The sequence below is a fragment of the Apodemus sylvaticus genome, chromosome 6 (assembly GCF_947179515.1).
Source record: "Apodemus sylvaticus chromosome 6, mApoSyl1.1, whole genome shotgun sequence".
NCBI lineage: Eukaryota > Metazoa > Chordata > Mammalia > Rodentia > Muridae > Apodemus > Apodemus sylvaticus.
Window position 1 is genome coordinate 105,949,467 of NC_067477.1, and position 144,179 is coordinate 106,093,645.

The 144,179-nt window shown below is 43.7% G+C and overlaps 1 protein-coding gene across 3 annotated transcripts; it reads right to left on the minus strand.

Moving 5' to 3' along the window:
- Positions 1 to 10,971: 10,971 nt before the first annotated feature.
- On the minus strand, positions 10,972 to 118,519 carry Cyria (CYFIP related Rac1 interactor A). Of its 3 annotated transcripts, XM_052186099.1 has the most exons (13): positions 118,417 to 118,519; positions 75,788 to 75,929; positions 55,147 to 55,325; positions 44,252 to 44,331; positions 27,928 to 28,049; positions 26,719 to 26,824; positions 24,481 to 24,617; positions 23,969 to 24,046; positions 23,684 to 23,800; positions 23,511 to 23,590; positions 21,353 to 21,479; positions 16,859 to 16,929; positions 10,972 to 14,573 (listed from the first exon to the last, which is right to left on the minus strand). In XM_052186099.1, the coding sequence occupies exons 4-13, from the start codon at positions 44,319 to 44,321 to the stop codon at positions 14,510 to 14,512; spliced, it is 972 nt and encodes a 323-aa protein (XP_052042059.1). In that variant the 5' UTR covers positions 44,322 to 44,331; positions 55,147 to 55,325; positions 75,788 to 75,929; positions 118,417 to 118,519; the 3' UTR covers positions 10,972 to 14,509. The 3 variants fall into 3 exon arrangements, with proteins under 3 accessions (XP_052042059.1, XP_052042057.1, XP_052042058.1); XM_052186097.1 differs by lacking the exon at positions 55,147 to 55,325; XM_052186098.1 differs by lacking the exon at positions 55,147 to 55,325 and having other exon boundaries at positions 118,408 to 118,514.
- Between the last annotated feature and the right edge of the window lie 25,660 nt (positions 118,520 to 144,179).

Below are 144,179 nucleotides of genomic sequence, written 5' to 3' on the forward strand. Positions count from 1 at the left end.
CTTTTTGTCAAGATCCACTGTGGGGAACCATGGAGAAGGCCTTTGCCTAGAGAACTTCAGTCTAGTCTCCCATTGAAGGTCTCTCTGCACTCCCAGACACAACTGCTACCAAGCCTGTCCACTGTCAAGCCAAGGACAATCCCTGTGGCACAAGCTGGAGTCCCCTTTTCCCTGGCCTTGGGCTAGCTGCTATCCCCAGACTGTGGGCCCCCAACTGTTCTCTGCTCTTCTGCCACTTCCAGGGGTACCTGGGTGTCCAAGGGTCTGAAACCCCTTGGCTCAGGCTTCACTGCAGGCCTGGGGACCCCTGAGTCAGCTCTGGGTTTCCTACATATCAGACTGCGTGTTCCCACCCCTGGAGTAGTGTCTGGGTGCTTCCCTATGGCCCAGCACCGGCCTGGCAGTGGTGTGGGATAAGCACAGGCAAACTCCCTGCCTTCTGTCTCCCCATGCGGCCTTGTCCCATGGTGGAGCAGATGAGGACCAACACAACCTTACAAGAAGATAAGTGTTATTACTTATAATAACATCAAAGAAGATACTATATTTTTCAGGAAGTTGTTAATGGTGCTTATTTCAGAATTTCATCTATCCAGCCTGGTATTATTTAATTATTTCCAAAATTAAAATTAATTATGACCAAAGAGTCATTTACTCTTCAACTCCAAGTCAAATATAAAGAAATTATTAGTCAAGGGTCATTGAGATGATAGAAGGAGAGGATTCACTCCCCTAAGTTGTTCTTTTACATCCAAAATGCTCAGGGACACACAATAAAGAAATAAGTAGAATAAAAAGACATTTTCAGTAAAATAAACATAGTTATTTTTTACTTGTGAAATAATAAATTTCAGGTGTATGCACACTGTTGGTGTAACTTTGGAAAATTGTCTGATAAGTCTCTTAGAAAATCTAAACACATAATCCAGCCACAGTGCACATAGATAAGGGAGACATACTGTCATACAGAAATTTGCTGATACCTGAGTGCGCAGATGAACTAGATGCAGGAATACAGCAGGAAGTCACAGTGTGGAACTCTTTTTGTAAAAATTGTACATGCTACAAAGGAACCTATAGTGACAACACACAGCCGTGGTGCTGGGGACGGTGGGGTGAATGTGGAGAGACAGGGCTACAAAGGAGCTGAGGAAACTCAGGGACAGTGTATATAGCTATTACAAACAGTGTGATGCTCATATAATTCAATATGAGCATAGACATTTTAAACATGTTTAGTCTATTGTGTATCAACTAAACCTCAAAAAAATCTGTTTGAGATGTGAATTATAATGGTTAAATTAATAACATGATCCTTCTCCCAATTTTTATAGTGAGTGTGTGTCTGTGTGTGTGTGTGTGTGTGTACTCAGCTTCATTCCTCTATAGCTTTATATATATAAAAGCTTTATATATATATATATATATATATATACAGACACAGACACACACACACACACACACACACACACACACACACTGGCTTGCAAAGTGCTTATTTTGTGTTTTATAAGAAAAATCACTGTATACATTATTTATAGCATGACCTTATTTTCACAAGATAAAAAATTCCTATTCTATGGAGCCAATGAAAATAATGTTTAAAAACATGGCAAAATACTGAAAGTAAGAAATTTAAAGGTGTCTGTTATGGGAAACAGCTATTTTTTAACCTATTTTTCCATACATTGCTTCAATCAAACCTGGAGCTTCATGAGAGTCTTTAGTAATGGCTGCCCCCTCGTGCTGTGTCTACTCTTCTATTGACTTCATTCATTCAAGTAACACCTACTCATTGTTACTTAGAAAATGTTGCCCTTTATATTGAGGGTGGGGGGGGAGATTGGGAGAGGTAGGGTTTATAGTTCAGATTAACAGAAAATTCTTTGTAGCCAAGGATGCTCTTGACATTCTTTTATGTAGGTGTCCATGTGTATGTGTATGTGCGTGTGTGTGTGTGTGTGTGTGTGTGTGTGTGTGTTCACATGAATAAACCTATAAGGGCAGAAGAGCATGCGTATGTATCATACGTATACCCCCCAATTTGAAGCCAGAGGTGAGCATTGGTGTCCCTCAGAAGCCATCACTATGCTTTTTTGAAACATGGTTTCTCATGGGACCTGGAAGTGTTATCTAGATTAGGCTGCTCAGCCCAAGGATCTCCCTGCAGGTGTTGGATAACGAGTGTGTGTGTGCCACTACATCTGGCCTTCAATGTGGGTGTGGGGATCAAACTCAAGTCCTGCTTATACACAGCACATCACACTCTCTGAGCCAGGGTCCCAGTCTCATCACTGAAGATGTTCAAGTTTTGTGAGCCAGTGATGAGACCATTTCTCTAAATAACCACCCTTTCCACAGTGAGAGCAGATAGTCTTCCAAATCAGTATGTTTACATTTGTCTTCCTTTTAAAAAATATACATCCACAGGCCAGAAGAGGGCATCAGATCCCCTTTATATAGATGGTTGTGAGCCACCTTATGACTGTTGGAATTTGAACTCAGGACCTCTGGGAGAGCAGAGGTTAATGTTCTTAACCACTGAGCCATCACACCAGCCCCTACATTTCTCTTCTTTACTGTGGACAACCACTACCTTCTTAGGTCCACCTGCCAAATGTGTCTCCGTGTCGTATAAGCATGATTAACTCAACTGGGATGCTGTGCTATATTAGGGTTGTAGAAGTTATCTGTTGTGATATCCTGAGAACCTCAGCCTAGTCCAGAGAAAAATCAGCATTTGACAGGTGCTTTCCTGTTCCTACACTCAGTATTAGGTCATACTGAAGAATTCAGTTACACACATCTGTGACTGACTGGAATTCTCAGTCTTCTTCTGTCTAAACTTGTCATTGAATCATAACTCGTATTTGAGACTTTAGCTTGAATGTTTTGAAAAAAAAATGTGTTCTATTAGAGTGTTCTGTTGATATCGTATGGATCCTGAAAAACTGACCTAAGAAATTAGAGATCAGAATATCCAAATTCATGCTAGGAGTTATAATGGGTCAGCGTTCTGGGTAGCCTGGAACATGACTATTATGATTCACACACACTCTTCTGAGAACACAATGTGAATCTGGTCCCAAACTGACATAGACCATATGAGGCTCATGACTTGGGGGAGCAAAGCAAACTAAAAGAGTTGATTGAAGTTATGTACGTAAAATAGGTTCAAAAATAAAAAATAAGTGTTTTCCATAATTACAGACCTTTAAATTTTTGACTTTCAATATTTTGCATTTTTTAAACATTATTTTTGTTGCCTCCTTAATGCCTTGACAACTATTTCAAGCTGTATGTAAAGGTATTGGACTGAAATGCTTGTCAGTGAATTCACAATCAGGGAGGCATGGTTGTAGGATTGCAGTGTGCTTAAGTACATGAAATTACTTTGTTTTTAATGGCACGGCCTGTGTTTCAGCTATAGGTAGGATGAGGAAACTCATTCAAATATGACTTGAAACATATTTAGTGGCGCGAATCTAGAGATTAGCAAAATAAAATTATGTGCAGGCATTGCTTTTGGAAAATCTACTATATGGTAAAAAGGAAATAAATGTAAAATGTAAGATGAATGTTGACATATAAAATAACATCTTTTAAATATTGCATACCTATACACACATATATGGCTATATACCTATAGATAGGTGATAAACAGATAAAGCTTCATTTTTTTTTAGATCAAAAACACTGACATGGTTTGAAAATATATATGTGTGTGTGGGGGGCGTGTGTATGTGTGTGTAACCTCAATTGAGAAATGCCTCTATAAGATCCAGGTATAAGGCATTTTCTTTTTTTTTTCTTTTTTTTTTAATTTTTTTTTATTCTATATAATTTATTTACATTTCAAGTGATTTCCCCTTTTCTAGCCCCCCCCCCCCACTCTCCGAAAGTCCCATAAGCCCCCTTCTCTTCCCCTGTCCTCCCTCCCACCCCTTCCCAGTTCCCCGTTCTGGTTTTACCGAATACTGTTTCACTGAGTCTTTCCAGAACCAGGGACCACTCCTCCTTTCTTCTTGTATCTCATTTGATGTGTGGATTATGTTTTGGGTATTCCAGTTTTCTAGGTTAATAACCACTTATTAGTGAGTGCATACCATGATTCACCTTTTGAGTCTGGGTTACCTCACTTAGTATGATGTTCTCTAGCTCCATCCATTTGCCTAAGAATTTCATGAATTCATTGTTTCTAATGGCTGAATAGTACTCCATTGTGTAGATATACCACATTTTTTTGCATCCACTCTTCTGTTGAGGGATACCTGGGTTCTTTCCAGCATCTGGCAATTATAAATAGGGCTGCTATGAACATAGTAGAGCATGTATCCTTATTACATGGTGGGGAATTCTCTGGGTATATGCCCAGGAGTGGTATAGCAGGATCTTCTGGAAGTGAGGTGCCCAGTTTTCGGAGGAACCGCCAGACTGATTTCCAGAGTGGTTGTACCAATTTGCAACCCCACCAGCAGTGGAGGAGTGTTCCTCTTTCACCACACCCTCTCCAACACCTGCTGTCTCCTGAATTTTTAATCTTAGCCATTCTGACTGGTGTAAGATGAAATCTTAGGGTTGTTTTGATTTGCATTTCCCTAATGACTAATGAAGTTGAGCATTTTTTAAGATGCTTCTCCGCCATCCGAAGTTCTTCAGGTGAGAATTCTTTGTTTAACTCTGTACCCCATTTTTTAATAGGGTTGTTCGGTTTTCTGGAGTCTAACTTCTTGAGTTCTTTATATATATTGGATATTAGCCCTCTATCTGATGTAGGATTGGTGAAGATCTTTTCCCAATTTGTTGGTTGCCGATTTGTCCTCTTGATGGTGTCCTTTGCCTTACAGAAACTCTGTAACCTTATGAGGTCCCAATTGTCAATTCTTGCTCTTAGAGCATACGCTATTGGTGTTCTGTTCAGAAACTTTCTCCCTGTACCGATGTCCTCAAGGGTCTTCCCCAGTTTCTTTTCTATTAGCTTCAGAGTGTCTGGCTTTATGTGGAGGTCCTTGATCCATTTGGATTTGAGCTTAGTACAAGGAGACAAGGATGGATCAATTCGCATTCTTCTGCATGCTGCCCTCCAGTTGAACCAGCACCATTTGTTGAAAAGGCTATCTTTTTTCCATTGGATGTTTTCAGCCTCTTTGTCGAGGATCAAGTGGCCATAGGTGTGTGGGTTCATTTCTGGATCTTCAATCCTGTTCCATTGATCCTCCTGCCTGTCACTGTACCAATACCATGCAGTTTTTAACACTATTGCTCTGTAGTATTGCTTGAGGTCAGGGATACTGATTCCCCCAGATTTTCTTTTGTTGCTGAGAATAGTTTTAGCTATCCTGAGTTTTTTGTTGTTCCAGATGAATTTGATAATTGCTCTTTCTAACTCTGTGAAGAATTGAGTTGGGATTTTGATGGGTATTGCATTGAATCTGTATATTGCTTTTGGCAAAATGGCCATTTTAACTATATTGATTCTACCGATCCATGAGCATGGGAGATTTTCCCATTTTTTGAGGTCTTCTTCCATTTCCTTCTTCAGAGTCTTGAAGTTCTTGTCATACAGATCTTTCACATGTTTGGTAAGAGTCACCCCAAGATACTTTATATTGTTTGTGGCTATTGTGAAGGGGGTCATTTCCCTAATTTCTTTCTCAGCCTGCTTATCCTTTGAGTATAGGAAGGCCACTGATTTGCTTGAGTTGATTTTATAACCTGCCACTTTGCTGAAGTTGTTTATCAGCTGTAGGAGCTCTCTAGTGGAGTTTTTTGGGTCACTTAGGTAGACTATCATGTCGTCTGCAAATAATGATAGTTTGACTTCCTCCTTTCCAATTTGTATCCCTTTGACCTCCTTATGTTGTCGAATTGCCCGAGCTAGTACCTCAAGTACAATATTGAAAAGATAAGGAGAAAGGGGGCAGATAAGGCATTTTCTTAATTAATGATTATTGGGGTAGAACCAGCCCGTTGTGGATGGGGCCCCCTGGGCTGGTAATCCTAGTTTTTTCTTTCTTTCTGTCTTTCTTTCTTTCTTTCTTTCTTTCTTTCTTTCTTTCTTTCTTTCTTTCTTTCTTTCTTTTTTTTTTTTTTAAGAAAACAGGCTGAGCAAGCCACGTGGAGCAATCTAGTAAGCAGCACCGCCTCCATGGCCTCTGCATCAGCTCTTACCTTCAAAAACCAGCCCTGTTTGAGTTCCTGTCCTGACTTCTTCCAATGATGGACTATGATCTGGAAGTGTAAGCGAAATAAACCTTTTCCTCCCCAAGTTGCTTTGCTCATGGTGTTTCATCACAACAATAGAAACCTTAACTAAGACAATATATGCCATATCAAAGATGCAGTTTGACTTTTAGTCTTCATATATGGAAGAAAAGAAGGGAAGAAGGAGGAAGGAAAAGGAAGAAGAGAGGAAGGGAGAGGGAGGAAGGATAGGGAAGAGGGAGAGGGAGAGGGAGAAGAAGAGGAAAAGGGAGAGGGAGTAGGGAAACTGGAAAGTATACCCATCTTTGCGTAGGCAGCTCATGGAAAGACTCAAGGAAGACATATGAACGATACCCTCAAGATGACCAGGCCTCTACATAGCAGATAATGAGAGGAAATAGAGCACCAGCCAGAAGGAAGCAGTATTATTGTCCACACATTAAATAGGAAAAAAAATTAATGATACGCTAGAAAACTGAGAATGTCTGTGTAGCATAGGACAGTGAAACAGCAGCTTTGACATATGGTGAATTTATGGACCTAGGGGCTGAGATGAAGGAATGAAAGAACGGAGTCACTTAGATGATTTGTCTATTGGAAGGCCTTGTGACTCACACTCCCGGATTTACTTTTTTTTTTTTTTGAAGATTCATTTATTTTATGTATATAAATACACAGTAGCTGTCTTTAAAAAAACCAGAAGAGGGCATTGGATCCCACTACAGATGGCTATGAGCCATCATGTGATTGCTGGGAATTGAACTCAGGGCCTCTGGAAGAGTGGTCAGTGCTCTTAACCACTGAGCCATCTCTCCAGGCCCCCTGGATTTACTTTTGTAGTGTTTTGTAAAGTGATAATGACCATGAGAAATTAATGATGTTCTGGGAAATGCAAAAGAATTTTATAGACAAATGCTTCGGAGAATTGCTGCCAATTATTTAGTCAGCCTATTTGTGGAAATTTGTAATATCTGGGGGAAAATCTGGTGGCGAAATGAATAGGTAAATAAAGTAATGTCTTAAATTTTGTATGACAAACATTTGAATATTATCATTAATCCCTGGGGAATGCCAATGAATATCTCTAACAACATATTTCAGGAAACTTGCTAAAGATACAAATATTATCAAATATGTGCCATAATAAAGAATGTTTTCTCCTATGGACAGAAGAGACTAAAGGAGGAGCTAATGTAGCCTAGTGATCTTGGAAAGAGGCGAGAAAGGTTGAAGCAAATAAAACGCGGACTTCGGAGATTTTAGTATGTTTTAAGACTCTTTAGAAAGCATATGTATTATGCTTTGTTATCATAATTAACAAAAGGTATAGTGCTTAAGAATGAATATATATAGTGCAAGACTGGACTCACAGAGACACTTTGTCCCAAAGATAAAGAAAGGAAGGAAGAAGGAAGAGGAGGGAGGGAAGAAGGAGGAGAAAGGGCATTTTTACAAGTTTACCTTATTTCAACATACCCAACTGCTCTCTGTTCACTTTATGTAATTCTCAGACATCCCAAGAGGAAGAAAAATGACTTGGGAGTTACCAGTGGATATAGTTTTGAAAATGACAAATTTTTAATGTTCAGACTTCTAGAGGTTACTTGGAAATAGCCAAGAAGACGTGGTGATTTCAGATTCCATACATTTTTTTTAATTTTCTATAATTTTTGTTTACATTTTAAATGCTTTCCCCTTTCCAGGTTCCCCCCCCCCTCCGCCATATGTCCCATAAACCCTCTTCTCTCCACCCATTCCCCAATCACCCCTCCCGTTTCTCTGTCCTGGTACTCCCCTACAATGCTTAGATCAAGCAAATAACTCTATTAAAAAATGGGGTACAGAGCTAAACAAAGAATTTTCACCTGAAGAAATTCAGATGACTGAGACGCACCTTAAGAAATGTTCAACATCATTAGTCATTAGGGAAATAAAAAATCAAAACAACCCTGAGATTTCACCTCACACCAGTCAGAATGGCTAAGGTTAAAAACTCAGGAGACAGCAGGTGTTGGTGAGGATGTGGAGAAAGAGAAACACTCCTCCACTGCTGGTGGGATTGCAAGCTGGTACAACCACTCTGGAAATCAGTCTGGTGGTTCCTCAGAAAACTGGGCACCATACTTCCGGAGGACCCTGCTATACCACTCCTGGGCATATACCCAGAGGATTCTCCAGCATGCAATAAGGATTTCATACATTCTTAGAAGGTGCCTGGTCTGCTATCCAAGGTGCTGAACCAAGTTTTGTAGCTATTGTCCTGGTTTGATTTTTGTTGATGTGATAAAATACCCTAAAAAAGCAACTTAGGAGGGAACAGACTTATTTAAGTTGACGATTACATTTTATAGTATTTTTGTATGGGTATATCAAGGTTCTAGGAGCTGAAAACTGTTAGTCACATCGCATCCATAGAAAAGAACAGGAGGAAATGGATACACGCATATTTATTAGCTTGTGCTCAGTTCCATTTCTTCATTCTCATATAATCCCCTGTCTAGGGAATGGTGCCACTCACAGTGGACTGGGTCTTCTTGGGCAAACTAACTTAACCAAGATAGTCCCTCACACATATAGGCACAGGCAAACTCAATGTAAGACACCTCACATTAAGACTCTTCCCAGATGACTGCAGATTGTGTCAAGTTAACAAATCTACTTTTATAATGAGTTGATTTGTTGTCCTTTGGTCTTCTGGTTGTGTCAAACTCAGCGTTCTCACCAAAGAGCACCATTGTCTGAGATGGAGCAAGACACTACCTGCTTAGTGTACTGGCTACCTTCAGTGCCAGGTCTAGCTGATCTAACTTTTAATCAAAAGCAGTCTGTTTCTTCATTTGGGTTCTTTGCAGATGAGCCAGAAGGTGCAAGATCCCTGTGTCCAGGGAGGGTAAAACACCCTGACAGTAAGTAAATATTTCTTCCAGAAATAAAATTGATTGTCCAAGTGAGCAGGTAATGTGAGTCTGTGAATAGATCCTAAGTTGGATAACCAATTTTCAAAAATTAACCTCAACCTGGGTTTCAGGGCCTTGGAGTTTCATATTACCAGGAAGCTTCTATAGATCAATGGACTATATTGACTGAGAGGCTCATTATTTGTCCTCAGAAATTCAAGACTCAGTGATGAAAGAAAATACATTTCCAAATACTGTGCAGTGGCATGTATCCCGTAGAAAATAAGTGAAATGCAATAGCAGTCCAGAAGAGAATTTTTAGCATGCTATAGGGATGGGAGAGGAGTATTCATGGAAAACTCCATGGAGGAAATAAAAGAAAGACTTGACCTTGATCATCAGGCAGATTTTAAACTCATACAAAGAAAGATTGTATGCCTGATGGCATCATTACGGATGTGTGCAGCGTCTCTGCATCTATGTTTACATACAAAACCATCACCCATGTTCCTTTCCCCATGTTTGTCAGAGGATTTTTCTCAAACAAAAGGCAGACTTTTTTCCAAGCATACTGTTATTTGGAGGACAGTAGTTTGCTGGCTTCCCCAAGTACTTTCATGTTTATTTTAGAGTGAACTTCAAGAAGGAGCTCTTTGTTTCTCAAATCAGACCACTGACACCATTAGCAGCCACAGAATGGTCAAGAAAACAATATCCCTCATCTTGAAATAAAACCAATTTGGGGAAAGCAAAGACCTAAAACTAACCAGAAAAGAGAGGTAAGGGAAGGAGAGGCTCCCAGAAACACTAGGTTTGATGAGAAAACTGGAAGTTTGCAGGGAAAATACTTTAAGGGGTTTCTAAGAACTGTCCACTTAAGAAACTCACTATTAACTTCTGAGATTCATCTAGAATCCTGCATAGCATACTTTCAAAGGTCAGCCTCTTAAGGCATTTTTTTGGAGCCTATTTCCAGGAATTGCTGCATCTCTAGATCTTTGGAATGAGACGGAGGGAAGAGAAGAGCCACAGAAGGAAAAACAGTCCTGACAGACTGAATGTCAGGAAGGACTAGCTTTCTATTCTTAAGATCAGCTGGACGTCGACACAATATTCAACCCTCCATTTACTGTGCATGAGTTACCACATGGGTCAGACAAGTGGGTTCTTTACTAGTTTCTACTTGGACTTGGGCATGGAAATCAATATACCTAACGAATATAGTTCAAATAAGTTCACCAACATTACTTAGCTGTATTGATCTTAACAGGCACATATACACGTTAGTCCCTGCCCCACGGTTCTCAGAACTTAAGTAGAGAAAGACAGACACATATATACATACTCATATCCTCTAAAATCTTCTTTCCTGTTTATCTTTTACAAGCCTTTGCCCACTTATAATCTAACCAATTATCAATTTACAGAAGAGACCTCATGCCCATTTCTTTCATATCCTAAGTCAATCTTTTCACTGGCTGTCAAGGAAGATCCCCCTTGAAGACTCGGATTCATCGAGCACATGTACAATTAGGTCTCTGGCTTCAGAAGTTCAGAGACTAAAGGTGGCACTCTGGAAAGGATCAGTGCCAAAGAATTAAAAGAACCATTTCATTGTTTCTGTTGTCTGAAAGAAACGAATTTACACATGGAAGTGTTTCTTTTTTTTCACCCATTTTGTCAAATTCACAAAATGTTACTGCATTAAAATGAGTGAAAGAGTATTTCCCAAGGCTCCTTGGGAAATTACATGCCATCTTGGAAGAAAATATGATGGAAGATCAGCTGACATGACGTCATTTCCTCACAGCAGGCTGAGCAGGCTTCTATGCAGAGCCACCCATTTTACCCTCTGCATCACATTCAAACATGATTTTAAACTGTGTATGTACCAAACTTTAATTTTCATTTCACACTCAAAAGTTCTGTACAAAAAGCGGCAATGCAGGCAAAACAAAACCCCCAAAAAACAAACAAAAAAATTACAATGACTTCAGCAAACAACATACAACCACTTCAAAGCGCCTTCTCATATGCAGCCATTTTTACAGATGTACTATGACAATGGAGTTCTGAAGGCTGGGGCCGGCAAAGAGAAAATCCCAATGTTAGTTATTAATATCTAGAACACTTGAGAAATGCCTCAAGTTTGAATGAGAAGTCTGAACTCTACTGCACAACTGGATCCCTAGATTGAGCAGGCTTTATCTTGCCCTTTCAAAAGCATAACATTGTTTTGACTTAATTGTGATGATGTCTCACAAATTTAGGCTTGCTGTTCTTGTTTGGCATAATGATCATAACTAAGAATGTATGTTTATGTCCATGAGGAATATATGAACTAAATATTTAAAGACACCCAATGTCTCCTTCATGGTGTTAGCTAATATTCTGGCTCTATTGTGTCATCACAAATAAAAATCTCTTTCCACTCAACTTTTGCTATGAAAGCCTAGGTGCACTTGAGAGGGGTTACCAGGCCCAAAGTAGCAACGTGGCTGGGAAACATCATTTTTATCTTCTTTCTTGCTTCAAATTAAATATCTGAGTCATAGAAAACACTTTATTTGAAAGCTATGAGATACTAGTTATGAAGTATTATTAACATCATTGCTAGTACTTTCCCCAAACAACCTATGAATGTTGGATACATGTGCATGCAGCACAAAAAAAAAAGAGAGAGAAGAAGAAGAAAAACCAAATTGGTCAAGGATTCCTGATGCCTACTGGACAGTCTGTTAAGAGAATTGGTCTCCCACAACAGTTATGGAGCGGACTCGGGGCCCACTCTCTGTTAGTGATCACAGACACTCAGCCTGTCCCCCTGATGATCTGAGGCAATTATTTAGACCCTGGGCTTCTCAAAATCCAAGTCCTGTTGAGTCTCCTCTTGGACATAATGGACTGGCTCGACTGAGGAGGACGGACAGCACCCATACACACATTTGGTCCCATTTAATAGAAAGTCTAACTAAGAGTTACAAATGTCCTAAACTATTATTTATTTATTTATTTTATTTATTTATTTATTTATCTATGTATATTCTGACAGATAATCCCCAATGTTTTCTTATGTAGCCAGCTGAGAGGCAGCTATGGTGTAGATACGTGGCTTGGGTTCACAGCTCGGGTCTGTGTCTAAGTGCCCAAGAGAAACTGGGCAGTTCTTTGTTCTTTGAAATCCTAATCGCCTCTCTTGAGGAAAGGGCAAATGGATAAATGCTTATTGTGTACCTCTGCTCTTGTAGGCTTGAGAGTTGATCAACTAAGCCTTGCCTATGGCTGCCAAATAGAAAATCCCTAAAGCTGAACATGGAGAATGTCTCACTGCCACAGGATGTGTTTTCTGGCTTCCTCTGGATTTTGGAATTCCTAGGTTTGACAAGATCATGGAAGCCATCTAGCATGACTCTTTCTGGGTAAGAATGCTTAGGTCAGTCAATGGCTGCACTTCCTTTGCTGGTAAAGCTGCAAGCGACACGGTCTTTTTGCTCTCTTTTGACTACAATGACATAAACTGGGGAACCAGTTCTCCCATTTGTCTGCATTTTTTAAAAAATAAACCAAGTATCCTCTTTCTTGAAGGACTCAAAGGAATGTTGGATAGCCACCCTAGTCTGGAAGTATTGCCTTGGGATGTTGCAAATAAAATGATACCACACCCTATAATCATCCTAGACCTGACTTCTAGGATTATCATTCATCGGTTGTCTGGAAAATTTTCTCCTTCTAGCAGAGATATACAAGTAATAAAACAGGCTAGACTAAAAATGTCTCTACAATGGTCCATACACTCCACAGTATATTCTTAGGCCACATGGTGATCAGGACAAGAGTCAGGTGGAAAACACTCAGGGATTTAGTTCTATGTACGACTCACCTTGTATGCCCATATCTTTTCATTGGAGGTCAGAATATGTTTCAAGATTCCATGCTAACTCAGTTCTGACTTATAGGCAGAATTACTGCAGTCCTGAGATATTGATATTCATCAAGATGGGTAGGATAATACTCATTGGAATTTATGCATGAAGGAAGGTTGGTGTAGTGGCTCCTACTAGTCTTCCATTTTAGATTTTAAAAAAGATTTATCTTACTTCATGTGTCTAAGTATTTTTTCCTGCATGTATATCAGAAGAGGGTATTGGATCCCCGCAACTAGAGTAATGAGTAGTTATGAGCCACCATGTGGGTGGTAGGAATTGAATCCAGGTCCTCTGCAATAGCAACAAGTACTCTTAACTACTGATCCACCTCTCCATCCATATGTATATACACACACATATATATATGGAAGGTGAGACGAAAAGTGAATTTGCCAAAGTACTCAGACTGGTGTGGGCTGACTCCAGGTAATCAGAAGTCATAGATTTCTTCTCTCTAAATTCCTCCAGTTTTCTGACAATTAACAAAGTGCTTTAGTTCTCAGCTCTGACATGAACAGTCCATTTTGATAGAGAATGGGGCCTTCCTTATTAAGATGGGTGGTGTACCTAGAACCCTGCAGACTCCTGAGAATAATTGACTGATCTTATTTATGATCTCACAACCAGAGTTCCACTTATCTGTCCCTGCAGGTAGAGGGTTGACATAGATATGACTGTCCTTCTCTCTCTCTCTCTCTCTCTCTCTCTCTCTCTCTCTCTCTCTCTCTCTCTCCTCTCTAATAGTCTTAAGATATTCACTTTTCTCAATCCTCCTGCAAGCAGCCCTCTGACTATCCCATAGTCTCCTCATTAGCTGATTAAAACAGACACAATTTTCCTCTTGCAAATACTAAAAGGGAATGAAAGGGACCCAACCCGAGACAGAAGGGGAATGTTCAGATTATTAAAGCACGTGTGTATAGAAAAGCTGCACGTGAGGTTTGCAGGTGACAGGAAGAGGGCGGGGCAAGGGACGTGCTGAACTCAGAACCTTGTGTTCCACTCTCTACATGCAGTTTTCTTATCTGGGATTCTTCTCTCTCTGTGCTCCGTCAGGGTAACAGGTGTGTGTGTTTCTTGTATCTGAGCCGACACAGGAAATCAAGTACTTTGTGTTTCTATAAACTATATATACTCCCAGAGAGAGAAAACATCTAGAATTAAAACAATACAAGCGATTAAGAATTTCTGATTTTTACAGGTATCACTACAGGACTCAGGACTCCAGCAGCCAAGGTCGACGTTTCTGAATCTGGCCCTTGGAGAAAGGAGTTTTGCTTCCGACATCAAAGGTAAGGCTCTCAAGTCAATTTATGCTCTGCTGGGTTGAATCAGTCAGGATACAAATTAAGGTCCATATATTTCAGTGACAAGAAGGAAATGGTTATGTAAATACACAAGTATTAACATCAATCTGTATTAAATTATGTAAACATATACATCTTCTGAGGTCAGCATAGATCCTCCTCTCTGAGCATGGCTCTACTGAAGCATCGCACGAATCTGTTTGGAAGTCGATTCATCATTCAAGTGCTTTGTAGTGAACCTGAGTGGGGAAAGAGAGTTCAATGTCAGGGCTTGTCCAATTGAAATCTGTAAATAAAAAAGTTTGGGCGCATTTCCTTAGACAAAGATCCATATTTTGGTGTTCACACTATACACTCTGCAAGTTTATTTTATTTGACTTTGATTGGCTTTGCTCTGTATTCCAGATTGACTCTCTGTAACCCAAGATGGCCTCAAACTCATGGAAATCCTCCTGTCTCAGCCTCTGTTTTGCTGAGATTATAGGCACACACCACAAAGCCAAGTTCCTAATCAGCCTTGGAATTTGTTATTTCTTGTGTGATGATCATTAAAGTTATTTTTAAAAAAAAAATCTCATCAAATGATTACACCAAGGAGACCAAACTGATCTCATTTTCTAGGAGATAAAGTTCATAGCACGTAGTTCAGCATCTTGTCCTTTGAGGCTGACCGAGCTGAGTTACAGAATTCAAATTATGGCATCCGGATATGCAAATGTTGGTGTCTATGTACTATAGGGGCTGTGTTTATCCCCACTGTTACCAGGGGCCACAACTGCAGGTACACACACATGCAATCTAAAGCATCTCATTCATTACTCAATCTTGTGTGCAAAGGAATGTAAGAAACAAAAAGGCCTGTAACAAAGCTTTGACCATATGTCAGGCACTCTGTATAAAATCCCATTCCAGTCACAAATATCTTTTTAAATGAGGTAAGTGACTTGATTCTGCAGGTGAGAAGGCTGGGGGTCAGAGAGACTCGGCGGCACACTCTGAATCTCACAGCATATGGTCTTGATTTGTGAACAGTCTGACTGAGTCTATGTCTGCTGCCTCAAAAGCCTACACTCTTCCCAATTCATTGTGGATGTCCAGGAAATACAAGTTCCCACACTGGGCTGGGACTCATAGCTTGACACAATGCCCTGATCTCCAGGATGTTTTGGCAGCTAGAATGAAACTAGAAAGTTTCAGAAATGCTGAAGTTAAAGTCTTCTTAATGAATATAAAAAGCCAGCCTGGCTTGCTTCCAGTCTCCTTTGGAGAAAACCTAGGATTCAGGAGGCTCATAAGACACACATATTCTCAAAGATGATGAATTGGCTACTCAGAAAAATAACAACTTCCATGTCTTGAGACTGCTGGTTTCTTTGTCTATTGAGGGAGGACAATAGGTCAGCCATGGGTCTAAGGGTTGCAGTGGTTGCATGTGATGTGATTGAAGATGGAACATATTACGCAGAAAGTAGTGCTACCTCCTTTCTCTTAGACTTACCCATGTTAACTGCCTGTATTTATTACATTGCATGGAACTGAGGGGAACGAAAGGCTAAGACATCAGGGTCCATAAGACTTCCTGAGTGAAATCCTGCAAAAGGATGATTTGTGCAGTTCAGCAAATTCCTTCGGATGCAGCCGAGCTAAAAATAACAATCTCTTCCTTGAAGTGGATTAAGCAAATGTATCCTTGGGAAAGTGAACAGTGCCTAAGGAGTGGAAATAAAGCTACAGCTGGCTAAATGTTTGGGCATCCAGCGTGAATAACAGGATCTCAGGTTCTCCATTCTGAGGGTTGTCTGTGGGAGCTCCTTAGGGGAGCCAGGTACACACACACACACACACACACACACACACACACACACACGCACACACATGCACACAACCAGAGGTGCTTGAGCTTCCAGGCCAGTGATTTTATTTACTTCCAAGCTCAGTGTCTGGAAACTCCCCTCATCGCCCTCCCACGAAGCCAGGTTGGGAGCCCTGGGTGAAGACAGACATGAGAACTGGATGCTTTCCTTCTTAGGAGACTCCTCTGCTCACAGAGTGAGTATCACAGTCAAGAGTTATGCCTGAGGCCCGTGCGGCCACTCAGACCCAGGTATAGGTAACTTGGCCCATTGCCATTATGACATTGGGGAGTGATTTGAGTGCACCTAGCTGCATATGGTGGCTCACACCTTTAATCCCAACACTCAGGAGGCAGAGACAGGCAAATCCATGAGCTCAAGGTCAGCCAGGACTACAGAGCTTGTTTAAGCACAGCCAGGGTTAAGCTGAGACACCCTGTCTTGAAAACCCAAAACCTCAAAAAAAAAAAAAAAGGTGCCTCAAATTCTCCCAATCTGTAAAAAATGAATAATAAAAATGGTGCAACCTCCAAGCCTTGCTAGGAAGAGGAGTGATGTTAAAATGAGTGAAGGGCTAAGACTGATAGGCTGGTGCTCAGACTCAGACACCCGCACCCCCAACGGTCTGCAAGGGCACCTGCTCTATCAGCCTGTGCCAGAGACAAGCTCACCTGAGAGCATTCAGCAGACCTTCCACACTGTCTGGGGCCTGTTCCTTCAACACCTTTATGCAGCCTTTCATCTGGAAGAAGAACATACAGAATTTGGTTACTACCCTGGTAATCATGTCCACAGTGATGTCTGTCCATACAAACAACTCTCTGAAGCATCAGCCCCTGCAAATCATGAACAAACTTCTCTTCACTCTCAGGATGCTGCACCGTTCCTCTGGGCTTCTCAAGACTTCTGTATGATTGCAATCTCTATTGATTTTCATCCTACGCCACAACTGGACATCTCATTTACTTTGGGAAGAAACATCTTGCCTTTTATTCTGGAGCTCAGACCAGGAATGGAGATGGTTCTTCTTGGCCCTCGTTGAGATTCACTAAGCTCATTACACACTCAGTAATTCAATGCTTTGTCGGCTAAGGATGGGTTTTCCTCTTTGCGCTGTTGACTGTCACACCCTCAGTATTTTGTGAAGTCTCAAGTTCATCAGCCCCAGACAGCATTATGTATGTGTGTATGTTTGTGTGCATGCTCTGTATAGATGTGTTTATAGGCACATGTGTGTTGCATGCATGCACAGATCAGAGGACAAGCTCAGTTGTCATGACAAGCTCAGTTGTCATTCCTGAGGTATTGTCAGCCTAATTTTTGAGACAGTATCTCTTTGCTTACTTTACATGCAGATTGAGCTATGCTAGCTGACAAGCAAGCTTAAGGATCTCTGCAACTCTCTCAGTTCTAGGGCTGGGAATGCAAGCATGCCCAAAACATATGGTTTTCTTTTTTTAAAAGTGGCTTCTAAGGACAAACTCATGCCCAGTGCTTGCAAGCTAAATACTATACAGACTGAGCTATCCCTGTGACTTCGAGGTTGTCTCTTTTCATCCCACTGTCCATACCAAAGAGAGTCACGACCACTTATTTGTGATCCCAATATGGTTTTGTACTTGTTAGATAACTCTCAATAGACTAGTCTCCCAGTGAAAATTTGTCTCTTGACTTAGACGGGAAACCGCTAGAAGCGCAGATCTGTGTCTTAACTGTCTCCGAGAAGACTGGCAAAGGGCAATTGTGAAGAAAGTAAAGCCTGTAGAGGCCAAATGCCTAGTTTTTACCCATGCTGTTTTGTATTTGCATGAAGTTCCTTAAGTTTCTAAGTTTTCTGAGGCCTTGGAATTAAAGTTATCTAATTGTGCCACGAAAAGTAAAATTTGCATAGATCCTGTTATTTTATGCATATCCTAGGGTGTCTTACTTCTCCCTTGGAAAAAGCAAAGATCTTTCTATAAAAAGTCAATCACTTATTTTAATCTTAGACATTCATGCAGTGTGTGGGCATCTGGTGAGTTTGGTTATACAAATGCTACTTGCAGAGTTGGTAACTTCACAACATCCCCTGTGGTTATATTTCAACTATGCAAAAGGTTAATGGTAACAGCTCCATAGACCCAACCAATTGCTGAGAAGCATTTGGAGGTCAAAGAAGAATGAATGCCATGCTCAACTACACACATCTATCAAGGATACAAGTCTGGAGAGAGGCTGCAAGCGTGCCAGCTATGTGCCACCTTGGGGATGTGGTGGCATCAAGCTCAGAGATGCAGAGAATTTTGTCCTTCTTCCATTAGAGCTGGGGGTCTAATGGGAGGAGAGAGACAAGCAGCTCATTATCATGGTGTGATAGGTGTTCTTGTGACCGACATCCCGAGAGGCAGTGAGAGCATAGATGGAGAAGGAGGCGGAAGTGCAGTGGGTACTCTGGAGGAGTTTCTAATGCTATATCGGGATGATTAAAGCCGTGGGTGTGAATAACAAGAAACTGTCAGAAATGCATTCAGGGACAGAGCCAATGTGGGTTTAGCAATACAGTAGGAACTTGGAGGCTTTTCCTTGTAGAAAATACCCTTGGCAGGTGTTAAGCATTGCATAAAGATAGTGAGGATAGAAAATGACAAGATGAAGCAAAGACAGAAAGAGGAGGATGAGTGGAAAATCCTCAGGATATGAGGAGTGGGGGAACACTGAGCTGAAACACGGGGTGGGGATGGAAGGTCAATCTCTAGTAACTTATGAGGATGAGGAAGTGGGGCACAAGCAATTCCTAGGATCTGAGAGTGACGGCTCTTAGATACTCAATGAGAATATAAGATACTGTCTGAATCAGGGTTAGCAAGGGAAAGAGACCCTTTGGTTGGGAACTAGCCATTCATCATGTATCCATAACATGTGTGGTCTGGAGTTATGGGCAACGTCTTGGGTGGGGATAGACGTTAAGGTGTGCTTCTTTGGGCATCACCTAAGAACACTACTTCATCCCCACCTTTCCTGCCACCAAGACTGCCACCTAGTCTGTAAACGGCTCATTGCCTCTGTGTCTTAGTGATCTTGCTCTGACTCTTCCTTCTCTATCCATCTGGAAAAAAGTCCTTGATGGGCTCTCTCAAATACCACCTCCTGGCTGTTGCCTTTAAGCAGTCCATTCTTTCCCTCAACTGGCTTCTAGAGCTCTCTGAATGTCTCTTCTGAACCAGACCTCACCCTTTGTGTGTGCACACAGTTCCACTTCCAGGGCCTTATCCTACTGTCCTACTGTCCTACTGTCCTCAGGACTTATCAGCCCAGTGGCTATAGCTGCTGGTTTGGAAACAGAGTGGTATCTGGAAGGACAGACCCACCTTGGATGTGTCTGGTGCTTAATAAGCCTAAAACCTTAGAGGCACATGCACAGTTCAACATCTACTGGCCTTTCTTAATCTGCATTAATAAACAGACTTGAAGAATGCCCTGGAAAGCCAACATAGTCTTTGCTTGGGAACATTACAGATTCAGTCAAAAGTATAGAAAGCCAAACTCTGTAGAAATTGGGGTAACAAAGGGCTGGGTAGAAGGTTCAGTGGATAAGAAAACTTGCTTTGCAAATATGAGGTCTTAAATCCAAATCCCCAACAACCACATGCAAATGTCATGTGCCCATGACCCCAGAGCTTCCTGGTGGAGATAGGGGGTACCAAGAATGAACAGGCCATCCAGCCTAGCCAACTCTGCAAGCTTCAGGTTCTGTGAGAGAGCCTGCCTCTGGGGAATAATGAGAAGAGTGACAGCCCAGGGAATCCTTTCATCCTTCTCTGGCCTCTGTAGTTGTATGTGCAGGCATATAAACCCACAAACATATGTGAACACACGCATGCACAAAATCACAAAGAAAAGGTTAGGGGGATAAAGGCCTCATTTTGCCCAGCATATTTTTAGTTGTTGACTCTGTGGCAAGTTAACAAATGGCCAAGCCAAAATGCCTTAGGCACTGAACTCCACTCACAGTCACATGATATTTAAGAGTTTTTCTGTAGTCACTTATACTCAATCTGTAGTGTAAAACCATTAAGCTCCCACAAAGAATACAATCAACCTTTTTATTGCAAGGTCATAATAGACTCTTATATAAATGGAATATATTTTGAAACAGTGCACATGGCAGGATTCTAATTTGCTAGGCACATCCACCCTTCAAAACACAAGGAGCCGTATTCATTTCTCTCTGCTTCCTAAATATGAATGCATTGGACCAGGCTGCCTCCAGCTCCCGTGGCCATCCCCCATGATGGACTGTGCCCTGACCTGTGAGCCAAAATAAACCCTTCTGGAAGTTGCTTTTGTCAGGGTATTTAATCACAGCAGTAGAAAAAGTAATTAATACGGTGTTATAGGTAAATGCTGGCTTAAGGCAATAGTATTTCACTCTAAACGCTGGCTTAAGGTAGCAATGTTTTATTCTACATCAACAGGAAAGCAACTGTAGAGATCATGTGTTTCCAAAGGTCTCTGCATTTGCATAGAAGCTTTCTCTTCCTTCACTCCCACTTATTCATTGACTAGAAGCTCTGTGGGGGCATCTACTGGTATCAGGCAAAATACCTCAGGACATGAGGTACACTGACCATTGTCCCTATCCTTTAAAAAAAAAAAAGCTGGAGTCTATGGGAATGTTACACAAAGCAAAATTGGTAAATGAGCTGAGGACCCGAGGAGAAGAAAGGAATTACTTACAGGAAATGTGCTCCAGGGCGCTTAATGCAGTAAGAACAGATAGGATGATTGGCATGGCAGCAGGTGAGGTATTATAAGAGAGGAGGTCAGTAGGTCATTTAGTCTTTGACCATCATGCCTTGTAACCTCCAAACTCTCAACTCTATAACACACATAAGGTATGTACTCTATAGGTACAGAAGGTGCACTGCTGGAATCTGGGATGGATGAAGGCCAGTGTGAAGATACAGGTGGATCATCTCTGCCCGTCAGAGGCCAGATGTCTTTTTCCTAACCACATGAGAAAGAGTGCACTACTTGCTATAAAATATTTGCCAAGCATTTCCAAACCATGAATCTTGGAGAGGTTTTTTTCAGTGATGGTTGGAGACCAGAGGAAGAGAAGTAAGGTCTATCTGCTGGCATTCATGAGCTTTTAGGTTGAGAGAGCATTGCATAAGTATTCTTACATCAATCTTGGATGTTTTGCAGAAGGCTCCCACGGGGTGCACATGGTCATAGAGGATGATGACCCCCACCATCACCCTCATGCAGAACATCAGTGTCTCCTCACTTGTAAACCTGCTCCTGTACTCCCTGAAAGAAAAGACAGAGCCGAGGCATCACTTGCTTGTTAGAAGACGCACATTCTGAGATCCACAACCAGATACTCCTCCACACCCCCATCCCCCCTCCCCAGAGAACTCATCGCGGACCTGCAACAACCAGGTTAATATGCTCGTGAAAAGACCCAAGATGATAATTTCTCTTGAATCCATCCAACCAGCAATTTAGTGCAAAAATACGGTAAATTAGAGGGCAGTAAATTCCCTTCTCTGCTTCCCCTCAGCAGCCAGTTCACCACGTACATCACCTCCTGCCCATCAATCCTGAATATTTTATAGGCAGCCCCTCTGGCTGTCCAAGATTATAGAGAATAATGGCTTCATTACAGAGAAAAAGAATCAGACTCATTTCTACACAGCAGCTCTCTTGTCTCCAGCCGCAGTCTCTTCCTTTGTTAAGAAGCAGGCTGCGGATGAACTTGGATTGGCAGATATCTCAAAGAAATTATGTACCTGGGAGTTATTTGTGGAGTTTAAATTTTGCTCACTTACCTTGATAGGGGCCCTGATGATTGCAATAATTTAGGCCAATGCTAGAGACATTTTTAGCATCGATTTCATTATGAATTAGCACCACAATACAGACAATTACTATTTCTGTCTTGAAGTAAATCTTTACTTTGCTATGAAAGAGATATTTAAAATTAATACCCTTTTATGGGGCAGGAGAGATGGTTCACTGGGTAAAGCACTTTCTGCCCATGGGAGAGGAAATGAGTTTGGATCCCCAGGGCCCAAATATGTATGAGGCAGACATGATGGTTGTGCTGGCTAGTTTTATGTCAACTTGACAGAAGCCAGAATCACTGGAGAAGAGAAAAACCTCAATTGAGAAAATGTTTTCCTAAAATTGGGCTGTAGGTAATCCTATAGGGCATTTTCTTGATTAGTGATTGATTGGGGAGGGCCCAGCTTAATGAGGGTGGGGTCCTCCCTGGGCAGGCGGTCCTGGGTTCTATAAGGAGGCGGGCTGAGCAAGCCATGAGGAGCAAGCCAGTAAGCAGCACCCCTTCACAGATTCTAATCTTGCTTGAGTTCCTGTCTTGACTTCCTTTAATGATGGACTATAGTGTGAAGTGTAAGCAAAATAACCCTTTTGTATCCTCAGTTTCCTTTGGTCATGATATTTATAGCAATAGTCACCCTGACTAAGACAGTAGCCCACCTGCAATCTCAGCTCTTGGGAGGCAGAGATGGGGCATGCCTGTAGCACGCTGACTTGCCAGCCTAGTCCCACAGCCAAATCTGGGTTCAAATGAAAGACACTGCCTCAACATACTATCAGAAAGAAATCAAGGAAGACACCACAGTCAGGCCTGGCTTACACACACACACACACACACACACACACCACATGTATATGCACCTGAACACAAGAGTACATCTGCATCTGCAAATACACACACATGTGCAAATTCACACACACAAATATGAACACAAACATAAACACCGCACATATACATACATGTGAATATATAAAAGGATAAAAATCATTTTATATTTGGAGACAGTCAGTATTTATAAGGTGCTTGTGACACTTTTGGGATCCTAAACACTGTAGAGAGCAGATGGTATAATGGGTATTACATTGAGTATCTGGTAACAGTCTGAGAACAAAGAAACGGACTGTGAAGAGAGGTTGAGGGAATTACTTTTACAGTGGTCTTATCATTGTTACTCTTGGTTCTAAATCTCTACAGTATGTTGATAATACTACCCACACATACAGCCCATCTCTCCATTCCTTTGCAAGTCCTATAGCATCAGACAAGCTGTAAAACCTTTGTGAGGTCAACCAACACCATCAGGGCCTCAGCTATTCCAGCTGAAGTACGGATATAACATTGATGCCAACCACCCTAAGTTCCTTATGAAACTGAAGAAAACGCTGTACGTGGAGACTTCAATATGACATCTGAAATAGGACAAACCGCCATCATCGCATCTGAGCAGGTCTCAGCTGGGTGAACACTTAACCACGCCACACATCGGTTTCACTTACGGTGTCTCCAGCATGACTTTACAGACGCTTGTCATGGTACTGAGGCAGTCCGTGGTATTCTCTATTGGCAGGGTTTTATTCTAAAGGGAGAGACACAAGCGCACGTTTAGCCCTACTAGCAGCATTCACATGAGATAAAGAGAAGGCCCTCTGTGCTGCTCAACTGTGCTTACCTCAGAGACAAAGTGCATTGTGGCATTGCTAAGAGTCTTCAGCATCGGCGTGGCTTCTGCATAGAAGAGGGACATTCGATTGGCCATCTCATTATTAACTTCATTCTCAATGTCTAGCTGATGAAAACAAGACAAGATACAGTTGATAAAAAAAAAAATAAGTCACCATCTCTGCAAACAAGTTACAGGCAAGGACTCTGCCTTCTCTCTGTGACCTGCCATGTCTATAAGCCAAAGCAACCACAGAGAAACCAAGGCCACAGTCAGGGAGTTGCACAGACTCACGTGCATGTTGTTGATGCGGTTACGACTTATTGTTCTTCGATAGTAACTGAAGTCGTTCTGAATAGCTGGGTTCCTCATCTGAAATTCGGGGAGAGAAGGAAGGTTAGCTGATAGAAACAGGTGGGAAGCAACATCAGGAGCTCAGGGATGAGAGTCTGTCAACATGGAAGGAATTTTCTTTGCCATTAAAAAGCTTGGAGCAACAATTAAAAATCAGAGCTTATAACTCCAGTGTTCTGAAATATGTCCTGTTCTTACTATAGGCTGTATTTCAGGGAAAACACGTTTTGCCTAGTGAGAAAGAGACACTTAATAAGGGTTTCCTTTCCACTCACTTGACAGATTGCAAATTTCCACATGTATTCCTCTGACCACACAGACTGCAAATATTCACCACATAATAAGCTTCCTTGGGAAGGTGTCACTCTCCCAAGCCCACTCCACAGCCTTGGCAACATGGCCATGAAGCAGTGGTACCCAGTTGAACTTTCACAACACGTGTGCCACCTGACCTTCAGCTCATCGAATCGAAGCGTAAAATGTAAGATTTCTGCAAATTCCTTTGCGAGGGCTTGCTCCCGTTCCAGGTGCTGGGTTGGGGTATAGGGTGGACACGTCAGAGATTCCAATAAACTCTGAAGTGCTTTTTCTGAAAGCCAAGGGGAGAGAGAGATAGAGATATATTTTTAGGTGGACCAGAGGCATCCTTTCAAAGCACAGGGCTGAGTTCAAATTGACATTCTCAGATACAACCTGAGTGGCTATTCCCTTTCCTGTGTTCCCAAAGCTCAGTTCACTTAGTAGTCTCAACTCCTGGGCCTTTTAGAAAACCAGGAATAAATGTATGGCGCTTGTATGATTGATAGCCTCTAATGAGTCCAGGCCAGATGAGTGGGTGAGAAGGTGCCATCAGTAACGTGTCTGTTGTGCCAACATGCGGATCTAATTTATATCTATAGCACCCACATAAATTTCACAAGTTGGGGTGCAGGCATGTAACTCTAGCTTTGGAGGTGGGAAAGAGGACAGAGGCAGAAGAGTCAGCTCTCTGGGGTAGGCAGTTTAGCCAGTCAGTGAACAACAGAGGCAGGCACTGGTATCTGTCTCTGACCCGTCCCCAACACATGGGTTATGCCACCTCTTTAACACTGGGAATTCTTCTCTTCTTGTCTCGTGCTTCTCTGTTTTTATACCCCCAGGATATTTATCTACAAATATACCACCATGTTTACTTTAGTTATTGTTCTCAGAAAAATCTCATCCCTCCCATTCACTCATTTCTGATCATTTTCCACTCCTTTTGCTTTCATATTATTTTTAATAGCAGAGTCATTTAACTAATCCTCTATGGCAGGAGGTGATAAGCTATGACCCATAGGCCAAATCTGGCTTAGTGCCTTTTTTATATAAATAAAGTTTTATTTAAAAGGTATATGCACTAATCTCTTCCTATACTGAGTAGGGCTACACTGGTGTTGGTACTATGATGTAAAATCTAGTAAAGTCAGGACAGCTGACGAGATAAATAAATCTGCTGTCTAGCATGCTATAGAAAAACTTGACATTACTGCTTTTATGTAGTCCTCATATGTCTTTAGCATCCTTACAGGGACTATCTCAAGACCTCGTTGGGCATCCCAACAATGGGAACACACCATCTTCAGAGGCAACCAGGTACCATAGCCTGCTTTGATGGATGCAGCTTTCTCTGTCTGTTGAGGTAGAATCCAGTTCCTTGGAATTTCAGCTCACTACCTCCAGATGCACACCGAGGAAAGAGAGGATTTGAATTCTCTTCTACCTAAGATCCGGAGGCAACCTTCTTTGCTTGTGAAATCTGTTTGCCTCACACCCTTAGCTGGTCTTAGCATTGAATCTTCTCAATATCATGGTCATGATCTTAACTTTGGTTTTCCTCGTAAATTAAAACAGAAGTTGATGACTACCCTTTCCATTCTAGATAATTTATATGAACAAATAAAACCCCAAGTACTGGCAGCGATCACACCATACTGCTCTTGGCACACAACCAGTTTGTCGACCTCATTTGACTCCACCCCAGCTTCTGTAGCCATCCTATTTACATCTTTACTTGTTTTTAAAGCTAAAGTAAAAATGCTAGACTTATTTCCTTACATTTTTATATTAAGCTAATTAAGTTTTGTGGAGGGGGTTGAGGAAATTGTGGCATCAGATAAATTCTACCCTCCAATTTGGGTTTTATTAAGAACTGAGATCAGGGCTGGAGTGATGACTCAGCAGTTAGGAGCCATTTAGTGCTCTTACAGAGGACCAGGGTTTGGTCCCCAGAACCCTCACGGCGGTTCACAACCTTGAGTACCTCCAGTTTCAAGGGATCTGGCACCCTTGAAACTGGAGGTACTCATGAGATCAGAGAGACCTCTTCTGGTCTCTGAAAGTTCTTCTATGCAAATGATGCCCCTAAAAGGCACACAGGCCTACATACACATGTATAACAGAAATAGATCTTTAGGAAATGAGATCAGTAGGCTTTGAAGAGCAGGTGAACACAGTGACAAAGTGTCAAGAGGCCAGGCACTTCCAGAGAAAGCATGCGGTAGATTCAATGAAACGGGAATGATAGAAATTGTTCGTGAATTGTCTCCTAAGAAACAACAGCAGTGCATGACTGGGACATTGTCTGACATGTAGAGCTGTTCACTCTATATTCTCAAATGGCAAAGAAAAAAGTCCCAAGTGGACCATGAAAACTATAAGTATACACTCACCAAGACGGATGGAAAATTCGTAAAACCTCTTCAGCCTCACCACCAGAGGACAGACTGCATTCCAAGCCTTCTCCTGAAGTTGAATGTCATTGGGATTTTGAATTGCCTACAGGAAAAAAGGGTGTGGGTGGTGAGTTTTCTCTTTAAGAAGAACAATAAGCCCATGTTAAAGTACCCTAAATGATTTTAGTTTAAAAGATGTAATCCCTGGTGTGCTTTGAGAATTAGAACCACCTCGGTTGATAGTGATTATCTGGAAACCCAAAGAGCCCATTTCTGAAGGCAGTTTCAACACTTGAGCATAACGCTAATGGTTCCCAGGTAGATCTTGTCTTATCTTACTTTGTTGTGCTCTTGGGTAAAAATATATTGGAAGAAGAAGGGACTTTGCTCTCTCCATTAGCACCTGATTCATGTAAAGCCTGCTCATTATGAGTAGAGGCTGTAGCTGTTGTGCTTGTTCTGTGATACACATTCTGTTCTTGCCAGTCCATAGTGACGTCTATAAAGAAGGTAACTCTGAAGTAGGCAAGCCACATCTTAATAGACTTTCTCTCAGTAGCATCCTGACAGCCGTATGTTCTCATTGGGATGGTGGCAGAGGCAGGAAAATTCCCATATATATGTGTGTTCCTAAATATATAAACACAACTTGCTCAGTCCATACACTGCCACTCCTAACCAACTGGTGTGCTTGTCCTTGAAGAAGACTATTTGTCACACTCAGCATTCCTTTGGACTTGGGTATTATTTTATCTTTTGACTATTATTTTAACTTATTTATTTAACTTATTTATTATTTTTTAACCTCAGAAGACAAGAACGAGATACTCTCCTTAAAGCAGTTTGTTTCTGGTTGCCATACCACATGTGACACTATTGGAATCACAACGTTTCGATTGTACATGTTATCCTAGATCTCATGACTCAGAGATTCATGGGCTTTGTGTCAATATTGTCCTTACAGGAAGCAATCTATTACTGCTGGTTAAACACGAATCCCATATTATTCTCCTTTGCACTCTAGGAAGTACTAAGGCTATTACTTAATCATCTCACATGTGCATTTCCCTCCCCCACCGTGTGTGTGTGTGTGTGTGTGTGTGTGTGTGTGTGTATGTGCGCGCGCGCGAGTGTGTATGTGTGTGTGTGTAAGGTCTTCCCTTCTCCTCGAAGAGTTTAGTCAATTCAATATTATCATTGACTTACATCTCGAATCTCTGGTCCTGCACCTTTGTAAGCCTGTAAGTCTGTGAGGATGCTCTCAGAATCCTGGAGGACGGCACTGATCTGGTTCCATATCTCTCGCTCTCCTTCTGTAGGCTGGGCATCTAAGAGACAAAGAAACCAAGTGAGGCATAGACTGCTGTTTACAAACAGCTCTCAAAGGCTGTAAACAATCATTGCTTTCAGTTCTTCCTGCAGCTTTGGAAGTCACTCTGTAATATTACAAACTGTTAGGAATGGAAAATGAATACAACTTCTGGACAGGACTTGGTTCAGAGTACTCAACAATCCTTCCATACACATCAGAACTAGTATGATCAGATCATCTTAAGTGTCCATTTATTAGTTGACTTATGCAAAATGCATTTCTGTACACCTGTGTGCACATTGGGTAACAGGAGGAGTAAATGTTTGGGGAGCCTGTTAGTATTCTGTCTAAGCTCCACCCCACACCTGGCCACAGCCAGGTATGCCCAGCCCCATAGACCTGGCCCACTATAAAAGGGGCTATTGCCCCTCCTCTCTCTCTCTCATCCCACTCTCACCTCTCTGCCTCTTGGGCTCTCCTCCTCTCCCCCTCTCTCCACGTGGTCATGGCCGGCCTCCACTTCTCTATTCTCTCTCTCTCTCTCTCTCTCTGCCTCTCTAACTCCCATTCTCTGCCCTGAATAAACTATATTCTATACCAGGCCTGTGTGGGTGTGGTTCCTCAGGGGGAAGAGGTGCTTGGGCAGGGGCCTGCTTGGGCATCCCCCTTCCCCCACACCATTGTGCCACACTCCCTTCAACCCCATTCTCTCTTTTTAAGCCCCCTTCATTGGTGCATTGGCCCTTCAGAGCCAACTTCTTTATAATGACCTTTTCATTGTGTTTCCTCTTCCTTAAAATTATCACTCTCTCATTGTGGTCAAAACACATAATATAAAATGTACCACCCTAGACATTTTTAAGTGTAGAGAACAGTTGTTCTGATAAAGGTGTGAATCCCCTCCCCCACACCATGCAGCTCCATAGCTGTCCAGAGCTTGTAAAACCAAAACACTGTGTAGTGTATGCATTTTAACAGGAAAAAGTGCAGGATATTTCCATCACTGAAAACCTGCAGACTTGAGTATAGATTTAAAAATAGGAAACCCTTTTATTAATATTTCATTTATTTTATATATTTATATACATTTATATTCTGTATGTACACATTTATACATTTATGTTGCATATATTATTTTTATATATTTACCTACTTCTTTTTATATACAAATCAATCTTAAAGCTTACATAATTTGGAACTGGTATGATGACTCATCAGGTAAAAGACCTGTAGCCAAGCCTAATGACCTGAGTTCAACTTCCGGTCACCGCAGAGTGGAGGAGGAGAACCCACTGCCGACCCACATGTATATCATGGTACATTGTCTCCAAAATAAATGAATTTCATCATCATTATCGTCATTGTCATCATCTTGGGTAATTAACCCTCGATGGCATGGCAGCAACATATCATTCCAGAACACACCAAGAAATCCCGATATAGTTATACATCCCATATAAGACCCAAGAAATGCTTAGAGTCTCTTGAGTAGTCATCAGTTCAAGGAAATACTCTCAGAAAAGAAAATCCATGAGAGTGGGAGGGGCTTGTCTGAAGTCTATGGGAGTAGATAGGATGTGTGCACAAGAGTTTCTCAGCAAAGACACCTATGGTGTTCGCTGTCAAAAAGCCTGTTCTGCTAATCTTTGGTCTTGACTGTGTGACCCACAGGAGTGTGTGATGTGTTTAGGGTCACATAAGCAAAGACAGCCACAATCCGATAGCCACAAAGTGCTGTCTAAGCTCGACAGCCAGTTCCCACTCTGGCATCTCTGGAGCTCCTGCAGGTTCCTACCCCCAGAAGCATTTCAAGGAGGCTGTAGGAAGAGGCCAACAGTGAAGAAACATGGCTCTCACTGCCCTCAGAATTGCTACGAGTCCGGCCAGTTTCTGTAAAATGACGTCACTGCTTAGGGAGAGAGGGAGAGACATCAGGTCATGGAACTGTTTTCCAGGTATTTAAACCCTGAGACACAGGATGCTGTTAGCAGATCTCACTGACAGGGTGACAAGGACAGCGTTGAATGAAGCCCGACACTCCTCTGAGCTAACCTCTGTTTTATTTCATCTTTCCACAATACAAAGGGCAGATGCTCCAAACGTGTGAGGTGCACCTGTCACTAGCAGGACTCCTGGGCATCAGGGACAGATTTATAAGGCGGCTGATGGTAAAGACAGCCCTAGCTGAGTGTGTGAGCCGACTGAGCACCTGGGGTGAGTTGAGGCCAGAGAAGCCTAGAAAAGCTGCAGTCAAGCTCATGAGGAATGATACCCGCAGCGACTTGAATTTTGGCCGAGTTTATTCAACAGGTCCTGCCAAAGACAGATAAATTGGTGGTTTCCATGGAAATCAACAAAAGGAAAAGAACATCCATATACTAAGAGGGGGCTTGTTGGAAAAAAAAAAGGGTTAACAACGGCAGTGGGAGGGGACTAAGGAAGGATAATGGGGGTGGTATGATCATAATAATACACTGTGTGTATTATGTATACATGTGTGAAGCTGACAAATTAAAAAGAGCAGCCACACCTGAAAATAAGACAGAAAATTATAAACCCTCACAGGATTTCTGGACCCTGGGGGAGGGGGGAGTTTTCTGGAAACAAAACAATGTTACTTAGGGAATGAGGAGGCACTAGGTTGATGCACGTTAGGAAATTATCTGTGCCGCTGGGAAGGAACTGGGGAAGGCAGGTGTCTAGAAGGGCGGCTGAGGTGACGGATGGAAGGAGTACAACCACAGGAAGGGAACAGGGTGGCCAAGGGCCTGGTGGCTGCAAGAAATGCAGCTGGGCTAGGAGGGGAAGAGGTGTTGCGAGAGGTCCGAGGCTGTCCCAGGACACCATGGGGCAAACACCCAATTTCTCCTGTCTCCCTGAACCCTTTGTGTCTCACAAACGCTGGGTAACAACTATTAACAGGTCTGATGTTTCCCAAAATTGGAATCACTTCATATGTCGTCCCTTCTTGCTTCCCCAAGGTTTCCTCAAAGCAAGAGGGATTCCATAAACAGGGAGCCTGCACATCCATGAGCTAGGAAGCCTGCCACTGCAGAGAGAACGCCAGGAAGTTTCCACACTGCAATAGGAGCAGGGAGGAAAACATAAGAAAAATAATTAAACCAAACCAAACCAAGCCAAACCCCCTACAGAGCAAATAAAAATGAACCACTCTGGTGGAGAGATGGCTCAGTGGTTAAGAGCACAGGCTCTTCCTCCAGAGGTTCCGGGTTTGATTCCCAGCACCCACACAGTGGCTAATTGTCATCTGTAACTCCAGTTCCAACAGATCTGATGCTCTCTCTTTGGTTTCCTTGGGTGCCAGGCACACGCATGGTACAGAAACATACACGCAGTCATATATAAGAAATTAAAACAATGAAAAATAGAAAAACAAAACAGAGAAAAATATCAAGAAACACTTATTCAAACTCAGGAACACACTGTGTATATATAACGTTAAAAAAACCCAAAAACAAACAAACAAACAAACCCCCAAAAACAAAACAAAAAAACCTCCAGATGACAGATTTAGAGAAGGGACAAGCAAAAATAGAGGCTGTGTTCAAGATTCTGAGGTTCAGATAATTCAACAGAATTACACAACTGTTTGTAGAAGAAGGTTGCCTTTAAAGGCGAGAGAAGGTGTGTCGAATCTCCCATCACATGGGCCCATCATAACAAGGCACCAAGGAAGAGTCTCATATTAAACAGAATTAAGACTAGATGGGCTCTGATAGAGAACAGGTAAAACCCCCAAAGCATCCTGTTGTTCATCGCTGAACACAAAAGGAGAAAGCTTTCACACCACTTTGTAGAAAATAGAGGAATTTCTTAAGTGCTTTCAAAATAAACATCCTACAGAGTGGCCTCCAAGTGGTCCAGCGGCTGGAGACAGCCAGCTCCTGTCGTCTCCACATCAGGTGAAGTGACACTTTCTTATGCAAACTGACATGAACATTCTTGTGACCACAAAGTATTTGCTTGAGTGGCTTGGGGGCGGGGTGGGGTGGGGTGGTATCCTTTCTATGCCACAGGAGGTGGGTTTGGGCTGCTGGGTGAGGCCCTTCTACCTGACAGAGCTGCTCTCTTGGAACTCAAGGATGTGTAAACATGGACCTTCAGTTCCCAGTCCCCTTCTCTGGGAAACCCGTCCCTTTGGCAGTAGTCCTGGAGTCCCATTAGGAATGTTTGCATAGTCCTGTTTAGGGGCCTGGGTGCAGAAACTCAGTCTCTCATTCCCATTCACCAGGGCTTAAAGGTGTCGGCACAATTCCTGCCATAATTTGTTAGTCTCATGGGATACATGATTTCTTCCACCTTCCCTGTTTCCCTCCCCACAGGCAACAGTTAGGGCCCTCAGGCCCTCATGCCTTCAGGGCTGGAACAAGGACTATTTTCAAGGGATTCAAATCACTGGTGGGGCCAGCTTCTCTGGTGCAGAATGGCAGCTGAGAGAACTCTAACCTCAGGTGTGTCCAAACTTCATCAAGACAATATTGTCACCTAAAAAGGGGTACGACTATACTGGCATGCTGCATGTGTCTCTCTTAATGTCTAGCTCATTGTGTAAGTGGGGGAGGGGCGGTGTAACGCCAAGTGACAGTTAACATTGTCCCAAATCCTTATGGAATCCCATGATTCTTCCAACTTCTATTCCACAGTTTTAAAAAGATCAGATAGAATTAATGAGAATTTTACCCACTATAAATAAGACTCTGACCATATTTCTTTTAGTTGGTTGCATATTTCCATGCATGGTTGATACACAATACATGCTCAAGAACATGTGCTGATCGAGAGTTGAAAGAATGATTTGTGTATACTTTTCATATGTTGTGAGATGACTTTTTTTGAGACAGTTCAAATGTTTCAGGCTACTCTTGAACTCACCTTATGTGTGTGTGTGTGTGTGTGTGTGTGTGTAGACAGAGAGACATATATAGTGACATCATCTCTTATCTATATTGTTGGGGTTTTGTCTAAGCTCCACCCCACACCTACCTGGCAATAGCCAGGTATGCCCCGCCCCAGAGATCTGGCCCACTATAAGAGGGGCTACTTGCCCCTTCTCTCTCTCTTTGCTCTCTGCTCTCCCATAGTCTCTCACCTCTCTGCCCCTGGGGCTCTTCTCCCCCCTCCATGTGGTCATGGCCGGCCTCCACTCTCTCTCTCTCTCTCTCTCTCTCTCTCTCTCTCTCTCTCTCCCTCTCTCTCTCTCTACCACTAACTCCCATCCCCTATTCTGAATAAACTCTATTCTATACCATGTCTGTGTGTGTGTGGTCCCTCAGGGGCAGAGGTGCCCAGGCAAGGGCCCGCCTGGACACCTTCCCCCACGCTGCCTAGCCACACTCACCTAACCCCCTATATTACCCCCTTTAAGCCTCATCATCCTGCTGAATCTTTCATCCAAAAGTAACCCTGACTCCTTCATATATATCTTTCTAATGATTGTCTTGAATTTACGATCATCCTACTTCTGTTTCCCAAGTGTTAGGATCACACTTTGCGCCACATACCTGGTAATTCTGGGGATGGAAACCAGGGTCAGGAATGTTAGGCAAGTCCTCTACCAACTGAGCCACACCCCCAACCCAGTGTGGGGATGGTTGGCTGTTTGTCTTTGAGTTTTGAGCTCTGGATTCAGGGTTTACACACTTATCCTCAGTACCCTAATGATATCATATCTAATGAGGATACTCAATAAGTGTGTGGGAAAACAGCGATTCTGTAGGGAAATGTGCCAGGCGGTGAAATGTGGGTGCTAGGAAGCAATGGAAGGAAGGCCCCCATCCCCACGCCCAGATCTGCCAAAGAACTTGTACACTGTTCCTTGTCTGCCACGAAGACATCCATATTTACCTGGGACCAAACTGCCTCTCCCCTTCACCCCTGTGCTTACCTCTGCCGGTGCTCAGTGGCTCAGTGTGGCTGGCCCGCTACTGGGGCATCCGTTCTGTCTGGGAGAATGAAAAGCAGCCAAAGGTCTACTCTCACAGTCCTGTGACTGCCCCTCCTTGCTTTCTGGGACAGCTCTGTGGGAGGATTTGGATACTCTTCCGGCACTCTCCATTTTCAGACTCAACCATTGACCAGATTTTAAGAGTTTATTGAATTTTTAGATGTCGAGCAATGACATCTTAAAAAGGACCCCGGTGAATTAGTGGTGGAAATGTTTACTGGGTTTAATCCTCTGGCAACCTTGAGAGCACTTGCTAATGAATAGCAACTCTGAACCATGCTCTTTGCTTTTCTATTTTTAATATGAAGCTTGACTTTTTATGAAAACACACACACACACATTTATCACGTTCATGTACATGTACATAACAGATATACACACATTTACATATACACACACATATATATGTATATTCACATATACACAAACACACATGCATCTACACATTCACATATACACATACACATTCACACCACTACTCATGACGGCATTGGGCCCTTATTTCCAACTGCAGCCGGTGAATTTTTTTTGTGTGTGTGTGTGTGTTGTGTGATGCTTCTTCTAAGACTCACATTCTAAACGTCTAATCATCTTCAATTATTTTAGTGAGCTGAGAAGAACGGCTACATGAAGTGAGTGCTCATCCTGTCTGACAATGGAGCTGTAAAAGTCCTTGTGATTTACACAGGCAATTTCAGAAACCCATACTCCTAGGAGGCCCGGAACACCTGTATCCTAGCCATTATTGAGGCGATGATTTAAGGCTCATTTTGTACTCGCTGCTGTGGAAAGTGTGGAAACACATCATATGCATCACAACCTTCCATACCCACGTTTTTTTTGTTTTTTGTTTTTTTTTGTCAAGAACTCACTTAATTCCATGTGTCTACAATTTTTAATAGATAAACTATCTTTTGATCAGTTAAGATGCAGGATATTAATTTTGTTCGCAGAAAGGGAACATACTGACCTCTCCTCCTTTGGCTATAATTGCTAGTGCTGATGCACGTTAACTGCCAGTGTTTTGGGTGACCCTAGAGGCTAGGTGGAAGGTATCCCTGGGAGGACTCTGATACTTTGTTCAAAGCAGAATGCTTGGCATTCCTCTGTGCTAATGGGGGAAGGAAGCAGTTGCCTTTGTTTGTCAGAGAGATTTTCAGTAAAGCTACCACAGGGAACAGCAGCAGGCATCAAACTAGAGAGAGGCTGTCAAAGCAAAAGACCTTATCTCTATAAATCAGCCAAGGACCCATCCTGTCTTCAAAGGCAGCAGGGACAAGCACCCCTTTTCCCCATAGCCTACTTAGGCCTGTAAGGACAATCTGACAGAGACGCAAATTAACCTAAAATAATCTGAGGAGAAGACACAATTTATGGGATGTCTTTGGTCTTGAAGGCAGCCCTGGCATTTCATCATGAGGATGTATGACTATCTCTGTGCCCCGATCACTGCTGGGTAAACACTGGAGCGGGGAACAGCAGAAAGGATTTTCCCAAAGCCATAAATTAAATCTGCAGCCCCTCTTCCCACCCACTTCGTTACTCTAATAACTCCTCCTGACTTCTGAATAAACTAAGAGGCATAAATAATTACCTGGTGTTAACTTTGGGCATGCCTAATGGTAATAACCTATAGCAAGATATTGTTTACGGAAGCAGCATGAAATTGCAGAAAGTCCATTGGAAAATGTAAGTGGGACGAGGCTGACACATTTGTTTGGACAGGACATTAGTCATCACGCACCAGAGCCCAAAGATCTTCCCATGGAACAATCACCCCAGGGACTGAACAGGGCTGGGTGGGTGAAGGTGGATGAAGGGTTGTCTATTTTGCCAAGCTAGGATCCCTACGTGGAGGTGGTACTCTAAGGTTGTTTTGAGATCCTATGCCAACTTAACACTCAGTGAATACTGCCCTCAGGGCGAGCCAGCTAACCCTCTCTAAGCTCCAGATTAGATCTTGGGTCTAGGAAAGGAAGTTAATAATAGTCCTGCCTATCTCCTACCTGAAGGGATGTAGGGGAAATTTAGACAAGGTTAAAGGTCTTAGAAAGTTGGAGTGCTAGAATACTATGCAATTAAAAAAAATCTCTGTGTATATGTAAGAATGTATGTGTGTACATGTCTGTGTGTAGACATAGGCACATATGCACAGAGGCCAGAGGACAACATCAGTGACAGTTCTTATTTGCACCTTGCCTGAGACAGAGTCTCTTGTTTCCATTGTGTGCACGAGCTTGCCAGCCTGTGAGCTTCCAGGGATTCCTGTGTCTTTCCTTTCCATCTCCAGGTGAGGAACACTGGGGTCGCCGGCATGGATTACCACATGCAGCCTGACATGAGTTTGGAGGATTCAAATTCAGGTTGTCACACTTGCATGGCAAATACTTTACCCAGAAAACCATTTCTCCAGGCCCTGTTAGAGTTCTTGAGGACTTCTGTTGGATCTATAAACTGCTTCGCAGGTTTACTCAGTTTTCTTTTTTTTTTCTCCTTGGCCAAGTAAAAGACATTTGGTCATCTCATCAAAAAAAAAAAAAAAAAAAAAATCCCCTCTTCCAGATTCTCCAGCCTCCTCTGAACCACTTTAGTAGATGCAAACTTGGCAGATGACAGGTGAAAGGAGAGATCAGTTGTGACAAGAAGTGAACCCAAGTCCTCAAAGGGATCCCAGATGACAGACTAACTGGATACAAACCATTGTTCCCACAAAGAGGAGACTGAAGCCTTTTGTCAGTACGGTTATGGGATGATTTTCATAATTTCCTTAGTAAACACTTACTACACGCCACTATTATTCATGGATTAATATATGAGACATGAATTTGTCTCATAAGAACATTTTTAAAGATTTATCTTTAATTTTTAGTTGCAAAGGTGTGTGTAGGTTGGGGAGAGGGGGATATGTGTACTTGTGTGCATGTGCTCTTGGAGGCCAGAGGCACTGGTTCCTCTAGAGAGGAATTGCATGTGGTTATGAGCCACCCAGTGTTGGTACAAGCAATTGAACATGGGTCTTCTGAGAGAACAGTGTGTGCTCTTTACTTCAGAACCTTTTCTCCGGCTCCACCTTTGTATTTAGCTACTCTCTACTAAAGAGCATTTCCTTAGCCTAATTTAGAATATGTTCTTCTCGCTAGTACAGTATTTGATCTCTGAGATGTACCTAATTCCTGTGCTATTGTCTCTCTTCTGCTCAGATCTGATTTTCCCAATGAAATAAAAACTGACATCAAGAAGGGATCAAGTTCTTCTAATACTCTCATACTAATATGACACACCTTATCTTTGCAGGTCTCTTTTTCCCTAACAAGCAAGACATTGTCCCCAATGTCACCATTATAGCAGTAGCTTCCTTAAAATTGGGAGAATTCCTTGCATACAACCACTCAACTAGTGTCCATCAAAACTACTGAAATTATACTTCATGCTCAACAAGATGGCAGACACAGGATGAGACAATAGTCTAAGACTTGATTTTCTATAAATCTTCACCTCAAGAAAGTAGACACTAGTGATGAGGTCAACATACAGCAGCAGCAGAAGCCTACATTGTCCAGTTGCTGACAGTGTGTCACACAATGCCTGAACCAACACATCACATATGGCAGCTTCTGTGTCTGCCTTTCCAACCAGACTGCAAGATCTTCAGTCAGTTACACCATTCTTAGTACCCAGAGTACCTTTCAAGATCACTTGAAAAATTGGATCTTAAAAACTATAAGACAGCTTTGTGCTTCCACTTAGAATGAACAGAGAATGAAAAGGTTGCATAATATAAGAATAGCGATGTTCAGCTTTAATAAAGATCCTGAAATACACAAAAATATGGAAGAACCTTGAAGATGTTATATTTGTTGAAGTAAGCTAGTTACAGAGAGATGCACACCCACACTGTGTGATCTCACATAGAAGTACATAAAACTGTCAACTGATAGATGCAGAGTATAGAATAGCATCAGGGGCACTGGTGAGGTGGGCGCCACAGCTGCTAATTAGCAGAGTTGCAGCTCGTTATGCAAAATGGGTCTGTTTTAGATGTAGGCTTCAAGGATTGGGCTATTAAAAACAGTGTATTGTACAATTAAAAATCTGGTTAGAACTCGTGGTAGAACAGCAAATACCAAAAAAATTAAAAATAATTAAATCTATGTGTGAATCAACTCTAACCTTGGTTAGTCATAAAGCCTGTTAAATTTTCAGTTTTAGGAAATCAAGGAAACCTCACTGTGCTAACTATATATTCAAGGACACAAAATTAATGCTAATTTTGTTGTGTAGAAATCCATAGTGCTATAACAAGTTTTCATACTGCTATAGAAACAAATAAAAGTCACAAAGAATATTGCTTTCTTTCTAATGAAGAGAACAAATCACATAGTATACAAGCCAAGCCTTTGTGATTTTTTTTATTATAAAAGTTGAGGCTGTATGTCAATTGACATCTAATCTTAAAAGTAAGACAACTATTGTAGACAATAGGAGGAATGGGCGCTTTCAGGTTTAGCAGAGGGGAGGCAAGAAAAGGACGAGTCCACAAATGTAGGTAACAAGCAAATAATGGAAATGTCCACATGTTTAAACCATGTGCAGACACTGGCCTGGAAGCCAAGAAATCCTAGGAGTTCATGGCACAATGGAAATTGCTATCATCTCGCCAGCATGGTGCAATGAACAATGATGACAAGAAAAAAATGAGAGCAGGTTGTAAAACATAAGAAGAGACCCTAGTGGTGGTGCCCTGGGTCTACCTGAAGGCACGATGGAAAGCTCAGGTTTTAAATACTCCCACTCTCTGCGCCCTATGACAGTGCAAAGCAGCGGCCATCCATGGGAGCATTCTGTGGGATCACGGGAGCCAAGGCATGTGGCCCCTGAGGCACAGCCAAAGCACAGTTTCTATAGGAGCCACCACGGGAGAAATGGAGCGGAATCGGCGAGGCAGGGAACAACCGTCTACAAGACAGCACCAGAACAGCTGGTCTGTCTATAGTATAGCTTGCTTCAGTAACTGGCATCTCTTACCGATTACTCATACTTTGTTGAGTGGATACCATACTTTATTTGCCTATTCATTGGTTCATGAGCACTTAGGTTTTATTTTGAGCTGTTATGGGTACTGTCACATGTCACATCTCAAATACAAGTTTATGAGTACGTTTTAATTTTATTGGGCATATATGGCATCAGTCCAACCATACGGCAACTGGAACCTTAACCTTGGGGCACTTCAGGATCTCTTTCAAAGCAGAACTGCCAGTTTGCTTCCCGACTTGCCTGAGGATTCCAATTTCTTCGTAATCTCATCAGGACTTTCATCATCTCCATTTTGAATGACACCCACCTAGTGGGTGTTCTCTCATGGTAGTTCTACCTTGGATTTCTTTCCTAGTTAATAATACTAAATATTTCTTTCCCATGGATTCTTATCTTCATTGAAAAAAATGTCTGGTCAGATCTCAGAGCAATCTTACTTGATAGATCAAATTGTATATGGATAGACAAAAACTTCCTTCAAGTGAGTTGCTTTTGAATAGTTTAAGATAGTTGTTTATTAATATTAATATTAATTATTATTCTATGTGTGGTTGTTGTTTTGTATGTGTGTGTGTTTGTGTGTTTGAGACAGAGTGTTACTTTGTCACTTAGACTGTCTCTAAACCTACTGTATAAAGTCTCAACTTGCCTCAAACTTACAATATTCCTTCTAATTCCTGAGTTCTAAGGTCACAGTTATGTAACCACTATGCCTTGCTAAACTACTTGAACTTCTACTGTTCTGGAGAAAATCCCTCACAACTTAAAAGCTTGCTTGCTGACGCTCCCCTGGTATCAGACACAATGGTGGCTGACTGGATGCATTAAAGATGGTTACTAAGCTGGCTGAGTATCAGAAGCATTGGGAACAGATCCTTACAGACTAGACCACTGAGTCAGGTTTTTGGTGTGAAGCTTAGCTACCTCTATAAAAAGAGGGCTCATAAGATGTTTCTAATCACTGCAGTCTGGGAGTTACTGCAACCACTTATGTGGAAGGCTCATGTCTTATGTGGTTGGCTGTTGCCAACCTTAGGGGCCATTGTGGAGGCTCCGACTCAGCAATGGCCATAGGGTTTCAGGAATACTTCTGGGGCAATGTCCTTCAATCCGTCACTCACTGAGACAACATTCATTCATCTTCTCCATGACTTCTCCATGACATCACTTTCAAAGAGGAAATGGAGGCATAGTGAGGAGGCGCAGAGAGAGAGAGAGAGAGAGAGAGAGAGAGAAAGAGAGAGAGAGAGAGAGAGAGAGAGAGAGAGAGAGAGAGAGAGAGAGAGAGAGAGAAGAGAGCAAAAGGATGAAAGAAACAATGAAAAAAGATATGGAGGGTCTGTAGAAAAATATGAGGGGGAGGGAAGAGGGCTTATGGAACTTTCGGGGAGTGGGGAGCCAGAAAAGGGGAAATCATTTGAAATGTAAATAAAGAATATATCAAAAAGAAAAAAGAAAAATATGAGCATAAAGTGGAGAACTCGCTGCAAAGGTCGACAGGAATTTAAATCAGATCTTTGCCACTGAGGAACCCAAGGACAGATGTATCTAATTTTGTATTATGTTTTGACCCAGCTTAATTATGTCTCTTTGACCCAGTTCAATTATATCCCATCACCGACTTCAAAAAGAATCTTCAACACTGGAAGTAGACGTGCTAAATTCATTTAAGCTGTTACTACATGTCGCTCAGCCTGTCTTCCTCTCTCCACCCTTCACTCCTTAACTCTTTACCACCCAGCCTCTAGGTAGAAAGCAACAAGTCTCAGATGCTCTTTCCCAAGGTGACTGGTGATGGCTGACTTACTTACCCATCATCTCCCATGTAGAGTGTTCTCTTCCTCGATGCCTGTGTGTCTGTACTTGGACGCATTAGCACTCCCGATGTTCTCTCCAGTGCCTAGGTTTGGCCTGTTGTGTTCTTTTTTTTACAAGACCATAATCTACCCCTGATATGCTTGTGGTATTCAACCCCCCCTGCTCAACATAAGGCTAGTTGCTGGGTCATGAAACAGCAGGGCTCAGGCTCTGACCCCAGGAATCTCAAGATAGTAGAATACTTTCTATCTCTATTGTAGCATTTCCCCAGACCTGTCCCCATTCAAGACCCTTTCAGTGTAGGGCCTGAAGTTCTCATCTATTCAGGTCTCATCTGTTGTCCGATTTCCTGAAGGGATTTTAGCATTTCTATCTGCATGTGAGCTCCAATTATGGTCCTCCTGCCTTGGTTTAACAACTGTACTCATCAATGTCTAATCCAACCAGCCTTCCATTCAAGCCTCCCACCCCCCCTCTTTTCCCAACAGGCTTTTGGTGCTCTGTCTAAACTGGGATCTTGTTGTTCTTCAAACACATCCTTTAGATTCTAATTTCTGTGCCTTTCATCACACTGTTTCCATCTGCTGGAAAACTCTTCACCCCATCTGTGCCTGCAGAAAAACTTGTCATTCTTTAAAGCCCATTAAAATGCCACCTGTTGCAATATGCATTATATTCTGTCCATGGCCCTCCAATTCTAGAACAAGATGCAGGTTCAAGTCTCTTCTGTTTGTCCTATGGTGGCATGGTATGCATTTCTAAAGTCTCCTAGTTTGTCTTCAATTAAATGTCTATTATAGTTTTCCATGTCAGTTCTCATTCAGCTCCACATTCTGTGGGTGTGTGGCTGACGTGGATATCATATTATATTAAACATACCCTTTCTTGATTGGGCTGCAACCCACAGACTCAAGGAAAAAATCCTTTCTGAAGTCATCTTCCACTAAGCAAACATTGTTCTTTCTTGAAACCCTCCATAAGAAATACGATATTTAAGCCAAGGGTGATGGTGGTGGTGCATTCCTTTAATAACAGTACTCAGGAGGCAGAGGCTGAGGCAGGTTAATCTCTGAGTTCTAGGCCAACCTCGTCTACAGAACCTGTTCCAGGACAGCCAAGGCTACACAGAGAAACCCTGTTTCAGGTCAGGAATAGAAGGGTGGGGATATTTAGGGTAAAGACAAAGTGCTCATTTGTTTCCTTGTTTTGCATTTTCATGAGATGTGTTTAGTTTGTGGAGGAATAAGACGTGTTTTTCCTAGTGAGGAGTAGGATGATGGTAGGGAACTTCAAAGAAGCTGCTGGGATGAGCATCTGGGAACAACAAAGCAGAGAGGAGAGCTAGAGGGAGTCTCGCTCCCATATCCCCTTGCTAACCATTCCCTGTTTGACCTCAGCTCAGTTACACACCCTCCTAGACTTTAAGGAAATGAAACTAACCTTCCAGAGAATACAAAAGGGGTTTTAATTTATTTTCTCCATGGAAAAAGAAGCAGAAATTTGGACATTTTTCTAAATGTGTATGTTATTTCTAGATTACATTTATAGTCCTAAAAGAAAGCCATCAAGCACAGAGATCCAGTGCTTCTTTTCTCATCTTGAAAAATATCTGTAAAGAGAGAGTCTGTATCATGGACATCAAATTTCCATCTACCCAAATATATGATGTAGTTCCCAGGGCCTTTTCTTAAATAGTACAACAATTTCCAAAGCACTTGTCTGAGCAGATCAGAATGTAGTTACCACTGGAGCTGGGGTAGGGGGATGGGAGTGTGGGGGATGGGGGTGGGGGGTGGGGGAGGAAGGAACACAGCCCTCTCCAGGCCACGCCTCTTGCTAGGCAAGAGGGAGGGGCTTTGCAAGACAAACCTCTGAGCCCAAGGGAGGAGCAGTTGGAAACAACTGTTTTAAATCCTTGCAGGTGTTATTTGTATTCTTTCAAGGTTCTGAAGATTAACCCTGACAAGTAATTCAATATTATAGAAACTCAACAGAGTAGAAAGCCAAAAAAATCAAGACAATTAGACAAGCAGTGGTGGCCCCCGAATTTGAGACGGTAGGTGGGAGTTAGAGCAGATGCGTGTGGCATTTAGGACTTCCCAGCAAGAAAGGACATAGACTTACTCTGGATTTTAGATGTTCTAAAACTGTGAGTGAATGGAGTCTTTAACATTATCTTTAACTACTGTATACATTGAATTCAATAATGCAAGATGCATGTTATAAAAATGGAAAAGGATAATTAAAGTAGCAAAGAAAGGTGGTTAAGATTGTAGACAACTTATTAAAGGGTAATATTGATGAATCTCACCTTAACAATGATATATGCACACATGTGTGCACACATACATACAGATAGACAAGGACTTCAGAAGAATCACAGATAAATTCACCTGTTGAGCTGAAATCTTTATCAAACCAAGTGGAAATGAAACCAAGCTAAACCTAACCAAGTCAAAAGATAACAATAGGAAGGGATTGGATTAGATCAGAAGCGAACTATATTTCAGTAAACATGACTAAGAATTTAGTTATCAGAATTTATGAGTTCTAGAGACATTTTCAGGGACAGCACACAACACCTGCAGAGAGCTTTCCCTGTACAACTTGGAAAGGTCTTCTAGGATTTAATGAACAAAACTGCTAGAAAGTTTAATCTATATGTGAAGCTCTTCTGACCATTTTCTTTAATATAGATAAATACTTGACAAATTAAGGTTTTCAAACAAGTTAAAGCTGGCAGTAGATGTGAATACAAAAGACACACCCAGCTGTCTGGCTATTGTGTTAAAACAGGAAGACTAGCCCCGTGACCTGGAATCCATAGTAAAAGAAAAAATAGATAGAGGAATTCTAGGTTGTGCCAAGTGGACAATAAAAACCCAGGCAATAACCCTTTGGATAAAATGTATATGAACATATTAAAAAAATCCCCAAATAATTTTACGCAATCAAATAATATACAAAATAGATGGTGATGATGAGAAATAATAAGTCTGGTTTCTGGTGGTGGTCACTTTTTGCCTCACATGTTAGTAATAGTTAACAATAAGCCATGTTAGTTAATGTGCTTGTCATCTTTCTTTGGAACGTGGAATAGTACTATATACCAAATCTTAGGGAAGATTCAGGATAAGATTTATGTATATCCTACCAAAGCTAATCCTTTTGAAATAAAAGAAAATCATAGACCAATTAAAATAAACCTTCCTTAAGTTACTAAAAATCATAAAGAAATGGTGGAGGAAAATGGTTTAGAAACAATGTCAGGAAGAAATGCATAATACCATTGGGATTTGGTTTGAGTCTCACACAAAATCTCTATAATTTCCCTGTGAGCAAGCTACAGAAGCAAGTGCAAAGTTTCCATTATCGTGCTACAGTGCCTGGGGACTTACTTTCAAAATCCAGGAAGAAGTGTGGATAATTCTCAATTTCCCGGGTCAGGACTTTGAGCAAGTTTCCCATGCCAGCAAACCTAGGAAAGACAACACAACAGCAAACACCATCAGGGATGTGAAAAGCTGACTCAGAGCCGTCACCTCACAGCTCCTCTCTGAGCTGCTGGGTGATAAGTGTCTCCGAACTGGGTCTCCCCAAAGCACGGCAGTGATGGAAGCGTGGGTCACGGGCCTCTGACGAACACACTTGCACCCTGCACCACATTCACTGAAAGATGTAAAGTGAGTATCCTCTTTGAAATTAGGTATCTTTGAAGCAGAATTTGGCTAGTTCTATAAAATGTTCTCTTTTCCTTTCACAAGCCCTGGTAACCATATACCCAACACCTCTGTTTCACTTTGTTTCCTGCTGGCATAGAATGCATTATTGGACAAGTATGACAGAGAGGGTGTCATTAAAATTTATCTCCCAGGAATGGTCAGGGTTTCTCTCTTTACGCTCTTTTGCATTATTTTTTCCTCCTGCCTTCCTGCCTTCCTCTTCCCTCCCCCCACCATCTCTCTCTGACTTACTAGGTAGCCCAGATTTCCAGGGTCTTGCTATCTGGTCCATATTGTCCTTGAACTTATGATCTCCCCACCTTAGTCTCCCAAATGCTGAGGCTCCAGGTATGAGTTGCTGTGCCCAGCATAGATTTCCTGAAATTTGTGAGGCGTTCAGGAAACAGATTTAGTGCTCCAGGGTCTCTCGATGTATATAAGAAGCAAGATTTTTTAAATTGTAACTCCTAGACCAGTTACGGTTTCCATTATTTGGTGTTTCAATGATCAAACACTACTACATACAATACAAAAACGTAGAGCTTTGGGCTGGTAAGATGGCTCAGGAAAGGCAAGGCACTTGCTGCTATGCCTGACAACCCGAGTTCAATTCTCAGATCCTGCACCGTAGAAGGAAGGAACCAACTCCACTTGCTAAGCTGTCACCTGACTTCTACAGATGAGAGCGTTTTCACACACACACACACACACACACACACACACACACACACACACACACACAGATGCAAAAATAACAGTAACTACAATTTTAAAAGAAATGAAAGTCATATTATCCTGAAAGCCATTCTCAATGAGACAGCAGCAGCCCAAGGGGCTGGAAAATTGGCACAAGGATTAGGAATCTTCACTGCACTGGCCGAGGACATGTTTTGAGCTCCAGCATCTGCGTGGTGATTCACAACTCTCTGTAACTCCAGTTACAGAGGGAATCTGAGGTCATATTTCAACTTCTATGGCTACCAGACATGCAAACGGCATACACGCGTGCGCGCGCACGCGCGCGCGCGCACACACACACACACACACACACACACAGGCAAAACACTCATCCACATAAAATAATAGTATAAATAAAACAAAAAAAGTTTTCAAAGGAAAGGAATAGTAGCCTGAGACATGTAAGAGTGCAGGTAAAACTGCCAGAGAAATACAACTCTGCTGCGTATCTACAGTCCTCAAACAAAAATGGAGAGAATGGATCTGAGTTATTTTTTGAAGTAAACAGCCAACTTTCTACAGCTCTCAGTCCTAGTCATTAACTGTCCCCCAGGGAAGCCACTCACCACACATCCCATTCACTCAACATATTTTTGGGGCTGAAAGCAGGTCAGGGCCCTAGCTCTTTAGAAGGTCTTCATCTACTTCTGCTTTATAGATGATGATGGCACTTAGTGCTGTTACAACCAGCATGGTGATTATCCTTACAGCCTTCAGACACACTTAGGATTTTCTCTCGGGAGGTGGGTCTGGTAGGGTGCATGCAGTTCTCTAGGGAAGACCAATGGAAGAATGCTCTAGAATTCTCTCTTCTGAAGAAACATCTTCCTTATCCTTGCTGCCATTCTGATTTTCATCTCCTGCCTCTATGTGCACATTTCCTGTGAAGACATATCTGAGCAAGCCCCATGAATAAAAAGTTCAAGATTGGTATAGTCCATCCTGTACGAGGCAGTATTCTCAAGCCCTCTTAGACCTCATTTTAATGAGCAGTTCCAGTTCTTACAGGAAGATGATTCATTTAATAGTAGGCTGGCATTCGTACATAATAACTTAATGGAAGTTAAATATTATTAACTTCCCTACTTTGCGGTGATGAATATATCTCAGATCCATCTTCCTCCTGAACTCCTGTTTTATACATTATGGTCCTGCCAGAATCCCAACATGGGAAATATGCCAAACCTTTGAAATTTATAAAAGCAACAAACAAACAAATGTGGAGATATTTCCAAATGTTAACTGGAGAAGTTTAACTCTTCATAAGATTATTTGAGATGGTTGGTTAATTATGGTAAATATTTTGGAACATAATTCTAACATCAGCCATGGCCTGTCACCTGGAACATTTTGCATTCTAGATGTGTGGGGTCTCAATTCAGAAACAATGACTTAGAGGCATGGTGTGCTATTAGACATTAACTCTGTTTCTATGGAAACGTGGAAGCATGACTTTCAAACCCAATGCGAGATCCTAAGTTTCTAACAGAAATATTTCATCTCATCTTCTTTGTGGGGTTTTATCTTGGTCAATAATACCTGAAATTTTATTCTCATTTTCACAAGTCTGACAAGTGTACTGGTGCATCAGATAGATGGTCACCAAATAGAGTCATCTACTTGTTTGTTTGTTTGTTGATTATTCACATATCCAGAATCAAAGTCAGGACCTTGAATATGATATCACTGAGCCATCGAGATATAGCCACAGCCCACCACCTTTTAAAAATTGAACCCTGAACTCCACTTAGAAAGGCCCCTCCTCTAAATCCCTCACAACAGGGCCTCTCCAATCTTTTCAAACAGCCCCTTCATGATCACACTGCTACGTACCACAATACTATGGAGATAGTTTATTTAAGATAGATTAATACTTGATATTAGACATACTTTATGCCATTCCATAAAAGAATAACATTTCATACCCTACTGGAGGATTCAGATACCGACATATCTAAGTGTGAGCAAAGGGAATATGAAGGGCGTATCAGGAGAAGGAAGGCAGAGAAGCAACCAGGACACGAAGTTGAGTCTATTGGGCAAGTAGCTAGAGAAGGCATTTTGCATCTGAGCTTTTGCAGAATCAAAGAGCAGGAAGTAAAAATAGTCCCTTTCAGGATTCAGTGTTCAAAAAATAAAACTATGAAGATCACAGTGGGTAAATATAGACATTATGGCTAAGAGCAAGTGAAGACAAGGAAAATTCCCCTCTGGCTCAGAGTAGCTGCTTCAAAGAGGATATCTGAGGATACACTGAGTCACAGTCACCGTGGCAGAGCAGCCATATGGGTGGCAGAGCTGCCTGCTCTGACAGTCCAGGGGTATGCTCGGCAGAGCTAGGAAATCTGGTTCACACACTCCATTCAGTGACTTAATGGCTACCCTCCTTCTATGCCTCGCTGCTCCTGTTTCAAGGACTGACATCTGCTTGTCATGCCTGCCCAGCTGCAGGAGCTTATGTCACTGAGGACACAGCATTACAGAAGGTGCACAGTGCCCCTGAGGAGCCTTCTTCCTAAAAAAGGTCATATGGGAACAACGTGACTACAATTCGTTCTTGTGAAAATAGGCCACCATTCATAAGTGCCCTTCGAGAACTGATCAAGGCTATGTCAGGCACCTTCATGCACAGGACATGCAGAGATGGAAGTCATGATCTCAAAGGCAGGTGACACCTAGACTACTTAGAGCCTATTCACCTAGGAATTTAATCTAGCTAAAAGTCCACAAAATACATCCTGACACATCAAAAGTGCTCAAAGATGTCCATTGACAATTCATCAGTATGTGGAAATAATAGTATGTACCTGGTTCTTAATAGGAGAGAATAATAAATACCTGGTACTTATGAATAACATATGAAGAACCTTGGCATTTTATGGAGTACCAACTATTTGTTTATAAGATTTCCCATGCTTTATTTGTTCAAATCTTACAACAACTTGTTTATGTTTATGTTCACGTTGGTTCTCAGCAGAAGAAAGGCTTAAAAATGAATAACTTGCAAATGACTTTGAAAGTCTCACACTTTCAAAAATCTTCGAATGCAAAGTTCAAGGTCTTTTCTCCATTGGAGACAAAGTAGCACAGCAGACTCTCCAGGGATCCCTGTCTGGGGACATGAGAAAATCTATAGTGCATATTTACATACATACACATATATATGTACATATATACATATATAGAGAAGTCATATATATACATATATACATATATATATATGAGAGAGAGAGAGAGAGAGAGAGAGAGAGAGAGGGAGGGAGAGAGAAGGGTATGATATTATTATTGATATACATTACTTTTCTATGTTGGACACCAAATGTGCTTGTTGTACGTCAGCTCTGCTCAGTGGCATATAGATTATATTCTTCAGAAATTCAGAGAAGAGATGAACCAAATGGGGTAACATATCATAGACAAGTCTGTTTCACTCAAGAAGGAAGCTGCCACTCCACAGAGGGATCCGGGGAACACAGTTAAGAGGAGTTCTTCCATCTAGGGGATATTAGGCATTAGGAAGTAAAAGTGGATGACTGGCCAAAATCCCTCTATACAGTCTAAACACTCGGTATTTCTCTGGTCATACTGGTATCTGTAATGATGATTTGCATGCTCTTGATGTGGGAAGCATCATATTTAAGGGCTGGAAATTTTGGCTATACAATTTTTTTTTTATATATTATCACTTTCTTGGCTCTCAGTTCAACTGACATTTACAGAACTGGCTCTATTACCACTCAGTGGAAAATCCACAACTTTCCAAGAGAAATTATTCACTGTTAACATTTTCAGTTTCAAAAAAGGAGAAAATTAATACATGCACACACGCACACATGTACACACACACAGACACACACAGACACACACACACACAGACACACACACATACACACACACATTGCAATTCTACTTCAGTTTGGAAGAAAAAATTTAAATGCCAGCATTAGCTGTCTTCCCAGAATATAAAGACAAATGCCAGAAATCATGGTTTGTTTTTAAAAGCTGTGTCTATAGTTTAAGGGACGTCGTCAGTGGTTAGAATAGAACTGTCACCCCCGGCTCATGTATTTGAATGCTTGGTCCCCTGTTGGTGGCACTCTTTAGGGAGGCAGCACAGGCTTGCTAGAGGTACTAAGTCATTGGGGATGGGCTTTCAAGAGTTCATAGCCTCACCCAAGTTCCAACTGGCTCTCCCTGCCTTCATGTTTACAGTTGACAGTGACATCCCCAGCCTCCTGCTCCTCTGCCACAGCCCCTGGCATAATTGACTTTTATTCCTCTGGAACCATAATTCTGTAACTTGCTTCTGGTCATACCGTCTTATTACAGCAACAGAGATGTAGCAAATACAAGCAAATGCTACTGATTTTCCACAAAAAGCACAATACAGGCTGTGAGCAAATGTGACCTGTGAACCACGTATACCAACGTCTCCGTGCTCAATTTTCAGGAAATGAATATTTTATAAAATCATCTTGAAGATTTTCTCTTAAAGTTATGATGATGTGTAAAATGAATTCCTGTACCAAACCACTTTCTAGCAATCTGCATGGACTCAAGAGTAACCACGGGCAGCGGGAGAAAACAATAATGGTGGTCTTGAAAGTGTTTGTTTTCCAACAGTTTATTTTATTTGTTTTGCTTTTTGAAATATCTAAGGTAGGAACTAGTCAGTGCTTCCATCAGAAAGTTCAAAAGGCACTTCGAACGAACCACAGTCTTCTTGAATTTAGGGTATTTGTTTAGTCTTTTTGTGCAAAGACTTTTAAGAATCAAAGACTCACATCATCTGTAGATCCATATTCTGAAAATTGAAAGTTATGAAGGATGTAACTTTAGTGTTTTCTGTGACCTAGTTCATAAACCATAAATAAACCAGGATACGTTTATTCATATAAATGGCATATATTCATGAGACACCGCATCTGTGCCAATAATGTTATCAGGTCACATAATCTTCAGCATAAGCTTGTAGAGCTTTGGATGCCTATGTCACAAAGCTCGTTTTACATTGTGGAGTACCATGACTTGGGAGATAGTAAGCGTTCCCTTTTAGGTGCTCCAGATGGAGTCTGGATTTCCTGGTCTGCAGTCTCAGTGCATCTCAAATTCTTCCAGAAGGCACTGGGCATAAGCACTGGAGCCTCTTTTCCAATATCTTAATTTAAAGGACAAAAGAAACGGCTATGTCTATGGATTAAAGCCAGAGGACCAGATGTCAAGTCTCACAATCTCACACTTTGTTCCCCATCACAGAAGTAACAGGGATGTCCCCTTTTAACGACAGAACATTGTAAGTTATGACGTGCGTCTGTCTCCCAAGGGTTCGTACTCCTTGTTAAAAGTGTCTCTCCCATGCCTGCTGACGGTGCAGGCCTGGTTCTCCCCTGACAAGAACATCCTAAGTGGGAATTCAGAAGCTTTGCACACTGTTGTGCTCTCTGCAGCGCCTCAGTAGGGCTCGCCTGTGTCCTGCAAAGCACATCTGGCCAATCGTCCCAAGTGTAGTCAGTCTTTACCCTTCCCCTTTCCTCTCCACACTGCTCCCTGCACAATCTTTCTGAGCATAAGCCTTCATAAGTTCCCTGTCTGTTGGGCAACAGGCACTCACACGCATGCCCTGGACAGAGAAATCCTGGCCTCTGCTTGCTTCCCCTGTCCATTTTTCCCTTCTACCTGCTCCCTCCACCCTCGCCACAAGCAATACTTTCCTTATTCTTTCCTCAGTGCCCCAGGGCCTTTGCATGTGTGCCTCCTCCTGCTTCACTCTCACACTTCACTGCAGATGGTGACAATATTTCACGCTTCATCATACTTAACGTTCACAACCAATATATGAAGTAGTAACCATTACGATCCCAACTCAAAGTACCCGCTTCCCCAGCTGAGGAGTTATTGATGGCTCATAGCTTCCAGGAAAGGCAGAGGCAGCTTCCTTAGGAGTGTGGCTCCCAGCAGGCTGACCTCGTCCCTGGCTTTGGTCCTATGCCCACGTGTATATGAGCAGCACTAACTGCACTCAGTGGGTTATGAAAGAAAGGAGAAAGAACAGCTGTGAGGCAGGGTCTGCCTTCTTGGAAAGAAACCCCAGATCACCCCTGATTTCTCACCTCATGGTAACCCAAACAAACCCATGCCTTAGAGCAAGTTGCTTCTCTTTGCTTCCATACCAAGCTATGTGCAGCCTGTGACACAGCTCAGGACCAGAATCCCATGCTTTCTCATGGCCTTTTCTGAATGTGAAGTGATCTGGGGCAGAGCAACTGTTGTAACACCTCATCACATTCCTAGCACTTAGGGCTGGAGGGGGGCTTACAGACAGTCAATACTTTGTCTAGGGGGTTCCCAAACATCGGTTCCCCCAAAGTAAATGAGAAAAGCAAAGGCTGCTACAGGAGCCATTCAGAGAGCCAGGGCTAACCACACACATCTAAAGTTCTGTTTTGATTTATTTTACAGACTGAAGGTGACTGTCGGATCCTTCCTCAGAGTTTTCCTTGAAGTTTTACTGGCTTATAAAATGTGAACAACTGGGAACTGCTCACACACACACACACACACACACACACACACACACACACACACACACACTGACTTTCTCAGGCCTGAGGCAAAGCTACAAGTGAGACCTGACTTCCCGACTCTCAGGACAGTACCTTTGTGTGCACTGTTACCGCATTACCGTGCTTTACCTTACGTCTGGTAATACTGGTGTAACACCTGTGTCTGATTTTGCCAAGGTCTATAAGCAAGCATCTGAACTCGGACGCTCTGCCTGCTGTGTACTCTGAACCGTGTGTGTCTCTCTGTGTGTGTGTGGTGTGTGTGTATGTGTGTGTGTGTGTAGGATCAAGGTCTCTCTGACCTTCCTCCCACCAGTTCCTCTTGTCCCCCATCTCTCTGCACAGAAGGGGACTTTCCTGAGGTTCCCTTCTTTTTCTACACATGCGGGAAGGAAGAACAGAATGGACACCAGCCTCCACAGCCAGGCATGTTGTCCGAACTATTGTCTAGGTTTTAGACGATTTGTCTTCCCTGAGAATCACTTTGTTTTCTTTCCATCAAAGCACACGGCAGCTGCCATGTTCCTCCCCTGTAACCACCTGACCCTCCTTGAAGCGCCACACTTGGCCTGACCGGTACTCTTTCCCATTAATGAAATGTATGTGTCTTGTCTCCTGCAACTCTGCCCGTGGTCAGCTTGTTTCAGTCCACTCCATTGTGGGACCTTTAGCAGTTAAAGAAAAGAGAGTTCCCTTCTGTGCTGAAACATCCTCAGGAGACTGAGAAAAGCAGACAAGTTTTGGCTGGCTGGTTACCTCAAGGACAAGATGCAGTTTTAGGAAAGTCGTACTTGCCAAGGTGACCACTAAGATTCAGAGTGGCAATGGCACAATTGGGAAGGTAGTGGCTGTCACTATTATGGAGGCTTAATGATTCCCTACACTAGGACCAGGACATCTTGGCTCCTCTGCTGGCATTGTCTCAGGAGCTGTCCCAGGATGAAAGGGTCTCATGTTGATAAGTCTGATACTCACTAGAGATACGTTTTTCTTAATGAGAACAGTAGAGCCTTCCCTATCTGCACATTTTATTTACAACACCCTGCTGTTCGGCACTGCAGGTGAATTACACTACCAGCTTCCGTTCGCTTCAACCTAAACCATATGGGATGCCAAGTAATAGGTGGTTGTAAGCACAACAAACAAACAAACAAACAAACAAAATATGCTTCTTAGGTTTGTGTGTGCCTTGTGTGATGGTTTGAATAATAATGGTCCCCATAGACTCACATATTTAGATGCCTAGTCACCGGCGGCGAGTGTGTCTGTGTGTAAATGTGGAGCTCAAAGTGGCATTCCTCAGACTCTATCAGCTTGTTATATGAGACAGGGTCTCTGACCTGGAACTTGCCAAGTGGGTTGGGTGGGCTGGCCAGCCTGCTTCAGAATCTACCCATCTCTACCCCATAACCTTCTTTGACTCTGAATTCTCAAGTGAGATTTCGGCCCTTTGGAGCTCTCATGTTTCTGGGGCTGTAGTATACGCAGTGGCTTTTGACACTGTTTTGATGCTTGTGTAATGTTTAGGATCTCAGAGATCTTTTCCTACGGCACCGTCTTTCCCTGCACCTTTGCTGCTTTACGCACCTTTCACCTCCTGACAGAAAGCTAGAAACTCCAAGAAAAGATTGGGGGGTGGGGTGGGGTGGGGTGGGGGACGAGACGTGGGTAGCTCTCAGTAAAGCATGAAGACCTAGCTCTGATCCTCACATCCTAGTTGAAGAAGACAGGTGGGGCTGTGCACGCTTGTGACCCCAGTATGAAGGCAGAGAAGGATTCGGAGGTGTGGCCTTGTTGGAGTAGGTGTGGCTTTGTTGGGGGAAGTGTGTCACTGAGGGTGGGCTGTGAGGTTTCAGGCCCAGGGGTGCTCTCTGCTGTCTGTGGATCCAAGACTGAGCCCACAGCTACTTCTCCACACTATGTGTACTTGTGTACCACAACGCTCCCTGCCATCAGGATAAAACTCTGAAACTGTAAGCAAGCCTCAATGACATGCTTTCTTTTATAAGAGTGGCTGTGGTTATAGTGTCTCGTCAGAGTAACAGAATGACTAGCACACCAATAGTGAACACCCAAGAATGATCCCCCAGAACTACGCAGAAAAACTCCAGGCATGGTGGCATGCATTTGTAATGCTAGTGCTGGCAAGCCAACCTAGGCTACTTGGTGAGCTGTATACAGGCCAATGGGAGACTGTCTCCTAAAAACAGCACCTGAGGTTGTTTGTCCTCTGGTCTTTACATGTAACACACACACACAAACACACATACACACACACACACACACACTCCCCCTTGCAAATCATTCTCAAAGAAAGGAAAGTTACATTCCCTAAATGATATAACTAGATGCATTTCTGGGGTGTGTGTTCATGGTGGGAATGGGGGGGGGTGATTACATCAATGCAATGAAAGAATTTCAGCTTGTCAACTCTAGGAAACCGAATTTGCCAGGCAAATTAGCAGTGTAAACTAGCCGGGCTGGGTGGTGAGTCTTCACCAATCTGTCGTCTTGGGGATGAAGTCATGAGGCTCTCAGTTCCGCTGCGGAATGAGTTGCCAAGAATCCAACAGACAATTTTATTCCAGAATGAAAGAGGAACAGCGTAGAACTGAATCTATTAGGCACTTTCATTTGACCATAAAAATGAGTTAATGGCTTAAATGTGTTTTCAAAATGTTTTAACACTGCAAGTAATGTTGCTCAAATGGGAAAATGTCTTGAATATTCTCATAATCATTAAAACTGAGGTGTTCCTCAGAAGGGTTTGCTATCCTCTGAGGAATCCAAGCTTCTGGAGTCCAGTTGTAAGCCAACCCACAGGAATTCAGAGCACACACACACACACACACACACACACACACACACACACAGGCACACACACACACACACACACACACACACACACACAGGCACACACACCGAGAGACCATAATGGAACTGAGCAATTAAGTACAGGCTAAAATAGCCTTTTCAATATCTGAGTTCAGCTTTTTAAAATAGACTTTTACCTCATCACAGCTAATTCTCCCATAAACATCAATATTACAGCAGGAAAAAAAAAGTCCAAGAAATGAGGGCAAAATTAGACTCATTTTAGCCAATGCACCCCTCCCTGAATTTCAAATTCTAAGGCGTATGGAGGCAATCAATCTGGGACCTTGCTTTGGGCCAACCTGTTGTTGAGAAAGTATTAGCGAATTTTCTCTGTCTCCCCAAGGAATCCAAAAGAAGTTTCTGAGGAAACAGTTTGAAGTGTTTGCTCCTTACCTAAGAAAGCTGAGTATCAGCCCACCCAGGCCAGACGTCCCGAATCACATGCGGAGAGAGACACCAGGGTGGGGTAAGAAGGCCCAGAAGCTGGAGCACTGGGCTTGGAAAAGCCTTGGACTTAGTCTGCTGTGTTGGGAAGGCTGTCTCCACTGTCTCCTGACGGCTTCCACTTCAGTCTAGAAAATGAAAGGACCACCTAAGTCCCCTGCCATCCAGGCTGCTCCCACCGTCAGCTAAGGAGATGACACAGACCCCCAGTCCTCTGGGGTAATACACTGTTTTCCAAGGCTCTTTCCTGGAAAAGCACAGATGGGACCCTCCTCATAGGAGAGAGGGGAGGTACAGTGGCAAGTGTGCCATGTGTAACTCTGGCCACACTATCCCCCTCAAAAGATGCTGCAACACCCATCTATCCTTACTCATCCCTAGGGAGAGTCAGGACACACACACTTACATGATCTTTCTCCATGCCTCCTCACCTCCATGCTGAGATCTCCCTGACTGCCGTGTCCCTCCAGATGCCACCATCATCTCAACTCTGGCCTTTAGCCACCAGCTCAAACATCTGGGTGGACTCCACAGGCATACCAACTTGGCTTAGCACTGATACACTTACAACCTATGTTCTCTACATTCTCTTGTCCAGTGTATTTAAGACCCTGCATCCACCTGATCACATCAGGTAGGAGTTACCTATAATCTGCCACATCTTCTCAACATAGTCTCTGGGCTTACCCTCCATACCACAGCTCTGGGTCCTCTCCTCCCTCTGCACAATGTTTCCTTATGAGGCACAGGAACAGCACTATTTCCCCAGCCTCTCCCATGAGCTACTGCAGGCTTTGAAACCCTCTTTCCCACAAACAAAACTAACGTTTTAAGGCAAAACCCTGGCTTGAGGCCTAAGCGAGCTGTGTAGACAGGCAGCCCAAGCCCGGGAGAGGGAAGAGGATAGGAACTGAGTTGGCAGCTGTGTGTCTGACACCTGAGGCTACTTCCTGTGTAAGACCCCACTACGAAGCAAGCAGGGTCAGGAACCAGCAGGACCCGACAGTGGCGATTTCAACACAAATGCAAGATATCCTGGTGTCCTAAAAGCCCATAAACTTGGTCCAAAACTTCCTTCCAAATTTCTGACCCAGAGAAGGTCATGGCATATGGACCTGGCACAGAGTTCTGCCTTCTTGCTTCGTTTTCTCTGTGCTGTCTTTGCCAGTGGCACCCTATCCCCTCTGCCTGTGAAGGTCTAACTTGGCAGCCAAAACACCACAAAGACCTCTACCCCCACTCCTGGCCTCAGGCAGAATTAGCAATCTTTCTTGCAGTGCATTTTAAAGAGGCTGTTTCCTATTCATTCCAGTTCTTCATTCCAGCAGCACCTTGTCTGCACCCTGTCTGCATCCGTGCATCATGCATGGGTCCAGACAGACAAGTGTGCTTTACTGGATCTATATGGATCAGACGAACTAGCTAAGTAGCCACGGAAAATAAAGGCAAAGGCATTCACTATAAACAGACCCAGTAGTCCCTGTTAAAAATGGGTGGAAAAAGCTAGCTCTTTGATGGTAGCACTGGGGAGACAGAAGCAGGAGGATCTCTAAGTTAGAGGTTAGTTTGGTTTACAGAGTGAGTTCCAGGACAGCCAGGTTACACGCATGCACACACGCACGCACGTACGCATACCACCACTACCACCAACAAAAACTAAACTCTGTGAGGGTAGGGGAGTAAAGGAAGGTCAGAACATACAAACAAACAACCATCCTAAAACAAAGAGGATAATCGCTTTCTGGAAACACTATATGAGTTTTGGAGACCATGGGGCGTCAGGTTTTCCTTGTCCATAAAAACCAAAATGTTCCCCTTCAGTTTTGAGCGGCATAAGAGAATGTTGGTAAAGAACCTAAGGTTGCCTTTGGACCCCCTGCTCATCCCCAAAGCAAACGCTGGTTGTGTGTGCCCCCTGCTTTGAATCTGTAGAACTGCAGCCACAGTGAGAGCAGGCCCGGTTCCTTTCAGTAAAAGCTGCAGCAGCTGCTTTGGCGGAGGGAAGAAAGCCGACGGCAGACCACCGCCAGGGGAAGGCGGGCGCTGAACGGCTGCACTGGGCGCATTCACGGGGCTATTAATCATACAAGAGCCCATTTATGACAAACACAGGTCACTCCCTTTGCATGACAAGGCGAAGGGGTCCACAGAGGCCCATTATCCTCCCCCAAAACAGAGCATTGTGGGCGACGTGGGAGAAGCCATGTGCTCACACACAAACGGACATTGTAAGGCTGTTTGCACAACCCCGTCCTGCTCCTCGCGGATTTCCTGCCAAGGAGACATTTAGATCTCACAGAGTCCGTGCAGCAGACATTGGCTCATTCAATATGGCTTCGGGCAGTGAGCCCCAGAAACCCGGTGCACGGTTCCCTCTGCTGGCCATACCTGGAACTGCAGGCCAGGGATCCTGAGACTTGTACCTGGAGAATGTTCAGGCTTTTTGCGTTTGCAGTAAAGAGTGGGGTGGGCATGAACTTTGGGAAAAAGGAACCCTGCAACTGCAACCGATACTAGCTTCAGCACTTTTGACAAGTCATATAACCCTTCACATATTGTTTTATAACCTGAGTTCACGACACTCATTTAGCTGCTCTGAGATCAAATACTAAAGATAACAGAGTCTGCCCGACACTTGCTGAGGGTGGTACAAAGGGCCTTCTCTGCTTACTTTCAATAGGATGGAAATAGTCACATCATTCATATGGAGTCAGAAGAGGAAAATACAATATCTACTGGTAATGCCATCATCATTTGTTCAGAACAGGGACCTTAACTTCTGGAGTCTGGATTCCCTAACACTGTTGTCACCTCTATTTTAGACATGGCATCGTTGTGTGTTATGTGTTGGTGTGGACAGCTCCGTACACAGCTCTGGATACACTGCTTCACCAGGCATTGGAATAGTGTTCAAATTCAGGAAGGCCCCACATGAAATAGCAGAGCAACCTTTTACTAGGTTGACAGTCTTAATCAGTGCATTTCATTAGCATTCACTTAACCTTTCCTGGTCTGCACTTCACTCTGAGTAACTGATGACTTCCACGGCTGCCAAGCACATGAGTGGCTGTGGCCACAACTGGCATCTCTTAAGACTGGCTCGTCTGAACTCTGTCCTGACTAATGGGGGTGGGTTCTCTTTACAGTTGGCATCTATGAGGGCTCCAGATGAGACCTCAGGTACAGGTGCTGATGAAAGCCCCGTTTGTAACTCACTGTGCCCTTATCCCCTAAAGTCCACACAACGAGGCGATGCTTAGATTCTCTAAACTTAACTTGTCCATAAATAAAGGCTTGATTTCTCACCTCGGAACCAGTGCTTGCAGTCTTCCATAGCTCAGTAGATGGCAACTGGTTGAGCTGCCAGATGCTCCGTACAAGGCGCTGATGCTGACTTGACTTTGATGCGTCTCATACCCACACCTAAGCCAAAAGATCCTATAGATTCCATACCCTACACCTAAGCCAACAGAGCCCATAGATCCTATACCCTACCCCTAAGACAACAGAGCCCATAGATCCTATACCCTACCCCTAAGACAACAGCGCCCATAGATCCTATACCCTACATCCAAGCCAACAGAGCTCATAGATCCTATACCCTATACCCAAGCCAACAAAGTCCATAGATCCTATACTCTACACCCAAGCCAACAGAGCCCATAGATCCTATACCCTACCCCTAAGACATCAGATCCCATAGATCCTATAGTTTACACCCAAGTCAACAGATCTCACAGATCCCATACCCTACATCTAAGCCAACAGAGCCCACAAATCCCATACCCTATACCCAAGCCAACAGAGTCCATAGATTGCATATCTTACACTCAAGCCAACAGATCCCATAGATCCCATACCTTACACCCAAGCCAACAGATCCTATAACTCTACTTTTGAGGCAGGTCATGAGTTTAATCCTTTCACACTGTCTCACAGTGTCTTAGTCAGGGTTTCTATGCTGTGACAAAACACTATGACCAAAAAGCAAGCTTGGGAGGAAAGAGTTTATTCGGCTTACACTTCGCCTCACAGTTCATCATCAGTGAAGGAAATCAGGACAGGAACTCCAGTAGGGCAGGAACCTGGAAGCACAGGCTGATGTAGAGGCCATGGAGGAGGGCTGCTAACTGACTTGCTCCATGTGGCTTTCTCCGCCTGCTTTCTTATAGAACCTAGGAGCACCAGCCCAGGGATGGCACTGCCCATGATGGCCCGGACCCTCCATGTGAATCACTAATAGAGAAAATGCCCTGCATCTGGGTCTTATAGAGGCACTCCCTCAACTGAGGTGTCTCCCTCTCTGATGACTCCAGCTTGTGACAAGTGGACACACAAAACAGCCAGAACACAGAGCAGTCACCTCTCAGCTTAAATCTCTTTAGTAAATGACTGTCACAGTCAGCAAGATCCTATGTAGTCTGCTCACCAGCGAAGGCTTCACCACTCCGCTTTGGCTACCTTGGCCTTGTCCCTGTGTTCATTCAAGGCTATCCCCCATCTTTCTCATCCTTGTTAGTCCTTCTGTTTCAAATGCTTTTCTCCAGGTCTCTGCTCAGTTTGCTTTTCTGGTGCCTGAACTAACTAACTAACTAACTAACTAACTAACTAACTAACTAACTATCATGTCCACAATAGTACTTTGCCACAAACCATCCCCAGGACTCTTTATTTTTATACCTATCTCTCCTCATTTATATGCCCTTAAATATCCCAAATAGATATCTACCTGTCTGTATGCATATATCTTATCTGTCTCTCTCTGTTTGTGTGTATACACATACACACACACACACACACACACACACACACACACACACACGCACCTCTCTCTGTCTCTGTCTGTTTCTCCCCCTCCTCTCTTATCAAAGCAAGTTTCTAGTACTATGTCTGAAGGCCCTCAAGTGTGGTCCAAACATCAGGCCTCTATCTTTCCTCCATCTGTGCCCTACATTTCCACTGACAAGACCAGGATGGTACTGGGAAGTTTTGGCAGTCAGAACACATGGCTCATGTGTATTGAGTTATAGCCAAGAAAACATGAAACTGGATACGTATGCTTACATAGGGATCTGGTTAACAATCCTAGCTCCATACACTGTGTGCATTCTCTGACCGACACTGTGCTGAATAATTCATGGATATCGTCAAATTGCACCCACAGGGCTACCCGTGACTAACAAGCAGGAAGATGGGTGTAAGTTGAGTAGCTTGTATAGTTAGAGCCAGCAACAGGCAGAACCAGGATTTGAGCCCAGGGTATCCCAGAAAACTTACACTTGAAGCCACTGTGCTAACCCACATACATCTGATACTACACAACTATTACTCAATGTTTAGAGGAACAGAAAATAGCTTAACACAGGGCTTGTGGCCTCTGGCAAGGGAAGGAGAGTGACATTGCAGAAGCCACACCCAGGAAGCCATAAAACAGCATGTGCATTGAACTGATTGAACTGTATGGTACCGAGTATGATTCCTTTTTAGAAATTATGTAAGTGGCACTGACCAAGCTTCCTGGGTGCCAGGGTAGTGATGTGGGCCTCAGAAAAGTGACCGGAGAGCCATCTGGAGAGAGAAGGTGTCCCAGGCAGAGAAAAGGAAGGGCATCTTGTGTTCATGAGGGCGGTGGATCACCATAAGGTCTGTTCTTGAGTATCAAAGGAGAGAAGTCCGTTGAGCTGGCTAGGGATTGGTTGTTTAGAAAGCCTGCAACCTAACAAGCAGAGCAGAAATGTGGCTTAGGCCTCCTGGGCAAGGTATCAGTGACTACACTGATGCTAAGTCGGAGAGTTAAACTGTGTCAAAATCTCACTTCAGTTATCTATTGGCCAAGTTGATGTTTAAGAAGGCCATTTTCTTGTACTGAGTCTCCATTTTGATCATCTATTACCCAGAAGCTGGAAGAAACATTTCCCTGTTCCAACCATCTAGATTTTACCCAACAAGCAAGCCCAAATTCCCAACAAAATTGAAACAGCCTAAGGCCAAACCACCGGATATGCTAATCAGAGAGGGGTCATTTCACATAAGACGGGAGCCCTGCAGAGCATCAGCAGGTCTATTCCCTGAAGCCTCGTGCATTTTAAATTCCTCAAAAAGGACAGTGGTGAAAGAGTCACATCCTTCATGTACCATGATGTGCCTTGACATGGTAGAAAGGATGAATGGGGTGCAAAGAGCTTATTTCTAGGAGGGAGACATACGGAAACTACACCGAACGGAAAGGCCCACAGAGAAGTTGCTCTCCACCCCTTCAGTACATGCCAGTCATTGCACGTCACAAAAGGCACCTCTATGCTGAACACAAACCACTCTGATGTATTTCCATGAACCAGGCTCCGCCGCGGACTGCCCAGCTTAACCTAAGGGCTAAGACAGTGCTTCTCTAACTCAAACGCTTTCCCTCTGGGATTCTCGAAGTAACTGAGGACATGCCACATTTCCAGCCCCAGGAACTCAAATGATGTCTCCGTGTTTTAAAATAATAGTCAATTGTAACAGAAAGGCACTAAGTCAAGAGGGTTTTATAAATATCAAAGCGGTGATAGTCACAGCACTCTTACTAGTGCCCCAGAGGCCTTTGGAACTACTTACATTGCCCACGGGATGGCAGCATCTACTTGGAAGACGTTGTAGTCTTTGCCACAACCTCTAGAAATTGTAAGTGTGTAAGTGTAATTGAAAATTTGATCTACTCATGTTTTAGCTCATATTTAATTCCACCCACCTCTCGCTTCCACTCACACTCAATACCGCTCCTCACCCCTGCCTTTTGTCATCATGATAGGTCTAGCCTCCTCCTCCCCCTCCTCCTGCACACACACACACACACACACACACACACACACACACACACACACACACACACGTGTCTGGTGAGCTGTTTGAGCTCTGACTCCCGTTCCCAGAGAGTAAGCGGAAAGCCAAAAGTCTAAGTCCATGCGCATCGGTCCTACACACCGAGTAGAACAAGTGAATGGTTCACGGATGACGACATGGTCCCACAGTGTCAGCAGGTGGCACACTTTGGTTGCGCTGTGAGAAGGCACCAGGCAGGTACACAGAATGGTACTCACTGCCCCCTGTCTTCAGGTACGTGGGCATCGCTCACAGCTCTCTTCCAGGTAAGACACAAACTCTTCAGAGATGACAGTGAGTGTCCTGCTACTGAAATCCCAGAGACCCATAGGCCCTTCTCCTTGCTATTTCTGCCCAGTCCCCCACCAAAGTCAAGTGTGCCTGACCAGATGACCAGCCGGTGACTGTCAGCACCGTGCCCAATATGAGGGGCATGACACAGAGTATCTCACTTAAGTCTTTTCATAACCCTAAACTCAAGTGGGTGTGTTTGAACTTGAGTTTTTTTTTTTTTTTACTTGCTCACTTTACATCCGGCTCATTGCCCCTCCCAATTAGCTCCTCCCCCACACAATCCTTCCTCCCCAACCCCTTTCTTCTCCTCTGAGCAAATGAAGACTCCCACCGGGTATCCCCCTTCCCTGATACATCAAGTCTCTGCGAGGCTAGCTGCTTCCTCTCCCAGACAAGGCAGTCCAGCTAGAAGAACATATCCCACATACAGGCAACTGTTTTAGGGATACCCCCACTCCAGTAGTTCAGGACCCACATGAAAACCAAGCTGTATATCTGTTACATAGGTGTGGGGAGACCTAGGGCCACCCTGTGTATGCTCCTTGGTTGGTGGTTCAGTCTCTGAGAGCCCCAAGAGTCCTTGTTAGTTAACTCAGTTGGTCTTTTGTGGACCCAGTTATACTCCTCCTGGGTGGCTCCTCTAAAGATGTTCCAACATCCCACAAAGACTCAGATAGGCTCATATCATATCTGGGTATCATTCATAATACACAGAAACCGGAAACAACCTCGAAGTCCCTCAACTGAAGAATAGATAAAGAAAATGTGGTGTATCTACACAATGGAATACTATTGAACTATTAAAAACAAAGACATCATGAATTTTGCTGACAAATGGATGGAACTTGAGAATATCATCCTGAGTGAGATAACCCAGTCCCAAAAGGACAGGCATGGTATGTACTCACTCATAAGTGGATATTAACCACAAAATACAAGATATCCATGCTACACTTCACAGACCCAAAGAAACTAAACCAGAGGGAAGGCCCAAGAGAGGATGCTTGAATCTCACTTAGAAGGGAGAATAAAACAGTCACAAGAGGCAGATGGAGGGAACTGTGTGGGAGAAGGGACAAGAAGAGAATAGAGCGGTTCAGCATCAGGTGTGGGGAGGGACAGGAAAGATGCCCAGAGGCCATGAGGGTGAATGGAAATCTGCAACTGACAGGGAAGGGGAATTTGAGAGGCATCTCCAGGACAAGACAGAGACCTGGGATTAGGGAGGCACATAAGAACCAATGGAGGTGACCTTCGCTGTGACTCACAACATTTGGGATACAGAACCTGAAGAGGCCACCTCCTGTAGCCAGGCAGGAACCTAGTGGAGTGATAGGGACACCCACCTACCCACAAAACTTCCTACCCCAAATTTATCCTGTCTGCAAGAAATACAGGGATGGGGATGGAGCAGAGACTGAAGGAATGACCGTCCAAAATCCGGACCAACTTGAGACCCATTCCGTGGACAAGTATCAATCCCTGACACTATTAATGACAATGTTATGCTTGCAGACAAGGGTCTAGCATGGCTGAACTCTGAGAAGCTCCACCCAACAGCTGACTCAGACAGATGCAGACACCCACAGCCAAACTGCAGATGGAGACTGGGGACTCTTGTGGAAGAACAGGAGGCAGGATTGTGGGCCCCGAATCTAGTATAATCTTGAGTGCTTGGACTAGATGTTTCTGTTAAACCGAGGCCCTTAAATAGATAAGCTTGCCATGAAGCACTTCATCCACTAGAGGGCATTATTGTCTCGTGTGAAGAAGGACAGTTCAGTTTTCTGTACAAAAATCAGTTTGCAAAGAGAACAAAGCAGGATCTACTTCAACGCCTGCAATATCGTTCCAAATAATATATAGCTCTGAAGTAAAGTTTTTGAACTAAAAGCTATAACACCCAATACTTAACAAGGACACTCAATTCCTGCTCATATGTAATTTCAGATTCATGAGTCTTAAAGTCTCAAGCCAGAAATGGAGTCATGGTTTTGGAGAGGGGAAAAATGAATAGATTTAGTCATTTGGCCCTACCCTGCCTCCTTGTTGAATTTCTAAAACCATATTTCCAATGAGGAAAACATATGCCTCATGGCTGCCCTGACTTCAGTTGGGAAGTGTAGGTGTTCGAAAGGGCATTGCATGTAGGATACAGGATCAGTACAGCATGTCTCCCCAGCTCAGGAATACTGGGATCTGGTGAGATGGAGAGATGGCCTAGTGGGTAAGACCTCTTGCTACACAAACACAAGGAACTGAGTTTGACGCCTTAGCACCACAGAAAAGCCAGTGTGGCCATAAAAGCCTGTAGCCCCAGTTGGCTGAGTGGAGCAGACCACAGGTGTGACAGCTGCAGACAGACTACCTGCAAAACAGCTCAAGGTTCAGTGAGAGACCTTGCCTCATAAGGTCGAGGGTAATGAGGCATGGCATGGGTGGGCTATCCTCCTTTGTCCTCAGCTTTGTCCCTGAGAACTTCCCCTCCCCCCTCCCCCCCACGTAAACATCCATTCATGTAACACATAAACATCCATTCATGTAACACATGTACACATGTACATGTACACACTCAACACATGTACATACACATATACACAATACTGATACTGTAAAAAAAAAGTCTGCTTGAAATGCCATCAGAGGAAGAGATCTTTCCATTTATAGTCTATCCCAGGCCTGTACTTAATGGGTGGAGAGAAGCCCACAGCTTCCACAATAGATGCTTCTGCAGGAAGCACTGTGGTACACAAGAGAAGCAACACAGTCCCCAAGGAACTCCCCTGTTTAGATGAATGGACCAAGGCCATGACAGAATCCAACAAACAAACCCTTAAAGTTTATCTCCGGATTTCTCTTCGGGCCTGGCCCAGCAGTTATTGAGGGCAGGCTAGCTCTACTCCATTTTCTTCCCAGTCATTATGCTACCCTAGCCTTCCCAGGGTGGTGTCTGCAGGCCACACAGAGCGCTCATGCAGTCTGAATATTTTGGCTTCTCCTCTCTGAAGGACCTGCAGGCAGCGCGATCAGCTAGAATGGGATCCGATCTGAGCTATTCTTTAATTCCGCTGGAAGATAGCAACTCAAGCTCTTGGTGTGGAGCTGGCCCTGGGTGCATTCTTTCTGAGAATCTGGCTCAGTGGAGCATCCTTGAAACCAGAGTTCTGGGGCAAAAGTTCTGGCTTCAGCAGACCCACAAGCTACACTTAGACAGTGACTATGACTCCTCTATGGGAAACAGAATCTTCAGGTCTAAACAGAGGAAGACTGGAGTAGTGGTAAGAGATCTGCATAGGCAAGCTGTCCTGGAGGAGGTGTCATCACACCCACGGCGACTTCAGCTTCTTTCCTGAAAGGTGAGGGACCTATAATCATTGTCATCATACAACAGGACCAATGGGGTTCTCATAAGAGGGTCTTCTCTACCGTGTAGCCCCTCCATTATCTGCAGGGGGCGTCTATCATGCATTGGGTACCTTGCTGTTTCCTATGGGCAGTTTCTCACTCTGTGTCATTTTCAGATAGGGTCTCACTTACAGCCCAATCTGGCCTCATTGTCTCTGCACTTCTTGCCAAGATTGACTGTAGGTGTGAGCCACTTTACCTGACCGACAAAGTGGTTTTCAGGGGTGTGTGTCTTGATTACTTTTCTTACTGTGCTAAAACACCATGACTAAGGCAGTTTATAAAAGAAAGGGTTTAATTGGGAATGCTGTGGACATTCGAAACCTCAAAGCCTACCCTAGTGACACATCTCCTGTAACAAGGCCACACCTCCTAATGCTTCCCAAACAGTTCCGCCAACTGGGACCAAGCAGTCAGCTCTAAGAGCCTACTGGGGTTACCCTCATCCAATCTACCACAGTCTATTTCAACCTCGGGTTGCCTGGTTCTCAGTAGAGGGTGGAAAACAACTGAAGGGACAATAGAGGGCACATGCAGGCCATCCCATGACTTAGGAGACCAGCCATGTTTATTTTAACCCTGTGTCCTCAGAAAAAAAGAAAACAAAAACAAAAAGTCAATTTGTTCAATGCAATATCTTCCACTTATCCACGTAGCCACAGCAAGGGGCGCGTCTCTCTTCCTAGCCACCTTTACCTGAAAGCTGGTGGGATGCACATCTTTTTTTCTGGCTCTTTCTAATCCTTCTGAAAAGCAGATTTTAACAATTATTATGCATGTGTGTGCATGTGTTCATGTGTGCACAAGTGCGTGTGTGCATGTGTGGGTGGGGGAGGGGTTGAGTGCAGTTTGAGGACACCATTAGGTGTCATCTCCAGGAGTGCCACTCTAGTCTACCAATAGGCTAGAATGGTTGGCTGTTGATTCCCAAGGACCCTCCTTGTCTCTGCCTCCCTTGGATTATAAGCTTACACTACCACACCCAGAATTCCTTCTGTTTAGGACAGGTTTGTCTTGCCCATAAAGAATTCTAGATAAGGCCTTCACTGTACTTTATTTCTAGTCATGAAATATGAAACATTGCTTTTCCTCAGAGTTTTCTGGATCCTTGATGCTCTAAGCCTAGTGTAGCAGCCTTGACACCCACTCACAGATTCATCACATTTGCAGAACTGCAGGCCCTGTCTCTGTATTAATGCTCCCCAGGTACTTCAAGGTTGGAGACTGTTACACACTACCCGCCACCCCACCCCCCAGGACTTGAAATTCCACCATCAAATTCCCTTTTTAACCTTGTCTCCATGAACCCCTCTCGTGCTGCCTTGGTCTGCATTTAGTCTTATAAGTGGGCTCATTGATCCATCTGGCTTTGCACCGATGAAAATGTACACAGAGATAAGACTGTGAGTGGGTGGGCCGACCGTGGGCTGTCTTTCCACACACCGTTTCATCATTCCTTGAGCCTGCGAACGCATGGCTATAGTCAGAACCCTTTCCATTCTCAACACTGCTGACTGTCCTGTCTACATGCTCTCTCTCTCTCTCTCTCTCTCTCTCTCTCTCTCTCTCTCTCTCTCTCTCTCTTCTCTCTCATCAGAAGTGGTCCCTCCTCTCCCCCTCCTCCTCCCTCTCTTCCCTCTCTCTCTCTCATCAGAAGTGGTCCCTCCTCTCTCCCCCCTCCTCCTCTCCTGCTTCTTCTTCTCCCCACCCCCTCTTTCTCTCTCATCAGATAGAAGTGGTACCCAACAATCTCCCATACCCTCTACATAGTATACTTTTATGAGATTCCAAGGCAAAACTCTCTACACAAATCTTTGCTATGAAAGGAAACGCAGGGTGGCTTGGTGACACATGCCTGTCATCCCATCTCTTAGGAGACAGACAGAAACAAAGATCAAGTTTGAGGCCAGCCAGGGCTACCAGGTGTGACCCTGTGGCCTCAGAAAACAAAAAGCAAACAAAAAACAAACAAACAAAAAATAAAAGAAAAAGAAAAAAGTAAATTCATTCAATGCAATACTTTTGAAAAGTTAAGAAAGCAGAGAAGAACCAGTCCGTGGTATGAAGCAATTATTTCATCCAGTCCTAGCTTTTTATCCTCATTCATTGACCAGGCGGCCAGGGACAATCTAAACAGGGACCAGAGGCCCAGCCCCTGGAACCCGGCCGGGCTATGAGCTGGTAAACTGCCCCCAGTAGGCAGCATCTTCCTCCCCCTCCCAGCCCAGCACGTTGGCATGGTGATGTCTGTGACAGTCTTCACTTGATTCATCTCTTCCCGTTCCTTCTATTATCACTGTGTGAGATCTTGCCCCAGTAGGACAGAGAAATCCTGAGGGTAAGATCTGATGTCATGAAGGGAACAGGCAAGCCTTTGTTGAGTCCTTCAAGGGTCCAGGCCAGCCGGGCTCAGGCTGCACAGGAATGGGGGAGTCTGCTGGGCCAGTGCAGGAGCCTAGTGCTGCGGCTAAATCCCTCCTGCCGGAATACCCCCCCCCCCCAATTTTACAGGCTACATCCTCCTTCTCCTCCTCCTCCTCCTCCTCCTCCTCCTCCTCCTCCTCCTCCTCCTCCCTTTTCTCCTCCTCCTCTTCCTTTTCTTCCTCTTCCTCTCACAAAGAGGAATTACAGCCAGGACTTTAAACAGAAGTGACTGTCCCACCTGCTGAAAAAAAAATCTTCACAGAATAGTTTCCCCTCCTGACTGATCTTTCCCACTCACAATAGCACCCTAGGCCTTCACCATCCTCAGACCACGCCCACCACTCCCTCAGTCTACTGATTCTCTCCAGACCCTCAAGCTCCACCCCTTCTCTGAGAACTTCCTTGTTCAAGAAGGCTCCTGCCTCCTCCGGTGGCCTAACCTCCTCCCTTGGCTACTGACACCTGACCTGGCTGTCTCATCGCGGTGGCTGTTCATTTCTGTGTGTTCATTCCCTAGCACTTCAATATTCTATCCACGGGAGTTGCTGAATGCGCAGGCACTCAAAAGCTGAATGGCTCTGCAGCCCCGAAGCCTACTTCTAGAAGGAAATCCCAGAGGCTTTAGGTCAGAACCCAAAGAACAAGCACTAGCTAAGTTCTTACTGCTATCCAGACACTGCTCCGAGCATTTGCACGGATTAACCCATTCAGGGACTGGAGCCTTCACGTGCATGCACTCGTGGTTGTTTTCTCTCTTTATTTCTCTAGACGCTCAGGATTCAAGAGCTTGGAGAACATACCTATACGTGCCCCTCGAAATGCCACATTATATATGAATTATATAATGACTGCTATTTGAACCAATCCCATCCATCCCCTAAGGTGTACGCTATGTGTAACGTGGGAATCCTCGGAAGTCAGTGTCAATGACTCTGCTAATGTCATCGAGTTTCCAGGCTGTTTGTTTCCCACGTGTCCGTCAATACAGACAGATGGTACGCGGTCTTTCCTTGAGCTGGAATGCTCACGAGGGGTTCTGGTGAGAGGCAATGATGGGCGAGCCAGAGTCCTAAGTTGAAATACAGCTGGAGAGGCATTCTATGTGGCATCTGCCAGCTCGCACCACACTCTCAACCGCAGAATGCTTTCTGACATTACAAGTTAGCTGATATCTCCATCCCAGGGCCAGAGGGTTGGCATCATAGGCGGATCAAAAGATAGGCTGCCTCAGCCTCAGGGCTTACCAAAAACCCCCGAAATGCTTCTAGTAGCTCCTAACTCAGAGGAGGAGAAATGAACTTTGAGTCCCAGTGTGTCCAGGGGCCCAAAAGACGGGCTAAATGGGGACTGCAACTGTTCTGCAGGCTCCCAGTGGAAATATCTCCTCCACCCCCTCTAGTTTCTCTTCTTCCTGTGTCCTGTAATACTGAGCAGTGCCACAGGAGGCAGCATAGTCGGAGGGGGGAACCTTTGCAGCTGTGTCATCCAGAAAGGGCTACTTAAGGCGCACTATCTGGGGGTGGATTTGGGGGATTAAGGAGTATAGCAGGGATGATCAGGAGAAGCCCGTGAGGGAACTTGCCTAAGTAATGGGGGCGAGGGGGCCTCCCTAGGTCTCCATAGAAACATCTGAGGAGAAAGCTGGCCTCTCCCTTTCCCATGCCAGTCCTTCTTCCTAGCATCCTTTCAAATCCTTTTGTCAAAGGAAGACCTCACTCCCCATGAAGAAGTGGGCGAGAGAAAGTTTGGCCTGAATTCTCTTGAGAGGAGAGAATACACGAAGCCAGGTATCCATCTGCAACCTCAGCCCACCAGGACAACTTGGATGCCAAGAAGCAAGAGGCCAGGTATGCTCTTGTTACAGGCAGGGAAAGGAGTCTTTGAGAGACTCCATCAGCCCATCAGAAACTCCAACAACACATGCAGCCTTCAGAGCCTCACTGTTGAGCCGTTCATGGCCATGAGAACCGCCAAAGCCCGGCGGGGTTCAGCATGGGTCCCCATGAACAGAAGGCTGCATGGCGTCTGGAGCTAGACCCAGCCTCCTTATATGGTAGTGAGTTTCCTGTCACTGAAAGCTGTGGGCAGACACCCTGACAGCAAGACGATGCATTCGGAGAGTTTCCAGATCTGAGTCTCATCTGCCGTCACCCTCTGCAGTTCTGCATCTGAGAGCATTAGGGAAGACATGCCCTAGGACACAAAAAGACCTCATCTGACCAGAAACTCTGACTAGTTAGAGAAAGGGTGACATACTATGGAAGAGGGCATGATTCCAGGGGTTGAATGTTGACTTCCTAAGAGCTGTAGGACCTTGGGTGAGCTCTGTCACCAATCTGAGCTTCAGTTTCTTTGGGACCCATCCTACTGCTCTCTCTTAGTGTAAAAATAGCATGCAGGGCACTGACCTTGGTGCATCTAAAGAAGCATGTAGGAGGTAAGGTTAATCCTCGCCCACCTATTCGTCCTCCTGCCAGCAAAGGCAACAGAAAGTTGATCTCACCAGGCTCTGGGCTAGGTTCTCAAATAAATGTCATACAACACATGTAAATATACATATACACATATACAACATATATATAGAATGTACATGCACAAAGCAATCTCATATATACATACATGTATATTGACATGCATGTCTCTGTCTCATCTGTCTCTGTCTCTGTCTCTCTCCTAGAGAAAGAGAGAAGGGTTGATTTGCACACCCACAAAGCAGCAGCAGATCCCTGTCTGGGAGGCTGCATTTTAGCACTAGGGACCTGCAATGCAACCTGGAAAACAGAGATGAACACCACTGCTGCTGCTGCTTCCTCCTCATCCCCTTCCTCCTCCCCCTCCGCATCCCCTCCCTCCTCCCTCTCCTCTTCCCCCTCCTCTTCCTAATCCACTTTCTACTTCTTTTCTTGGTGCTTCTTATCTCATTATGCTCACAGATTCCTCCATGGGGTCAGAGAGGAGATCAAGGCAAATCAGTCAATTTGCTGCTTGTTAGTCACTGGTGGGAGGATGAGGAGGCAGCTCCTAATGGATTTTTAAAAAGTGAGTTGAGGCATGATCTTCGCATGACACGTTCTCTCCACTCCTATCGTGGAGATTTGAGCGTCGGTCGCTATTTATAGACAGTGTCTCTGTACCAGGAGTACTTCTCTCCCAACTCCTAACTCCTACTCATTCTTCAATGCCCAGCTCATATGCACCCCGCGAAGACCCTCTCTGACATCTGTGGAAAGAGATGGCCTGTGTCTCCGCCTGCCCACTACTCTGGCCATGTCAGGCTTCCTGTCTATCAGCTGCTCCTCTGACTTCTGGCTTCCTCGTCTCTGTCCAATAACTGCAAACTCCTTGAGTATGTCCAGTTATTGGTATTCACAGGCCGACCTCAGCGCCTGGCTGAAGGAAAAAGCACACAGTGCATCTTTTACAAATGCAAAGTTCATAAAGAGAGACTTCTATTTTGGTATCAGTGGATAGAGGCTTAAGAGATGGAAATCATGCATTACTGAAGAAAAATGTAAAGGATCCGAATCCCATCATGTCTGCCTCTGGAACAGCAGTATGAATGGTAGCCAGGCAGCCCAGCTATTAGAAAGAAGGCTTCAACTCTATAAATCTCTCACAGCAATTGGTGCACCAAGACAGTAAGTACCCTACTGCTGTGCTCCCTACTCACTGGGTGGTGGAAAGGCCCCTTGTATCCAATGCCCACCATGAAGCCTCTGTACAATGTGAGAATCTCCTTTAGACCTCAGAAGACTGGGTCTTCCACGAGGAAGAAAATAAAGTTAGTATTCAAAGGAATAAGGAGGGAGGGCGCAAGGGAAACCAAGCCCTTTCTCTTCTGAAATCCCAATCCTATCAGACCATGTACTTTGTGTGACTGTGTATGTTCACGTGTATTTGGTTACGCATATATTTCTGTGGATGTACTGTCTGTGTGTGGGTTCATATATTTGGATACACATATATTTGTGTGTGTATGTATGCAGGTACATGTGCATGGGTGTGTAGTGTGTGTGTGTGTTCATGTGTATTTGGATGCACATATTTGTGTGTGTGTATATATATATGTGGGGGGGGGCTGTTTTTGAAGTGTGTGTGTGTATGTGTAGAATGCAGGGTTCTACTAGTCAAGAACTGACCATCTAATTTTGTTTTTACCCCTGTCTTGGAACATACCAAGTAGGCTAGGCTTCCCGGCCAGCAAGCTCTATGGAGCATCTGTCTGTGATCCTGCCGTGTTGGCATTTTAAGAGTGGGTCATCCACCACACCTGGATCCGTTTCACATGTCTTCTGGATATCACACTCAGTTCCTTGCATTTGCTTGACCAGCACCATGGCAACCAGGTCATATCTCCCCAGCCCTGGCACAGTGCTCAGAGAAGTTTAAACCACCTGGCCTGGCCGACCAAGTCCTATTCTGACAGCTCTGCCTCTGTAGAGGGTTCTCGACCTCCAGCTGCAGCCCCTGGGAAAGCAGAGTCCACACCAGAGCCAAGGCCATTGCTCCTGGCGCTCCGGATCCTACAGATTCCTCACATCTTACCATGAAGACACCTCCCTGCTTTTTTACCTGTCCATTTCCTGACTAGATCTGACAGAAAAAACAGCCCCAGGGAGCTTCTCCACTCTGGCCTTTGGATGCCCTGGCTCTGAGTCAGTGGCCTTTCCTTGGGTTCCTCAGCACTTCTTTTGACCTTACTGCTGGTAACTCTATGTGTTGCACACTACGGGCCCGGTAAGCTCACAAACAAGCAAGGCCTGGGTGCAGACTCTAATCAGCAGTTCTGCTGAGGCCTGAGTGTAGGTGCTGACTGAGAAGAACATCTAAACACTCATGGAATGAAGTGATCTCCCCTCCGCCTGAAGGCAAGTCCCGGCAAAAGCCTATTATGTAAATGACCTCCAGAAGCACTGGTGGAAATGATCTTTCAGTGGTTCTGGGAGGGGAAAAAAATCCAATTTTAGCAAATTGGTTCTACTCTGATCAAATTAGGGTATCTATTCACCTCGATCTAACCTATTGAAGAACTTCTCCACAGAACTATGAAGGAGCACCAGGAAGACTTCCTAAGGCCCAGCCTCATTCATCTCCAGTCTTAAGAGTCGGAGCCCAGAAAAAGGCTTGTTGAATGGATGACTAATACTCCATTAGGTAAGAGCACTTATCTTTGTGTCTGTTTAGGGATGAGGCTTTGACACGTACTGGGGAAGAGAGAGGGACGGTGAAGGCAGAGTTGGCCAGCACATCAACGCTGCAGTCCTGACAGTTGCCTTCAGGGATCCTCACTACCTGCCCACACTCCCCTCCTTTCGCCTCCTTCCCCTCAGCCTGCAATCCTCCGCTCCAACCCCCACCAGCTACTTTTAGCTCCAGAAAGGCCAAGCACCATTCCCTGGGGCCTTTGTCTCAACAATTCCTTCTCACCTTCTTATCCCTCATCTTCCAATCTTGCTGAGAGAACTCTTTATCAGGAAGGAGTGTCCGGCCCAACCCTCCTAGTAATACCTGGTGTTCAGCTTTATTTAGCTATTTTCCTTTGCTCTATTTCTCCCCACTGTGCACCTTCTATAAAATTTGTACACATGCTAATCATTCCTGATCCCCGGCCTTACTCAGATGCCAGTTCCCTGCAAATAGGAACTTTGTTTTCCCCTGCACTTTTATCCTTAGCACTGAGAAGCACCTGCCACACGCCACAGAACACATGCTCTACAAATATTTGCTGAATGAATGGATGGCTGGGGTATGTGGCAAATGCCCCTAACAGCTAACAGCCAAGGAAGAACTTCTGGAGGAGACTGTAGTTGGAACTGAACTTTCTGGCCAAGTCCCAAATCAGAACACCTGCCCCAAATCACATGGTCCTACCTCTGGACCAAAGGCATGTGCTGATATGAAGGGAAGGGAAAGGATTTTTGGAAGGGAAAGAGCTTTTCATTGGTAGGTCAGGGAACCAAGGACGTGGTCAAAGGGTTGGGAGAGGGGGGTGGTTCTTAAAGCTGCATATGGCAGCGCAGGCAGAAAGTTTTCCAAATGGCTAGGCTGAAGAGGATGTCCTGGCCCAATCCAAAGAGAGGCCTTGAAATGCAAAGCCTGATGACAGCCTCCCCTTCCTTAACTGCTGGGGACTGACTGATGTTGGGGACAGCGTCTGCCCACAGATTATAGGCACACAGTTCACAGAACCCATTATGGGGCTAGAGCTGTGATTAAGTAGCTGTGCAAAAGTTGGGTGGAGAAAGGATCTAACCTCTGCTGTGGTTCACTGGAAGGAAGGAACTATGTCAACGGATTATGTCCCCATCAACTTTGGACACAGTCACTGTCTCCTTACTACAGGCAAAGAGACACAGGCTCAGCGACTTAGCGGTAATATAAGCAGAGCCACCGAGTCAATACACAGAGCTGAGTACACGCTAGGCTTAGTTTAATTCACAGCTCACTGCACTCACTCTTCTTGCTCTTTGGGATGGTACCACGGCTCAGGAAGCACTGGAGAGAAAAAACACAAGAGGAGGAGAGGAAGGCAGGGAGCCCAAGGCTAGGCTACTCATCCAAGAGCCAACAAGAAACAAGTGTGGAGCTGAAGATTCTGGGACCTGACCATGGGACCCCTAAATGGTCACCTGACTCTGTCCTGTCTTATATTCATGAACTCCTAATTTTAGCTTTCAAGGAATCTGAAGATTGTTTTTGTGTGAAAGAAGTTTCAGCACAGAGGGTACAGACAGGTAACACCTTTCAGTGTAATAACGTTGCCTTCATGCTCCCCAATCTGATGCTGTGCCCCAGGACCACTTAAGAAAGATGTACTAGTAAACTTAAACCAGGAAAACTTAAACCCATAGATCTTTAGTCAAATGGGGAGGCTTGTCAGCCCACATCATATGCAAATTCAGTGAAGAAATTCAAATAGACTTTGTCCTACTCATAGGAAGATGAAAACTGTCCAGTATTGGTGGGGCTAGGTAAAGGACAGGGGTATAAAGAGGAACACATATGTAGTCAGGAAAGGCACAATGAGAAAGGCACACACACTACAGCCTGTGTATCACAAGTACCTTTGGACATCACCTCCATAAATTGCATTTCTCCCTAAAACTGTTGTAAAGAGGAAGCAAACCAAGCTTCTCACAGGACACCAAAACTTCACCTCAGGAGAACTCATGCTGGTCTCAATTTGCTTAGCCAATAAAGGTAGAAAGGTCTTCAACTGTGCTTCATCTTAAATGGGTGATGCAAGGGGAAGTAACTAAAACTCCAACTCTAATATACTCCTTCCCTGTGCGTCATGCTAATCTCCCACTTCATGCCTAAGTATTCCAGACACCCGGAGAGGCACAGACACCATTGAGAATACAGCTAAATAAAAGCCCAGAGGCCCAGACCACTTCCTAATCACAGCTTCCTCGGAATATGTGACAATTCTTATGTATGTCCCTTTTCATTTGGTTTTTCTTGAGACAGTGTTAGGAGCCACAACTTCTAATCAAAGACGACAAACTTTGTACTTCTGAATGACACACAAACGTGCACATTACATACTTCCCCCTGAGATGCTAGTTACCACTCTTAGACATCCTCAAACACAGCAGTTCGTTACCTGGAAATAGTCTCCAGTGGTCGTGGGTCACCAATCCAGACCGAAGGCACGAACCGGCAGGGCAGCTATAAGGCCACAGGAAGAGGCTCTCCAAATTAGGTCCGTAGTCCCCGAGACTCTCTGTCCTTACGGGAGTGGTACTCTGTGGAAATGGAATCAAGGTTGCGTTACTATGACGGGCAATTTCTAGGAGCTCTCCTATCACAATGCAGTTTTTTAGCCAAGCACAGAAAATCCAAGAATCAGGAATTAAACCTGCCCAATTTATTCGTTCTGTAGTGAGGTGGGAGTGGGGAACGGAAGGCTCAAAGAAGAAAACAGCATCCTTCAGAGTCATCAGCTTGGGAGTCAGATCCAGGTTGGAGTTTCTGACTCTCTGGCAATTAGAACTGTAGAATGCAGGTTCATGGTCAGGCTGACCGAAGAGGGGCTGCAGGCTCTGAATGGGAAGGTGTGTGTGTGTGTGTGTGTGTGTGTGTGTGTACATGTTTGTACATTTGTGGAGGTCAGAGGTTGACACTGGGTATCTTCTTCAGTCAGTCTGCCCCTTAGATACTGAGGCAGTGTTTGTCACTGACCCCACAGCTCACCCAGTTGGCTAGCCTATCTTCTCAGCTTGCCCTAGGGATCCTCTGTGTCTGCCTCCTGAGTGCTGGGATTCAAGAGGTCACCATGCTTGTCCAGGAGAATATGAATACTGAAGATCTGAACATAGGCCCTCACACTTGCACATCAAGTACTTAACACATGGAGACATGTCTCCGCTCCCCTTTAGAAACAGATTTCACACAGAGAGGTGATGCTTTCCACAGACTGCTGTTTTTGTAGCTTTTATGGTTTTACCATGAAGAAACTAAATTGGTAAAACAGTCCACCACGGCTATGTGTGGGCTGGTGCCCATGTTTCTCATTATAAAGATGTTGTTATGAAAGACTGTGAGACAGGGACACAGCAGTAGGTGGCCTCTGCTTTTTAATTCTCTCTCTCTCTCTCTCTCTCTCTCTCTCTCTCTCTCTCTCTCTCTCTCTCTCTCTCTCTCCTTCCCTCCTTTTCTACCTATTTTACAGAAAAATAGGAAAAGATATGGACATTTTCCTTGAGTACCAATTTTTAAAAGGATTGTCTGACCTGCCTGTGTATTTGATCAGCCACTCTTCTACACAGAAAATGACCTGACAGAAGCAATGCAAGCATCTAGCATCTAACATTTACCAACCTAATCCTATCTGCCAGGCACACCATGTGAATGCTATACAGATGTTCCTCCAACTTTCCTTAAAACTGTCCTAACTAGGTACCATTAACGCCATTTGTCCAAGCAACCAAAATCGTGAACTTTTTACAGCTACATTTGCCGAGGCATGAAGAAAGTGCGTTGTAGAACAAGAGATGAGTCCAACCTGCACAAGGCTTCCTTGAACACACACGCATGCATGCATACGCTCATACATACATACGCACACGCATACACACATGCAAACACACATATACATATGAAGTCATACAATACATACACACACATGCACACATACATACACACATACACACACACATATATATCCACATGTGTACACACATACATACACACAACGCACACATACACACAAGCAAGGAAAGAGGAGGAAGACTAATTGGGAAGAAAAGAAAAAAAGAATATAACTAGTAGAGGGAGGGGTTAAAAGGAGGAAGCAAGATGAGTATGGTCAAAAGTTAAAATATGAAAAAGAAAGAGAAACCGGGCCACATTTCACTCTTAGATCTTCCTGTTCATATCAATCGGATTACAGTTTTGAGGTCTATGTAGTCATTGTCTTCTTCAAAAGTAGGACACAGTGCTTTGGAAGCTGTCTGTGTTCTAAAGACAGGGAGGATTATTCTTACTAGGTTCTGTTTCGGGCAGGGTGGAGGGGTTTTTGAAAGCCAAGGGTTACTGCCCAGCTCCCTGCCTGCCCCAGGAGGCTGGACTTCTAGCCTCAGCTCTGAGCAGCTGCAGCCAGAGGGCACCACAGGAAATCATGATTATCAACGCTCTGGGCTCTGTTCCTGTTCTCAGACAGTGACAGCCGGGACATGCCAGGAGAGATGGGGTGGGGGCGGAGAAAGAGGAAGAAAAAAACAGGAAGTGAAGTGGGGGGAGGAAATGATAGAGAAAACAGCCACTTTGAAACACCCTCTGTGAGAGAGTTTTTTCTGAGCAGACTTGTGGAGCTGGGACCTGTGTTTTTGGAAAATAGGGTGTGGTATAAATGAGGAAGAGGGTCCTGTGGGTGGGTGCCCATAAATTTTATTTCCAGCACCAGAGCCTGGCCTTTCCAACACAAAAGCCGGGTGGAAATGCTAAAGAAAGCGAATTTCCAAAGGGTGAGAGGACAAAGCCATCTCCTCTTGGCAAAGCCTGAAAGATCAGGTGAGCCATGGAAGGTTCTAGAAACAAAAGAGAAGCTGTTGAGTCACCAGACTTTAGGAGAGCTTTCCCACGTCACCACCATCTGCTTTCTCTCTCAGCCACTTTCAAATTACTAGTGGTTCAGAAGGCATAAGTGAATCTCATTCACCCAGAGAGGACGGGCTACCTTCATCCAGGTAACCCAGAAGGTCAGAACAATGAGTCTCCAGGCAAGGGTAAGACACTGCCAGGATGTCTCCTACCCATTTTGTTGACTCTGAGACTCAGAGATGCCTCCAGAGCTTCCCCACGTCCAAATCCACATCATTAAACATGATGTCACCTGGTGATGACAGCTCAACAACCTCACAAAAATATCCCTACTATATAGAAGAGGGTCAAGAGGCCCCACTGCTCCCTGAGGGACTGTCGGTAGCTAATGGTTACTGCTGAGTGACTGTCATTTTCTTCTGTAGTTCAGTCACCGGTGAAGTTGTTCATGATTCAATAAATGACACCCCCATACAATCCTAGTTCAAATCAGCAGGTGTGTCTCTGAATCTGTCTGACTCTGACTTTGTCTGCCTTTCTCTCTGTCTCTCTCTTTGTCTCTCTCTCTCTCTTTCACACACACACACACACACACACACACACACACAGAGAGAGAGAGAGAGAGAGAGAGAGAGAGAGAGAGAGAGAGAGAGAGAGAGGCACATAAGTTTTAGCCCTTCTCTTCCTTCTCTTTATTCTCTCATGGGCACCGTGATTGATTCAGCAGAGAATGCGAAACCTTTAACAAACAAGGCAACATGTCCTCCTTTAACAAACAAGGCGACATGTCCCACCACTCCTCAGTTTTTCTAATTGGCTGTGCATCAGCAAAGCTAATAAAAAGTACAGACCAGACCTTGAGAAGGCTCTGCACTGGGAAACTTGTGTCTCTGTGGGTTTTGCTGCCATCAACCTGGCTTGGATCCATTGGTTAGCATTTGGGTAACAAGGGAGACTGAGTGCTCTCATTACGGCTCCATCTCTCTCTCTCTCTCTCTCTCTCTCTCTCTCTGTGTGTGTGTGTGTGTGTGTGTGTGTGTGTGTGTGTGTGTGTGTTTCTCTAGATATGATCACAAAGACCCAGTGAAAACTGTCTCAAGGTCTAACATCAAATGGCTTTCTGGGGATCTGTCCTGGATTCTGTAGATTTATTTTTAAAATATTCAAGCAACCATGGAATAGCCCGGAGTAAGCATATCTGCGTCAGGAACCCAAGCTCTTTGAAGTGGTAGCTAATGGTGGATGGTAAGAACCGAATATCCACAGGGAGAAGTGAGCAGTGCAGCAGCAAATCCATTGTCTCCAAAGCAACATGACCTAGCAGCCTATCATACTCATTTGCTTCTGCCCCGGGATTGGAGACACCATGGCAGCCTCTGGCATCGGAGAACAGGATGGCTGCCCCTCCGTAGCACATGGTGACCAGAAATGTCTTTCCCAGTACCATAGCCATTGCTCAACTTCTAAGACAATTTAATGAACAGGGGAAGCCTACACCCAGAAATGTGAAGAGCCCCGGAACAGAACCAAGGCTCCACAGGCATCTACTGATGACATCCAATGCTGTGTCCCTCTCACATCATCCCCTCCCTCCTATCCAGAGAAGGAGCTGGGAGACAGCTGCTGACAGCTGTCTGTCTTCTACTCTTGAGAGTCTGTGGTGGCAGGACAGGGCAGGGGCAAAGTAAGGTAGGAGGAGAAAGACGAGGAGTCCAAAGGCCTGAGGAAATATAGTTAGGGAATCTACAGCCCAGCATGGGAGTGGGCTCCTTCAAAATGCCCCAGTCTCTAAGCAGGAAGAAGACTCCGGTCTAAAGTGTGACACTTGACATCTTTCTCACAATAGCAAGAATGAGAACAGCAGCAGTGTGAAGAAGGAGAGGAGAGAGTTAGTTAGACAGTGTTATATCACGGATTTGCTGTGTCTCAAGCTTTGATTATACATCTTGTCACCCCTAAAATCCCACAGAAATCCTTTTGGTTTGGCATTGCTTTTGCCCCTTTTATAATTAAGGGAACTGAGATACATCACAGCTTAGCCTCTGGTTTAAAAGATTCAGTGTTTGAGACATAGGGTCAATTTATGAACTTGGGCAAGCTGGCTGGAATTCTTGCTTCTAATCACTTCCTAAAACGCCTTCCCAAAGCAGCTATATTAAAGGGCAAAACACTGGAAAGAATTAAATAAAAGAAGATCCCTTAGGAACAGAGGACACTTCATTCAGAGGGGGAAAGCTCTCCAGGCAGGGAATACCACAGAGTACTCAGGGCCAGCTGGAGAATGCAGTCCCTGGTCCCTCTTGGCTCGCAGCCCACTGGGGTCAGCCAGCACCAGTAAATGACATCCTGGTCTTGGTGTTTACATAGCCCCACTCATGGGAGAAGGAAGTGGTTGGACCCTGGAGGCTTGAGATATATGGATCATTGAGGTGGGTGGATGGGATGACGATGCCTTAGGAAGCCGGTTCTTAAGCCCCAGAGGGTGGAGTAGCTGGGGCAGGCAGGGTGGGGACAACTCTGCTCACAGTCCCCAGGCTAATGGCATATGTTCTCCCAAGAATTCCTGGATGCCTGGTTTCAACCTCACAAAGAAGAGACAAGGTAGGACAGGAGTCATCTCTCAGCATTTCACAGGTAATGAGAGTAAAATACAAACACCGCCAGCCTTGGACCAACTAATAGTATAAAGACAATGAAAGCAGCTGCCACTAATTGTCCTCCATCAGAAAGGCAGATGCCTTGCCTAGATGACTATTCAAACACTTGGAGGTCCAATGCATATTCCTACTTCATAGTTAGGATAACTAAATAGGGTTTTTTTATAAAGGTCAAAAGTAGCAGGCTACGAGGGCTCTTGAGCCACAGCTCATGTGACATTTCAGCACAACATCTCACTTTTAAGCCACATTAATAACAAATGTTCAAGGGACTTGCCCTTGTGATAACCCATAACCAACTTCCGAGCTGTTAGAGCACCCTGCACAGGACCTCACTGAAATGTGTGGCCCATTCTGCACAGCTACGCTCAGTGCTATTAACCACGTCTCCGTATTTAGGTCACACGGAATTACAGTGTCCTTATGCTTTATCAAGGAAACTTTGATGCTTCTGGGAACACAAAACAGCCTCGCTGGTAATATGATTGAGACAAATGAGAGAACCCAGACATATCAGGACACATGGTCCCCCAAACGCAACTCACAGTCCTATGGGACTGGTTATTCTCATGTCTAATTACACAAGAACTCTGTTGAACAGTTCTCCTACTTCCCAATGAACCCTCTCTTTGCTCCCCAGACTGTTTAAGTTTCTTAAGTTCATAAAGCCATGTATCATGAGTTCAAGACAATTGTGTGACTGGATGTGACTGGGGACATAATGGTTTAGCAAGCTACCTGAGGGGAGATGGTTGGTTCCTTGTCACATCCACAAATTGAACCACTAGTTGTTTTGATGATGAACTAGTCCTCCAGAAGTCAGGGTTTGGTGGTAGATCTACAACCTTAGACAGACAATGGCTGCTAGTGTATGTAGTAGACCTGACTATGCTGTCTACATCTACTAGATAAGAGTCAAGCCTACTGTATGGATGAGCCCAGGTTCCTTTGAGGTCGGTATGTAACTAAACTCCACACGTCATAGCCTTCTCCTCTACAAGCAGACTCCACTTCAGCCTGGAGGTGAGCAGCAGGAGTTTCTCTTCCTGCCCTGGGCCAGAGAAGGAAAGAGCCCCCACTTAAGGAGCAGTTTTGTTTTCTCATCTTTCCTGAGAAGCCCACTTCTTAAGAATCTTAGGCCAGAGGAGAAAAATATCTACCTTTCTTTTGAAACCAGGAAAACAGCTGTGAATCCAACTCACATATCAATACAGATAAATGAAATATTAACAAGAGAGCAACCACCATTCGGCCATGCTTTGAAGGGACTAAGTTTCTAGCATGCACCCCAAGGATATTATAGATTGGGGATTGGCTGAGACCCAAAGAAAGCCTGGCAGCTCTAAGTAGCCCAGTCTCTATCCAGGGCTCCCAGTCTCACCTGAGAGAGCACAGTGTTTGAAGAGGGACATACTATATGCACGCTCCCTAATTCAGACATGTCTGCCCTATTTACCAAAGGTCATACCTGTCCATTCTGCTCTGTGATGGGGATCTTGTAACTATTTCTCTGGGTCTCTCCCTGAGACTCAGATCAGTCTTTATGGTAAAAGCAATGTACAGCACACAGACAGGAGTAACTAAGAGAAGCTGAGACTGTTATTCTGCTAATATTGGGGTAGGTAATTGTGCATCTGAATCCCTGTCCCTGGACTCTGTAAAGAGATCCAGGCATTAGTGGTCCAAGTCTCAGGGTGGTGAAGGAGATGCTAGTGGCCTATGGTAGTAGAACAAGAATAAGAATTACATATCTACGTTCAGGTCAATAGTGGTCTGTGGTCCTTGTCACTTGCACGATGCCATTATAGTGAATGTCCCTAACAAAGAGGCTGGAGCCTTCAGAAAACTCCGCTCTTCCTTTGGGTGAGGCCACAACTCATTCACTGAACAAAAGGCGAGGGTAGATTCCTTTTTCTGGAAACAGCTTCTAGAACGTTCTTTACTAGAGGTATTCCAGGCACATGACATGCATTTGGCTTCCTCTTCTGACAGTTCTGAGTAAAGAGACAATTAAATGCCAGGCGTCACACGTCTTTTCCTCCCCCTGCTTTCCCTGGGGAAGCAACTCCAAGTGTGTAACCTTTGGGAAGCAGTAAGGAGTACAACTTCAGGAAGTCAAACATGTCAACAGCTGACATCCTACCCTGTCTCCACAGGGAAGCCACACAGTAAGACAGAAAGGAACAGTTAGTATAAAATCTGTGCCTGACCATCTCCATCCAGTACATCCAAGCCAGGGCGATGATTTAATTTGAACACTGGAAACTTGGGTCTGTCCCTGAGTTGGGCAGTCCCTGGTCAGCCAAGTATTAAAATGAAATCCCCCTGAATCCAATTCCTAGACCAGTGATGCTATGCCAGCAAGGCTCTTTGGGCAACTTTGACAATAAATGAGTTTTCTTTTCCAACAATCACACTCATCTGTGTTCACTCTTCATGTGCACCATGGGATGAACAGTTCTTAGTAGGAGAGTTAGCATTTTACCTCCCACCTCCTTTACAGTGATTACTCAAGGGGTGTGTACAAAAGAGGAGTTTGGGGTCCCAGTTCATCCCATGCTTCTTCACTGAGGGCAGAAGCATTCAGTAACTCCCGAGAAGGTGGGATTAAGGGTAGCAGAGCCAGAAGCTATTATACACACTACAAGGAGGACATAACTGTGCCAAAAGCCTAGAGTTGCAGATTGAAGAGTCATAGGCGTTAATCCCAATTCCAGCTCCGTGAACATGTATATTCGTTGAATCTTGTTGGTACATTTCCCACAATAGTACTTACTACTAGCCTGATTCCAGAGTTATTAGAGCTCTCTGGTTTTTAAAGTGACCATTTGAAGATCAGCAAACAGGATTAACCTAATTGATTGAGGCAAAGCTACCTTTGGCCATCTGGTGTAAATAAAGGTTTTAGGGGTTTGAAGGCAATGTCACTGTAAAGCGCAGAAGTCAGAAAGGTCAATTTGTTGTGTGAGCCAAAGCTGAAAGCTTTGTGGTGATAGGCATTTGCTATTAATATTCAAACTACAGCAGTGGACTGCAAACTCCAGCATACCTTGTCTTCCAGTAATCAGGAACCCAAAGCCACAGGGGACTCATATAGCAAACAGCAATTGAAGCCCATAAACCGTGCTGTGTCTCCTAAGGCCCTGGCCTCAGTCCACACTCTTGGAAGCTGTGTCAGGTGCTTTGTGTAGATCTCTCCTATAACACTAGTCTAGGTTAGAGTCAAAGCAGGTGAGGCAGTACAGTCTTGCCACAAAGGTGGCACTAGGGAAATAGGACTCTTGCATCCTTCGTGGTAAGGGACAAACAGAAAGAGGAGTCACCTACCTATGACAGCTGGAAGCCAGCTTATCTGTGGTGCTGACAAGGCTATCCTGGCCTCCCAGATAAACACTGGTTTTTGCTCTGGACAAAGGCTCTGGGATCTGGGATTTCTGCCATGAGGAACATCTGGAGGGAATCATGTGATCAGCATTCAGCAGGTCATGCACTCAGAAACCAAAGGATGATCCTGTCCCTGAAGATCAGGGAACAAGATCCTTTCATATAAGGACCCTTGACACCTCACACCTTGTCGAAGAGAAAAAAGAGGAAACAGAGAGAGAAGAGACAAGAATAAGATCTTGAGAGTGGCAACAGCCAAATACACCTTCCATTATTAGCATTTTTCCAGATTCATCATCTTCTAGCAGAATCCATTTTCCTAAACCAATTGTCCACATCCCTCCATAAACGAAACTCATACGAAGTCAGCCTAAACCAAAGGTGCTCAGCAAGGCTTCGTGTTTGCTTAGCTGAGATGTTCCCTCTGCCGTTGAGGTTATCCTTAGAAGCCAGCAGCAGACGTTTCCTCCAGGAAGTCTTCTCAGGTTCCCAGTTCCATTGCAGCTCACACTCATCTACACCCCTTGTACTCCTTGGCATTTAGTCCTCATGACTGCTTCACCAGTTTTCCACTGGACGGTTCCCCCATTCTTCTCAGGCTGTTGACCCTGTTTACTGCCCAGAGAAGGGAATCTATCAAGCACATAGTTGATATGTCTTTCCTACTTAGACATTTTTCAAATGATCTCCTGTCACCTTCAGGATAAAATCCCAAAGATTAGGCACCTATCTTCCTCCCCCTCCCCCCCAAGCTATCCACTCTCCAGTCACAGGCTCCTCCCAAAGTTACACAATGATGTGCCACCAAAGAGAGGAGACCACCCACTTCTGCATGGCCAACTACACTTCTTCTCACTCTTCTAGTAACAATGCACAGAGGTGACTGGGAGCACTTGACATTGAGTCACGGGCCCAAGTGAAAGAGCTAACACCAGTTATGACCTTGGGGTCAGTCAGGTTGTATTTCTATGACAATCAGCCACTTCACCAAGGAAGGTTCAGGCATGAGAGTTCACTTTATAGCCACAGCAAAAAGGATTACTTCCTTTCTTGTTACAGATCCCACGTGATTCCTTCTAAGTACCTTATAGTCAACATAGGACTCAACTCCCTACCCAGAGTGATTCTGTCTGGGAGATCCTGCCCTGTGGGGAACATCCTGAGGCATTTTCTCTAAGACTGGAGCTATCATACCGCTCTTGGGAAACGCCTAAAGTACGAGGATTGGAAAGCAACATTCACTTCACAGATGAAGGAGAACAGCTCAGCCTAACTATTCTCTATATCTGTAAGAAGAAATGACAAAAAAAACCCCAAAAACCATGATGGGCTAAAGCTTCTTCCCATAGATCATCCTGGCAGTTAAGTATCTTGTCTTTGGGGATAGAAGAGGAAGGAATAGAAGAAAATAAAAGAGAACAGTGCTGGTCACTATATGACCAGCAACATGATTCCATGGTACTCTGAAGCTCTAATACCAGCTCAAAGTCAACTGCATCTCTTCCCAACTTCATGTTCAATGACATTATACAAACACTTGAGGGCAGCCATGATAGGAGTGTTCACACTTTAGAAGTGGATAGATGCCCTAATTAATTTTTGTTATTCCATAGAATTAATTAATTAAACATTGACTACCACCATGCAGAATAGGGTTGTGAGAAGATAAGCTACTATCTCCCTCCATTTTTGCTTTTAATTTAATTCATTTCTATTTTATATGTATGGCTGTTTTGCCTGCATGTATGCCTATGCCCCATACACACGCAAGTGTGCCCTGCAAATGGATGCAAGAAAATCCCCTGGGCCTAGAGTCACAGACAGGTGCTAGCCACCACATGGGTGTTGAACACGCATGACTGTGGAACACACATCCTCTAGAAGATCCACAAGTGCACTAAACCACTGAGCCATCTCTCCAGACCCAACATAAGCTATTTCAATCTCTGTCCCCAATTAACTGTTTGAGATGCCTTTACTTCTCCTGGCTATGAGTTTTCTTTTAGGAACAGAATTAAAGGGTACTTTGGTAAAGATAAATATGGATCAGACATTTGTCAGTGTTCACAGACATAGTTGGTCATTCAAATTGAAGTCTGTGTAGTGCTTCTGGCTGGGGAACTGCTAAATATCCAACAATAAAGGGATATTTTGCACCAAATGTCAGCAGCGCTGAGGCTGAGTATATAAGTAACGTATTTTCTTGTCATAATAGCACACCATGACCAACAGTGACTTATAGAGGAATTTATTTTGCCTTATAGTTCCGGAGGGATATAGACTCTATAAAGGTGGAAAAAGCACAGTCACAGGCAGCCAGAGCAGGAAACTGAGAAATCATATCTCCAGCCATGCTCAGGAAGCAGAGAGAGGGATGAGACTATAAACTCTCAGAGCCCACCCCTCAGTGACATGCCTCTAACAAGGCAATAAGTTCTGTAAGCTTTCCAAATATACACCAAGGACCAGGCATTTAAACATGTAAGCCCGTGGGAGAGATTATTTCTTATTCAAAGGAGTACACTGAGAGATCTTGCTGAGAGGATATTCAAGCTCAGGAGAAAAAGCAAATCTGTGCGTGCATCAGCCTCGAGAAGGAAAACAAAGGATCCGGGTTCTCTGCAGGAGCCTTGGAAGGTTAGCCAAAGGGGTAGAACATTGATGGAGAGTGCTGGGGAAAGGCGGACACTCACCCTAGCACAGTGCTGGTCACACCACAGCTTATGGGATGCTTATTTGAAAGGTGAATCGGTCTAATCAAGTCATGATACACACTCTCACACTGAACAGGCCTCCATTGTGTGTATGACCTCCACAGTGACACCCTGTGAAAGATCAAACTTCTCTTCCTCTTGAAGGTGTTGGGAAAAATGAGATAAAGTTGCAACCTAAGAGACTCAGCTTAGATAAATAATCGTTACCCTGCTGACCCTGTCAGCACTGGTCAGAAAGGTAATATTATTTAAGTCCCTTTCAAACAGGAGTAGAAATGTCTGGAAAGATAAGGTTTCCCAGTACTCCTTTGGGGAGACAATTGTCAGAGACACGCAGCAGGCAGCCTTCCTATCAATACAACCAACCCCACTTTTAAAAAGACAATCCCTTTATTCTTTGTACCGCTGAGGACTGAAAATGTATTTAGCACAAACCACCCAAAGTGGAACGCAGTGCTGGGTTAAGAAACACTAACAAACTGTGGAGAGCCCAGGGGACCACAAGAGAATCCCCTGGGGCGGGCTCAGCTCTGGCCCTCACAAGGAACAGACCAATAGCAGGCCACATACCTACTGCCTCAGAGCTTCCAGGGCCTGGCTTCTATGGATCTGGAGGAAGAAGCTTAGCCTCAGGCCCTTCCTGGAAGTCTCTGCGAGTCTCCAGATCTACATCCTCACAGCAGAGAGGCAGTAGACCTCTAAACGGGGAAAATGACAGAACAGGCGACCTCCCTCTGTGTCTCCTTGAAGATGTGAGGCCAACCATAAACCATCTGACTCACTCAGCCCTTTAATTAAAAGCCCAAGGGCTCAGAGCTAATTCTAGATGTGACAGGACCCAGTAGCTTCGCAGGCACCAGAACTGCAAGCAGAGTAATGAAGATAATTTTGCCCTTCCTGATCTATGAATGACAGCTGGTTCAGCTATAAATTACACTTCCCAAATGCTAGAGCTGGAAGGCACCTGAGCAAGTAGCTTTCCCTCCCTTTTCCTTGGGGATGGCTTGGTCAAGGAAGGGTTAAGGAGGCAGCTGATGCCCCAGGCCTGGCAGCCTTGGCTGCCTTCCTCAGAGACTCTTAGACAAATGCAGGCTTTAGTGCTTTCAGTACCTAGTGCCACACCTTGCCAGAGAGAGTGGCTTTTTAGTTCTCTACACTCCTGGCAGTTCTCTGGGAGTCAGAACAAGCTAGCTATAATCCAGATAGGACCTGGAGTCACAGGGGAAGTGGAAAGCTTCAGAGAAAGTACTTTCCAACCATCGCGTCTAGAAGGTGAATGTGGCCCCTCCCATGCCCTGCTTGCTCAGTCTTCCTTTAAATAAGCCCACATTCCAGTGAAGTGGGTCTTATAGCCAGGCAAAGAGAAATCCACACCTGCATTGGCCAAACAGCAAATGGATTTCTTTGATTAGACTACTCAGGCCTAGATAAGTTTTTAAAAAAATTATTTAAAGTTGTAATAATTAAAGCAACAACAACAACAACAACAACAACAAAAACCAGTACTGGAAACTCCTCAAATCCATATGTTGAACACTAAATTCCCAATGCCATATGGGAATTTGGAGGTGATACCTCAGGAGTAATCATGTCACAAGACTGGAACTCTGTGACTGAATGAGTGAGATTCACAACCCTTATAAAGACTGTGACTGTCTGATCTCCCCATTCCTTATATGAGCACACAGCTAGAAAGTGGCCGTCTGAGTATTAGGAAGCAGGCTGTCAGCAGACAGTAGACATTGAGCACCTTTATCTTGGCCTCTTTGACTCCTGGAACCATGAAGAATATATTTCTGTTGTTGAAGTCATAGGTCTAAGCCTGCTCCAGCATTTGACAATGGGTGCTAGTGAGAATTACTTTGCTGCATCATTAATAATCTCCTGATTATTATTATTATTCAATAATAATATATTATTGAATAATCATTATTATTCAATCACAACCTGGGATTTCTGCATTTTAATGCTGGCCAATATCTATGCATACCTTTTATGAACTGAGCACTTTACAAAATAATGTCTCCTTATCAATGCATGTTTTGGTTTGCTTTTATTGATGCAAAACCCCAGAACCAATAAGCCAGTATCAGAGAGCACATAGGCAATCAATGGCAGAGGGTGTCTGAGTCAGACAGAGGGTGTTCATTCCCATAGTGGGAGCCCCTTTCTCGGGAACGATTGCATTAACTTGGCGGTAGGCCAGAGGTCACCTCCTTCAGGATATCATCTGAGCATGGTAGTGAGAAATAGGGTCCTGGAGGAAGAACAAGGTACTAACTATGGGCTGATGTTAGGTTCTAGGTCCAGCCATATAAGATCATCATGGAGTCCCAGTAGTGCATGGAGTCCTTATATGTCTAGAGAGAAGAACAGAGCTTAGGAGGATGAATCTAACTGAGACCCATCTTCAGATTCTTACTAACTTCCCATGCTTCTTCCCTTCCTGGTAGGAAGGTTCTGAGAACAAAGTCTGGCAACCTCATCTTCTTTTGCTAATAACTGATAGGCTACCAGAAAAGAATACATGGCTTGACAGTTAAATACAGCGTGGCAGACATGGTGGTGGGAAGCAGGGCAGGAAAGAGGCACAGTGATGTGCACAGGACTCCATCTGCACAGTGGGGAGTGAGTCTCTGGCTGGGAAAGGACTCTTGGAGGGACCAGGGCCTAAGCGGAGCCACATAGCCTTTAGCCACACTAATGGGGGTATAAGGAACAGGTCCAGGCAACAATAAAAATGAACAGAGGTGGTTCAGTGGTTAAGAACCATGCCACTGTAATTCTAGGCCCAGCGGGGTCCTACAAAGGCATCTACACTCACATGCACACACCTCCTACTACACATCATTTAAATTTTTAATGTTTTAGAAATGGATACAAGTGATGGAACTCACAGGAGTAAGAGACATTGATGGGGTACGCCTGAGAAGAGTCTCAGTTGAGACATGTCATGGGTGCTGAGACCACAGGGGCCTGGAAAATCCTAAGGAATCTACACTCTGAGATAGGGCTTTACCCTTCTTTAGACTAGGGAAGACAGGGCTTCCTGGTTTGTATTTTGCTTCCTGTGCATATGTTCTATTGTCAACATCTATATCCCTGCTCTAGCAACAGCTGCATCTCTAAAGTGGCAAACGTCATGAACCCTATCCCCCAATGTTAGATGAATACAAAGTGCGAAGCCAAGGGTCAGAGATGGAGAGTGGGTAAGAGTGCTTGCAAAGAGTAAGAGAGAAAGCTGAAGGAAACTGCCCAGCAGCCTGTGCTGGTTTTGTTTTAAGCCAGGCATGGCTGTTTGTCTCTGTAAGGCCGGCATTAGGAGGGGCTGAGAGAGATAGGTCCTGGGAACTTGTTAGTCAGACAGTCTAGCTGAACAGTGAGCTTTAAGATCAGCGAGAGACTTCAGCATCCATATATGCATTCATGTATGTGAAACCCTGCACATATCCCTATGTATAACACACACACACACACACACACACACACACACAGAGAGAGAGAGAGAGAGAGAGAGAGAGAGAGAGAGAGAGAGAGAGAGAGAGAAAACAAACAAGGAATTCTTAAATCTCATCAAGGAAGCTTCCGGTTCCCACCTAGGGGAATGGGCTAGGAAGAAACTCTGGTTCCCAGAGCAGAGAAGGCCACTCATGTAGCCCTGGCTCTCACTACCGAGATCAGGGCCTCTTAAGCTTTTCCCACTTACAGCCCCTTTCACCACGTGACCCCAGGTATATCGATATATCCAATAATCAAACAAATCAAACATTTACCAGTAATGAGTCATAAAAATAACATTAAAACAAGTCTTACATAAAAATAGTTTTATCATTTATTACAACAAAGGCAAATATACACACTAGTAAGAGGGATGTATATATATGTTTTTTCTAAAATGGTCCAACCCAAAGATACACTAATTTGATACATGCTGCGAGACAATGGTAGAAAAATATTAAAGGTCTTTGTTTTCCATAATTAAACCCTTGTTCCTATAAGAGGAGAACACTTTGCATACACAGCACAAGCACTGCACTTCCATTCTGGGAGGACACGTCTCAGACAGCTTTCCTTGGCATTTCACGGCTGCACATGTTGTGTGCTCAAAACCAACAATACGACAAAGTCTCATAGTGTGGCTTGGGACAATGCCAAAGGAAACACCTTCTATTCATGGTCGTCTGACTCCGATTTAACTTTTGGTTGTTGCATATTCATAAATTCTTTACTGGCTCTAAATTGCTCAGGACCCCCAATTATGCGATCCCATAGGTGAGCCACAGTTTAAGAAGCTTTGGTCTAGAAGTACTGCACCCTGCAACCACTGCTTGCACCTGCCTTGGGGCTCATGCTCTGATGAATGCATAGCAATAAGGAAGCAAAATGCCAACACCCCCAAATCCTCCTTTCTTATTTACCCAAATGAGTGTTTCCAGTTTCGGGTGTAAAGAGGATTCTCACAAAGCCTTTTTGAATCTTAGTGAATAAATAGGTATGCGAAGCATATTTGGTACTCAAATGAAATGGCAGAGTCTCTGCCTCCAAGGGTGGGCCCAGCTGATTCCAGCTTCTCTCTCTCAATCAGCACTCATTCTAGATGTCTTTAACTCCTGCAGAAATAAAGGCAGGACAAGTGGAGAACACCGGTCTAAGTACCTGGCATGCAGGCAGTGTGTTGGGGATAAAAGCCCTCTTTCAGAAAGGAAGAATTCCCAGCCATTGCACAATCACCTTTATTAGCATAATGTCTCATTGTGCATTTTATAAAAACACCTTCCAAGTCCATCTCAGGCAAAAATTGCTGCTACTAGGGAGGGGGAAAGAGATCTGTAAAATTTAAACCGTGGGGCATTTGTTCAAGGCTCCTGGGTAATGATGTCTCTTGATATATAATTCATGATCGCCTTCAAGCTTGGCCTACTTCTGACAAGAGATCATATATTTTGGAGAAGTCGAAAAGGGGGAGGGAAAAAAAGCCACTTTGAAACGATTCTGCCGCGTTTTTGCCGTTCAAGCCACGCCAGATGAGATTTTGGATCACTCTTTTGTAGCATAAGGGCTTCCCTTGAAAAGCTTTTATATTTTATTTTATTTTATTTTTTCTCCTCCTTTGAATCGAAGAGGCAGCCAGACACTCGGTTTCAGTTTTATCTTCTGTAACACCGGATAAAAGAAGAGGCTGGATCCATCTGTTAGCACATACAGAAAGCAAACTGTGCGATAGCAGGCGCGCGCATGTGCGCGCGAGCACACACACACACACACACACACACACACACACACACACACGAGCACACATCTTTGCAATAAGGGGGAAAGATCCACACTTTAAAAAAAAACTGTATTATCAGCCACCGTACCCAATGCAGACCAGATAACAGCACTTTTATCCTTTTATGGGCAGATTCAGGAGGAAGCCAGCCTGCCTGCCTGCCTGCCACAAAGGCTCTTTCCCTGAGCTGCCACAGGAATGGGGATGCTGCGGATTGGCTGCAGTCCAGACCCCGCCCTCCCCGCAGTGATGGGGTTCCAACCTCTAGAAATCCTTGTGGATGCCCCTATGGGTGACTATCTACCTCGTGCTAGTGTTCCCTGCTGGTGAACGACAGAGAGAATGCAGGGCACAGATGGAGTAGGTCTCCATTCTCTGTCACAAAGGCCATTCTCCTGGGTCTGGTCTTCTAGGGACAATGAACAGGCAGGCTGCCTGGGCTGAGTTTTATACAGGCAGAGTGCAGAGCCCCGTCTGGTTGGCTGGCCTTTGTGATGGTACTGTTTGCTGCTGCTCCGGTGGTGCTGTCTGTTGCCCTCCCTGGGTCTCCAGAGGTGCTTGGCTCAACGGTTCCTGACCAAACCACTGCATGCACTTGATCAGGGCAGATGTGAGAGAAGCCAAGAAAGTTCAGACCTGATGGTCAGTCTCTCAGGCTCCAGGATTGCCTTGTTAAAGTGGGCGGGGTGAGGGTGGGGAGTCTGAGAGGCACAGGGCCCTTTTGTCTCTTTAAGAGTGAAATGGTGTTAATCACAGAGTTCCCCCCAATAAATAAGCTTCCATGTCATTAATGAGACTGAGCTTGAAGCTTAGGGTGGGTGGACGATGGGGAAGCAGTGGGGAGGTAAGTGCCTGTGGTAGCTGAGTCCCAGTTGCTGCATTCATAAGGTTTGTGTGGTTTCTGAATGGGGATTGGGGGCATCTCAGAGCCCTGGCTCCACCCTATTGTTCTAAGATGTGTCCCCCCATCTGTCTCCAGTCCTGATCAGGATGTCATTCCATCCTGGTTGCCTAGTGATCTACTTCTCCTAAGGCAGCTAAAGTAACAATACTAATATTTAGATGCCATTGTGATCATCCTCTGGTCCAGACAGGAGTCTTCTTTCCCAAGAGCTCTCTGATGTCACGCTCTGCTCCCCCCCACCCCATTCCTGAAACATAGTATTTCCCTCAGATAAGAAATTCTTACACCCTCATCTAAAATATCACCTGTTGGATGATAAATTAATTTTTCCCATTGTTATTCTGAAGACTTAAGAAGGAACAAATACTATCCCGTTACCTTCTGTGATACTGTCCACCATGATTAAAGCCTGACTGATCAGAAATAGAGCACAGCCTCCCATTTCCAAGGATCTCCTCATTAAGTCTCTGGTCAAAACTCTAGCCTCATCCTCCACTCGTGGCTCTTCCCCTCAGAATCTGCTCCCAGAGCGATGGGACCCTCTGACCACTCTTATCTGCACACTTTTGTTCACATCTTCCCTCTGTGCCAAATATTTGCTATTCCACTCTACCTCAGAAGTTCTCGATGCTACTCACCCTTCAAAGTCAAATGCAGATCACAGGGCCACGGACTGGACCTTGACCTCTAGAGAAAAGTTCTTTCCCTTTGAACTCATAATTTTACTGTGTCTCAATCGCTTTTGTCCTAATCTGAAGCCATGGATTCTATTTAGCTTACTGTTCTCCCAAAGCCAGTGGTTCTCAACCTGTGGCTTTCAATCCCTATGGGGTTGCATATCAGATATCCTGCATATCACATCTCCTGCATATCTGATACTTATGATATTGTTAACAACAGCAGCAAAATTACAGTTATAAAGTAGCTATGAAATAATTTTATAGTGTGGGTGGGGTCACTACAACATGAGTTACTGTATTGAAAGGTCGCAGCATTAGGAAGGTTGAGAACCAGTGCCCTAAGCTGTAAGATACACAAGGGTGAAGGGATGACTGGTTTATCTTTGTGTGCTCACTGTAGCAAGAGCTTCCTGATACCCAGGAGGTAGGTAGCATGCACATCAGCAGTGGGACAATGAATGAATGAGTTTGTGAGCAATTGAGGGCCTGGGGGAGGTACAGCTAGCTACAGGAACTGAAGTCACAGGAACAGGCAGAGGAGACAAGGCGGAGTTACAGTGGAGAATGTGGTAAGCTCCAGGACACCAAAGGAAAGGGTCTGCTCTTCGTCTTCATTACAAAGCCCACCGTGCCATCTACATGAGACCCATGTGAGTCGCCATCCTTTCTAAAATGTTCACATCTTCTTGATCTCTACAGAACCAAATCTCTTATTGATGACTGCTCCTCCTTAGTCTACTGGGATCAGATGACTCCTCTTTTTCCAAATTCTGAATGCTAGCATTCCCCGGAACCTTTGGCCTTTATGTGTTCCACCAGGACACACCCTTTTGGTGGTCTTCCTTTAGTTTTAGGGCTTTAAATGCATTCTCTATTTTAATTAATTCCAAATGTATACTCCCAGCTTTGATCTGCCCTTTGTCATAACTGACAGCCTAGGTGGACTCTACACTCAGATGTGTAACTCTAGCTTTAATGGCTGGAACTTCTCATCCTTCCTCCAGGCTCTTCATCCAGGGACGTGCTCATTTCAGCTAATAGCAATTCCAGGCATTTCGGATCCCAGGACAAACACTGAATCATCTAGCCTGTTTACTTCGTGACCCACATCCAACCATTATGGAAATTCCATAACCTGATTCTCAGTCTAGCTAGAATATCCACTCAACAGACCTCTGCAATCCCATCTTTATCTCCGGTGATGTGCTTTTCACGCAGCAGCCAGAGCCATATTAATACCAAAATACCATCATGACCCTCCCATGGTCTAGGCTCACTAGTAAGTCCCACTTTGTTCATGCTAAAAGGGCCACACCCTGCTCTAAACCTCTCTGGCATCACCCACGCTTTGCCTTTGTTTTGAGGAGCTCTATTATTTTTTCCTTGCTATGCCTCAAGTATATCAGTATATTACGCTAAGTATATTATGCTAACCTTCTTCCCTCCCAGAACACATTCTCTGCTTACACACCTCCTTTCTCAAATATTGCTTTCTCACCTTCATGCTAAAGTTATTATCACTCACACACCCTTCATTCCCTCTCTATTCTCCCACAACTGGAGCTCCAGTAAGCGTGCTTTCCAGGCTCAGCTCTGTTGGTCTTGCTCACTCTCACACCCTGAAGGATTTTGTGGATGAAGAGATACCTGTCTCCTGCAAGGACTAGTTCCAGGACGGACCTGTGTGTTCTAAGTCCTCAACCAACCTGACCTTCAAAGCACACAAGCCATGATTCCCATCCCCTACCCTGGCCCCCAGTGCCTGAAGATGAACAATTACTTGATCTGCATTTGATGACTGAAGGTCAAGTTCATAGCCCTTCTAGCCTGAATACACGGTCAAGGGAATATCTTAATTCTCGAGGGCCAGCCTCTTGAGACTCTCCTGCTTCTATAGCTTTTTGGGCCCTAATGCTGATATGCAGTGGAGTCAACCTTCCGGCAGTTACAGTATCCACTTCTAATACATGGAAGTTAGAAGCAAGTCATAATGTCCCTAATCTAAGGTCTGCCCCTGCCGTGGATGAGCTGGGTCAAGGAAGAATCTGTTTCCACTAACAGAGGATTTTAAGACCTTCTGAAACAGAGCCCACGTCCTGGCCTTAGATGACCATTTCTCCTGTGAAATGTCCCTGTTATGTCTTCCCGGGAGCTGGAGCACACCATGTTCCAGAGGCAGCTGTCCAAGGGCTGCTGTGCGTAACTACTACTGTCCATCAAAAGTTTCCCTGACTATTCTTTCTTCACAGATGTTTGTAAGAAGGCTTGCCATTACAAGTTCAGAAGCATGATTAGGGGCTTTCGGGCTCTGATTAAAGTCAGAAATTAACCGAGCTCCAGAAGTAACTTCCTTGGAGGCCACACATAGATAATCATATGGAAGATGATTCTGGCATCAGTGTGCACCTTCTTCTTCCTTTGGGGAGTCTTTAATATGGAAGGGGGTCAATTATTGCTATGGGAAATAAGAAGAAAGTAGAGCAGAAAAACAAAGCAGGGTATGCATATCACAGGCTCACACACACACACACACACACACACATTCATATTCCTATTATTAGGAGTAGTTCATAAAGATTTATCCAGCAACACAATTAACATTAAAATGAGAAAGGATAAATTCTTATTTTTTTTTCACTGTAGTAGAAATCAAGGAGAAAAGAACACTTGGCATGTGGTCACATTTTTTTCATCTGAAAGTTGTATTTCAATCGAATTTGCAGACGTTCCCGGGGAGCTGGCAGGCGAGTCGAACTGCCCCATGAGAACCAGAATTCTTTCACTTTTTGTTGCCAGCAATTTCATAATCACAAACAAAAATTACAAATGACTCAGGATTGGCATTTGGGCGCCTCTCAGTGGACAAATTCACCTCTTCTTGGTTTGAATATATATCCCACAAAGCCTCCTTAAGGTAAGCAAATAAATGTATCAAGGGCATGCAAAGGTACAGTATTTGGAACTATAAGTCTATGCTCCAACTTAAGAGTTGCCCAGAAAATGGTGCATGCTCACATAGGCCAAATGAAGAATCTAAGGAATCTAGAGAAGCCAGTTAGTCTTAAGAGCTGATGGGGCTGTAAGGCCACCAAGCTCAGGCCTCCCCACATGGCCAAAGCAGCCCTGGAATAATGATGAAGCTTTCTCATGGCAAATTTCTGTTATCTATAGTCCTGCTATAATTTTAGAAATGCTTTCTGTTATGGTTAACTGTACATATCAACTTGCCTGGGCCACAGGGATGTTCAGATATTTATTAGACATATATTGATAAACTGATAAAGAGGTGTGTGTGTGTGTGTGTGTGTGTGTGTGTGTGTGTGTGTGAGAGAGAGAGAGAGAGAGAGAGAGAGAGAGAGAGAGAGAGAGAGAGAGACATCTTTGAATCCACAGATGAAGTAAAGCAGTGTAGCCTCCCACAAGTGGGTGGGCCCCCTCCTCCTCTAATCTATTGAAGACAAGAGCATGTATCTCTCTCTCTCTCTCTCTCTCTCTCTCTCTCTCTCTCTCTCTCTCTCTCTCTCTCTCTGCATTTAAACTAGCACATGGGGCTAATGCACTTAGACTTGGACTAGAACTGGAACTCACACTGTGAGCTCCCCTGGTGTTCAGTCTTGCAGATCTAGGCTGGATCTAGACCCTTAGCTCTTCTGGCACTCTAGTGTGCCAACTGCAGATCTTGGGAGTTCCAGGCTTCTACAGCTGCATGTGTTAGTTCCCCACCTGTCCTTCCCCCTCTCTCCTGTCACCATCATCTATCACTTATTTAGCTGTCATTTTTTTAGTCTAAATCTCTGATCTACACATAGATCCATCATAAAACATACACCAAATAATAGAATCGCTAGTAATTTTTTAAGCAACAGAACTATTGATTCATTGACTATGGTCTTCCTTCCAAAAATATGTTTGATAAATTTGCTGTAGGTTTAGCTCTCATACCTGAGACTGTCTACACCTCATCTTTGTCACTGGTGAATTATCTCATGACAGACAAGTATGTGTCATGCTTGCTCAGATATACTGCCTAGAGAAGATTCTCTTACAAAATTATTAAAAACGGATTTGACCCAGGTCAGAGCTGAGCATATGTATCATTTTCTGTGTTGGTTTTCTTTCTCCTTGTTTAATATACATCCTATGAGGTCCATCAGATGGAGTCCAGCTTCTACCTCTCCCATGACCTCTGATTGTTGTATTAAGTCTATCCCAGATACTCTGCCCTCTTCTGCAGATCTTTGATTTCATAAACTGCATTCTACTTGGTGGAGGAGGGTCTCTCTAATTTCTTTTTCCTTCTATTTTGTATGTTCTACACTTTCCCTTGAGATATTCACATGGTTCAACCTGACCAACTTCTTTTATCTATCCAGTCATAAAACTGTCTCCCCCTGAATCACTTGGAAATGCTTTTCACTCCTACCTCCTTTGTTCTTACACCTTTCAAGGATATCTATCACTGCCTAACACAATGTGGACCTTGGCATAGACAGAGAGACACACACAGACAGACTGACAGACAAACAGGGGTTTCACTTTACTCGAGACACCAGTAACATAATATACATTCAATAAACATTTGTTCACTGAATAAGAAAATAAATGACTGATTGAACTTGGCCCAGTATCACAGGCCTGATACAACTGCACATGCTTGGAAGTATAAGGGGTAGACATTCAGCTGTGGGGAGATGCTAAAAGATTTACATAGGAAGAAGCCCCTCATTGGGACACCAGGCCTAAGCAGCACTTGTTCTGTGCACAAACATGTGCTGGCAAATGGCAGGTGACTCTGTAGTGGGCCTCTCCTGGTCATCAAGACCTTCCTGACAGTCTCCTCAAGCTATATAACAGAGGCTCAGTCACACTGGCCCAGGTATACGGGGAGATGAATTTCCTCAGTACCAAGCAGAGGGCATCAGGCCACTGACCATTGCTTTCACAAAGCAAGAATATGTGCTATGGACTGGGCACACTCAGTACTAAGGGTTTCAATTCTTTCCCTTCCAGCTATCAGCTATCTGACCTGGACCATATATGGACAGGTACATATATGAGTTCTTTTTCTGTCCTCCATGAGCTGGGGAAAGTGGTAATGGCATCTAATTCCCAAGATAATTACAAAGATCAAAGGTGACAAGGTAGAATTCTCAGTTCCCCATGTAACTTCAGAGCTGGGTATTGAGTGTTACCTCACTAATATCAGCAGAAGTTAAAAACACTTGATGTGCAAATAAAGCCTATAGTTTCTTTCTTAATGCTAAAACATATCTGCACCAGTTTTTCTTTTCTTTTTGTCCCTCTGGAGGGGAACCCAACAATTCTTATGTTTTGATTTTTGTTTGTTTGTTTGTCTTATAGATATCTAATAATCCTGATAAGCAAAGGATGGGATGATGTGGTGGACTGGGAAATCTCTAGATGCTCAGGATAAAATCATTTCAACTAATGGTGCTAGAATGCCCACGCCAGCATAGCCAGAAGAATGGCATTGTCCTCAAGGGCATGCCACCAGTCACATTGGCCTTTTCAGCTGTGAGTTAGTCTAGTTCTTAGAGAGAAATAGATTGACAGAGTGGTACCACCTCAGAGGATATATTAGGGAGCTTCCAGAGTGTGGTTAGCTTTAGAAGGCTGAGTATTTGTCTCATAGGTCAACACGTTAATTCTCCCTGTTAGGTTTCTTCTCCTGTGATGGCTTTTGGCGTACCATGGTTCCTGAGTTATAGTTGGTGCTACAGTCTCTGTAAACTAGCATTGTCTGACCGAGGCCAATAGGAGACATAATCCAGAGGTCTGTGACAAAGAGAGATAGGGTCTCTGGGAATGTCTTTTGTGCTTCGAATGAACCTCACTATAGGAAATTCCAACAAACCATTCCAAGAATTCGAGACCCCAAACTGGAATTAACTAGAAATCCTGTCCAACTTGGATACCCACACAATACATGTCCCCACCCCAAATGTGAAGATTCTAAACTAATCTATCATCTCATTGAGTCCTCCTACAACACAAAATAGCAATAGGCAATGTTGTCCCCAAAGTGCTACAGTAAAGATGTAGTAAGAATCAGAAGCATTCAGGACAGACCCAAAGAAAAGTACGACTATGGTCAAAAGCACTATGTGATTGCTTTCCCTGTCAAAGACATTGATCATCAAGATGTTGGGACCCTGAGTTAAGCAGCATTGATATTCTTTGATATTATAATGAATTTTAAGATAGGGTTAAATACTGGAGGAATTGGATTATGCTTAAATTTAAGGGATAAGTTGATAAACATATGTACCTTTTACACAGCTGACATATGTGCACTGTCAAATTTTCTAATCACAAGTAGATTGCAGAGAGAATAATTATATAGTCATCCTTCAGCATCTACTGGGAATGTGCTTCTCCCAGACACCCAAGTTCACAGATGTTCAAATCCTTCTACAAAATGGCTTAATATTTATTCATAACCTACCCGTATGCATTCTATTACTTTAAACCACCTCTTATATAAATCACTGCAAAGGGCATTGCTTAGAAAATAATGACACGTACACATTCAGCACTGTAACTCTTCAGGTTACACTGATGTAGGTTACATAAGCTGGAATGCAAGCTATCTTCAAATGCTTTCCACTTACGACTAGTGGGATCTACAGGCTGTGAATCTTTAGATATAGAGTAACAACTATGTTTGGTTTTCTTGGGTTTCTAGAATATTGGAGCAGCTATGATCTCATGGATTTATTCAGATCAACATGTATGTATTGACCACCTACTATTTACCAGGCAGAATACAGGGCTGGCTCCTAAGACTTAATAGTACATAGGACAGTTTCTTCTGTCAAGGAGCTTTTCTAGTACAGATACTTCCCTCAAAAATACAGACATCAGATACTTCATTCCTTGGATACCACCAAATACTGTCTTCCTAAGAAGATACTGTTCACATTTTATGAAATAGGTTTACCATGTGGAGGCTAGTCTATATACCATTTTCCCAATGCCAAAGGATCACACAGGTTTACTGGCTTCCATGTGCCTTGCATGGTCCACCTCCTCTTCTATGGGAAGGTATCAGCTGATAGAATACTTGATCACTTGTCTTGCTTAACAAAGGGGATGTGAATGGCATAGAGAACATTGCATCCCAGTAGAAGCCTCGGCAGGCTTCTCACATTTATGCTGCCTTCCTCACCCTCGTCTTCCTAATGTTAGCCTGACCCATTCCAAAAGAATCTGGTCACCAATATAATAAGAAATATGGGACGAACTACAGAAGCCCACTTACATCTTCTGAAATGTGGCATAAAGGGGATACAGGTTGCTTTCAACTACTAGGATGGGGATCTTCTTACCTCTACACTGTGTAACTGCCTGATATACAACATTTATAATGGATTAGATGAGAGAACTAAGTCCTCTCTATGAGTAATGTCTCCATGAACTAAAAGTCCGTAAGAAGGTAAATCAAACAGGAAGGAAGCAGGATAAACAAACCCGTGCACATTTTAATAACCAAGTGCAATGAAAGGCTTTCCTACTTGCATGGGAGTAAAGCCCGTACAAAGTGCAGATAATTAAAACTCTAGCAAACCATAAAGGTTTCATTTGCCTTCGGGACATTTCCCAGTATCAGAGGTGATCTAGCCAGTGAACAGGAAGTGTGCAACTAAAGACACGGAATCAGAATACAGTGCTCCCGGTCCCACCCAACAAGATGGGCCAGTTCCTCAGCTCTCACCCCCGGGGTACCATGCGGTCACACAGAGAAGAGGGAAGTGTGTCAGAAAGGGGTGTCCCTCCTCTGTGGCCTGGGAGATCTCCCTGAGCTCAGGATGGGGAGTGGTCTTAAGACCCCTCAACAGAAATTCCCAGAATGCTCTCCACAGGCCTGGAATGAGACTGGGGAATGCTAACAGAGGGTGTGTGATTTCGGCAGGACAGAAAGAGCATTGACCTCCGTGGCCCCTCGGCGAGGTCTTTACTCAGGACAGAAGTTCACAGGCTCAGTCTGACTCTGGTGACTAATGCAATGTTCTTGTTCCTATTGTTGCTTCAGAACTTAACTGTTCTTTTTTTCTCTCTCTATTCTCCTTTCCCTTTTACTTTCCATTAAAAAAAAAAGCCTATTCAACAGGGGTGGATGAGTCAGCTTGATTGTCAGCTTAGACACTCTTCACCCTGGCCTGTGCTCCCCAACCCTGCAGGCAGGCAGGGAAGGCATTCTGCAGAACGCAGCCCTCTGCTAGCCAGCTTGGTTCTCAGCAGCTATTTCTGGGGGGCACTGGCACCTTACATGTGGTTTCCCACCACGGTTCACATCACTGGTTTCCAGTGTTAACCCAGGCTAGGTTGAATTTTGACACCACCCTCCCCTTTTGCCCACAGATGATGTTTCCATGCAGTACCAGGCCTCCTTCCTCTGAGCATCGCCACCCCTGCCCCCACCCCCACCCCGGACCCCTGCCACCTCATTACCGCAGTAGCAACTAAAAGAAAATAATCGCCTCCTGGTAGTCAGCTAAGAGTGCCCATGTGTATGTTATTAAAGCATTACGTTCAACTACAGAGGCCAAATACTAATATAAATCAGGAAAAGTAGTTCTGAAGGTTGGAAGAAAGCCCAAACAGTCCGCTGGAGACATACCAAGAGGAGCAAAGTTGACACAAATTGAGTTCTGAACAAATGTTAAGACTTCATCTCAACCCAGGCATCACATGGTGAACAGAGGCCCCAGATAGGCATGTGATTTGCGCAGGACTTTAATCTGTGTCAAAACTTGTTTGTTACTGTAAAATACCATCTAGAGGGTGGAAAGCAGGGCAGGGATCAACCCCACTGGACCATGAGGACAGGAGAGCCCAGGGAACATCACGCACAAACACAGAATTAATTTTGCACCCTTTAATATCAAGTAACCAAAATATTTCCTTGGTGGTGTTGTTGATTTTTATTTTGTTTTGTTTTGCCTTCTTAACATGTTCACTTCAAAAACTTGCAATGCACACCTAAATCAGAAAATCCAAACAACTTATCACAATGGTTAGGGCACAGAATTCAGTCTCCCTGAGGCCAGGCCTTCTGCAACCAACCCAGGCTTCTGCAAGATCTTTTTTAAGTGTGTGTGTGTGTGTGTGTCTGTGTGTGTGTGTGTGCCTGTAGGGTATGTGTAACTGCCTGCAGGTGTCTATAGAGAACAGAAAGAGACACTGGGTCCCCTGGATCTGCAGCCACAGGCAGAGCTACCCGATGTGGTTGCTGGGAATCAAACTTTGGGTCCTCTACACAAACAGTGTATGCTTTTAACCGCCTCTCCAGCCTCCCACCCAGGCTCCCTAAGGTTCATGTGCTGTCAGTTCATCCCTCAAAAACAGCTATTTAACTAAAAATAAAATAAAGACAAATCTTTGTTTGCCCTGTATTGTATCTAAGCAAACTTCCCATCTGTGACCTAGCAGTGAAATTCCTTTCTCCCTAATGCACGTGAGTGAACACTCCGCTTGTTCACACTCATGGCATGCATACTTGTAGTGTGGATCTGAAGTGTACCCACATATGCTCAGGTTTCAAAGGCTTGGTCCCCAGCAGATGGCACCAATTGTGGAGGTCAGGGAAACTGTGCAAGTTCTGGACTATTCAGAGAAGACAGGTCTCTGCGGAGTCCTTGGGTGTGTGGCAAGCCTCTTCCACAGGCTCTCACTGTCACCATGGCCTGAGCTGCTGCACTGTGTCTTCTTCCCCTATGACAAACTGAAACTGTCTCACAGATGAGCCGAAAAAAAACCTTGCCTCACTTGTCTAGGTCCCAACAATGTAATAACTGATAGTCAAACATATATGTTCATACACACGAACACACAGACAGACAGACAGTCAGACACACAGACACACAGATTTTGGTTGAAATCATGATGCTCTCTCTCTCCCTCTCCCTCCTCCCCTCTCCCTCCTCCCCCTCCTTCCCTCCCTCTTCCTCCTCTCCCTCTCCCTCTCTCTCCTCAGTTTCTCCTCATCACTATCTTCTAACTGGCTTACACTGGCAAACATTGCTGGGGCATCTTTCTATCCTAAGGATGCAAGAGTCAGATTGGGAGGCACCGGAAGTTGGAACAGGCAGTACAGAGGTGGCCTACCCTCAGGGTGCTCTTCAGAGCCCTCTCCTCTCCTCTTGAGCTCACCTGCATTCCTCAGTGTGGCTTCCCACCCAGAACGAACAAAGGAACTCAAGCCTCTCAGGTACAACTCTTCTGGTCTGAGAGAAGAAGGATCCCAACCACTGAGAAAATTCTTTTCTTCCTTGAAAGGTCTTCCCTGCTCCCTCTGAGTCACCCTAGTGGTGAATGGGAATCCTGGATGAGATCCTAACACACTGAAGAGTTTCTGCAGAGCTTTCTAGGGCCAGCCCTGAAGTCACACTGTATAAACACCAGTCCCCAGCAGGGACCTCCTGTACAGTTAATCCCCGGGGCTTTTCTTCATCCTCAGGACTCCAGTTAACACTCTTCCCTCCTCTGGCTCACTTCCAGATTTGCCTGGCACCTCATTCATTTTACAGCCATCCTGCCCGATGGCTTTTTAGCAAAAATCTAGCCAAGTGGGGGTGTGGAGCCAGCACACCCCAAAACTTCCATGTTCCCAATCATCTTCGACTAGGACTTTTTGGTTTTGGGGGAAAAAAAGAAAAAGAAAAGAAACAGACCACAAAATTCTCCTCCTGCCCCAGGGGTGAGCTAGAGATGTGATTACAAACCAGCCCAGGCTTGCCCTCTTGGGTGCACAGTCTAGTGTCAGACAAACCAGTTAACAGTAAATATGAAGTCTACAGTCTCAGTCAGAGGGAGGCAGGAGGTACTGAACTCACAGGCTGGCTGGTAACCACCTGAAAGCCACCTGGTTCCCTCAGCTATGCCTACCATCCTCCAGCCAGGAAGACTTCACCCCTGCTTGGGTATTTGCTGAGGCTCACCATAGACAATGGTTTCCCATGGCTATCCACAGGAGGCTCACTTTCTTACTTCCTTCAGGTCTTCACACAGTCCCCACCTTCTGGTGAGGCCTTCCCTGACCATCTTGCTCAAAATAGTGACTGTACTTCCTCTCAGAAAAGCTTCACCCTCTACACCAGTGATTCTCAACCTGTGGGTTGTGACCCCTTTGGGGACAATGACTCTTTTTTCACAGGGTTGCATATCAGATACCCTGCATATCAGATATTTACATTATGATTCATAACAGTCACAAAATTGAGATAATAAAGAAAGCGGCAAAAGTAATTTTAATGGTTGGGGGTCACCACAGCGTAAGGCGCTGTATTAAAGGGCCGAAGCATCAGGAAGGATGAGAGCCACTGCTCTAGAATCAGCTGAGATTTGCTTTACCTCATGTTACTCTCTTATTTTATTTTACTTGCTCATGTGCCTTGGCCCATCTTTCCTCATAAGAATATAATCAAATCTGTGAAGCCAGGGAATTTTATCTGTCTGGGTCACTGCTTAACCACCACCCCCCCCCCTTCACAGAAAAGGACCTGATTATAGATAGTCAATGAATACCCATTAAACAAGTGGATGGATGAATTTGGTGGGGAACAGAGGAAGAGTCTGTTAGAAGTGAGTCCCTAAGAATCTGTTGAAGTCCAGACAGCATTTTGGAAAGAGGATGCAACTCCATTTTTTTTCCTTCTGTAATATGAAGCTAATACAAAAATATATGCAAGTCTACGATGAGCCATAAAACTAAAAATAGGATTTTCTGACAGAAAAATCATGCCAACCAGTGTGGGCTGATGTAACATGAGAGAGGCTAAAAGGAAGCACGTCTTTCTCCACAGCCAGGGGTCTAAGTTTTAACCACAGAAAGAAACTGGGGAAGCCCAGTACAGTGAGGGTGGGAGCTAAAGAGTCATCAGGACATGATCCCAGGCTGTAATAAGGATGTCTGAACTCCGGGCCAGGGCAAAATACCAACTATTCTCTGAACTGCGCTCTGTGAAAGCAGGCCACACGTTTCCAATGCAATAAGGGCAACACTGCATCTAAGCTTTGCTCTCTATAGCGAGCACCCAGAATCCTCTACTGTTACTTGACACATGTGAAAGTTTCCAGAGCAGCAGTCTGGCACTTTGGAAGCCCGTGGCAAACAGAAGATACCATTTGCATGAAATTTACATACATTAAGGTCGGGAGTGGGGCATGAAACTCCTTTTGGGAAAAAAAAGGCAAAGAAAGCAATCTGGGAAGGTATTTTCTGAAGCTTAAGGGACTAGTTATGGACAGAAAGTGAGAGTGTCTTTTCCTGGAAAAAGAAAAAGAAAAAGAAAAAGAAAAAGAAAAAGAAAAAGAAAAAGAAAAAGAAAAAAAGAAAAGGAAAAGGAAAAAGAAAAAGAAAAAGAAACAAAGCAAACCCTGTGACCTAGAACCATCATGGGGTGTGTGGTATGGGAACACAGATAGTGTTCAGAAATAGACAGATTGTACCCCATTTATGCTACCCACTTTGAGTCCTATATCTTCATGCAATTTCAGGGAAAAAAATGCATTCTTAGTCACCATGTCTTGGTTCTTAAAGAAGGATTAAAGATGTGCCTTGCCAGTATTTGTTGCCTGAGAAGTATATACAAAAGACCAAGCCAGCAAAATAATTTAATGCTCATTTATGGCTAAATGTTTGCTAAAGAACATAACTCATCTTAATTAATACAAAAGAAGATTTAAGAATTCTTTGAAAACTTAGGGGTCAACTTGGGTCTAGGTAACCTGAAAATTATTGGTTAGCAAAAAGAAAACCCTCACATGTATATACAACCTAATAGGCAGCACACTGTAGGTATCTTGGCTTATATAAGCTATTCGAACTTGTTGCTGAATTTGAGGTTTAACAGAGAAATTTGCAAAACTCACTACCTTATTATTAAGTTCTAGTAAGTACACTGTGGAAAAGAAAGGGAAGGGGAAAAGAAGAGGGGAGTAGAGGGGAGAGGAGGGAAGGGGAGTCAAAGAAAGAACTCCAGCACACAGAGGGTTAAAGTGGGGAGCAAGCAAGAGCTATGTATATAATGAGGGACCCTTCCTGGTATATTCATAGTCACCCACACATTCACATTTAGAGGGAACCCCAGTTTCCATCTTGCACAATGAGGCTCTCCATAATAACCTCAGGCTAAAAACAGATCTGCCTCCCACCAACCCACCTCAAAAGCCTCTGGGACTGGTGCACAAGGCCAGGTCTGTCTCCCAGTCCAGCTTCAAGGGGCACCTTATTAAGCTCTCTCATTAGAGGCGGAAGAGGTGAGACTCAGAAAGGAAAGTGGACCTCACAAGCTGGGCCAGATCAGCTGCAGAACCAGACTCAGTAACGGGGATCAAGATCCACACAGGCTTTCCTGTGCCCACAGCCTCTTCCTAATCGCTACCAGCTCCGTAAGCAGAACTGTATAGCTATGTTTCATCCTTGCTTCTGTTCCCTCTCTTTCACAGCTCTTCCGACTCCCCAGCTGATTTGACCTGTGAGAAGACACAGGAAGCAAAGGCAGAGCAAGTCATAGCCACACAGGGCAGAGGCAACAGCAGTTTCTCCTCTTTCCCCATCTTTCCCACTTCTAGCAATGGACCATGCTAAGAAATGGAATAAATGTTTAGTCTCCTATACTTTTATAACCTGTATTCACATTCCTTTCTTTCTTTCCTTTTCTCAAAGCCATACTTAAACATTTTGAAGTATATATGTATGTATGTATTTTATATATACAAGAATGAATTTTTTCAAGGGTCTGTCTCTTGAAACAGGGGTCTAAACAGAGGGCTTAGACACTGTCCCCAGAAAGCATGGTTCAGTTGCATTCTGCCACTTGGTTTCAGCATTGCATTTTCCTGTGGGCACTGGTGCCTAAAATGTCCCAGAAGGTCCCTCAGCTTCAGCTAGAGGAGTTCTTTAGAAGTCAGTTTCTTTCATGAGCCACACAAAGGCAAGGGTTGGATTAAGTCAAAGCTATGTCTATAAAACCTGAGAGGGCCCTGCATGAAGCAACCCCATCCTAGATCTGAAAGAACACACAAATGCCCCCAACATGGGCACTACACACATAACCCAGCATACACTCTGGTTCACACCCAGCACACATAAAGCATATCCATCTCTCCCCTCTGATACATCCACACACCTATAACAAGGCATGCACACTCATAGTTTGCACATACTCAAAGCATGTAGCAAAACAACATATTGTCTCACACAAACCATGCAGATTACACACAGACACTCACAAAGTACATACATGCACATTACAGTACACACATACTCATGCTACACCTTTGGCCTACTCTCAAGTACACACTTTTCTACACACTTACACACCTCCTACACATGCCCTACGAACACAGCAGGCACGGCAAGTGTGTTCAGTGGGCTAAGGCTCTTGCTCCTCAGCCTAATGCCTAAGGTTGATCCCTGGAACCTATAAGGTGAAGGGAAAGAGTGAATTCCCACAGGTTCCACTAAACTATAACACCAAAGTATCATGGCAAGTGAGCCTACATGTGTATGCAAGCATGCATGCATACAACACACACATAAACTAAATAAGTAAAGAATACATTGACTTATATGTAACATACTTTTGCTCATACTAAATAACTAAATAATAAATAAACTTGCATATGAGAAACACACTTATACTAAATAAGTAAATAATAAATAAACTTCTATGGGAGAACACACACATACACAGAGAAGCTTCTGGAACAGATAAAGTCCATTACTTCAGAGTGGTACTCTGAAGTAGGCCTTATTTAGAGTTTCGTGAACTCCAACAGTCTGTGCCAATCAAAGGCTTTGAAGGCCCCAGGCCCCACTGTCATTTCTGCACTGTGGAAACTTCCTGTTAGGTTAAAGGCCCTGATCCTGTCACAGCTCCTGCTGAGGGAGAATCTCCTCCAGCTGATCCCAGAAGAATGTAGACCTACAACTTGTCATACCTAATGGATCCTGGGATAAAGTTCAGCTTCCAGCAGGGTAAAGTCAGAATGATGACGCACATGAAGTATAAACTCAAAAGAGAAGAGGAGAGAGAAAGAGAGAGAGAGAGAGAGAGAGAGAGAGAGAGAGAGAGCAAGAGAGAGAGAGAGGGGTCACTTGGGTATAGGTTATACAATTTCTTTGCCTAAATGTCCCTATTTCAGTACCAGATCAACACAGATGTGGACTTTAACACTGGGATCTGCACCCTTTCATTTTGCTGCATAGACCTAACCCTGGTCCTCTCCTCCCCAAGAGGGAACTATTCCGGCCTTCTTTGTTACCACAATGCACAGTGTGTTCTCAACTTGTTATTATAGAGGGCCGCTGACAATTGGGGCTGTGGCCACTGTCTTCTTAGTCGGTCTATCACCCAGCAAGTACTGTCCCTAAGAATGATTGAAGTTTCTGGGGGGAAATGTATCAGGACAGCAGCAACTAAAGGACAGATCATTGCTATGAAAGAAGTAAAGGAAAGTTGGGAGAGGCCTTCTTGTGTCCCAAGTCCTCATGGGCTGAACAGAACCATAGAAGAGGTTCCTAGCAGGCAGTTGGTGTGTCTCCCTTCTCACTTTTATTCCTGTCCTTTGGGGCCTGGGCATCCAGACCCAGGCTCAAAGAAAGACAAAGGGCATTTACTTCAACTTGACTCCTAGGAAGAAAGGAAGTAACAAGTCCAAGGTCATTCGGTAAGTCAAGAGCAAGCCCTAACTGGAAGCCAAGACCTTCTCACGCTCTGCTTGGGGCTTCTCACTTCCCCATGCTCCCTCTTCAAGCCTGGTTCCTCCTCACAAGGCTAAAATGATGATGAGTCATTTTTAAAAAGTCCCTCTGTCTTCCCCTAATGCCACACTTGGATATATATATATATATACATACATACACACACACACACAACAAAATTCCTTCTACTTCTAAGAAACTTCAGCTTGGAAAACTGCCTTGCCCTTTTGAAACTTTTGGAAGCCATGTCTGAACAAATTGTTGGTATTCTTAACAATATGTTCACATAAGGCATTCTAAAGTGGAAAAAGTAGGAAAGCGGCCATTGACGCTTCTGATTAGAATGGAGAGAACTGTGTGACCGTTCCATCTCTTCTAGTTTGCTTTCTATTGCTGTGATGAATACCATGACCTAAAGCAACTATGGCCATTACCTGCTATGAGGAGGAAAGGGTTTATTCTGCTTACATGTTCCAGTCATAGCCAATCGTTGAGGGAAGACAGGGGCAGGAACACAAGGCAAGAACATGGAGTCAGGAACTGAAGCAGGAACTATGGAGGAACACTGCTTGCTAGGTGGTCCAGCCTGCTCTCTTGCATCACTCAGGACCACCTGCCCTGGGGTGGTGCAGCACGCAGAGAGTAGGCCTCCCCACATCCATCATCAATCAGGAAAATGTCCTACAGATTTGCCTACCTGAAAATCTAAATGAGGCATTTTCTCAGCTGAGGTTCCCTATTTCTAGATGACCCTCTTCCCACATGACATGCCAATAGCATGACCAGTGAACCACCCTGTCTCCAGAGATAAAACATGTCGCCATTTTTTCCTAACCCCAGGGATACTGTGAGTTCCTGTAGATATTTGCAACAAAAGCCCATCAGTCCTTACTGGAACGATTTTCTCAGACTTGATGTGCCTCTAAATTTGGTGTTCTCTTCACTTCAGAAGGGAACAAAGCTCATACTTACCTCTTATGTGCTCCCCCCGGAGGGTCTGAAGCACTCATCTTTCTGCTGAAAAACTGATTCATCCCAAAATGAGACCAGTAAGAGTTATAAATAGTCTCACATGAAATTGGGCTAGCTTTTACTTCCAAAATAGTGATAGAGCTTTTTGAATTTTCGACTCAACAACTAGAAGATGTGGATGTGTCAGAAGATTGCCGTTGACCCTATTCATTTCTTGGGAAGGTATTTAAGAGCCCGTGTTTGAAATCTCAACACACTAGGGAAAAATGGTTTAAATAATAAGGAAATGAGCAAGAAGACTGATAATAAACATGCACAGACTGATTCTTGGTTTTCCCTGTTGGGATCCAGCAATACTACACGAAGGTTATTTTGTGTGTGTCCTGTGGAGCGACAGCTCACAGGCTAGAGATGGGAGCCTGTAGATGGGACTTTTCAGGGGGAGATTCAGAGATGGGTTGTCAAAGGAAAGGGGGGAGGACTTTTGTGGCAGCTCACATCAGAACACCAAAGAGGAACCTACAAGAGAGGTCAAAACTTTTTCAAACAGATTCTACTCAAAGCCCAAGCAAAAAGAGTACCTAATAAATATTTGATCCACATATCCCTCATACCATTCATGAGACACGAACATCATCACCTATCATGTACAAGCTGGAAAATTTCATAAACTTAAGGAATTTGACCAAGGGAGATGCCAAGATTCCAAATCATCTGTTTGCTCCAAAGACTCTCAAACTCCCAGGTACATGTTATTACTCTGGATTTCAGAATTGTAGGATAAATCTGTCTGTCTGTCTGTCTGTCTGTCTCTCAATATATTATATATTTGTCTATATAGGTACATACACATATCACACTCTCCCTTCCTCCTTCCCTCTCCCTCTCCCCTTCTCACATTCATCCATCTCTTCTTTTTCACCTTCACTTCTTCTTCCATCTCTGCATCTTTCCTATTCTAATCTCTTATCCATACACCCACCCAACCCACCCATCCATACCCCCTGAAATTAGGATAAAGACACCAAAGGTATTCATGTACATCTGACTCTGTCATTCTGTACACTGAGAACATAGTTCTATTGTATTTCCTGGGTTGCCAGCTGTCCCAGGGAAGAGTATGAAAAATACATTGCACAGCACCTGCCTCAGCTGGGAGGGACCCACCACTCAGCAGGACTGAGTTCAGGCTTGGCTCATTACTATCAGATGGCGTCCTTTGACAAAACACACTGAGCAAAGGACACTCTGAAAGACACCAGTCACTTGCAGGGAGAAACTTAAAACATAAGCTTGATTTGACTTGGTGTGTTACGGTTTTGAAGAGTGGAGGTGGCTCTGACTAGCACAGAATTGCTACCTTTTTGAGTATTTTATGAAGAAACTTGCTGATGTGTACCACATTCCTCACATATGTGAGGTCTCTTATTTACACTGTGCGTAAAATAAGAGAAAAAATGGCTCTCAAAGGCATTTTACATAGGAGCAAACACCATCTTGGCCATCTTCCTAGTGAGGCAACATTATGGAAGTTCCTAAAAATATCTCTGGATGTCAGCTTCCCCAGCCACAAGGCAGAGTTAATATCTGCTGCACATGTCCTTCAGAACTTTGCCCCAGATGGTTATCAAATGCTTGGTATTATCTTGCTGACAAGATCTTCTATTGTTCCATAAATGCTGCTGCCCGCATGGCACCAAAGGCGGCAGACGACTCAAAAATTAAATTAAGGAGACATCTTCCCCAGAGCTCCCAGGGGCTAAGCCATCAACCAAGGAGTACACATGGCACCATCTGCATATGTAGCAGAGGATGGCCTTGTCAGGCATCGGTGGGAGGAGAGGTCCTTGGTCCTATGAAGGCTTGCTTGATAGATGCCCCAGAGTAGGGGAATTGAGGGTGGGGAGGTGGAAGTGGGGTGGGTGGAGGAACACCCTCATAGAAGCAGGGGGAGAGAGGATGGGAGAGGGGGTTTCTAGGAAGGGGGAAAGCTGGGTAAGAGGATAACATTTGAAATGTAAATAAAGAAAATATCCAAATTAAACAACAACAACAACAAACCAAAACAAGACTACTTATGAAAGCCCAGGTTGCACTTGGGTAAACAGTGTGGACATAAGATCTACGGTGTTTTCTGACTCTGCATCCAGGCCCCTGGCCACAGGTGCTGCCTCCCCTCTCTGGCTGACTTGGATTTAGCTGCATTACTGCTCCTGCATGGTCCAAGACCTCATTGCTGATGGCTTTGAAAATACTTGAAGGCCCTAAAATACGTATATTGTCCATTGCTCCTCATGTGCATTTTAATTTAGTTTGAAAATAGTAACACATGGCTCCCTCCATACCCTCCCCCCAAAAAGGTTTTAAGGACATCAGCTCAAAGCAGAAGACAATTGTAGGTGGTGGGCATGTAAGACCAGCCCCTTCTCCACTCACCTTAATGGAAGTTATGGAAAATGGTATTAGCTCAGCACTACTCTTGTGACCTTCTTTGGTCCTCTGCTCTCATCCGCTCTGATTTTCAACCATTTGGGAGTATTGGGGGTTGCTCAATCAGAAAATGGCTCCCTTCCTGGGAGGGAGCAGGTCTCTAAAAGAATTCCCTAGAAGTACTCTTGACTTTCCTCAGCTCTCTCAACAAGCTGGCTCACTAAAGCTTCTAGGACACCCTTCTTCACTGACTGCTGAGAAAAATAAACCAAAGGGTTTCAAAGACCATCAGACTAGACACGGAGAAGTCCTTTGAGCCATCAAATCCTTCCTGTTTCATAGCCAGGGAAGCAGGAGCCCAGGGGCTTGTTCCTCCCTTATCCTAGAAGTTAGGCTGGGCATCAAGAGCTGGATGTAGTTGTTCCTGGGCACGTGCCTTTTCTGTTTTAGCATTCAAGGGGGGAACTGAGATCCCTGAGATGATACCTTAATGGCAAAGGATAATGGACTCTACTGTGTCATGTTACCTCCTCCTATAGCTAGCTGGTTTATGACTCTGGCCATGCCTAGGACGGTGCTTCCTCCTTCACTTTGCATTTGGAGTGGGGACTACCTGAGGGCAGGGATGATAACACACTGATCTGTAGGCTCTCAACCCAGTACAGGCCAAGGGCAAGAGCCCACACGGCAAGCATTGGTTATATAAACGAATGGTCCCGTTTTTATGTTTGATCCATCATAAAACTACAATTAAACTCTTTGGGGCACTCTCTTTCCCAGTTTCATTTTAAAAATCTAATTATCTATGCCATACAGAATTTTTATTAGGAAGTGAAGTCATTAAATAAGCAGACACCAGACTCAGACCCTGAGATAATTGCAAATAGCACCACATCTGTCTGCAGTGCTCAGCTGGACCTGGTAAGCACACTCCTGGGAAGTGTGGTCCCTGCCCTCAGCACGTGGAGCAGCCGGGCTCTTAAGGAAAGGCCTCTACCTTACTTAGGAAGGGCTAGGGAATAATGTTCAAACCACTTCACACCCTCACCTTCCCAGATAGGAGCCATTCCAGCAGACTAAATCCACACCACCATTGCCTTTGAAAGGCTCCCTACCGCCATGCCTGTCACGAACCATTCCAACTCTGTTGTATCTCTTGTCACTTGCGATGTTTCCCATTCACATGTTCCGTGATAAAATCCTGGCCTGCCCAGTGATTTGGGTTATATTAATGACAAACCAACAATCCATTCTTTGTGCTAACAAAACCACTTAGAATTTCATCAACTGTCCTTTCTTGACTAAGACGTGTCGGAGTCCCCTTCTAGTCATCACTTGGAAAAAGAAATCCCGCAGCCAGCTGCAGAAAGCCTTGCTAATGCTGCACCGAGAGCAAAACCCTAATAAGCTCTCTAAATATTTACTATGAGTCTGAGTTACTACAGCACTGACCAGTTCCACCCTTACTAAAATCCACTTGTATTCTCCAAACACACTTATTTTGGTTCTCTGACATACCAGCCAAGAAAATGACAAGACTGTATGCCATAGAACAAAGAGTAAGCAGGACCTCATTTTAAATTCTGGCCCTGCCACTTACTAGCTGATGTGATTTTACCTCTCTGTCCCCATTTCTTTAAATCCAGAATAGAGACAAGCAAATGTATAAACATAGATTTAAAAACAAATGGGGAGGAGGCAGCTAAACAGGTCCAGGATTTTCTTTTTTAAGCAAACATTTATTTTAAAGAATTCTCATGGGGGAGGGGGGTAAAACTGCATTCCTTCAACCCTGGAAGTGTGTTTCCATTTCGAAAAGTGTTTGAGGCTGGCACTTGTTCTGGTGGTGGAAGGCATGGCTTATCTGGTGGGAGATAACTAGAAGATTGACTAGCAAAGCTAGAAGTCTGACTATGGGTAATTTTTAACCTTCTTAGGTAATGAATGGATCTCCAAGGGCCAGGATTCATCCAGAGAGCCCCTTAACAGGATTCATTCTAAGAGGACCCAGAAGCCCCTTAACAGGAGAACTCTTCTCTAATCAATACAAGTAAATAAGAGCAAGTCTATTGTGAGATTGGCACCATGCCAAGCCCTATAAATACATAAGACCATTTAATCTGGAAGAAGACAAGTCTAAGTATTGGAGTTTTACAGCCACACAAACGGAGGCTCCGTGAGCTCAGGTAGACTTTCTGGACCCCACAGCCAGAACAGAGCTTAAATTCATGCCAATTCCATCATCTCCTCTCTTTCCAGTCACTATAAGACCTAGTCTTGGAATTCTTGTACCATAGAGAGGATTTTTAACCAAGATGAAGCAGGAACCAGAAGCTACTATCTATGAATCAAAACTCCCAGACACAGGCAGGACTGGCTCCTTGCCATATGCTCAACAGAACCAAAGGAGGGGCTCTCTTTGATAATCACTCGATTCTGTGTAGACTAAATGAGGGCCTTCCAAGATGACAGTCGTTGATTAGTTGTATTTCAGCCACCAAGCCCAGGCTACCTGATCAACCCTAAGGGATGATCTGACTAAGAGCCATCTCTGGACTCCACACCCACTTTTCCCTTTGTCAAAACACTGCTCTGACTGTATGACAAAAATCTATTTCCAGGTCTTCCTTTTCCACCAGACCACATTTTTTAGAAGGGGGTGTCATGCCTCTGAGATCCCTGCACCGTATCTGGTACATAAATATGAAGTGTATAAGTGAAGGTGTACATTCCACGAATACGTCACAAAATAACTTGAGAAAATGCCACTAGCCCTGAAAGATGATGACTTAAAATCCTAAAATATTCAACCTTGCCAACCATGGCTAAGACATCTCTTGAACTTAAGATCTTCCAACAAAACCCAGGGCACTAATGGTCTTTCAGCCTTCCCACCATTCAAAACATAGCAGGTAGGTTAATCCATTTCATCCCAAAAGAAGAAGCAACACCCAACAAGAAAGATAAAGATGCTTTGAGTCTATTTGAAAGATAGAATAAGGTCCATGTGAGTGAACTGACTTCCTCTGGGTCAACAGCTGACCACGTCGCTGTTGATACCCTTGTCTGAACATGTTGCTCTAGTTCAACAAGCCAGAACATTGCCATACAAAAGGGAGAGAGAGAAAGAGACTGGAACATTGCCATACAAAAGAGAGAAAGCACAAGAATTCAAGGAAGGGAAAAATAACCAGGAAGGGAGGAACAACTTCACTGCAAAGTGTCACGGTCAGGGGGCAGTGGGTGATAGATAGATACTATGGACTGGGTTAGCTCTCTGAGAACTCCTTACTCAGGCTTGGCTCTGTGTCCTTGAGTCATCCAGTTGCATCTAGGCCCTGGGAGTATAAGCAAAAGCAAACTGAATTCCTCTCAGTGCTGAGTAAAAACAGGAAGTCACAAGTGGCTTCACTCTGCTCTCTCAACTTGGGTCCCCAGCACTTGGGGTTCAGGATGTCCAAAGGGCATGGAAGGCAGCATGCGTCTCTGGGTTAGGGGACTGGAACCCTTTCTAATGAACTTCCTAGTGCAGGGAAGTCCTTGAGACTTAACTGGGAGCACAGCAGGATGGGAGGCAGAGAGAGCCCTGTATCAAGTCTATGACTTCCCTTCATTGATCAAATCTGAGAGCTGACTGTGTGCTCACATCAACAGGAGCCCATGGGAAACAGCTCACTTGCTCTGAGCTTGGTCTTCTCAGATGCAAAGTGAGAGATGGGGGCTGCCCTTCCCCTAGAACACTAGCTCCCCCAGTGAGCTATCATAAGTGTTTGGCATACCCAGAAGTATGCTACCAAATATGTACCCCACCTGGGATGCTACTGTCCCTCCCTCAAAGCTGAGAGCAAGAAGGAGCTTGGTAGGTTTATCCCACCACTTCTTATTCACTATTCTCTCCTCACAGGAGCTAGGGGCCCCGCAGGAGGTGAATTCTGCCAGCCCCCAGCCTGGGCCCAGTGCCCATGTTTATGACTGTTTATTTCAGAGCAAGTAGAAAGAAGAAATTAGAGCCATAAAAGACAGGACAACAGACCAATAAAAACCAGCTCCCAGAAGAGTCAGGGGGAGGAAGAGGCAAAACTGTCACCATAGCAACACAAGACAGTCAGAAACAGGCAGGAAAAACAGCCCCTGGTCTGCCTCCTCTCTTCACATGAAGCCCTCAGAACCAGTGTGTGAAATTCAGTCTGACAGGGAACAATCCTAACAGGCTGGTCTTCCCAAAGCTGAGGCCTGGCTTGGAGCCACCCTCCTCTTGCTGCCCAGCACCGGTTCTCAAACTGCATGGTCCTAACCCAGCTTTCCCTGAGCCCTGGGGACTCAGCACTGTGCAGATAGCATGGGACAATCCAGAAGAGGTGGTGATTGGTCAGAGCAGGCAAAGTTTCTCACAAGGAAACCACTAAGCTTCAGGGGAGCCCTGTGAGCCTGGGGCTATGAAGTTGCAGGGAATCACCCACATAGGAGAAGAAATCATGCCCAGAACTCAGAATGGTGGCCCTATGAGTACTGGACCCTTCCTCTTCCAACAATGGCTGACAGAATTCTGGGGATCTTCACAGAGATGGGGGTTGATGGTGAGGGCGAGAGCTTTAGCAGATTTAAATGGCAAAGGCCCTAGACCTTGTCTCTGGGGACACAGGCCAAGAAGTTTAACAGCTTGGAAAAGGGATAGGGGACAGGCTGGCACATTTTGTCAAGAGGTGTTCTTGTCAGTCTCTCAGCTGGCAAACGAGAAAGGTGTGTCTACCAAAAAGCAAGGCTGGCCTGAGACCAACGCCTCGGGAAGTGGGTCAAATTGTTCCCAAAGCTCCAGCTTGGAAAAGTCTCCTCCTGCTGGACTCTAGTTAGGAGTTCTGGCGTGAGGGGGAGTGAATTCCGCGGAGGAGAAGAGGTCCTAGGCACAGCAGTTTGCCTGCTGGCTAAGCACCTCTGTGGCAGGTGGCAGCAAAAGGGTCCAGGTGTGCTGGGGCCAGGACGGGCTTCATCCACTCGCCTTGGGGGTACAGAAATGAGGGGAGCAGAGGCATGGCCCTCGCAGGGAAACCCGGAGGAGGAAGATCGCGAGTCTCCTGAAGAATAGCTTTGGAGATGAAGGTTCGGGGGAGGGGCGCAGGGCGATAGGGGTGGGAGTGGTTGAAGGGTGAAGGGGAACTCTTCTGGAAAAGAAATAAAATCAGGAGAGAGACCCGGAGAGAAGGAGCAATGGACGCATAGACCTCTGTGCTCGGGAACCAAGAAGAACAGTTCAAGACCGAGCTGTGAGCTAGCTGCCTCCCTCCCTCGCCCCGGGCTGCAGGGCGTCGCGAGCCGGGCGACGGGAGCCACAGTCGCCCCGCTCCACCAAGTCCGGCGCCCGGGAGGCCCTTACGCCTCTGCAGCGCCTTTCCCTGCGAGTCCCAGACCGCGAACCTTGCCGCACCCGAGTCGCGGACGCACCACGCTCACCGGAGTCGTAGCCGCTGTCGCCGCCTCGCTCCTGCTCAGCCGCCCGCTCCGCCGCTCGCTCCGCCGCTGTGGACGCCTCTCCCGCGGCAGCCGCAGCCCGAGAGTCGGCTTCCAGCCCCGCCCCGCCCCGCCCCCGCCCCGCCCCACGGCCCGCCCGCCCCGCCCTAGCCCGGGAATCCCACCTCGCTGTCACCAGGAGGGCCGCTTCCCTTCTAGTCAGGCTAGACACTAGGAGCTGCACCCAGTTGTTAGCACTGTACCTCCCAGCTAATGGTAACCCTCACTCTCCGCCTGGGCCACTTGCCTTGCTATTTACTAGGAGGCCTGAATTCCTCCATACTCACCTTTCCCCTTCAAACAAACAAAATACAAACAAAACACCCCCAAAAGGCACAATCTCCATAGGCCACTGGTAAACACTCACACTGACACTAGTGCTCACGCCAGATCACCCCAAAACACTTAGCTTCCCCTCTCTCGCCGCCCCAAGTTACTTTGGATGGTGAACCTGCGAGTTCTCACACTTCCTTTGCCTATCCTAGTAACACACACCCAGCCTTAAAGGCCACAGTTATTGAATGGGATCCCTCAAAAAAAAAAAAAAAAGTCTTCCCAAATGTCTAGCCTATGAAATGCAAAGGCTAGACATTTTAGACTTCTAAACAGTGAGTCTAAAATTCTGCGGTGTAGGGAGACAGTAGCTGAAACTCTCATTGTCACGGATCATTGTTTTAAAACATCTGCCGAGAAGGTTTTGTGCATTAAAGAGAGGGAGATTCCGGAAGCCCAGAGGATGGAGCTGTGCCAAACAGGTTGTGAGTCAGAGCCCCTGGATGTGTGTTTGCCTTGCAGACACTTAGTGTGACTGCTCTTTTCCCCAGTCGGCCAACCAAAGAAGGTAATTATAAAATGTATACAATATTAAACCTTCACAGTGTGTCAGGACTTGTGATGACAGCCATGGCTTCTTTTGATAGTGAGTTTGTGGGTTGGGAACAGGAGGAGAAGCCTGGGACTCCCACGATGGAAATAGCTTCAGGGAGATCATTGCTCTATCCCCTTGCTTGAGGCCAGTGTGAGTCCCCATGATGAATTTACTCTGCCTAAGTCTCCCAAGGCTCTGACAGTCTGTGTTTCTAACAGTCTCCCAGGAACTGCTTAGTGGTGGAGTGTTTGGTTCAGTTTTGGCAAGAATTCAGACAGGGTCTAGACGGTCTAGTTAGAATAATATAGTCTCCCACGTGGAAATGGTTCTTGGGTTGCATAAATTTCTCAAGCCCCCCCTGACCTGTACAAGTCTATATTTTTGGTCCTTCTGAAGACAGTTTATGTTATTATGGTTCTATTAGGATTTTTCTTGCCATGATCTTAGTTTTGATTTATTTGTCTGAAACACACACACACACACACACACACACACACACACACACACACACACGCACACACACACACACACACATCTCTGTCCCACCTTTTCTCCTTTACTTAGCCTGTCTACCTTCAACTTTGGCCTGGCATTGGGAAGGTCATGAGTGAATCAGCCCCAGATAACTAATTTATACCTGGAACACTACCATTTTGGAAGTTGAGCAGATCTTTTATTTTATACGTTCCTTCTCTAGGAACACAGCTCATGTTGGTGAGTAGAGAGTCCTTGGTGTGTGAGTTCACTTTAGCACACTTGGAGGTGGCTTCTGTTTCAGTAATTGAGGGATACCTGGGTAGTATTGCTGAGTCCATTATGAAATAATAGGGTTTTCTAATTATCAGTGTGGAATTTAATAATTAAGTGTTTCTTAAGACACAATAATCAGATGAAATAGTCTTTCAACTTTATCAGTAATGCTAATGACAAGTTCAGAAGCTGTCATAATAAAGATTATAGTGAAATTAAACTGTCAATTAGGGGCAGGTGCGTTCAGACTTTGTTTTGGATGGTATTCATTCACAGTATTTGCTGGTTCACATGAACTAAGCTTACTATCTAAATTCAATTACATCCTTTTTGTGTGGTGGGTTTTTGTTGTGTTTTGTTTTGTTGTTGTTTTGATAGCCTACATTGACTAAGTGTCAGGAACTTTACTAACGGATGGATGAGGACTTGTCCCAGGCCTTTGATATGCTGTTAGCCCAGGCTATGGAACAGGGAGGAAGTTGGAATGAAGATGTTGCCCCTATAGACCTAGAATAGAAAGCATTTACCACGAGAGCGGAAGCTTCAAGGGGTCTTGTTAAATGCTGAGAGATGACCCAGCCTTCAACAGGCAGCGAATAGGACAAGAACAACTCACATAGGGGTGAGGGAGATACCGCAGTACAGCAGACTGTGCACACCGAAGCAGGGAGTGGAGACCCGGGCGGGGGCTGAGCTGTGCAGAGTGCCCATGCTAAGCCTGAAGTAAAGAGACTGATGATTCCTTAAGGACCCTTGGGACAATCTGTGTGAACTTTAAAACAATTACTCTGTCATTGGCAGTCGTTGTCTACAAAATGGAACTTAGGAGGCTGGCGAGAGCACATTTATCAATCACCTTGGAAGGGTTGTTTTGGAAAGTCTCCCTCTTGTGTGCCTTGAATTGCACTGTATGTTGAGAGAGTGCTAGGTTCAGATGCACTGGTGGGAAGTATAGATAGGGGTGAAGTGGGGAGACTGAGGGATTCTGTATCCTGACCCGCTGTAGTACTGTCTGTCCTATATGCTATACACTAACAATACTTTGCTGTCTCAGCTCACTGGTCTCACCAGGAATTCTGTTGTACTTTCTCCGCTGGCCTCCAGGGGTCCTGAGTTTTCTTGCCAATGGCCGGCCAGGGTACCTTTGTGTAACCAGGGGTTTCTACGGAAACATGGGCCAGGCTTCAGCAGGAGCATAATAGATTTGATTATGAATATTGAGCCAATTTTCACAGCTGACATGCTGCATATTTCCTTGATACAAAAACTATAGCTTAAACTATGCAGAGAAACTTTGTAGTGACTGAAAGGTCCTGCCTGTAGCTTAGTTTATGACTAAAGCTCTCTGACCTCACTGCTCTTTGAGACGCTTGTTTTGCCAGGTCTTTCATAGTTGAATTTCTTCACACACACGGTCCTCCAATCCTTGAATGACCTGCCACCATCCAGATCATCCATCGAACATCTTTTTATAGTTTTAAAGACTGGACTCAGAAGCAACACCCCCCCCCCCCTCGTAACTACTTTTTCCAAAACATTCCACTCATACCCTCATAGTCCTCCCACTTAACCATGCTTGGGGAATTAGTCAATTAAATGGTCCGTTCTCCTTATTCACAATAGCTCTGTTCTATTGAGTCATCACACCTGAGGCTGTTGCACACAGACACTGGACCACAGCTTCTAGGGGAGACACAGGATTTGGTGGCCATAAGCCTCTAGGTACAGTTTCATCAACACATCACCAAACAGCCACATTTTCTATTTAGGGACATCGCACTTAATATATATTGTTGATTCACTGGCAGTGAATCCATGCCCAGTAATACTGTCCCTGGTCAGATGTCATGTGCATATTTTCTCCTTATTGAGATCATCATAGCCCTTCTGTCTCTTATATTGGAGAATCTTTGTATGTATTTGGTTCTGTGCTTTAGAGAGTGAAACTGTCAACCAAAAGCACAGAAATGAGAATGGTACAGTACAGAGAACTGAGAAAGCAATGGACGTCATCTCTTTTAGCCTCTCTGGGAACATGTGCATTAGGGCGACTTAAGTATTTGGTTGAAGCAAAATAAATGAAAACCTCAGAAGCATTATAAGTATTAATTTGGGGGGATAGATATCAGATGTTAATATATATTTATTCATTTCATGTGTATGCATTGTTTGTGTGTGTGTGTGTGTGTGTGTGTGTGTGAGAGAGAGAGAGAGAGAGAGAGAGAGAGAGAGAGAAAGAGAGAGAGAGTATACCATATACCATATATGCTCAGTGCCTATAGGGTCCAGAAGAGGGCAATGAATATCACAGTGATGGTGTTATAAACAATTACAGGTACCTGATATGGGATCTGGAATCAAACCCATGTCCTCTGGAAGAATATCAAATGTTCATAACTGCTGAGACATTTCTCCAGCCACTACAAGTAAGTTTGTTTGCTTGTTTGTTTGTTTTGCTTGTTTGTTTTGTTTGTTTTTTAAGTCAGAGGTTTCTCTGTACAGCCCTATCTGTCCTGGAACTTACTCTGTATACCAGGCTGGTTTACTTAGAGATCATCTGCCTCTGCCTCCCAAGTTCTGGGATTAGAGGCATGCTCCATGATAGTCTGGCTTTAAAAATATGTTTTTTAAAAAATTAATTAATTATTTTATTTATGTACACCCCAAATGTTGGCCCCCTTCCCAGTCCTCCCTTGAAGAGTTCTTGCACCCCTCCTCTTCTCCTTCACCTCTGCCTCTGAGAGGGTGGCACCCCCCTGGGCATTTCCCCTCCCTGGGGCATCAAGTCTTTACAGGATTCGGCACATCCCCTCTCAGTCCAGACAAGGCAGACTAACAGCATCAACTAACTTGGACTCCTGGGAGCTCCCAGAGACTAAGCCACCAACCAAAGAGCATACATGGGCCATTCCAGGCTCCCTGCACTTATGTGAAAATAAGTTTCAACAAAGGAATAAATTAAAAACTATAGAGTTCTTAAATAATAAGTAACCTACATGCTTCTCAACCAAACCATGACTTTTGAGAGGCCATGGTTTATGCGTTATCAGTATTATAGATTCTAAGCACCCCGAAGAATATCTAATACATAAAACATTAACATTAAGTGAATGCTAGTTTAGTAAGTGAACAATTCACTGCAGTCTTACTGCTTTTATTTCTTTAGATATTTGCCAAAAATGTGTACATCTATTAATAAAGCTATAAAAATACGTCTGGTTGTTTCAGAGGGCTGTCAAAGACTCAGTTTGGTCCTTACTAGATCTCTCAACTTTGAATATAAGGAGCACTTGGGAGTAAACCCTTCATTTGGCACATAGCCAGGCATATAGATGTAGGCACCCTCCATCCATCCATCAATCCATCCATCCAACCATAAAAGAAAAATGGGGTCAAAAACTAGGTGTTGTATAAACATAGTTAAATGAGGGTCAGTAACAGAGAAAATTATATACCCCAAGAATTGAAAGGAAGAAGGATGGACCAGTATTAATAGAAGAGGAAAGTGAACATTTATAAACCAGAAAGTCAGAAAAACTGTAGACGCTTGACAGACTGAGTTTGTGGGAAGATCCAGGCTGTCTTCCTTCCCCCTCAGCAATGGGGCATGAGCAAGGCTTTCCATAGCCTTGTACCAAACCTGAGAAAGTGTTAATCATAGCACTGGCCAGAAAGAGTTGTGTACGCAAGTGACATTTAATGAGTGCCTGTTTAATGATGAACAGAAATTGGATCAAAAGAAGAAATATCCATGAGATGAATGAGTACCAGCACAGCACTGATGGCACTCAAGCTACCAAATTTGAAATGTCATTGTATTTATAATCCTGAATCTATTTCTATTCTTCTCACCTCTCCTAGTAGGGCTTCCACGTATGACTTCTCTCTTCTAAGTACAAATCCTTTAATACTTTTAATAGGTTAGTTGACCTCAATACTTGGCTGGATAACTAAATCCAAAATTGCTGATTGTATCAATTTTGGTGCCTTTGACAAATGAGTCAGCCTCTTTAGGAGACCTAACCTTACCACCCTTGAAGCATACATAGTCCCCAAAATCACTACCAACAAAGTAATGACACATTAAATAGACCATGAGCAAAGGGTTGGAGCGTTTTACAGGCATACCTCCATCATCAGTGTGGCATCGCAAACAGATAAGTAGGGGTCACTTATGACTGTACCCATTTTATAGTTCAGAAAATTAAGGCTTGCTATAACTTATTCAAGTCATCAAACTGAATCATAGTCATGAAAGACCAGCAAAGGTTTCAAGGCTCACGTTTGTGGACTAAACCTTGAATCTATTGGAATTCACCTCTTCTTCCTCCTTGTCTTCCTCATCCTCATCTTCCTATTCTTCATCCTTCTCCTCTTCTTCCTCCTTCCTTCTCCCATATTATTTTATTCTTTTTCTCCTTCTTGCAAAGAGTTATTTTATTTCCCAAGAGACATATTAATGAACAAGTGGTTAGACTTTAGTTCAGTCATAGGTCAAGATGTTTCCTCTTCCACAAATTTTGCCAAATTTCAGCATCTGGAAAACAGGATCTAGGTTTGAAGATAACATTAGGATTCTTACCACAATCAATTAAGGTGACTCCATGGATCTTCTTGACAGGCCATGCCTCTAATATGGAAATGTGTCATACTACATGTATACGCATATATGACTGTATATGACAATCATTATGTAAGCAGTCATTTGAACATTTTTCAAGTTCTTGTGTTTGTTTCTCTTAACTCTTTAATCATGTGAGGAATGCCTTAGATTATTGAATTTTACAGGGAACTCAATATAGTAACACTTTACATTTATCTTCTGTGGTGTGTGTGTGTGTGTGTGTGTGTGTGTGTGTGTGTGTGTACGTGTCTGTAGACCAAAGGTTGATGTGTGTTGTCTTCCTCTGTCAATATCCACTTTGAGGCAGAGTCTCTCTCATGAACCCAGACCTCAAAAATTGGACTAGCCACCTTATTCTGGGGATTTCAACTCTTGGTCCTCACTCTTGGGCAGTAGGCCTTATGCAAATGAGCCATCTCCACAGCTGCTATCTTCTGTTTATCTTCCCATTACCTACAACAAACCATTTATCAAAGACTTTTAGTAATTTCTGAATGTTCTCTCAATGATATTCTTTCTTCATTCAATTCACTGTCCACCTGCAGTTCCAGAGATCCTCTTTAAGGAAGCATGGTTGTGGAAGCCACCTTACTGAAACCTTTCAATGGCTACCCATCACATTAGGACAGAATTCATTTATTGTCAGTACATGATTATTCTTCCCTCTAGTGTGTCCATAATTTTAAAAGCAAACTATTTCATCACACCTCTCTGCCTTTGTACCTTGTAGCTTCCTCCCTTTGTAAAACATCTGCCCTTTCATATGAAATGTAACAAATTCTTTCCTGAACTCCAATGCATAGCACACATCATAGAGTTTTAATTTAGAAATCATACATATGCAAAAATACAAACACACATACACACACACACACCATATCTGCATTCCTAATGTTAGAAAGATAATGTATCCTTAATAAGCAACCATACAATTAATCTGTATTCCTCTATGTTCAAGACCCATAGATTAGGAGGATTTCCCTTTTAAATTATTTACGTGGATATGAAACAAAGGCAAACCTGGAAGAGCAGTACAGAACACTTTCCACTTTGGTTTTCACCAGCAAAGAAATATTAGAATGTATTTTTGTGCATGCAACAGACAATACACCCACAAATGTTGTGTGATCCTAAAATAAACACCCCATTAGTGATAATTCGTCAAATCTAACAGAGACTACTCTACTTTTGATATTGAATGGCTCCCTTTTCTCATATGCCAACACCTCTACATTTTCTTTGTTTTAATTATATCAAGCATCCTTTTGTTCTTCGGGGACACTTGCCTGCTGGGCTGGGGCAAACTATAAATAATCATCATCATCATTAGAGGAAATATTACCCACATGGTCTATTTTTGGAGCTGATGACAAGCCCACAAACAGGCCTACTATGACCCTGGCAGAGCTGCAGTGGTTTCTTGAGGCACATCTTGGGCTCTTGCAAGTTTCACCTGTCTCATTAGTGTCATTCATGCGGTGTGGCTGCGAAGATGGCAGCTGCTTCCTCTGATCAGCTCCATCAAACTGTGTCCCATCTGTTAATACGAGAAGAGATGGGAAGCTTTTAGAAAATCTGGTGATTTTCATATTTTTATACATAAATGCAGATTTCTGATTTGCATTTTTTCATACCCAGGTTCCAGTGCATTTATTTAATGTGTGTGCAGGGGGAGGGGAGGGAGGTCCTAGATGGAAAGGAGACACTGCCTTTATTACACGTGTTTAAATATTTCACTATCATTGAGAGTAGATGCAGAATTAGAGGCAGCCTCGTTTAATCTCTTCATTTGACACTTTGGAGAAATTGACACTTGGAGAGGGAAGGTGGTTTTAAGGCCTTGGGACAAGGGAACTACAGAACTGGAACACAAACTATGTTGTTTGTACTCTCCCAATGCCGAGGGAATATCTTCTCTCATTCTGGTGTGAAGGTTTACAGCTTGTGGCATATCTAGCATGCCAGTTTTCTCTTGGCGAACTATCAAATTTCTTCCATAATTCCCTAAGAACTCCCAAACTCTGACACGGGCCTAAATTAAGTCATGTCTCCAGAATGAGATAAATATGCATGATGAATGGTCCACCAGTTCCAAACAGGCAGAGTGCCACAGCAAGAAGAAACCAGGTCTTAAAATCTAGACCTGGAACAGCTCAACTTTGACCTTGTATGATTTTGGGCATGCCAGAGACCCTCCCCCATTACAAAATGCTCATTTGTTCTCCATGGGCAATAAACACTGCCCTGCTTTTCTTACAGGAGCCCTCAGAGAATCAAACAAAGTGACAGACAAGAAAACGGTGAAAGGCTACATGAAAAAACATTTCTAGTAGCTTTAGAAACACAGAATATTTTCTCTTTGTTTACTGTTAAAGTAGTATGCATAATCATTTGCTGTTAATTTTCCACAGGTAGTTAGACTTTCTTTGACCCTTATTTATTGCCAACAAAACCAACCAACCAACCAACCAACCAACCAACCAACCAACCAAACAAACAAACAAAAGAACCAGTGATGTTTGAAACAAGCTTTATTTTTTTTTTCATGTGTAAGTTAAGGAAGACTGATATGATCAACAAAAGCAGAGAAGTTAGGAAAAGCATCAATTACATCGCAATGTTAGCTTGCAAAATATTTTAGGAATATTTTTCACTTAAAGGGATGAAAACAAGAAGACTGTATTTAGATAGTGGCCACCACATCTGGCATATTTTAATAGGCTTATAATACCATTGTTTGAAAAAAGATGATGTTTTTGAGTTATTGTGCTTCTATTTTTAGCATACATCCCATTTTCCCTCTTTGTCTTGATCTGATAGATTGATAATTTAACTCATGCCAATGAGTAATGAATGAGAGGTGCTTTCCCCTCTGCAAGGAGTATTTAGACAAAGATTAATCTAAGACACACTCATGCTCCTATCACCCTGAATATTAGCATTGTTGTAGTATGTGCTTAAGTTTCTCATTAAATCAAGGAATATTAATGATCAGCTGGCTACCCTGATGATTCTAAACTTCTGATGCTTAATTGTCAGTTCTTTACATGTGACCATGGGAGGACTTTATTTCTCTGCCTCTTTTGCAGGATCATGTGTCAAGTTCTGACCAATGATCTGTGGGCAGTCTTACGTAACTTACCTCTATGTTGGAATACTTTGTTAGTTTGTTATTTTTCTTTTTTTATTAGATATTATCTTTATTTACATTTCAAATGTTATTCTCTTTCCTGGTTTTCCCTCCAAAACCCCCCATCCCATCCCTCCTCCCCCTGCTCACCAACCCACCCACTCTCACTTCCCTGTCCTGGCATTCCCCTACACTGGGGCATCAAGCCTTCACAGGACCAAGGGCGTCTCCTCCCATTGATGCCCAAGAAGGCCATCCCCTGCTACATATGTGGCTGGAGCCATTGGTCCCTCCATGTTGGAGGTGTAGGTGGTAGGCTCCTCCCTGGGAGTTCTAGAGGTACTGGGTGGTTCATACTGTTGTTCCTCCTACGTGGCTGCAAACCCCTTCAGCTCTTTGGGTCCTTTCTCTAGCTTCTCCATTAGGAATCCTGAGCTCAGTCCAATGGCCGGATGTGAACATCTTCCTATGTTTTTGTTAGGCACTGGCAGAGCCTCCCAGGTGACAGCTGTATCATACTCCTGTCAGCAAGCACTTCTTAGCATCCATAATAGTGTCTGGGTTTGGTAACTGTGTATGGGATGGATCCCCATGTAGGGCAGTCTCTAAATGGTCTTTCCTTCAGTCTCTGCTCCACACTCTGTCTCTGTATGTCCTCCCATGGGTATTTTGTTCCTCCTTCTAAGAAGGACTGAAGTCTTCCTTCTTCTTGAGCTTCATGTGGTCTGTGAATTGTATCTTGGGTATTTCAAGCTTCTGGGCTAATATCAATTTATCAGTGAGTACATGCCATGTGTGTTCTTTTGTAATTGGGTTACCTCACTTAGGATGATATTTTCTAGTTCCGTTAATTTCTAACAATGTATCCCCCACCTCTTTTGCTCTTTAGAGCTGTTATCACAGTCAGCGTTACTAACCAATGGAGCCCCCATCCCCACCCCAACCTTTTCCAATTTCTCACTATGGAGAGACAGTTGGTATCACGAAGCTGCTAGACTCTTTCCATTTGCATTTTCTAAGTATTCCTAAATAAACATGGATGCTTACCATATAGTATCCTAGTGCATGGATAAAACATTTTCATAAATGTTCTATATGTTTTATATTCTTTTTTGTTTGTTTGTTTTGTTTTTTCGAGACAGGGTTTCTCTGTATAGCCCTGGCTGTCCTAGAACTCACTTGGTAGACCAGGCTGGCCTCAAACTCAGAAATTCGCCTGCCTCTGCCTCCCAGAGTGCTGGAATTACAGGCATGCACCACCACTGCCCGGCTACATTCTTATTTTTAATGTTTCATCTAGTTGATGTAAAGTATATTCAGACTATATATATAGTCTGAATATGTGTTTATCCAGCACAAGTGTGCAGTACCCAAAAAGGCCAGAAGGGGTATTAGATTCCCTGGGACAGGAGTTATAGATCATTGTGAGTTACCATGTGGATGTTGGAAATTAAACTCAGATCTTCTAGAAGAGTAGGCAGTGCTCTTAGCAACTGAGCCATCCCCCAGCCCCATATAGTAGCATGTACTTTTAGAACTATCCATTTTGCTAACTATGTAAATTTCTGGGTATATTCATGCTATATTCTGTGAAATATTCACACACTTTGATTCTCTAAATGGTCCTATACACTACCAACATGGCAGTAAGCTAAAACATCCACATATATCCTAAATTTCTATTGCCAAGTGTTTTTGATGTACTTGCGCGATTATGTTCTCAGAGTCATTTTCTTGAATTTGAGCAATACTGTCTTGGTCTGCTTTTGGTTACTTTAGCAAAATATTAGAGACTGAGTAACTTATAAAGAAGAGAACTAAGTGTGGCTCATTCTGGAGCCTGGAGAGTCTGAGGGCGTGAATCTTGTATCTTGCTTGTGCCTTCTTCTTGCAGCACATCATGGTGGAACGCAGAGGGTCAAGAGAGAAAGAGCCAATACTAAAATAATTCTCTCACAGGGGCACCCTTGGCATTAACCCACATACAAATGCAAAGCCTTCATGCCTTTCTGGCCTCTCATTCACAGCCCTCTTTCCAACTGCTGCTTGTGGGTTAGGTTCCCAATATGTGAGCCGTGGAAGTTGGCCTAGCAGGTATCCACTATCTTTTTGTAGTTGTATTGGTCTTTCAGGCTTTCTTTTTTCTTCATTAATTTATTTATTCACTTTATATCCCAATCACAGACCCCTTTCTCCTCTCATCGCAGTCCCACCCTCTCACTTCCCTTCTCCCATTCCCCCCTTCCCTTTAGGCTTTCTTTCTGATGAAATCACCTAGCCTTCAAAATTATATTTATTATGGGACTCCCAAACTATAATTTAAGATTAAAGAGTTTGTTCATTATTTGTAATATGTAGGAAGTTAAATTCAGAATAATAATCCATCTCCTATACACATTGCTGCATACAGTCAGTAATTTGCCTTTTAACTTGTTTGTGGCAACTGATATCTTATATAAGGGTTTCCTTTATTTTCCTGATGTCAAGCTATTTTCTTCTATATATTTTTTTCTTTTTAAATGTTGTGTTTGGGAAAGCATTTTCTAGTATTATTTTAGCAAAACTATTTTCTAGTCATTACATTTATTAGTGTTCTAGTTCATGCTCCACTTTGATGTGTATGAGAGAAATTTTGAAGGAAAATTTGAAGGAAAGAGGATCCTAATTATATTTCTACAGGAAAAGTTCTTTGTCCCAATGCCATTTGTTGGTTTGCCCCTACTTCTAAAATGGACTGACTTCATATTATAACCCATTATTTCTGCTTTAGTAAGCCACCTGCTTCTCCAGGAGTGATGGCATATGAGCCCCAGCCTCTGATGGATCTTTAGAGTGTTGTCGATTTCTAATTTGTTCAGCTTTTTTTGTTTTGTTTTGTTTTGTTTTGTTTTGTTGTTGACAGGGTGAGTGCTACTGAAGAATTACCAGATTTTACAATAGAAACTGAAATTCCCTGGGCATACTATTTATAATGTTAAAACTTTGTTTTTATTAATTAAAGAACAAATTCTAAGTTAAATACTAATACTAGTGCTTTTTTTTTTAAATTACTCTTATATAAGATAAAGGACTGCACACTCTCCATATCTGAAGAGTTCTGAGTTTTCTTCTGGCATTTCTAGAATTCATTTTCCTGAGTTCACGTTAGAACTTTTTTTTTTTAAAGCTTTATTTACTTCATATATATGGGTACACTGTAGCTGTACAGATGGTTTCGAGCCACCATGTGGTTGCTAGGATTTGAACTCAGGACCTTCGGAAGAGCAGTCAGTGCTCTTAACCACTGAGCCATCTCTCCAGCCCACGTTAGAACTTTTTACACTAGGATTCTACTTCCAGTTGTTTGAGTGTCAACTATCCCGATAGGTCCATAGGGAGTGGCGCTATTAGGAGAAATGGCCTTTTTGAGGAGGAAGTGTGTCACTGAGGGTGGGCTTAGAGGTTTCAGATGTTCAAACTGGGCCCAGTTTCACTCTCTCTTCTTAACCCTGACGTAGGCCACTGAGCTCCTTTCCAGCACCTGCCTGTCACCATGCATCTCGCCGCGATGATAAAGGACTAAACTTCTGAACTGTAAGCCAGCCCCAATTCAGTGTTGTCCTTTGTAAGAGTTGCCATGGTCATGGTGTCTCTTCACAGTAATAGAAACCCTGATGAAGACACCATTTCTTCCTCTATTTTTTGAAAACATTCTAAATATTTATTCTACAGGCCGTGTGATGACATTAGGGATGTTTGCTATTTCTCTTGATTGTATTACCCTGGTCTCTCATTTTCTTGCATAGTTTATAATTTTGGTTTTGCATACATTGTCAGCCAGAATATTTTTCCTTGAGAAGCCCATGTGACTTACTTCATATGTCAGCTTTGTGTATATCTGATGAGATTTTTTTTAATTTAAGCACACTGTGAAAATATTTACATTAATCTATTTCTTTAGCATATGGGACTGTTTGAGTGGCTTCAACTTGGACCTTTGTCCTGGGTTCTGATTCCTTACTGGTGTATCTCTCCAATCCCTTACCTACCCACCTGGAAGGATGGGAATTTTACTGGAGCTTCCTTGAATTTAATTGCTTCTGAGTGGAGAAGCAGTTCAGGCAGCTCAATTCCAGTTGCCCACCCATTTGGAGTTGCTGGGTAAACTTTCCCAGCTGTGTGGCAATAATCCTCAGTCCCAGATGCTGAGCCTTGTCCAATCTTCTAATTTCCTCTCAATATTTTCAGCTATAATTGTCACTTCCTGTTTCTGAGATTCCCTCTTTATATTCTTCTCTCTGTCTCAAATTAGGCTATGAATGTTCAGTTGCTAGTTGATTTGCTTTTCCTTTTTTAAACCCATCATTTCTCTGGGGCTTTGGGTGTGGGGGAGGGAGATTGTCTTCTATATCAGTTTAATTGTTCTCACTTGCCAGAGGACCCCAGGGTACATGCATGAAGTAAACAACACATAGGGAAGCTTTCTTGTGGGCTGCTCAGACACTTTGTATGTTCATAGAAGAAGAAGAAGAAGAAGAAGAAGAAGAAGAAGAAGAAGAAGAAGAAGAAGAAGAAGAAGAAGACTAGGTTGAAGTTAGCTTATTTTCATTCTTAAAGTATACTACATATTTAGCAATGATCAATCTTGCCTGGTTAAACATACACAATCCTTCCGTGACAATTCCTTAGACTGCTGAAGTTAATAGAGGCTGCACCTGTCTTTCTGGGACCAGTTTAGCTCTTGTGAACTTTGGGTGGTGCCCAGTTGGCTTTGTAATTTGGACTGTGTGTATTGTCACCATGTAAAATCATCTCTGTAAGAGACCATGATGCCCCAATGGGTGCTGTGGCAATAGCTCTTATCATTAATGCTCATACCTTTAGAAATGATGGCCTCTTTCTTTTTCTCAGCCTGGGTCAGTCCATGGGCTTACTGACTTTAACTAGATTGAAGTTAACAATAACTGACAAAAACTGGGCACCTCACTTCCAGAAGATCCTGCTATACCACTCCTGGGCATATACCCAAAAGATTCCCCAGCATGTAATAAGGATATATGTTCCACTATGTTCATAGCAGCCCTATTTATAATTGCCAGAAGTTGGAAAGAACCCAGGTATCCCTCAACAGAAGAGTGAATGCAAAAAATGTGGTATATCTACACAATAGAGTACTATTCAGCCATTAGAAACAATGAATTCATGAAATTCTTAGGCAAATGGATGGAGCTAGAAAACATCATACTAAGTGAGGTAACCCAGACTCAAAAGATGAATCATGGTATGCACTCACTAATAAGTGGATATTAATCTAGAAAACTGGAATACCCAAAACATAATCTACACATCAAATGAGGTACAAGAAGAACAGAGGAGTGGCCCCTTGTTCTGGAAAGACTCAGTGAAGCAGTATAGAGCAAAATCAGAACAGGGAAGTGGGAAGGGTTGGGTGGGAAAACAGGGGGAGGGAAGGGGACTGATGGGACTTTCGGGGAGTGGGGGTCCAGAAAAAGGGAAATCATTTGAAATGTAAATAAATATATCAATAAATTAAAAAAAAGAAAGACTAGACTGATTTTCTGTTTTAAAATTTGTACGATTAAAACAAGGTTGTCACTAGGGTTTGATAACATGAGGCTTTTAGAAATGCATATCCCTTAGTATACATTCTAACGATTTGTTTAAAGAGAATTATCCACTCCCGGAGGTTACTAAGTAATGAAAGTAATGTTGTGTGAGTTCATTAGTCTCTAATATGATTTTTCTCTTCATTTTAGTTTCCAATAAGGAAAGCTTTTCCAAATGATGTATTTCCGAGGTTGAAGAGAAAGAATTCTGATTGGTTTCTTCATGGCTATTACTTGTCATGAGAGAAAAATTCAGCTAGTTTGCAATTTTCAAAGAAGTGGCGAGATTAGTTTGTTAATGCCTAGTCAGGTCTTCCTTCCTTTTTTCTTTCTCTTTTTTCCTATTTGCTCAAACTGAAAATTTGAGCATGGCTTTGGAGAAAAGAGAGGGGAGAGAGCCTTAGCTGCAAGGCAGCACAGTGCCTCTCATCTGCAGAATGCCTTTGAAGTTGCAGAGGTGAGTGTGGGAATGTGAGAACTGTAACCTTGTTCCCAGGAGCAGAAAATGATCCTGCTTGAGAGCTGCTGTTAAATTTACCACTGCCTCCCAAAAGGGAATCAAACCATCACTGTGCATAGCCCTGACAAATGGGAAAACCCCACAACGGCTTAATTAGTGATAATGTATGCATTTGTTGATGTTATTAAAGGTAGATGAGGGTGATCATCTTGCTCATGGGATATGAAGACATATGAACAAGTGAATAATTCACATAAATGACTGGAGTATTGAGGATTTTTTAAAAAATAGGCTAACAGGAAGTGTTAGGGAGGAACACATGTGGAATGGGAGTCAGAGGCCTTCAGTTTCATTCTGGCTGTGATGTTCTCAGTTAAGGATCTTGGGAACCACCTAATTTCCCTACAGGCTTTGGCTTTTTCATGAGAACATAGATGTGGCTAGGAGGGTAGGCCACCATTATTGAGGAAAAATTCAAATAAGATTTCTTTACGTAGAGGCTACACAATTTGAGTCTGTCCTTTTACAAACTGTAAAACCTGAAAGTTAAAGCAAAACAATACAAAAACAAAACAGCTGCAAGTAAGATGACCAAGACAAGCACATTAGGAGAAAAAGTAGCCCAGCTGTCTTTCTTCAACTGCTGCTGAAAAAAAAGCGGAGTGGTAAAAGCAGAGTATCAGTTGTGGTTTTGAGGTGGTGGTATTGAAAGATACATTTGGAAAAAGAAGCTGGATATCAAAAGAAAAGAAAAAGAAAAAAAAAGCAGACAGTGAAAGCCAGGGGCATATGGGGTATTCATGACACATCAAATTGTAGACCACTACAAGGCACTGAAACTGAGAAAGAGAAGACTCTAGAGACTCAAGGACAATAGTTACACAAAACTCCCTATAACCACAGAGGATGACAATAAGGCCTACATTACAAGGAAATCAACTATTCCAAAGATGTGTTGTGTGTCCAGAAGTGTTCAGAGACTGAGGTGAGCCTAGCACTAAACTAAACGTTAAGCTTCCTTTCACTCATTGTATGATTTTATGCAGTTCATTATAGTTTCCTGGCCCTGTGTCAGGCAGGTGCCATAAACATTTGCATTCCAGAAACTCTAGAAAGCATCTTAAAAATTGCCTTTGGTGAATTTTCTTTTAGAGCAGCGCAATTGGAGAGTCCTTGTTGATATGATAGAGAGCCTTCTTTTACTCCATATCTAAACAAGGCTATGTGGTCACTTCCTGCAGCTGCTGTTGGCTTAGTTTCTATACTGGTTAGACCCTTTAACCTTGGAGGTCTTCTGAATTAGAGAGAGAGTGTGTGAAGGCAGGTTTAGGAGAACGGGGAAAAAGGGAAAGGAGTTGTATGATGTTATTGCAAGTCTGCAAATGCACCATTGGCAGCTACTTGAAGATTCAAGACATCAAAGCTATGGGCAAGGAGGCTGTGGCTACCTGAGAATGAGGGATAGAGGAAGGGATGCAATGATGAGATTCTGACAGAAGGGCATAGCTAACTGTCTGAGAACTCATATACAGAAGGAAATGGAAAGGATTATATGCTGTTCTGGGACTAGGGGGACTCAGAGTAGGAGAATATGACACAAGCAAGATCAACATGGTGTTGTCTTTGCCAAATCTGCTGGGTGGTTAGATAGACTTTCTTGTCTAGAATCCCATCACATACTTCTTTGCAGAAGTTGTAAAAATGTTTCAAGGCATTTATCCACACAAGGTGGTAATCAGCTAGCAATGATTTAGATGACTTTGTACTTCATATAAACTGTCTATTTCCAAAATGAACTGCCATGAAGACAAATGGAAAGCACAGAGACAGACCACAGTATTCTGGCACACAGAGGTAAACTCAGTTGCAAGGCCAGACTATATACTCAACACCAGAACAACAGCCCCGAGAAGCCAGGATGACATTGCAAATCAAAGCAACATATATTGATGTAGTCAATTTTAGTGTGTCTCATAGACACAAAGGCTTTTGAGACCAACCAAAATTTCCCTGAAGACTCAAGGAAGGAGACTTGGGAGTGAAGAATGTTTAGAAGTGTTTCTTCTATCATTACTTTGGGAGAAAAAAAAACTTACATTTTTAGGATTTTTAAAGTAACTATTAAAATAATCACAGTCATGTTCTTAAAAACCTCAAGGATTGTCTCATAATCCTCATAAAAAATGTAAAACAGACCTTATAGAAAAATATAGAGTTCTATAATGTCAGGGAGCCAAGAAAGGGTTAGGAGTAGAATTTGAGCATGGCCAGCTAATATTAGCCTAGGTACACTATCTTAATGAAGAGCTGCTTGAAGTTTGATGGAAACTCATTATAGACTAGTGGTTTATGTACCTACTATGGCATCTGTACTATTGCCAGTTGATTATCTTCAGTGTTAATAAATATTTCCCCTATTTCATTGTGCATATGACACGGACACAGAGGCCTCTGATGAAACTTGACTCTCAGGCAGTGCAGTATCTGGCACACAGCAGCCAACAATCGTCGGAAGTCACTTGGGATAATGATGAAACACGTTTGATGGCCATATGTCTCCCCTCTCTCATAGATCCCTGTCGCTGAGCTGTTAGCTTGTGCCACTCTGTAGCCTGATGCCTGGGTAGAAATAAAGCTGAGTAGAAAGCAAGGCTGGAGGGCACCTGATAGCATGATCTAAAATTCCTGAAAGCAGGCCAGTCAGGCTACTTCCTGGACCCTCACAAGTGGGTACTCCACACAAAAGCCATTTTTGTGTTCCTTAAAGAGAGCCCCTTCTGTTGTTTCTGTTCCCATCCTTATCTGATTCCATGTTTCTGCCAGGTAGGTTCTCCTGTTTCTTTTCATCTTCCCTATCAATTCTCATTCTTTGTGTCTACGGAGGCTCAGCCTTACGTGCCCAGAGAGCATAAACAATGAAAGGGAAGGTGGCTTCAGAAAGGCTTTAAGACAGGCCAGGGTGGGAGAACTGATGCTTCAAGAGACGGGCCAGCATGGTAATTACAAAGCCTCATCACAAAGCACAGAGGGGGGGAGTTAGAGAAAGTTAACCTTGGGAGGACTGAGTAGACGAAAGGAATCCATAAGGAATAATGTCTGGGATTATTTGTAGAGATTGGATGTAATTTGGTGACTTTGTTTCCAAATGTATATGTACTAATCAGTCAGAATATGGTAATGTCACTTTAATGCTACCATCACCACTACCTCGACTGCTGCCAGGACCACAACCACCATCACCATCACCATCACCACTGCCACCCCTCCATAGAGTTCAAACACACAAAGACATACAAATCATACTTAGACACATTAAATATACACATTTAAACACCATATAAAATAACATCCAAACTAACTTGTTGATCTGGTACAAAACTTAGTGTCATGTTTGTATTAAACTTTGGAGCTATTATTTAGTTTCCTGGTGGGTGCTAGCGACTTCACTGTGGACCCTTTCACTATTGCTTAATCCTCTGCTCAAGTACACAGAAGTAGAAGTCACTTCAGGCCTTGGGACGGCAGAGGCCACTAGTGTTGTTCTTGTTCTTATAAACTATACCACGTTGTACTCTTCACTATCAGAACCATGACTATTGGCTCCATGGCTTCCAGAAGTTCTGATGGCCTTCACAATGTAGCTGCCACTGATGGGCTGTCGAGGCTGAGGCTTCAGGAGCACTGTCATTCCTCTTTGCAGGATTCACCGTCACAGGCAGCTGACCCATGGCCTTCTACCTTCCTCTATTGAGGCACTGTCCTTTCACCCTCTGTCAGATCTTTCTGGGGATTAATCTTTCCTACCATAAAAGAATCTGAAGCCATCAGCTGCCCAGAATAGGAATCACTTGAGAGCATTATCCTGGGTGGGGCTCCTATTTTCCTCCCTCTATGTCTTAGTCTCTTTCTTTCTGATGTTAGAAGACTGTACGGGTAGCAAGTGTTTCTTTGCAGGTTGGAGAAAAATCCATGAATGCAGGTGTGCAATTTTTCCATATGCAAATGAAAAAGAAGAACATGTGCTTAAAATATCTCTGAAGATAATGATATTGGGAATTGTAATCTTGCTTCATAACTGTGCTCTGGTCAGGAATCTAAATCTCCTACCCAATTTCTTGCTCTCTCTCTTCTCTCTTCTCTCTCTCTCTCTCTCTCTCTCTCTCTCTCTCTCTCTTCTTCTTCTTCTTCTTCTTCTTCTTCTTCCTCCTCCTCCTCCTCCTTCTCTCTCATTGACTGGCTTGCTTATTCCTTCTTGCTCTCATACCATGCCCTCATACCATAATTCCTTGATGATATTAAAATAATAATATCTTGTAAAGAACAAGCAGATTAATTCAAAACACCATTTTTCCTGGCACCTTGCTGATATTGCCTCATTGGACTCTTAAACCATGCAAGGGAGCTATAGATTGTGCTTTGCTGGACTGTAAGGGTACAAAGTAAGCAGAAGTAAGCAGGCAGGGAATGGAAGAATTTGTGGGGACACTATGAGGATAAGGGCAAAGGCAAGTATACCAGGGCAAAGCTAATGCCATATCTGAAGTCCTTCTAAGAGGTTCAGGACTCAACCTGGGACTGGCACTGGGATGATGGTGATGGTGTGTTTAAGTGGGAAGAGCACCTTACACGGTTAGGTTAATGGTGCCTTAATAATTAGTGCCTTTGAAAGGACTTGGAGGAAAGGGGAAGAGAGGAAAGAAGGGGCTCAAGGGGAAGTCATGGTTGTGAGTGACCTAAACCATCCTGGAATGGGCTGAGGGAGAGGCCATGGAAAATACTGGGTGAAATCAGTTCCTCATAGAAACCATAGGAAAGAAAGAAACCAACAGACTTCTGTGAGACGATGTATGAGAAAGTGGACTTTGACAACAGAGCACTAAAAGGTCGCATTCAGTGGTGATGATACAACGTGACACTAAGCAGTGCGTAATTAATAGTGTGGAAAGTATTTTCACAAATCGGCAGTAGTAGGAGTCACTATAGGCACAGTGTGTTTTCTGTAGCTCAGAGTTATTCTTTGCGGTGTTCTTCCTCTTTTGATCTGGGCTGTTCCTGTTCTCCTCCTTGTCTGCTATAATCTGGATGCTGCGTTATTCATTTCCCCAAGGACTTCCCCAATTTCCTCTGTCAAGATCCACTTCCACCCTTCCCCTTGACTGAGGAAAGGCTGCCTGCTCTGGGTCATCAGCTCCTTGGCTTGCCTTAACTACTGTCTTCACAAGTTTCATGGAGTCATCCTCAAGGTCAGATACAGACTCCTTGGAAGTAATGATGCAAATGAACCCTGCTAAGAGTCCCTCCTACCTCTTACATTGTGAGCACACAGGGAAGGCTCCATGCAGGCTACGAAAATGAGAGCGTAGGCATGTTTGACTCTCCAAATCCCTACCACAAGGCTTAAATGCTCTTAGAAGTTTGATGAGAAACTAGAGACATATGTTAATGTCTATGCTCTCCTATGTTCTGGTCAACCATGATACTTTCATCGGTAAAACAAACAAGCAAACAAACAGAAAAGAAACCAATTCACTATATGCAGAATTCATTATTCTCTATATTTCTAACATTTAAAATAAGTTTTTTGTTTTTGTTTTTGTTTTTGTTTTGTTTTGTTTGTGAGAGAGCACTAGAGAAAGGGGATTATCTGGCTCACAACCCCAGCCCCATCCAGTGGGCACCACTGACCACCTATCCCAGTCATTTTTTCCTCAGTGATAAATGCCTGCCTTCTGTGGCTTTCTATTGCAGCATGACAAATCACTACACACCAAGGCCTTCAACAAAACCCATTCATTATCTCCCAGTTCATTAGTCTGGGCATGTTTGTCTGGATTCTTTGTCTCGCTCTTAAAAGGAAAGGTCAAAACCAAGGCAGTTGCTGGCTGGCCTTTCATCTAGAGACTCAGAAGAATCCACTCCCAAGTTCATTCAGGTGTCAGCAGAATCCGGGTGCTTGTGTCTGTAGGTCTGACGTGTATTTTTACACTGAAAGTTACTTGCATTGTGTTCAGGTTCCTGAAACCCTGACAATACTTTGTAGGGACCCGATCTTAAAAGCAGTCATCATGCTACAAAGCCTACCAGTCTCTCAGTCACTGTTCTATTGCTATAGAGAGACACTACAACTACCGCAACTCTTACAAAAGAAAGAATTTAATTGGGACTTGTTTACAGTTTCTGAGGGTTAGTCCATTATTATCATATCTAGGAACATAGCAGAACTCAGGCAGTAACTGAAAGGCCTACATCCAGATACGCAGACAGCAGGAAGAGAGAGACACTGGACTGGTTGGGGTTTTTGAAACCTCAAAGCCAATTTCTAGTGCCACCTTTCCATCAACAAGGCTACACACACTCCAACAAAGCTGTACCTCCTAATCCTTCTCAAGTAATGTCCCTCCGTGATCACTAAGCATTCAAATATATGGACCGATGATGGTATTCTTTTTTTTATACCCTGGCCACAGTTTCCCCTCCCTCCTCTCCTTCCAGTCCTTCTGCCTCACTTCCCTTCTCCCCATCCAATCTGCTCTTTCTCTTCAGAAAAAGGGAGGCTTCAAATTTTCTTCTACCCTCTCTCTTTTAAAGTTTTATGCACATTGGTGTTTTGCCTGAATGCAAGTCTGCGTGAAGGTGTCAGGTACCTTGGACCTGGAGTTACAGCGAGTTGCAAACTGCCATGTCGGTGTTGGGAATTGAACTGTGGTCCTCTGCTCTTAACCACTGAGCCACCTTTCCAGTCCTAGGAGGAGGAATATTCTTACTCAAACCATCACAATGAGTTTGTTTCAGCTTCCAGCCAAAGAAACCACTCTGCTGTGAAAAGCTCATGAGATCTCAGTCAACACACCTGTACAGTTTCCAAAAATAAAACTGTGAAGCATCATAAAACATGATGGGATCATGCGATCCCAGAAGAGTCACAGATTTCTCTAGACTGGGATGGGATGCTCTAGCTACCATACCTGTTCTAAGTCTCATCTCCCTACTTCTCTTCAAATGATGGTCCCAGGAATATCCATCTTTTCGGAAGAAACATCATTTTTTTACTTTCTAGAAGCTACAGAAGAGTTCCCAAACTGAAGAATTCAAGAAGGTAGAAGGTGGAAGGGACGGGAGAGATACAGAGAGATGGAGGAGGAAAAGGAGAAAAGAAGGTGGGGAGGGGATAAAAGGGGAAGGAAAACAAGCTGCTACATGCTGGTATAAGCTCAGAATGAGAGGGAGAAAACTACCAGAGCTTGCAGAGAGGTAACAGACACTATGATGAGTGAATATGTGGCAGAGAGATGGGAGAGAAAGAGAAGCAGAATGGATTGCATACTGTGGAGAGAGGCAGGAATGGAAATGCAAGGGTGAGGAACAGTCTCATGTGAGTAGCCTGCATTGTCACCTGAGGCCGTGGTGATGTCCTATCACGGAGGGACATGTTTGGGTTTGTGGTCCTGCAGCAGTAGGAGTCTGTGTTACCACCATAGACCATGTAGATGTCCCTGGTCTGGGCTGCCACCTGTGGCCATGTCATGGCTAGGAGAATGTGATCTGTACTCACTGCCTGCAACACATGGGCGAGCAGCCTGTCCTTTGCCAGTCCAGCATGTTACAGCTGGCACTGGTGGTGTGGGCACAGGTAAGCTGGCCCCACGAGCAGCAGCAAGAGAGAGCCAGTGTGCTCCTTGCTGGCTGCTGCAGGCAGGAGAGCTGTCCCTGACAGGGTAGGCACAGGAGAGCTGACAGGCTGATCAACTCAACTACCACCCTAGCCTTGAGTCGGCCTACCCTAACATCTACCTCATCTATGAGCATGTGAAGAGGCTGGTCATGCAGGACCAACATTACAGGATATCTATGACATGGGAGCAACAACAGGATATCTGAGAGGAGTCCCTGTGAGGACTTAGTAATGATAGTGTAGCAGAAGCCAGAGGCCTGGAACCAGACCAATGGTTAATTGCAATGAACATTTGCAAATAAAGCTATTTGGGCAAAAGGCTATACTGTATGACCCACTGCAGTTTCTGTGACAAGATGTTTACATTATTATTATTATTATTAATTTTTAAATTTTATTTTTAGGGGTGAGGCTGCAAGGGTGGAGGGAAGATATAAAGGGATATGGAGATGAATTAGGGCTTATGCTTCACAAAGAATCAATAAAAAGAAAGAAAAAAATTCCTGAGCATACAGTGAAATATCCCATCAAAGCGGTCACTTATGGTTATTTTAGCATCAGTTTGGATATTAACATGGAAGGAAGCTACATTTAGGGAGAGTAAGAAAGGAGATTCAATTGCACTTCGTTTTCTGGTTTTGGTGCTAAGTACTGAATCTGAGACTTCACATATGCACATAATTTTTCCACTACTAAACTATATTCCAGATCTTTTTACACTTACTCATGATCTCACTGAACTACCCAGACTGGCTTTAAAGACTTTCTGTAGAGTTAAGATGTTGCCCTGTCTTAAATACTGATGTTTCAGAAATGAAATGCGTTCTTCTGTTTCATTGTTACTCAGTTTTACTGTGCCAGAAGAAGTTGTGTTAGCTGTTATCTATCTTTTGTCATTTTCTAAATTCTTGACATCTGGGATCTTGGATCTAAATTACTATAGAAAGATTGTCTCTCCCTGGCTAGCTAATAGTTAGCAAAAGAACAGGAGAACCATTCGTATTTGCAGACTAGCCAGTACAGAGCCCATGTTATCAACTATTTCACCTGAGTCTCATCCTCGGGTGGTGATAGGGATAGCTCTGTTCTGTTCCTCCCAGGGTCAGTACCAGAGAGTCAGACATATGCCCTCTATGCCCCAGAACTCACTGGAATTATTCTAAGTACCCAGTACCATTTAGCTGACTTGACCACCAGAAATCATAATGAAGAGTCTGCCCAACTCCTATCCTTCCACCTTATGTCCTTGTCCTCCTGTTGCAGCCTCCCCAGTAACTATAATTCCACATCTGTACCGCCAAGCCTGGCAACTAACTTTTTTAATCTCATTAAAATAAAGGCTGAGGGGTTTTAGAGAACTGATACATGGGACAATGACTTAAGAGCATTCACTGTGCAAAATTTAAATCAGGTATAGGAACTTGTAAGACCAGAGGAAAAATATTAATGTGAAAACTTATTTACAATAAAAAGGAGAGGGAAATAAAAATAAGGACTTGAGACAGTGTGTTAAATAGAAAATATATCTGTGAAAATAAATCCAATCATAGCTGCAATGAATATCAGGGAAACAGAGCCTCATGTGGAGGAACCACTCTGTGCTACTTAGTGAAACAGAACAGAATATAATTACATTTAAATTGAAAGTCTATGTGTACCAGGTAAGTTGTTGTAGCACAAAGGCCAAAATAGAAAAGTTACTTTATAAAAGAGTGAACTTGAAGTGAGAACCACAGAAATAAAATATCAGAAAAATTATAACTTTAAAGAGATATGGAATCCAAACATATCATAGATTTTCTTTTAGACTTCTAACAATCTGATTTCAAAAATATGTGGAGAAAAAAATGACAGATGATAAGACAAAGATGAATCTATATCCCTCAGGACGTTTTAGTGTTTGTTTCTCTAAAATCGGCAGATTAGGCAAACAATCAGGAAAGACTTGAGCTGAGCTTGCCAGCTTCCCACAGCAGTGGGCCACAGATGGGTCACAGAAGTGCTGAGATATTGATCCGTGCGGCCATGGAGTGGCCTGTGGGGGCCTGTGGCAGCCTCAGCCAATGGCCAATTACTTCTGGCTTCCAACAGGGTTGCTCATTTCCTGAGGGGGTTGTCCTGGCAAATATCCATGGGGGATATGTTATGACCTGAACCAATTTTAGAATGACAAAGTATAATCAAATGATTTGTTACAAGATACAATGCATATACATGCATAATATAGTAACATACATGTACTTACATTATATGCATCCACACAGATTTCTGGGAAACTGTACCAATAAAAGGGAACAACACATTATCTTTTGGAAACATCAGTATTTAAGATAATCTTGGTGGGGAGTGGAATGAATGAGAAAGATTAAGTGGTGTGTATATATGAGGGGGTCAATAAAACACCACCTCATATGCTAGCCTAAAAATATAAATAAGACAGTAAACCTCAAGATATGCAAAAGAAGAGAACATGATATAGATAGAATTTTCAGACAACAATGTAACAAAACCAAGAATTATATTCAAAATAACTTACCACAAAACTATTGAGTTTTAAATATAAAGATTTATAAATATATAGTCTTCTAATCCTCTT

Bases quoted from the DNA above. Each gene is read 5' to 3' on its own strand.
- Cyria (XM_052186097.1), bottom strand. From the start codon at position 44,321: ATGGGAAACTTGCTCAAAGTCCTGACCCGGGAAATTGAGAATTATCCA. The intron at 28,050-44,251 runs GTAAGTCCCCAG...TTTGTCTCTTAG, and splicing joins CTTCTTCCTGGATTTTGAAA to ATGCCCAGCCTACAGAAGGA. The intron at 26,825-27,927 runs GTAAGTCAATGA...TTTTTCCTGTAG, and splicing joins CAGGACCAGAGATTCGAGAT to GCAATTCAAAATCCCAATGA.